We start from the raw sequence: 132,199 nt of genomic DNA, 5'->3' as shown, positions 1-132,199 counted from the left end.
CTTGGTCACTTGAACTCGATAGGACCAGCAAAATTTGTAGCACCATTCCTGCGGCACTTGATGTGGCCATTTCTGTAGCACTTATATTGTCATTTCTATAGCACTTGATATGGCCTTTTCTATAGCATCTTTCATGGCCATTTCTGTAGCACTTGATTCTGTAGCACCTGATAAGATCATTCCTGTAGCACTTGATGTGGCCATTTCTGTATCACCTGATATTGCCATTTCTGTGGCACTTGATTTGGCCATTTCTGTAGCATTTATATGGCCATTTCTGTAGCACCTTACATAGCCAATTCCATAGCACCTGACATGGCCATTTCCATAGCACCTGATTTGGCCATTTCTGTAGTACCTGATATAACCATTTCACTAGCACCTGATATGATCATTTCTTTAGCACCTGATACAACCATTTCTGTAGAATCTAATAAGAAAGTTTCTGTAACAAATTGTGATCATTCCTGTAGCACTTGATGTGGCCATTTCTGTATCACCTTATATTACCATTCCTATGGCACTTGACTTAGCCATTTCTGTTGCACTTATATGGCCATTTCTGTAGCACCTGACATAGCCATTTCAATAGCATCCAGTGGTTTTTTTACTTTTTTTGGCAACAGCCCATGCCTTTTCAATTGGGAATTTTTAGCGCGATAAACTTTAAAATTGGGAAAAATGAACAAACCTTAATAAAGAAATCATTTTGAAAAGTTTTATTTTAAGGTAAATTTATTTCATTCAAATATGCACTGAGGTTGAACGACAGACAGGTTATTTTCTGATGTCACAGGATCTGATAGCTCAGATAGCTTAGGGTCACCATGAGCTTCTGTTGATTTCTGAGGGTCATTTTGTGGGGACTCAGATTTCTTGGACAGATCACTTTGCTTTTCTGACGTTTGATTTGAATTTAATTTCTCTTTAACTTTACCAAAAGATGTTCGAATGACCGGAGTACCGATGACGTGTTTAAGTTTTATTTTCTTATTATAATATTTGGAATTATGCAACATTTTTCGACAATTTAGGTAAGTTTCAAACAATTTTTTTTTCTGACTCATTTTGACACATGAAAAAGCGTTTAGCGACCGTGATGAAAATCATACTAAATGCCGTACTATGCCGTGACCCGTTTTATGTAAACAATGCGTTTCGAGTTGGCAACAAAATTCTGCGAATAAACCATAATTAGAGTCGGAATTTTTATGATTATTTGCATCGTTTTAGTTCAACTTTCACAAGAAATCAATCTAATTGGGAAAAATCATCTTGTTTTTGGGAATTTTGAAGCATTTTTTGGGAATTTTGACCATTTTTAGCTCACCTGTCACAAAGTGACAAGGTGAGCTTTTGTGATCGCGCGGTGTCCGTCGTCCATCCGTGCGTGCGTGCGTGCGTACGTGCGTCAGTCCGTAAACTTTTGCTTGTGACCACTCTAGGGGTCACATTTTTCATGGGATCTTTATGAAAGTTGGTCAGAATGTTCACCTTGATGATATCTAGGTCAAGTTCGAAACTGGGTCACGTGCCGTCAAAAACTAGGTCAGTAGGTCTAAAAATAGAAAAGTGACCTCTCTAGAGGCCATATATTTCACAAGATCTTCATGAAAATTGGTCAGAACGTTCACCTTGATGATATCTAGGTCAAGTTCGAAACTGGGTCACGTGCCATAAAAAACTAGGTCAGTAGGTCAAATAATAGAAAAACCTTGTGACCTCTCTAAAGGCCATATTTTTCATGGGATCTGTATGAAAGTTGGTCTGAAAGTTCATCTTGATGATATCTAGGTCAAGTTCGAAACTGGGTCACGTGCGGTCAAAAGCTAGGTCAGTAGGTCTAAAAATAGAAAAACCTTGTGACCTCTCTAGAGGCCATATATTTCATGAGATCTTCATGAAAATTGGTCAGAATGTTCACCTTGATGATACTAGGTCAATTTCGAAGGGGGTCACGTGCCTCAAAAACTGGGTCATAGTCAAAAAATAGAAAAACCTTGTGACCCCCTTGGGGGCCCATATTTTTCAGGGGACTGCATGAAAGTTGGTCTGAAGTTCTTTTGATGTATCTGGTCAAGTTCGAAAGGGGTCACTCGTCAAAAAATAGTCAGTAGGTCAAATAATAGAAAAACCTTGTGACCCTCTAAAGGCCATATTTTTCATGGGATCTGTATAAATTTGGCTAAATTTTTCCCCTTGATGATACTGGGCAAGTTCGAACTGGTCCGTGCGGTCAAAAAAAGGTCAGTGGGTTAAAAATAAAAAAAACTTGTGACCTCTCGGGGCCCAAAAATTTTTCGAGACTTCATGAAAATTTGGCAAATGTTCACCTGTGAATCGGGGTGAAGTTTGAAAGGGTTCGTCCCACAAAAACTAGGTCAGAGGTCAAATAATAAAAACCTTGTGACCCTCTAAAGGCCATATTTTTCGGGGGACCCTGTATAAAAAGGGTCTGAATTTCATCTTGATAATCTATCAATTCGAAAGGGGGTCACGTCCCGGTCAAAAACAGGTCAGTGGTCCAATAATAGAAAAACCTTGTGACCTCTCTAAAGGCATTTTTTTCATGGTCTATATAAATTTGGTCTGAAGTTCATTTGATGAATCTGGGTCAAGTTCGAAACAGGTCATGGCGGAAAAAAACTAGTCAGAGGTCAAAAAAATAGAAAAACCTTGTGACCTCTCTAGAGGCCTACTTATGAATGGATCTCCAAAAAAGGGGTCAGTATTTTCTTTTTTGATGATTCTTAGTCTTTTCAAAAGGGGGTCACTGCCATCAAAAAGTGGTCGTGGGGGCAAATAATGAAAAAACGTTGTGACCTCTCTAGACCCATATTTTTCATGGGCTGTATGAAAGTTGGGTCTAATGTTTATTTTGATAAAAATTTGGTAATTTGAAATGGTAAACGCGATAAAAAAACTAGGTCTTGGGTCTTGAAATAAAAAACCTTGGACCCTCAAAGGGCCATACCTTGAATGGATCTTCAAAAAAAAATTTGGGTAAAATTTTCACCTTATGATATCAGGTAAAGTTTAAAACGGGGGTCACGTGCCAAAAAAAAAAAGGTCAGTGGGTAAAAATTAAAAAAAAACCCTTGTGACCCCCTAGGGGCCAACTTTTCATGGGTCTGTATAAAGTTGGCTGAATTTTATTTTGATGAAATCGGGGTCAGGTTTGAAAAGGGCCCAACTCGGAAAAAAAAACTAGGTCATGGGTCTAAAATTAAAAAAAACTTTTGACCTCCAAGGGCCTATTTTCAATGGATCTTCATGAAAATTGATCTAATGTTACTTGATGATATTAGGTCATTTTTTCCAAACGGGGTTCCGTACGGTCAAAAAAAGGCCAGTAGGTATAAAAATGAAAAATCTTGTACCTCTCTAGGCCAATTTTTCATGAGACCCTTTTCATAAAAATTAGTGAAATTTTTCACCTTGATATCGGGAAAAGCAAAAAACCAGGTCACGTCCTTTAAAACTAGGTCAAATAAAAAAAAAACCTTTGTGACCTCTCAGAGACCATTTTTTTCAATGGATTTTCATAAAAATTGGGTCAAATTTTTTATCTTGAAATATCAGGTCGGGTTCAAACTGGGTCAATGAGCTAAAAAACGGTCAATGTCAAATAAAAAAAAAACACGTCATATAAAAACGGGGTCATGTGGGAAGAGGTGAGCGTTAGACCCCTCAGGGTCCTCTTTTTTCATTTGGGGGAAAGCCAAATTTTCGGAGTCAAATTGGCAAAAAAAAAATACTGGCATCTATATCCCAAAATACGTAGCACCTGATGTGGCTTTCAGCTGATGTGAATTTCGTAGCCCATATCCTTTTCCCCATCCCTGTATTGGCCCTTTTGTTTACTTTGGGCCATTTCTGAGCACCTGATAGGGCCTGAGCACCAAATGTGAACATTTCTGTACCCCCTTATATGCCATTTTTGTAGCACATATGTGACCTTTTTATAGCTCAGGATATACCGTAGCATCTATAGGCCATTTCTTTAGCACCAATATGCCTTTTTCTTTGCCCTAGGGCTTTTTCTTTAGCAATGATATGGCCATTTCTTTAGAAACGATATGGCCATTTTTTAGCACCTGATATGGCATTTTCTTTAGCTTTTTTGTGTGAAATTTCAGGCTGACAAACCAACATCAGGGGTGAAGGGTGATTGATAATCCCAAAATATCCAGATAAATTTTTCTCAAAACTTGGGGCTCATGCAAGATGACAAAATTTTTTAATTTTCAACACAAACAAAGGGAAGCACTATATAAATTGGTTTCTATTTGTGGATCGGTGCGAATAAAAAAAAGTGGCATGTCAAAAAATAACTGCGCTGCAACAATATTGTTAGGCTTCTGCTAAAGTTGTTGAACAAATGAAAAAAAAAATCTCATTTAGAACGAAAGCAAAAAATTGATGAAAATTTCGAAAAAGCCACTTACGCAGATGGCGTTCAAATTTTTTTTTCATAACAACCGGGGTTTAGATCAAAATACTTAAATTAAGCAGTTGTGACTAGTACCCCATCACAAAAAAACCTTTTACCCTTACCTGCGGGGCGGCGATGATTCTCCCTTTGCGACCGTGAAACCAAATCACCCTGCACATCCCGGCAGTCTGATCATGGTCTACATGTTCGCTTTCATCTAAATTTTCAGTGAAAACCCTTTTGGTAAAAGTGGTACTGTCCAAATGAAAGAGGACCGTCCTTTAGAAAAATATCCCGGTTGGGGGTTTAAGAATAGAACAAATTGAGACATCATTGATGTAGGCTCCAGAAATAACCAGTAGCAATTTAAAACTTCCTTTTGTTCAGAGTGTGTGGGTGTTCTGAAATAGAGCTTTCTATTTTAAAATATACTGGAAGAAAAATTTTATTTTGAAATAAATTGATAGCAAATTTTACGTAAAAATTTTCCCTTTTTTATAGAAAAAGCATTCTTGAAACGTCTTCTTTTTTGTAGAACAAAAAAATCAGGATTGTGAATTTGCGGGAACATTTTTTCTTCCCAATGAAACTTTTTTTGTGATGAAAAAACAATGGAGATATTTAGCTCATCGAGCATGAATGTCATGGTACTTTTAGGTCATTGGAAAATTCGTTGTCTCTTTTTCCCTTTAAACCCCTTTTCCCCGCTAAATTTCTTTTTTTTTTTTACTTTAAATTTTGGACAGTCCTTAATTTTTAAAAGGGGTCTTACCAAAAGTCGGCTGAATGGCGAACGTGCAGTCTTGACGACTGCAGGGGTGGCGGCGATCAGGGTCTACATTGTCGAAAAGGGCAGACCATTTGTGTCCAGCATTTTTAAGTTTTAAAGACACATCTCCTACACATAAACCAATTTTAAACCCAACTTCGCAGGAATTTTCCTTGGGGGTTTTCCCTTAAAAATTCCCTAAAATTTAGATAATTTTTGTGTAGAATTTTGTTTGCCATTGCACCAAAGGAAAAATTTAAAAAATGTTTTTTGGGAAATGGGGTTACCAAATTTTGAAAAATTTTCACGACATGATCTTTGGGTGGCTTACCAAATACTTTCAAACTATTCCATTTTGTTAAAGAGAAAACCTGGCTTTTTATATGGTACATAAAACTTTGAAAACTTCTCTGAAATTTTTGGGCCCCAATTCACAGCAATGTTTCCTTGATGACCCTCTCCCAAAATTTCCTTCAAAATTCTTTTTTCAAAACCACCCCCTTGTTCACTGTGGGGAACTGTTTTCTTGCACGGTTTCAAATTTGCTTTTTTCTACACTTCTTTAGTACTTCTTCATATTTTTTAGCCGACTATTCAAAGAAAAGGGGAGCTACCCTTCTCCCCCCGGCGTCAGGGGGAGCGTGAGGACAAAAATTTAAATTTTTTGCGTACCACCCCAAATATTTTCAAAGCCCATTAGAATTGCTTTGATATTTGTATTTGTTTACCACATACCCCTCTGAAAAAAGGAGGAGGCAACTCTATCAAGTTTTTTGATGAATTAGGGGCCCCTTTTCAATTTAAAAAAAAAAAATTTTTAAAAATTTTGCGTACCACCCCAAATATTTTCAAAGTCCTTGAATTTTGCTTTGATTTTTGCATACTTGTTTACCATCATGACCCCACCCCTTAAAAAAGGGGGAGGCAACTCTATCAAGCTTTTTGACTAAATTATGGCCCCTTTTCGACTTAGAAAAAATGTTAAAGTTTGCTTTCCCCCCGAATTTTTTTTAACGTCCTTGGATTTTGCTTTGTTTTGCATACTTTTTTACCATCATGACCTATCTGTAAAAAGAAGGGGGCAACCTTCAGAAATTTTACTAAAATTTGGCCCCTTTTTGGACTTAGAATAAATTTAAAGTTTGCTACCCCCCCCAAATATTTTCAAAGTCCATTGAGATATTGCTTTGATATTTTGCATATTGTTTCCCATCATGCCCCCCAGTCGAAAAGGAGGGGGGCAACTCTTCAAGCATTTTGACGAAAAAAATGGCCCCTTTTTGATTTGGAAAAAATGTTAAATTTCGTACCCCCCCAATATTTTAAAAAGCCATTGGAAGTTTCATATTTTTCATACTTGTTTCCCATCATGCCCAGTCGTAAAAAGGGAGGGGGGAAAACCGTCAACTTTTTTGCAAAATTTGGCCCCTTTTTTTCGACTTAGAATATGCTTATTAAATGTTAAATTTTTAAATCGGGGGAATATTATATTTCAGCACTGAGATATTGATGCGCTGTCCACTGACGCTCTTGTTGTTACCTTACATAACTTAACGTTAACATCTTAAACTCGGTTTTTTAAAGCCTCTATATTCTAGTTCCAAAATTTTTAAAACAATCATTTTCCCAAAAATCTGAAAAAGAAACGGCATTTGTCACTTACTATAAAAAATTAAAAAAAAATAAAAAATCTGAAATTTTGTAATTTCTATGCTTTTTAGATACTAAAATCCTAAAAGGGATTTTTAAAACACAGTCAAATTTAAATTTTTTTTTCCTCCCGAGCAAAAATGCTCAGGTGAGTTTTTTGTGATCGCCCTGGCTGCTCGTAAACCCTCCGCCTAGTGAACAATTTGACTGTTAAACTCTGTAGAGGCACTTTTTTGGCCTAATCTTAATAAACTTATCGGAATTTATCTTAAAAAAAATCGGACGATTTTTGTTTTGGGGGTCTTTTCCCTGGGGTAAAAAAAAAACCAAAAGGGTTTTTCAACCCCCCAATCAAAAAAACTTTCAAATTTTATAAAAAAATTTTTGGGGCCCATTTGACTGGTAAAAAATGTCCCTAAAAATAAAGGAAAAGTTTAAATTTTAGGCCCAAAACTGTACCATAAATTAAAAAAAAGTTTCTGTGACCCTTTGTTTGAATCTTATGAGGTCAAAATGGTTACCGGTCGGTAAAAAAAAATCTGGGGCAGTTGGGGCAGAAAAATAGGGCACCCGGGTCATATCAAAGAAAAAACAGTTAACACTTTAGAGGGGCCCCTTATGACCAATCTTTAAGAAACGCCATAAGTTTTAAACTTGAGATCTTTAGGTCAATAGGCAGGTGGCGAACAGGGGCCCCATGGGCCCCCTTGAATTTTAAAATTTCCTTTTTTTTTTAAAAATTATACATTTTTTTTAGCCCTTGAAAAATGGGGCGTATTAGGAAAACCCCGGGGGGCGGGCGGGCAACTCCACGACTTTGTCCCGGGGATATCTTCTACATGCATGAAAAGGGTTTATGAAAATTTGGGACAGTTGTCCCACATGGAAAGGGGTGTCATGCGCCCAGGTCCTAGGGCAAGGGCAAGGTCACACTTAGAGGTCAAAGGGCAAATTCAAGAATGACTTTGTCCCCGGAGCATTTCTTTTTCATGCATAAAGGGTTTTTTTAAAAGTTTACCTAATTTTAATATAGAGACGGAGTGCATGTGCAAGAACCGGTCCCTAGCTCTAAGGTCAAGGCCACTTAAGGCAAAGGATACAAAAAGAAAACTTTGTCCGGAGCTTCTTCTTCATGCATGGAGGGGTTTTGAATAACTTGGACAAAGTTCATCACCCTGAGGGGGGAAGTTCAGCGCAGACCCGGGCCTAGGCAAAGGCAAAGGGCACACTTAGAGGTCAAAGGGAAAAAGAATGAAAAACCCTTTCCCGGGGCATTTCTTCTTCAGCATAGAGGGATTTTTATAAATTGGCACAAATTTCACCCCCCATGAGGCGGGGGTTTTTTCATGCCAAGAACCATTCCCCAGGGCAAAGGCAAGGCACACTTTAAAGGGCAAAGGGCAAAATACAAGAATGCTTTGTCCGAACATTTCTTTTTCATGAGGAGGGGTTTTTAGTAAATTGGCACAATTATACACCATCATGGATGAATTTTATGGGCAATTCCCTCTTAGAAATTTTTTTCCCTTTGTTGTTTTCATAAATAGCTTCTATTGAAAATTTTTCATTACTGTCGAGGGAAAAAACAACCACTTTTTGTGTACAACGCATGCTACATCCAAATTTTGAGGTTATTTTTATAATCTCTACCTGGGAAAAATTTTTTTGTGGGCTTACAAATTTTTTGGGGGATTTTTTTTTTTTTTTTTTTTTTTTAAGATTTTCTTCCCTAGTTGTTTCAAAAACTTAATTTTAAAAATTTTTTATACCCCTTTGAAAAACGGGAGTATTTTTGGGGAAACCCCCCGGCGGCGGAGGGGGGTTGGGGGGCGGGGCGGGGGGGCGGGCGCGTCCACAACCTTCCGGGGGATTCTTCTAAATGCATGGGGATTTTGATGAAATTGGCACGTTTTTTCACCACAGAGACGGAGTGTCATGCGCAAGAAAAAGGCCCTAGGTCTAAGGGCAAGTCACACTTAGAGGTCAAAAGGGCAAATTTCAAGAATGAAAATTTGTCCCGGGCATATTTCTTCATGATGGAGGGATTTTGATAAAATTGGGACAATTGTCATCATCATGAGACAGTGTCATGCGCAAAAACCGGTCCCTAGGCTAAGGGCAAGGTCCACTTTGAGGGCAAAGGGTTCAAGAAGAAAACTTTGTCCCGGGGCATACTTCTTCTGCATGAAAGGACTTTGATGTGCTTGGCAAAATTGTTTACCCTCATGAGACGGGAGTGTCAGCGCAAAAACCCCGGTCCCTAGGGGGAAGGTCAAAGGTCAACTTTGAGGTCAAAGGATACAAAAAAAAATTTGTCCGGACATTTTTCTTATGCATTGAGGATTTTGATACAACTTGGCACAAATTTACAGCAAACGGAGGTCATGCGCAAGAACCAGGGCCCTCGTCTAAGGAAGGCAATTAAAGGGCAAAGGGCGATACAAAATGCTTTTTGGAGCATTTCTTCTTTATGCATGTAGGGGTTTTTAGCAAATTGGCACAAATTTTCACCTTCAGAGAGATGTCCCCTGCACGGTCCCTTCTTAAAATTACTTCCCTTTTCTGTTTCTATAAATGTTTTATTTTAACTTTTTCATTACAAGGTTAGGGAAAAAAACGGCCACTTTTTTTTAGTAAAAACATCATGTTACATCCCATTCGAGGGGTTTTTTAGCTATCTTACTGGTAAGGGTTTTTGTGTGGACTTGTAATTTTTTTTTTTCGATTTTTTTTTTTTTTTTTTTTTTTTTTTCTCTTTAAAGATTAAATTCCCCTTTTTTGTTACTATAAATCTAGTTGTAACTTTTTTTTTAAAGACCTAGGAAAAACCAAGACCACTTTTCGTGGTCAACATTGATATAAAATTTTAAAATTTTTGGGGGATTTTAAGGGATCTCACCGGAAAAATTTTTTTTTTGGACTTTGAAAATAAAAGAATTACAATAACAAAAAAAAAAAAACATTTTAAACAACTAAAAAATTAAAATTCCTTTTTCAAAAAACGGTGCGTGAAACAAATTTGCTTTTTGAGGGCGTTATTGGACTTCTGCACCCTTTTTTAATTGACCTAGGGAAAAAACAACCACTTTTTTTGTGGTTTTAAAAATGGATGTTACTTTCAAATTTTTGGTGTATTTTTAAGGATCCTACCCGGAAGGATTTTTTTGTGGACTTTGAAAACAAAGATTACAAAGATTACTAAACAACCCCCAAAAATAAAATTCCATTTGCAAATAAGGTGCTAAGTAAAGAAATTTGCGGACGTTAAAAAACGGGACGAATTTTAGAACCCCCCGGCGGGGGATGGGGGGGCGGGGGGGCGCCACAGACCTTGTCCGGGGCATATCTTCTACATGCATGAGGGTTTGAAGAAATTGGGACAGTTTTTAACCATATGGAAAGGGTGTCATGCCAAGAAACCGGTCCCTATCTAAGGTCAAGGTCACACTTAGAGTCAAAGGTCAAATTCAAGAATGATTGTCCGGGCATATCTTTTTATGCATGGAGGGGTTTTGATGAAAGTTGGCACAATTGTTCATCATCATGAGAGGAGTGTCGCGCAAAAAAACCCGGGCCCTCGGGCAAGGCAAGGTCACCTTAGGGTCAAAGGCACAAAAAAAAAATTCAAGAATATTTGTCCGGAGCATATCTTCTTCAGCAGGAATGATTTTTATGTACTTTGGCACAGTTTTTTTTCACCAAAATGAAGGGTGTCATGCGCAAGAACCCGTCCCTGGGTCTAAGGTCAAAGGGCACATTAGGGTCAAAGGATACAATAATGAAAACTTTTCTGGGGCATATCTCTTCAGCATAATGGACTTTGATGAGCTGGCACAATTGTTCCCATCATGAGCGGAGTGTCATGCGCAAGAACCCGGTCCCTAGGGTAAAGGGCAAGGGCACACTAAGGTCAAAAATACAAGAATGAAAACTTTGTCCCGGGGCATTTTTTTTCAATTTCATTAGGGATTTTGATACAACTTGGCACAGTTTTTACCCAGGCGGAGTGTCACCAGGAACCAGGTCCCAAGTCTAAAGGGCAAAGGCCACTTCAGGCCAAAGGTCAGATACAAGAATGACTTGTCCAGTGCATTTTTATTTATCTTGAGGGGTTTTGATGAACTGGCCAATTTACACCATCTTTAAGGGGGTGCATGCACTGGTCCCTTTTTTTGAATTAAAAAAAAAAAACCCAAAAAAAAAAAAAAAAAATTCAAAAATTTTTCATTACAATGTAAAAAAATTTGAGAAACAACTTTTTTGTAGACAACATGCAGTTACATCCAATTCTAGGGGGGGTTTTTTTTAGCTATCTCTACCGGGGAGGATTTTTTTGGGACTTTGAATTTTTTTGGGGGGGGGGGGGGGATTTTTTTTTTTTTTTTTTTCTCTCTTTAAAGATTAACTTCCCTAGTTTTTTACTAAAATAACTTACTTGTAAATTTTTTATAATTTACCGTAGGGAAAAACCAAGCCCCACTTTTCTGTGGTACAAAAATTTTATTTCTTTCAAATTTTGGGTGTTTTTAAGGTATCTTTAAACCCGTAATATTTTTTTTTTTTTTTGGGCTTAGAAAAAAAAAAATTACAATAATTTTAAAAAAAAAAAACAACATTGTAAACAACTAGAAAATTAAAATTCCCTTTGCAAAACAGGTTAATTAAAGAAATTTTTTCTGTGACGGCTATATTGTGACTTTTTTGGGACTCTTTTTTATCTATTTAGCAAAACAAAAAAAAGTCAAATTTAAATTGCATAATCTAAACTTTCTTTAAAGTGAAATTTTATTTATAGATTGTGCATGTGATTTTTTATCTAAAACAAATCAATCTTTCCTTTTCTATCTTTATCTTTTTCTTACTTAGGTCCTTTTGTGTTTTTTCAAAATAGATTTAAGCAGGACCAAAAAAGAAAAAATGCATTACAAAGGGGTAGAAAAAAAATGTTTTATATCCTTTCCGCACCTTTAACGCAATAAAATATTAGGGCTGATGCCCTTTCACGTTTGCTTGGAACAAATTTTTTACACAAAATTATTTTGAAAAAAAATTTTGAAATGTCTAGGTCTGCAACTCCAAATACAGAAAATCTTACACCCAAGGGATTACTGACACTTTTAACAACATCAAAAAGGGCCTTTGAGCTTTTTGACGAAATTTCAAAAATCTCATATACTCTTGCTTTGTTGAAACCCCGGGGATTATGTTTTTTCCCAGTTCAAAAATGTTTTTTATAGATGAAAACTTACATGTCGTGCTAAAGCCCAGGGTTTTTAAATCTTTAGAAAATTGGGAAAAAAAGCGCGAGACTACTAAAAATGTCCGTTTCCTAAGGGAAAGCACATGAAATGTATATAATGATAGAGAGAGTTTTCTTCTCAAGTTGAATATTTCAGCCTAGAAAAAAATATCAGAAAAAAATTTTGTAAAAGATTTAAATACATTTTATGTAAATAACAAAAAAAGGCAGCCCGATTATCATAAGCCATTGTTATCCCTTTTTTCGATTTGTTGGAATAAAAGACACAAATTTTTAATCACGATTAAATAGTTTTAAAGTTCATAAAGCTTTTTGTTTTTTGTAAGAATAGATCCTTGAAATTTTAAAAATATTTTTATTTATGTACTTTCATATAACCAGGATAACTTCAGACATTCCCCATGAATCATAAATGTGTTTCGATTTTAGCTGACTTCACGTGATGTTTAACAACGTTGCGTCAGTTTCGGATTTGTATTTCAACTGTTGTTATCAGGGGTTTTTTTTATTCTATAGCAGAGGCCGAATATCGGCCTCGTCCCCCAGCCCGAGATTTCCCCCACAGCCAAGATTTCCCCTACCGCAGTCGAAATTCCCCTTCGTCCGAAATTCCCCCCCCCCCCCCCCCCCCCCCCCCCTCCAAAATCGTAAACAAAGCAATGAGATTACTCCCAGCGATTTTCCCGACCGAATATCGGACCCGTTCACAATTGCAGACGGTCTTTCAAAAATTTTCAATGGGTGTGAAAACCTTTAGAAATAGTAGAAAAATGTTACAAGAGCGTTCAGTGGACCCGAGGTTCCGGTTTTGACCAGCGAAAATCGATAAAAACTCTATCTGACTCGCACATAATATGCCGTGGGCGTCTGCTTGTCTCGCGGTAATACTCTTTGATGCGTAACGAGTTCGAAAGCTCTGCCCCTTGTCAATCAAAATCCCAGTGAACTTCATACTGTTTGTCGACACAGCGTAAGTAATGACAGTAAGGCGGAGCGTCGTATGTTAATTAGCTACTGACAGATGTCATTCACAGCCACGCGCCGAGTGACACGTGGTTATCATCAGTATGTAATATAGATGATTGATAAACAATGCGCGTCAGATTAGCGTGTTTGTACCTCTTGTTAATTAGTGGTAACAGCTTATGCTGTATTGTGTAATATGTGTTGTTAATTTAAAGTAATTATTTATTTGCTTGATTCGATTAAATAAGCCGGTCGGCCGTTTACGCAAATTATTATCTTTGCCGAGGTATTTTGCTAGACCAAAATAAAATATAAATGTTTTAAGTAATCAGATATTATAAGTATGGAATAGTTCTGAAAAAAGATGAAATTTTATCAGAATTTTTAATGTTTGCTTTCGTTTTTTTCATATTTGTCACACGTTTTCGCGATCGTGATTTTCGACTTTCTTATCCTTTCTTAAAAGATTTTCTAGTACAATTGAAATAAAAAGCCAACAAAAGTATGCATTTAATAATAATATGATGACTCTTCAAAAGCAACTCTTATTTTAAAGCATATTTTGTGAATAAAAAGCAGTGACCTTTAAATATTCAATGATTTGAGCATTTCAACTCTCCCCACCCACCTTGTTACAATGATAAGTGAACATTAGTGCAAGTCCATCTATTGCTAAGTGACAGTGTGTATAGTTGCTAAAAGTTGCAAGAATATGTAATAAAAACATAGTTTAAAGTGTTTATTATGCATAATTGTAAATTCCCCCCTGAGTGAAAAAATCCCCCAAAACTGCTCGTCGCGGGCTATTTTCTTCCCCCAATGACAGGCTGGGGCCTCTTCCCCCAGTCGTAAAAAAAACCCCTGGTTATACACCCGTTTGAAAAACGGGATGTATTATGGGAACGCCCCTGGCGGGAGGGTGGGCGGGCGGCGTCCACAACCTTTGTCCGGAGCATATCTTCTACATGCATGGAGGGATTTTGATGAAACTTGGCACAGTTGTTCACCATCATGAGACGGAGTGTCATGCGCAAGAACCAGGTCCCTAGGTCTAAGGTCAAGGTCACACTTAGAGGTCAAAGGTCAAATTCAAGAATGACTTTGTCCGGAGCATATCTTCTTCATGCATGGAGGGATTTTGATGAAAGTTGGAACAGTTGTTCATCATCATGAGACGGAGTGTCATGCGCAAGAACCAGGTCCCTAGGTCTAAGGTCAAGGTCACACTTAGAGGTCAAAGGACACAAGAAAGAAAACTTTGTCCGGAGCATATCTTCTTCATGCATAGAGGGATTTTGATATAACTTGGCACAAATGTTCACCACCACAAGGCGGAGTGTCATGCGCAAGAACCAGGTCCCTAGGTCTAAGGTCAAGGTCACACTTAGAGGTCAAAGGATACAAGAATGAAAACCTTGTCCGGAGCATTTCTTCTTCATGCATAGAGGGATTTTGATATAACTTGGCACAAATGTTCACCACCACCAGACGGAGTGTCATGCGCAAGAACAAGGTCCCTATGTCTAAGGTCAAGGTCACACTTAGAGGCCAAAAGTCAGATACAAGAATGACTTTGTCCGAAGCATTTCTTCTTCATGCATGGAGGGATTTTGATGTAACTTGGCACAATTATACACCATCATGAGACGAAGTGTCATGTGCAGTTCCCTTTTTAGAATTACTTCCCTTTGTTGTTACTATAAATAGCTTATATTGTAACTTTTTCATTACTAGTCGTAGGGAAAAGTCGAGACCACTTTTCTGTAGTACAACATGCATGCTACATCCAATTATGAGGTGTATTTTGACCAATCTCTACCTGGTAAAGATTTTTGTGTGGACTTACAATTTTTTTTTTGATTTTTTTTTTTTTTTTTTTAAGATTACCTTCCTTTAGTTGTTACTATAAATAACTTATATTGTAACTTTTTTATAATTGACCGTAGGGAAAAAACAAGACCACTTTTCTGTGGTACAACATAGATGTTACTTTCAAATTTTAGGTGTATTTTAAGGTATCTCTACCTGGTAAGGAGTTTTTTTGTGGACTTACAAAAACAAAAGACTTACAATGATTACTAAACAACCACAAAAATAAAATTCCATTTGCAAATACATGTGCTAGAGTAAAGAAATTTGCTGTGATGGGCGTATATTGTGACATTCTGGCACTCTTGTTGTATTGTGAGATGCCATGATGTAGAGAATTTCTATGGATTTGTCATTTTGATAAAGGCCTTAAGGCCGAAACGTTAATAAAACTGAGCGAAAACTATAGTCTTTGAACATTCGATACCCCTCATGGTAATAACTCTGTTAGAAATTTTGGTTAAAGTTTTGTAAAAGCAGGTTTCTCAGAAACTACTTGACCGAATGTTTTCAAAGTGCACACACATCTTTTGCATCATGAGATGACTTGACATGTTAGGTTTCTTCACTCCAGTTTACATTTTTGCAAAGTTATGCCCCTCTTTAACTTAAAAATTTGCGGAACAATTTACAGGAACTGTTATACTGAATGTTTTCAAAAGAACTAAGTAAATTTTGGTAAATCTTTTTATATATAAGATAGTAATATGTAGAAGTGTTTTAAATAGTTAAAATGCTGTCATAAGACAGATCTTGTTTTATAAGTTTAATTTTTTTTAGCTCAAATATTCAAAGAATATAGAGCTATTGCACTCACCTATTTCACGTGTTAAGTGCAAAAAGGTACCAAGTGCTGGTAATTAAAGAAGGTTTAATATGGTACCTTTTTGCATTAATTCCACTATTTGTAGGTGCTGACGTCACCATTTGGTTAAGTTTTTGTATGTAAGCTGGTATCTCAGTAACCACATGCAAAAAAGGTACCAAGTGCTGGTAATTAAAGAAGGTTTAAAGTGGAATTATACGCATTTTTCAAGTAAAAATACAGCACAAATAGATATGTGTGTAAAAAGGGTGGAGGAAATTATAGTGTTTAACCCAGTATACCAAACTCTTCCTGTTACCATTACGAAATAATAACTTTTTAAATATGACTTTTCTTATTTTGACTGGGGCAGTCTTTTTAAGAAAAGTCAAACTGCTTGCAGGAGTTGCTTCCCTTCAACCTCAGAAATCTCTACTTATAGGTAAGGGAGATCATTGCGTACAAGACTGAAGAAATGAACTATTTTTTATTAGTCCGATTTCTTCATTTCTAAAGCATCACTTTCAAATACTTATGCGGCATTATTGTTAATTAAACACATTTAAATGCACAGCAACCGAAAACTTGCTTTTATAAAACATTCACCAAAAACACACTACGTGCTATAAGATGCGCATAATGCCACTTTAATATGGTACTTTTTTGCATTAAATCCACTATTTGTAGATGCTGACGTCACCATTTGGTTAAGTTTTTGTATGTAAGCTGGTATCTCAGTAACCACATGTGGGAATAATAGAATGAAACATAACACACTTATTCACTGTGACGAACTGACTTACATTGCACAGGTTTCATAACTTTGCCTTTTTCTGCAAATTATGCCCCTTTTTATACGCCCGTTTGAAAAACGGGACGTATTATGGGAACGCCCCTGGCTGGTGGGCGGGCGGGCGTGCGGCGTCCACAGACTTTGTCCGGAGCATATCTTCTACATGCATGAAGGGATTTTGATGAAACTTGGCACAGTTGTTCACCATCATGAGACGGAGTGTCATGCGCAAGAACCAGGTCCCTAGGTCTAAGGTCAAGGTCACACTTAGAGGTCAAAGGTCAAATTCAATAATGTCTTTGTCCGGAGCATATCTTCTTCATGCATAGAGGGATTTTGATGAAAGTTGGCACAATTGTTCATCATCATGAGAAGGAGTGTCATGCGCAAGTAACCAGGTCCCTAGGTCTAAGGTCAAGGTCACACTCAGAGGTCAAAGGATACAAGAATGAAAACTTTGTCCGGAGCATATCTTCTTCATGCATAGAGGGATTTTGATATAACTTGGCACAAATGTTCACCACCATGAGGCGGAGTGTCATGCGCAAGAACCAGGTCTCTAGGTCTAAGGTCAAGGTCACACTTAGAGGTCAAAGAATACAAGAATGAAAACCTTGTCCGGAGCATTTCTTCTTCATGCATAGAGGGATTTTGATATAACTTGGCACAAATGTTCACCACCACGAGACGTAGTGTCATGCGCAAGAACCAGGTCCCTATGTCTAAGGTCAAGGTCACACTTAGAGGCCAAAGGTCAGATACAAGAATGACTTTGTCCGAAGCATTTCTTCATGCATGGAGGGATTTTGATGTAACTTGACACAATTATACACCATCATGAGACGAAGTGTCATGCGCAGTTCCCTTCTTTAGAATTACTTCCCTTTGTTGTTACTATAAATAGCTTATATTGTAACTTTTTCATTACTAGTCGTAGGGAAAAATCGAGACCACTTTTCTGTAGTACAACATGCGTGCTACATCCAATTTTGAGGTGTATTTTGACCAGTCTCCACCTGGTAAAGATTTTTATGAGGACTTACAATTTTTTTTTTTTTTTTTTTTTTTTAAGATTAACTTCCCTTAGTTGTTACTATAAATGACTTATATTGTAACTTTTTATAATTGACCGTAGGGAAAAACCAAGACCACTTTCTGTGTACAACATAGATTTACTTTCCAATTTTAGGTGTATTTTTAAGGTATCTCTACCTGGTAAGGAGTTTTTTTGTGGACTTACAAAAACAAAAACACTTACAGTTATTACTTTACAACCACAAAATTAAAATTCCATTTGCAAATACAGGTGCTAGAGTAAAGAAATTTGCTGTGACGGGCGTATATTGTGACATTCTTGCACTCTTGTTCGACTTATAAACTTTTGGTTAAGTTTTTACATGTAAGCTGGTATCCTTTTACCCGGAAATGGGAATGGATTGAAACTTCACACACTTGTCCTCTGTGATGAGCTGACATGCACTGTTCAGGTTACATAGCTTTGATTGCATTTCTACTGGTACAAAAAGTATGCACCGTTTTACTTTTATATTCATTCATTTTAATAGTTAAATCCAATTAACACATGAACAAGGCAGTTCTGGTGACAAGACTGTTGAATAGTCAAGCATTGCTGTCCTCTGACAACTCATGTTATGTTCATATAAATTTGATACTTGACACACGTTTTTCAGTAACATATCATTTCCCCAAGAGGATATTCACATTGTTATAAAATTGTGCTATGTAATAACAGTGTCTTATTTTCATTTTGAAGTCATCTAAAGGGCAAATAGCACACAGTTTTATCCTGTCTGATTCTTATGTTTCCATTATCTCTGGAAATTATTTTTCAATTTTATGTACATTTTAAAACATAATTATATCATTTGACCAGTGTGCCCAATCACATGATCGCGCTACGTCATTTTGAGCACGAAAGTGAAAGTGGAAAGGTAAACAAAAATTATAAATCAGGGCGTAAGTTTTTTATTCAGTATATTGTGTTAATATCATGCACATGATTTGAAAACACTACCCCCGGTGTTACGATTTCCTCACCAAAACCTTCTCAATTTAACGCTATTCCTGTTCAATTGACTTGCAGTGACAAGTCTTCAGAGTGCACATTGTCGAAGATGGTTGAACAGGAATAGCGTTTAAACGAGAAGGTTTTGGTGTGGAAATCGTAGTACCAGGGGTAGCACTTTCAGTTAGGTTTTGAATCATGTACATGATATTAACACAATATATTAAATAAAAAACTTACGCCCCGATTTATAATTTTTGTTTACCTTTCAACTTCCACTTTCAAGCTCAAAATAACGTAGCGTGATCACGTGATTGGGCACACTGTAACTGAAGGGTTCATGTAGATACTGTTTTTAGGCGAACAGTAGAAATTAATTATGATACTTCCACAGCCATGCCTTCCTTGTTTCCTTTACTGTATTTTAGAAAGGGTTCACTTTGTTACTTTGGTAGACATGGGGTCGCGAGTTCGATCCCTGGTTGGGGCGTATGTTCTCATTGACAATTTGATAAAAGACAGTGTGTCTGAAATCATTCGTCCTCCACCTCTGATAATTGATGTGGGGAAGTTGGCAGTTACTTGTGGAGAACAGGTGTGTACTGGTACAGAATCCAGGAACACTGGTTAGGTTAACTGCCCGCCGTTACATGACTGAAATACTGTTGAAAACGGCATTAAACCCAAAACAAAAACAAACAAACTTTGGTAGAAGTAATGTATGACAGTCAGAAAATCCTAATTTTAATTCCTAATGGAGGCTTACATGAACAAAACTGTTAAAAGAATGGTATCAAACAAATAGTAAAGGAGTGCAAAGCTTAAAGACCACAAGTTCAGGTCATGTTTGTATGTATGTGCATTCCCCGCAGGATATTTTTATGTTAGAACTCATAATATTTACAATGATATAGATGTTCAGCATATATGTTTACAACTAATGTTTTTAAAAGCAGCATGCTTAAAACAGTTGCAAACACAAACTGACAAAGTAAACAGGGATTACTTACCATTTGTATTCATTGGAATGACACCAACATAACTAGTACATTTTTTTTTTCAACTTGTCAGCTTTTCATTGTTGATAAGGACTTCAGGTGCCCCTCTGTGCATTATTTCATCCAACCGGAACCTAGATAGAACCACCAACCTCCTGTAAACCAGCTAGATGGCTTCCTCACATGAAGAATTGTATGCCTCCAGTGAGGCTTAAAATAGAACCCAAATTTGTAAGTGTCAAGTAATTTGAAGTGATCATTGACCATAACCGCTTGGCCATGGAGGCATGCACCTACTACAGTTTTAATCACTCTGTTTTAAAAGATAGATTACTAAGCATTATGAAGGCCATTCTTTGTAAACCTTTCTTTTTATACGCCCGTTTGAAAAACGGGACGTATTATGGGAACGCCCCTGGCGGGCGGGCGGGCGGCGTCCACAGACCTTGTCCGGAGCATATCTTCTACATGCATGAAGGGATTTTGATGAAACTTGGCACTGTTGTTCACCATCATGAGACGGAGTGTCATGCGCAAGAACCAGGTTCCTAGGTCTAAGGTCAAGGTCACACTTAGAGGTCAAAGGTCAAATTCAAGAATGACTTTGTCCGGAGCATATCTTCTTCATCCATAGAGGGATTTGATGAAAGTTGGCACAATTGTTCATCATCATGAGAAGGAGTGTCATGCGCAAGAACCAGGTCCCTAGGTCTAAGGTCAAGGTCAACACTTGGAGGTCAAAGGATACAAGAATGAAAACTTTGTCCGGAGCATTTCTTCTCATGCATAGAGGGATTTTGATATAACTTGGCACAAATGTTCACCACCATGAGGCGGAGTGTCATGCGCAAGAACCAGGTCTCTAGGTCTAAGGTCAAGGTCACACTTAGAGGTCAAAGGATACAAGAATGAAAACCTTGTCCGGAGCATTTCTTCTTCATGCTTAGAGGGATTTTGATATAACTTGGCACAAATGTATACCACCACGAGACGTAGTGTCATGCGCAAGAACCAGGTCCCTAGGTCTAAGGTCAAGGTCACACTTAGAGGCCAAAGGTCAGATACAAGAATGACTTTGTCCGAAGCATTTCTCTTCATGCATGGAGGGATTTTGATGTTACTTGACACAATTATACACCATCATGAGACGAAGTGTCATGCGCAGTTCCCTTCTTTAGAATTACTTCCCTTTGTTGTTACTATAAATAGCTTATATTGTAACTTTTTCATTACTAGTCGTAGGGAAAAATCGAGACCACTTTTCTGTAGTACAACATGCATGCTACATCCAATTTTGAGTGTATTTTGACCAGTCTCTACCTGGTAAAGATTTTGTGAGGACTTACAATTTTTTTTTTTTTTTTTTTTTTTTTTTTTTTTTTAAGATTACTTCCCTTAGTTTGTTACTATAAATAAATTATATTGTAACTTTTTTATAATTGAACTGTAGGGAAAAACCAAGACCACTTTTCTGTGGTACAACATAGATGTTACTTTCCAATTTTAGGTGTATTTTAAGGTATCTCTACCTGGTAAGGAGTTTTTTTGTGGACTTAGAAAACAAAACACTTAGTTATTACTAAACAACCACAAAATTAAAATTCCATTTGCAAATACAGGTGCTAGAGTAAAGAAATTTGCTGTGACGGGCGTATATTGTGACATTCTTGCACTCTTGTTCCTGCATTTATTTGATCACAGTCTGCTGTAAATTGATTTGTCAAGTATTCCTTTGATCGCATTTTTGCCTTAAATACTCAGTTTCAGTGTCTTCATATATTTACAGGCAAAATTGTTTCAAACTTTCACATGTAATGATGTCAGTATCAAAAGAACAGGCAATTGTTCTCAGAGAGATTTTGCTTTACTAACAGAAATGTTATTTGTGTAAATGCTGTAGTTCTCATAGTCAGAAAAAGTTTATACAAAAAGAAATTGAAGGGATATAATTTTAGAGTTACAGCCCTTTGTTATATTCCATTGTGTGGTAATGGTTCTTGATCAGACAAGATTAGTGTTTCTGGAAATGTCAAATCTCTTAATTAACTGTTAGAACAAAGCTTTGTATCAAGGTCATTACCATTGATTTGTCATAATAAAAATAATATTTAAATAAATCATACCTTTTAAGAAAAGACTGAAGTGTTAGAAGTTTTAGCCTTGCAAACATCATTGATTTCTTGAAGGTACTTTGTCAAGTTTATATGACAACAGAATGTCAGAGATTCTCAGTTGAATTGAACCTATGGCAACATAGAGAAATATATTGACTACAAATAATTTCAAGTTGCTTTTATTGATAAAAACTAAACAGAAAACAATATCATTAAGATGAAAGTATTAAATTTGTGATTATCTTGGTTAATTTCAATATTTTTACCATTTGTTAAGGCATCTTTGTAAATCTTTCTCACTCTTCCATCACGAAATAAGATCATCTACATACAATAAATAACTTTGCAAAATAAAAATGACCAACGGGTTTGCTTAGTGGGTGAAAAAAGATAATCAGAAACTTAACTTTTCATAAATGGAACGAATTCTATGAATCCAGATCTCATTGTGGAGTAACAGGAATGTTTGGGATAGATCGATAGAGATCAAACTGAATATCAGGTTCAGGAACTACTGTTTTTAACATAGGCGGACCGTTTAAACAATTGAATACTAAAAGCAAAAGAAAACTATATATCATTACTAAACGATAACGACAAAACTGTTCAAGATAGCATTCATTAGTTTCAGAGCGGTGGATACCTGACATTGTATTGATTCTAAATGATGCATGTGCTTGAACCCTATTTATAACTGCAACGTTTTGATTTAGATGTACATTTGTATGGATTCTTATATTTGGTAGGTGCAAAGCATTGTTACTTCTTTTTATTAATTATTATATAATTCTTACTTTTGTTTTTTCGCAATTTTTTAGCAAATGAATGTTTATATTAACACTAAACAGAAATTGAAAGTACCACATCAGCATACTATGTCTTATTACAATGATTTCAAAATATATATTACATATGTGACTGCTAAAATAAAGTATATATATATCGGGTTTAAAATAGGCAAAACTGTTGCTAAAGGTCTGAAGGACCTCGGCTGATTAGTTTTGACTTTTTTACCAGAAAGCCATTCAATAAGTGTTTGATTGGATGTCCTCAAAAGCATTGCTATAGTATCAAGTATTGCTATAGTTCTAAGCATCACTATGGTATCATGTATTTCTATAGTATCAAATATTGCTATAGTACAAAGCATTACTATAGTATCAAGTATTGCTGTAGTATCAAGTATTCCTCATCTTCACTCTCCGAATCGTTCAACAATGTGCATTCATTTTCACTTTGAACACTGTTTTCCGTCTGAAATCCACACTTCGCGAAACACTTAACAGTGGTGCTAATTTCACCTTCTTTCAATGCACGTGCAACCCAGTAAATTGCATCCAGCACACTTATCTCTTTGAACAGATCAAATCCACCTTTCCCTGCTTATGTTCCATTTGGCTGATCACGTACTGTAGTTGTTTCTTCCTGTACTTGAGTTTCATTGCCTCGATTATTCCTTGGTCCATTGGTTGGCAAAGAGATGTTGTGTTTGGAGGTAAGAACGTAACATTGACATTTTTTAGATTAACCTGAGGATGGGATGGTGCATTGTCCACCAAAAGAAGCACTTTCCTGCCTTTCATTTGTCATTCAAACCAGTGTAGCCATTCTTAAAAAATTCTCCAGTCATCCACGCTTCTTGTTAGTCTTGTACATTAATCTCGATAGAAAAGGCCGGTCTCATCCATATTAAATATGTTTTGTGTCTCATACCCTTCGCACAACGATGGCAACTTGTCTTTCCAGTCTTGCACAACAGTTATATCTACATCAACGCGCTCACCAGACATTGTCTTAAAACAATATTGTTCCGTTTAAGAAACTTTCCAGCCTTCCGGTGGATGCTTTAAAGTCATTTACACCTAACTCCTGCGCATATTTCATAGCTCTTTCTTTGAGAAGCGGACCTGACACATTAACTCTACGTCCAGTGGCATCATTAAACCATTTCAAACACAAGTCATTAATGTCCTCATAAGTAGTTGCCCGGCGCGGTAGTTTATACTCCATGTTAACATTATTCTCAAACTCGTCCATAATTTCGCGTTTCCGGTATTTGTGTCCTGCCAACACCAACTTGTTCTGCAATAGCCCTGCCACTTTTACCACTTTCACTTAAGTCTTATAACTTCCACGCGTTTATCTAACGTAAGAAAGTTCCGTTTCGACATTTTTTCTATAATAAAAAAAGTAAGCACTTAGTAACGTTCGATTGATCCTTTTAACGAATTCGAATGAGAGATATAAACATAATGAATAAATTTCATGAAATTGCCCATTTATTACAAGTACGTAACCGTAACCGTTCATTAAAAAGTGTGAAAAACTGCAGTTGTACCAAGAGCGGTTAATAATGTACAAACAACTCAATTATCAACCAAATTATCGATTGCAGAACGTGTTCAACAATCGATCAAAAACAATCAAAAACACCGATTGTTCTTTATGTTGTTAATAAAGGAGACAGTTGCCGATTTAGCACCTCTTTATCAAGACTTTGAAGTCTGACCGCTGATTAGGGAAAATTATGTGTGTGTGTTGAGGTTATTTAACGTCGCCACCGGTTAAGACCATATGGGCGACTGTTGCTACAATTATGCTCCTCCTCCTCTTCATACATCATCTTTACTTCACTCCCTTTAGTATACATCAATTATTTCATCGTAGTTATGTATCATCGTAGTTATATATCGTCTATTGTGTGTGTCGTCATGTTTCTGTGACATCTGTTATGTATGTATGTATCCTCTTAAGTGTTGTTGACATCGTTATTATTACATCATTTCTAACGGTCTGATCGCCTGTCCTTCATCCAGCCCCCCGCCACCGCGTTGTACGTCGCCTCCACCAGCTGTCTTGTCCGAAGTGCCGCATCCGGAAGCCTGGTTCCGATATCCCACCTTGTCGATGAACCAGCTGGAGTAAAACAATATAAACATCCCCAGAGATGGTAATCCGGCATCGAGTCGGGGGCTCCGAGCCGACATCAGCCTCGTCGATGATCCAGCTGAGGTATCGGGAAGGCGATCCCTCAGAGATGGTAATCCGGCATCGAGTTGGCCGGGATCAACCAGACCCGGCACCCCGGTTGTAGAAGAGAGGTCCAGCACGATGGCAAGCAGACTAGATGAAGCCCAGTCGATAAATGTTCCCTTTTTAAGGCCACACTCCTTGGTTTTAGTCATGTGACGCTAACTAGATCAAGCGTTGACCTAGTTAGGGCGCTGACCCAGTTAGCGCCATATGTGCCCTCTCCGCGACGTGCACGCACCAAGGAGATCGGAGAAGGGAAAATTATGAGCGGCCGGCGCATGAAAAAATGACCGTTGTTCAGAGTAATTAACCGTCAGTGGGATGGATTTTGACTGGCTGCTGACCGCGGTTGGCAGGTGGCCGCTATTTCCGGCCTTTTTATGACTATATTTCGACGGGGGAAAAACTGGTTGCCCGTTGTTGACAGGTGGCCGCTATTTACAGGTGCCCGTTAGCACAGGTTTGACTGTATTTATCAGTTTTGCTAGGTTTGCAAGTGTCATTAAATCAATTCCTCGAGAATTATATAGGTCTATATATTATATATATTTGATAAATTTCTAATTGATAGAATTTTAAAATGATCAAGAAACTTTTGTTTTTGTATATTTTTTGTGGTGCATTTGCGGAGATTATCGTATTGTACTTCAAATTATCAACAAACAGTGTTGAAAAATATATGATAGTTATAGTTATTTAAAGCAGGTATGATGCGTGGCCTTCAAATCTATTTATAAATAGTTATGTGCTGTTATTCCATGAATTCTATTTATAGCTGCAGAAATATTTTGAATATGTGACGTTGATCTTTTGTTTGGATTCTGTTGTAGGTACGTGCATATATTGTTGCTTAGAACTATTAAATACATTCTCATTCTTCATTTCTTACAATATTTTATCATATTATTAACTGAAGGTTTGTATAGATTAAACACATTTGTTTACAGTTAACAAAACTGAAAGTACTAACCTAGTGTCCTAGTTATTTTAAACATGAATATAAATTAGAGCTATCATGTTATTATATATGCGTGTTAAACTTGCAGATTATACTTATCGAAATAATGCCCTTTGTTTTTGCATGAGGAATATCGTATACATTTATATTGACATAAACACCATTAAAGTTAGACGCAAAATATTTTCTACGTATACACTATGTACGAACAAATATTAAACGTACAGGCTAACTATGACCAATTATAAAAGTTACTATAAAATAGTTACGCATATAAATGCGTGGTAACAAAAGGATTCCTGTGAAATTTTCAAATTAATTTTCAAGCAATATCTCTTAAAGAGTTTTATATGGAAATAAGTAATATCCTATATGATTTGATTTATTTGTGATAATATATCGTTATAACATGACAGTAACAGATATCACATACAACAAACAGTACGAATACGAATTGTTTACAAATTGTAACACACACACACGCACACACGATCGCACGCATATATGGAGAGAGAGAGAGAGAGAGAGAGAGACTTATGCGACAAACGACAACAATATACTGTAAATCCGGTATTATTCGCGTTGTTATAATTTTCGCTATATTTCGCGAATCGGGTGCATCGCGAAATCATGAATCCGCGTAAATATCCTCCCATAACATACAGACATATTCGAAAAAATGTCCAAAATACGGTCAAGTTCAGCAATCATAACTAGCCGCCTGTACATCGATGTTTATTGAATGAATTTCAATTCATTTCACATTTCAATGTATTTTGAATAATTCATGTAGAATATACTGCTAAAGGTTAGATTTACATGAAGCAGGCAGTTTTTAACGGATAGCATTTCCTTGTGTCAAACAAGCAGAGCGCGTGTTGCCCGAAGGGAAGATCCATATCATCACTTATCTTCTCAACAAACCTTACAAATTTTGTTTAGACAACAATAGGGATTAGCGGACAATTTATCACACCATTGTATTATATACTTGGCGTTAATTATTTATGTGTGAATAAAGTAACCGATTGCTGATACAAAATAACCGTTACGGACCATGTGTTTAACGAGTCTTTGACAGGCATAAATTCGGTACGGTACTGAAAAAAAAGGCATTAATATAATCACGACTTCCTGAATTAATTGAAATTTTGCTAATATAAGATAAGAACCTTCGCGAATTTAAATTCCTGGCCCTTCCATCGCGAATTCATAAAACCGCGAAATAATTCAGGGTGCCGGAATTCGCGAAATAAAGATCACGCTAATATAAAGTGATTTACAGTACCTACAAACGAGCGTTCATATTTCGCAACCAGTAAGATTAGTTTCGATGCTGCTTAATTTATATATTGTACTTTACATTCTTATTGATTCAACATTATCTCTGATATCATGTCTCACAAATCAACAGTGATATCTTAGTCTTTTTAACTGATTAGGAAAGGAAAATTTATACGAACTAGTCACCACCAAAATATACAAGACAAATTATGGCAAATGGCCCAGCCGTACAAACGAGCATGCATATTTCACAACAAGTCCACTAACCCAGACAAGATCAGTTTCAATGCTGCTTTATTTACACACCCGAATTTTAACTACACATTCGTGCTGATTCATCGTTTACATGTATACTTGAATCTTTGTTATCATGTCTCACAAATCAGCAGTGCCATTTTAGTTTTTTTTAACTGATTGGGACAAAAGAAGCTATATATTTTCTGTCTGAAGGTAGTATATACAGTGAATTTATAGAGATAGTGTGCATTAAGGGATATATTTAAAATCAGAACAGTTGACTTTCCCGTACGTGAGATCTGCGAGGATACATGTCTGCTGTATAAATTGTTATATGTAGAGAGAATTTATACTATTCAATCACCACCGCAATATACCAAACCAATTATGGCAAAGCATCTAGCAGTATAAATCAACAACAGATCCATTAACCCAAATAAGACTGGTTTCGATGCTGCTATTATACCCACCAGAATTGTACAACAAATTCGTATTGATTAAACATGTCCATATATGCTCAAATCTCTGCTTTCATGTCTCACAAATCAGCAGGAACATTTTACTGGAACCAGTAAAGCTATATATTTTCTGTCTGGACTCAAATACACTGAATTTATAGAGATAATGCGCACTGAGGGATATAATGAAATTCAGAAATACTTATATACACCCAACAAATTTCCTAATCGGTCAGTTTATATTGTATTAGTATTTTCTTAAAAATTCATGAATTCACACGAAATTTCACATACAGACATTTGAATAGGTACTGCAGCTAATTATTAATTTAATTTTGGATGACTCACTGCCATAGTAACCGCATAAGGCGTTTTGATCAATATTACATATTTTGAACGTGCAGGGCATGTGCACCAACATGCAAGTGTTCGTTTACACTTTTGGCATTACTGACGAAAGTGGGATCACCTTAAACCCGTGACAGTCTTAAATTCTGTGATGTCCGTGACAACATAAATCCGTGACATACACCTAATATCCGTGACATTTTGAATTTTCCGTGATGGGCTACTAAACCCCGTCACGCTACGATCGTATTCGGCAAACTACGGAAAGCTCCGTATAACAATTGACGGACAGGACTCGGTGATCTATGGAACGTTTCTTAGGTTTCCGATGATTGGTTTCTTTATATTTGGTTCAACATTGACCACAAAATCGTGATTGACATTTTTATTAATAATTATAACAATAACAAATCTTAATAAATACAATCATTTTCTTTTCGTGTATTTTCGTTTTTGCTCTTTGGGGTCTGTACATTTTTTGCAATAGTAGGGTACGTCATCTGCTGGTATGTCGTCTTTATGCAGTCCCTCGATTTAGGGTGGTTCCATATTTTGCATTTGTCACATACCACGTGCATACCATCTTCAGGCATTCTACACGAACAAAATACTTTTAAGTAAGCGGAGTATCTAACACCACTTGCGTGCTCAAGAGTCCTAGACCCGGCAGAAAATGGTGTTATTTTACCACTACTTTCCAAGCAATGAATTAAATGACCACGTAAATGTTCCACATTATATCTTTGAGTACATGGGTCTTTTCCGTTAGCTTCTGCAGTTGCATTTGCGATCGTATACAGACCGCAGTCGTTTCCGTTTTCCTGAAAAGCACAGTCCGTAAATTTCAACAACATTTTATCCGATATCTTTGGTGGGGTATCCTTCCTGAGTAAATTACATACCACTTGTTGAACTGGAAAACTTAGAGATGTGAAGCTGGAGTCATATATATGTGTAAATTGTCTCTTCAGCAGAATCATAGCTGCGTCTATAATATGATCATTAAGCCACTCGGTTGGCGAATAAAGAATATTTTTTTCTTCGTCCTTAAGTTTCTAACCATTCAGGCCCACTGACAGACGTGTTTGACCCAACCGGCTGTCCAGGTTCTGTGTCTTCTATAATGATAGAAATATGTGGTGTGTCTATCACGGGTGGCGTGTACATGACAATATCAGTCACGGGTTTTTCATATGTTCAAGTCATACCAGAAAAAACTCATATGGTTAAATTGATAAAGGAGCAACGCAATCGAGCTGTGGCGATGTCGCTGGCTGGGGCACATAAATTTACGACACGTGGGTAATTTCTTTCTGCAATTTCAAAAGAATTTTGATATGATATAATTTCTTTGTAGCTATTACTTTGATGGTTATTTCAATTTTAAGCTTATTTCCGTGTACAAGAGCCTTCAGTCGGTGGCTATCTACCAATTGAGCTCTCTCTGCGAAATTTAACCCAAGTACAATTCATTGAAGTGACAGATTTTTAATTTATTTGTAAAATTCCGAGCTCTGGTGCGTTGCTCTTGTGTCAATTTCACCATGGTATGTATTTTTAGCAGGACATTCGTCAGTAATGCCAAAAGTGTTCACGTGAATATTAGTGCACATGCCCTACAGGTGAAAAATATGCTATATTGGTCAAAACTCCTAACGCGGTTACGTTGGCCGTAAGTCGGGCACTAAATCAATAATTAGCTGCAGTACCTATTCAAATGTCGGGATGTAAAATTTCTTGTAAATACATGCATTATTAACAAAATAGTAATACAGTATAAACTGACTGATTAGGAATTTTGTTGAGTGCACTGTGTCAGTCAAGACAGATAAATATATTGCTGCTATTCTTTGAAAACCTTATATGTCACGACCTGTATGAAAATGTTTATGCATGCATTTCAACAGCATTACCTTCTTTAAAATATTCGCGACAACACTACCATTTTGTAATGAGATAACTCAGAATTGTATATATATTTGATCAGTTTTTATTTCAAATTCACCCGAGAAGAATTTCAGTGAATTCCAGACTAACTTAAATGTTAGTTACGTCAGAGGTATTCCTAAAAATGCAAACTTAGATAATATATAAATGCAGCATTGTTGTTTTTAGTTGTTATTTACAAATTTTGAAATGTACTAGCTGTGAATACTTTTATAAGAATAAGTCAGTGTTCTAAACCACTAAAATTCTTAACGGTGATTTTAATGAAATAGAATAAGCGGAAAACCACACATCGCCTAACGCGACATAAAAGAAAATGTTGCAGGCTCGGTTTGATTGAGCCTGTTCATTGAGATTGACGATATTGGAAATGCAAGCTATTAAACATCTACGCCCTCTAGTAGAATTCAACATTTATACATGTTATAAGTGCCAGAATACAATTTAGAGACACCCGCAGATGTATTCCTATGGCGATGCACATGGAACCTTCGTGCATTCCATGAAAAGCGGGATATGGTCTCCAGTAAAAATTGAAGAATGTAAAAATCAGACACATTGCTTTTCCCTAAAAGTATATCAGTGATAAAATTCTATGCACATTTTTACTATAACATTCTTCCTGCATTTTTATCAACTAACTTTTATTTTATTTTCACTCACTTTATCATTTTTCAGTTCTATCCCAAACTCGGTGAAAATGAACATGTTGAAAAATTTCATCCAGACTGTGGGCGAGTAGCTTTAATGTCAGACAATAAAACACGCATTTTAAATACAAATGCATTATTTGATATCCACGAAATGCGTTAAACCTCTGGAGAGATGTATATTAAAACATAATTCATCGGATGATGTTTTATACACATTTGTACACAATAAATGCAGTGATGCACTGTTATTATGCTGGGATATTAATCGCATTAAACTGCTCTTAGGGGAAGTGTAAGTTACTTTATAATTAAATTCTTTTGTGTTTGAATGATCATAGATGTTTGTGTATAAAGAAATTTGACAAAAGTACATTTTATACGTAACAAGCGCATGTTAATATGAATACAGGTACACGGGGCTTGTATATGTCATAACGCTGTCATAAAGATTTCTGAAAAAGTGACATTAACATTAATTCAACTTAAAACATATTATTTTTATGCTCTTCAGTGTTTTAAGCCCTGGGTTGTAATGGCCGTTTCAATTTTTAATCTGTTTAGGTGGCAGGGGAGCGGTTTCGTAGTTTGGCCCCGGTCGATTTTCTGTATAAACAGGACAGGGTAGATATAAAGGCATATCTATCTTACTGGTTATTTATCATTATTAATTCTTTAATATATCTGGGGAATGAGGAACGGTTAATGATTCTACACGGTGGGTGTTTTAAAATTCCTAGCTCCGTACTTCCGGTTGAGGCTAAAACATAAACATCAGAACAAAAAGTCGACCAGACGCTCGGCTGTTATCCATCCACTTTTTTTCAAGTGAAAATTAGGGAAATAAAGTGGTGGTTGGGAGACACATTCCACACCACCTGGGTATGCATCTATGTTCGCACTATACATATATGCTACGAAATTGGATTTAAAAATACAAAATGGATGAATGGCAGAGTTCAAAGTGAGGCCCGGTTAGGCTAATTTTGGTCTATAAATTTTGGGTGATTTGGCCAATTTTCACTACATCTGGCATGGAAAGCGACAGGTGCATAGGACCGGAGGGTCGTCTTTATGTAGTCTATAGTGTCTGCAATAGTCCGTAGTAGTTTCAGAGAAAAATAAGCAAAAACGAGATTTCTATGGATATTTCAACACTGGTACCCACACGTCAATGTGGAATTCGCAAATCTGTACTCCCCTGCCACCTTAATTGTATATACAGCTTCATATGTTTTGACTATTGATTTATGTGTGTATTGTGTTACTGTTACTACACCTCCGTCTGTAATATTGCGTTTGTTACTACCACCTTGATATTGATTCTGTTACAGATTGATTATTATTAAACGCAAATCGTTAGTTATACTTATTTTTAGCCCACCATCTGATGATGGTGGGCTATTCAAATCACTCTGCGTACGTGGTCCGTCGTCCTTCCGCCCATCCTTCCGTCCGTCCGTTAACAATTTCTCGTTATCGCATCTCCTCAGAAAGTACTGGGGGGATTTTGACCAAACTTTGTCAGAATGTTGTATTGGTACCCTAGTTGTGTCCCCCTGAAAGCCAGACTGGTTCAACAATTTTTGGGTGAGTTATGGCCCTTTGCTTATTTCTATAATTTACATAGATTTATATAAGGAAAAACTTCTTGTCCAAAAACCACAGAGTCTAGGGCTTTGATATTTGGTATGTAGCATCATCAAGTGGTCCTCTACAAAGTTGATTCAAATTATTTCTCTGGGGTCAAATATGGCCCCGCCCTGGGTGTCACATGGTTTATATAGGCTTATATAGGCAAAAACTTTGAAAAACCTCTTGTCCAAAACCACAGGGCCTAGGGCTTTGATATTTTGTATGTGACATCATCTAGTGGTCTTCTACTAAGATTGTTCAAATTATTCCCCTAGAGTCAAATATGGCCCCGCCCTGGGGGTCACATGGTTTACATAGACTTATATAGGGAAAAACTTTGAAAATCTTCTTGTCAAAACCACAAAGCCTAGGGCTTTTATATTTGTAATGTAGCATCATCTAGTGGTTCTCTACCAAGTTTGTTCAAATTATCCCTCTAGGGTCAAGTATGGCACCGCCCCAGGGGACACATGGTTCATTGGTTCATATAGACTTATGTAGGGAACAACTTTTGAAATCTTCTTGTCCATAACCTTTAACATTCAAATTTGGACCACATATATAGTTTTGAGTGGCAAGATGAAGCTTGACATGAGTTGACCTTGATTTTGACCTAGTGACCTATTTCACATTTCTGTGGCTACAGCCTTCAAATTTGAACCACATGCATAGTTTCGTGCACCGAAAATTTTTTGACCTTGACATTGACCTAGTGACCTACTTCACATTTTTGAAGGTACAGGCTTCAAATTTGGACCACATGCATAGTTTTGTGTCCGAAATGAAATTTGACCTTGATTTTGACCTAGTGACCTACTTTCACATTTCTCTAGCTACAGCCTTCAAATTTGGACCACATGCATATTTTATTGCCCCGGCATCTACTGATGCGGGAGGCATATAGTGATTGTCCTGTCCGTTCGTCTGTCCGTCCGTCCGTACGAGGTTAACCAAATGGGACCGTTTCGTCTAGCATCAATACCCCTAACTAGAATGACTTGATACTAATGCAGATGTAACCTGTGACCATTCCTCATCTTCAGACATCACCTGACCTCATTTTGACCTTGACCTTGAACTTGACCTCGTTTTGGACTTAGGTTGCTTTGTATCGACAAGGATGCCACCGGGGGCATCAAGCGTTTATTGAAAGCAGCTCTTTGTTGTGTTCTGAATTGAAATTTGACATTGATTTTTACCTAGTACCTACTTTCACATTTCTCAAGCTACAGCCTCCAAATTTGAAGCACTTGCATAGTTTTGTATACCGAAATGAACTTTGACCTTGAAATTGATCTAGTTATTATTATTATTATTATTATACCAGATTTATATCTAGTGACCTACTTTCACATTTCTCAAGCTACAGCTTTCAAATTTGGACCACATGCATAGACCAAATGGACAGTGTTGTGTACCGAAATGAAATTTGACCTTGATTTTGACCTTGAGCTAGTCTTGAAATTTGGAACATTCAAAAATGGCTCAATGGTGGGGGCCAAGATCACTCTATGATCTCTTGTTTATTTTTGTGAGAGACTCGGTCTAAGATACGTGTAGCTCTTGTCGTGTTTGAGGTGCTCAGAGCTTTAAATGATGTCTTTTGCATGCGTTGACCTTAAGTGAAAATTCTAAATAATTTTGACAATATGTAGTTCAAATGAAAATGAATTATCAAAATTGCTCTTTATTCCTGTTTTAGATATCATCATTATAGTCATCAGAAGTGGACAGAAAATGCTCAATCAATACTTCCTTCCGCATGAAAGCGACATTTATCAGCAATGACTTAACCAGATAGCTTGTGATAATATTAATTCATAAAACAAACATGGGGAATTGTGCAGCTATTTCTGAATCTATAGAATGGAAATTTGTTGGAAGGGATAAAGATCTGACAAACATGAAGGAACTTCTATCCAAGAAAAAATCAGTTCTTGTTTTTGGAATGAAGAAAATTGGAAAGTCACGATTTATTGAAGAATTGTACAGACAGCTGTGCGGAAGTGAGATTTATAAATGTGTGATCAAGGATTTTGAATCTGACGACATAGAATCAGGTCATACGATATATAATTGGTTTATCGAATTCTTGACATCCATAGATGCGCATGAAGAAACAAAACGTTTCGTAAACCAATATCCATCAAAAACAATCGCATGCAATTCATGTGAAAAGTGCCAACTACCTGACAGAGACAAGTGTTCAAAACGGAACGATCTGGTAGAGAAAGCTATCAATTCCTTAATAGATACCTTAGGCAAATGTAAAAGTGAATATGTGCTTTTCTTAGATAATATCGACAAGATTATGGAAAGCCCATTAAAAGACAATTTTCTACATTTTCATCGTCAATCACTAAGATGCCCTAAATTGAGGACAGTCCTTGCATCAGCCAACAAACCGAAACAAACGACAAAAGGTTATGGATCTATTGAACTGAAACCGTTAGAAAAAGAAGCAATTCTGAAAATACTCTTCGAAACAACTGAACAAAGGGACAACGATTCAGACGACGAGGAACAGTGTAGCAAAACTGTGACATATTCAGCAGAATCCACGGTATTCAAGGAAGAAAACGAACCGTATATTGAAGCTATTGTGGGTTTATGTGAAGGGCTTCCCTTGGCGGCTATTATGTCAGGTAAGTTTTAATATTTTTCCCGAAAGTTTTGTATCTTATAAATGGTATTTTATAAGTACTATATAAGTTTAACATCATTAAAATTTGTTTGTTTTTTCTGAAAAGACATAAATAAAACAAAATTTTAGCAATTCGTACCAAAGGCATTTTGTATTACAAATGCATTTAATAATATACATTTGTAATACAAAGGCCTTTGGTACAAACGGCAAGCTGTGGGTTTTTTATGCGCCCGTTTCACCGTTATGGTAGGCGGAAACAATGGTGTCCGCTCAACAACTAATTTATATCAGAACTAAACTAAATTTATACTAAGTGTGTGTCTCTATAAAATCTAGACCAAGTTTTATAACCAGCCAGTTCGGGCCACTATCGGCAGAGTTATAGTCTTTGAATTAATGGAAATTGCCGAAATTGACAGTGTCCGCTTGATAACTAAGAATATTTTTTATACGAACCATACTTATACAGAATATATATAACTTTAAAATCAAGGCAAAGTTTCATAATCAGGCAATTCGGACCAGTATCGACAGATTTATGGTCCTTCAATTGGTCAAAGTTGTAAAGTTGAAAGAGTCTGCTCTCTAACCTGAGTTGTCACTAAACTTGGTCTCAGTCGTAATAGGTACAATATGTCTGCAAGATTCAATAACCAACTGAATACTCCCAGTCATTCTTGGGGAATGGCTCATGAATTACTAAAATTTAAGAAAATTGACAGTGTTCAAGTAATTATTTAAGCACTTCTTATCCAGTGGTTGACAACCTTAGTCAGAATGTCGGGTAATGGCATAATATCTTGGCTAAGTCTGATGACCAGCAAGGTAGTCTTAGTCGCTGTGGGGTTATGGCCCTTGAATAAGTCGAAATTCAGAAAATTGACGACTAATCTGCTCAATGAGTAGGGTATTTCAAAAGTCGAAAAAAATTGCGGTAAAGGGCGTAACTTCTGACAGTTTGGTACTTTTTTATTAAATGTTTTCATACTTAAAAAGTTATTCTCTTGAGGTTATGTGAGAAAATTTGGCTTATTTGTATTATGAATAGATAATTGAACGGAAATTATAAAGAAGATCCTAACGAAATATTGAATAATAAGAAATAATAGAAGACTCGGTATGTTTGAGTCTGTCCACGAGAGGTAATGTGTAATACACTTCAAGCGGAACTTGTGTTATATACAGACTGAAATGTCTTTCATGATCCCAAACCCAGTTTTCAACATAAATGTATAGCAGTCATGTAAACATGAGTTTACACCAGTGATTATGGAATTGTTCTCTGTTTTACTTAATAAAAATGATATTAGTTGGAGTAAATTGTTTCATGTTATCTTTGGAAAAAAGATTTTCCTTTAAATTCCAATGTGCGTCCATGCCTGTGTTGGTACTATTACGTTTTCCTGATTGTTGTTGGTTCAGAACACCCATAAATTTACATCGATTTCTTCCATGTAAGGTTTACATTCAGCTTGCTTGAGGAAGACTCTCGAAGTTTGTTTGCCATACCTGAAAAAGTACCTGAACAGTCTACCTCTACTAGTAAAAGAGCTGTAAATTCACCTAATGGCATGTATTATTTCGGTGATCGAACGTTTGTTAAGACGCCATTTTCAGTGCTTCCAAATAATGAAATCGTACTTTTTATGAAGTTAAACCCTTTGTAATTTAATTTAATAAAACAAGCTTACGAGTACACTAAATCATTTTCCAAATTTCAGGTATGTTGTTGACCGAGGATGATTGCTTACTGACACCTGCGAACCTTGTAGAAATTCTAATTTGCATGCGACTAACGAGTCTCAGCCCAGACAACTGTCCGCCAGATGATCGCTTGGGTAAGCATTTACAGAAATGAATGATCAATAATGTTTCCACCTATTAATTTAGTGCTAGTAAGGAATTTTTAAAAACGAAATACGTTTATAACAAACATATAATTCGAAGTTCCAATGTTTAATCCTGTTTTATAACGTACTGTGTCATACTTCCTTCCACTATCAAATGAGGGAAAGACGATATATGACCTGTAAATGCGTCGGTATTAAGCCCTTACGTTCAGGATCTAACACTTGCGTTAACTTAAAGATTATTTTTCCGCACAGAAATCTACAAAAATCCAATGGAAGAGGTAAAGGGGGTTGCAACATTTTTCAACTGCCTGAATGAAAATATGACTGGCACCGAGTTTAGTATTGACAAAGCAGTAACCGTTGCAACTGATGCATCAGGGAATATCGGTAAGTTAAGTATTTGAGAATATTGTAGACAGGTTGTCATAAATATACAATAAATGTGTATTTAAAGTTTTAAACCCAAATGAACATTTCTTTTCCTTCATTATTTATTTTACACAAGAATCTTATTCAAAATATAGACCTCCAGGTAAGATAATCAAATAGTGCAGTGAATCGGTTAGGATGTACTTACGTGAAATTGAATAAACGCAATTTATGCTGAAAGAAAAGTTTCAAAACATGTGAAATATTTGATGCGAAGGATATCTATTGATTTGTTAATGTAATATATCATTGTATTTCTTAACATGGAATATTGTATACTTAATTCATTTAACTCATGTGATATAAGAAAAATCTTTAAAATCTTCTTGTCTAAAACGTCAATGCCTAAAGCTTAAATATTAGGAAATTATCATTGTTCAAATCATTCCACTATGGTCAGCACTTGCACAGCCCTGGGATTCACTTGTTTGCAGCCACCAACTCCAACGCAGACTCTGACGAAAGGATGAGAAAATAGTTCATCTAAGTTGAAAACTTTTTACATTTAATTTTTACACACAAAGTTATATTTGACAGTCCTGGTCAAAATTATGGGTTGTCGTTGAATAAAGTAACAAATAAACACCCGTGGTAACAATAGCCGCGTCGATTTATATTCCTACAATTTCAGAAACAGAAGCTATGGTGAAACACAATATTTTGAAGAAAGCTTTGGATAGGTCTATCCTGTCTATAAAATCAATGTCAGGGGAGCAGCAGCTGAACTGGCATGGTATATTCCGGGAATGTCAGGCAGCACTAAAAGCTATAGACAGTATACCTTCTGGTAGGTAAAAACGCAGTATATATCACGCAATGATTTTTTTTGAACATTTAATTGATTTAATTAAATTAAATTTAAGTAAAAACAAATGCTAAAAGTTTGATGTAGTTCACAGAAATCATGAAATAGTTTTGACACACTGATGGACTGTAAGTTATGCTAAAATGGTTCAACATATACAGTATCATCATAGTTAAGAAAATGTCAAACACTTCTGTCTGAACGGGTTTAGTTGTGATTTGTATAGAACCACGAATATTGGAAGTGTAAACAGACCTTTTCCGCATGTACACAGACCTTATGTACACCGCCGTATGAATACATGCATTACCACTACCGTCCATGAATAGGCTCAATCAGACTGAGCCTGCAACTTTTGTCATTTATGTCTTGTTGGGCGACCTGTTGTTTTCACTACTTAAAAAGTCACTTTCTCTAGTAAGAAGATACCAAACTGAAATTAGACATCATTTTAGATTGGACAGCCTTCGGAATTGAACGGATGTAGAATCTCTTAATTTGAAGTCTTCGGGGTTCTGAAACTAATAAAAGTTTAAAAATGTGCATAATCCAACCAATCGAAAGAGATTTCAGCTTCCTGTTTCCTATTTCTAGGATTATTTTGGTCAAAGTTTTATAATGCGACACAAATAACATAACTATGCTTTTATTCATTAACAGGCAATGACACTGCCTCTGTGAAAGACATGGTTTTGAAATTCATGAAAGAAAACGTTGTTAAAGCTGGACTAGAGTTTGGTGAGGAAATACTGAGCAAACCAAAATCTCTAGAGCTTGCCATCAGAAGTCTCTCTTGCAAGGAGAAATCTCCACCACCAAGTAATCATACTTTTATATTTTGAGAGTATAAAAAAGGGAAAGCGATGTGAGACTGAAAAAAGAAAAACAGTAGAAAGTATTGAGCAGATATAATATTCATATTGGTTGTAAAGACCAAGATGTTAACATGTTAGTTATTGATCAGGTTTTATTTAACAGATATATCGCGGTTGAGAGGTACTTTTATCTCTCTACGTATATATTGCTTCTTTATGCAGTTTAGCATATGTTTATATGTTTAATTTTGTTTGTGTATTTGTTGGGTCTAACGTCACACTGACTATTAGGTCAAATGGCGACCTTCCAGCTGTTGACCAGGTGTCCGTCCTAACAATTATTATTTCATCACATTCGAAATTGAACAAGACTTTCCGTTAAGCCCCAGTCACAATGTCAGATAATAAGGGTTGGACATACAGCTACGTTTTTTGGTCACCAGAGCACAAAGTGCTCAAGGTGAGCTATTGTGACCGGTCATTGTCCGGCGTCCGTCGGCGTCCGTCGGCGTCCGTCGTCCATCGTCCGTCAACATTTGCCTTGTGAACACTCTAGAGGCCACATTTGTGACCCAATCTTTATGAAATTTGGTCAGAATGTTAGTCTTGATAAGCTCTAGTTCAAGTTCGAAACTGGGTCATGTGGGGTCAAAAACTAGGTCAGTTGGTCAGATCAAAGGAAAAGCTTGTGAACACTCTAGAGACACATTTGTGACCCAATCTTTATGACACGTGGTCAGTAAATCAGATCAAAGGAATAGAATGTGAACACTCTAGAGACCACATTTGTGCCCCAATCTTTATGACACTTGATCAGAATATTAGTCTTGATAATCTGTACATCAAGTTTGAATCTGGGTCATGTTGGGTCAGAAACTAGGTCAGTAGGTCAGATCATTGGAAAAGCTTGTGAACACTCTAGAGACCACATTTGTGACCCAACCTTTTTGAAACTTGGTCAGATGTTAGTCTTGATGATCTCTAGGTCAAGTTCGAAACTGGGTCATGTGGAGTCAAACACTAGGTCAGTAGGTCAGATCAAAGGAAAAGCTTATGAACACTCTAGAGACCACATTTGTGACCCAATCTTTATGAAACTTGGTCAGAATATTAGTCGTGATGATCTCTAGGTCAAGTTTGAAACTGGGTCATGTGGAGTCAAAAACTAGGTCAGTAGGTCAGTTCAAAGGAAAAGCTTGTGAACACTCTAGAGACCACATTCTTAGCCAAATCTTTTTGAAACTTGGTCAGAATGTAAGTCTTGATGATCGCTAGGTCAAATTCGAAACTGGATCATATGGGATCAAAAACTAGGTCAGTAAATCAGATCAAAGGAATAGCTTGTGAACACTCAAGAGACCATATTTGTGCCCCAATCTTTATAAAACTTGATCAGAATATTAGTCTTGATGATCTCTAGGTCAAGTTTGAATCTGGGTTACGTTGGGTCAAAAACTAGGTCAGTAGGTCAGATCATTGGAAAAGCTTGTGAACACTCTAGAGACCACATTTGTGACCCAATCTTTATAAAACTTGATCAGAATATTAGTCTTGATGATCTCTAGGTCAAGTTTGAAACTGGGTCATGTTGGATTAAAAACTAGGTCACCTGGTCAAATCAAAGGAAAAGCTTGTCAACACTCTAGAGGCCACAGTTGTGACTCAATATTTATGAAACTTTGTCAGAAAATTTGACTTGATGATTTCTAGGTCAAGTTTGAATCTGGGTCATATGGGGTCAAAAACTAGGTCGGCTGGTCAAATCAAAGGAAAAGCCTGTGAACACTTTAGAGGCAACATTTGTGACTCAATCTTTATGAAACTGGGTCAGAATGTTTTTCATTTCGAGGTCAAGTTTGAATCTGGGTCATGTGGGGTTAAAAACTAGGTCACTAGGCCAGATCAAAGGAAAATCTTTTCAACACACTAGAGACCATAATTTAAGTTTGAAACTCATGAGAATTAGTCAGAATGTTTGTTTTGATAATCTATAGGTCAAGTTCGAATCTGGGTCGTGATGTGGTGTCAAAAACTAGGTCACCCGGTCAAGTCAAAGGAAAAGCTTGTGAACACTCTAGAGGCCACAGTTGTAACCAAATCTTTATGAAATTTAGTCAGAATGTTTGTCTTGATGATATTTAGGTCAAGTTCAACTCTTGGTTATGTGGGGTCAAAACCTAGGTCAGTAGGCCAGATCAACTCTGGTGAGCGATATATAGGGTTATCATGACCCTCTTGTTAAAACGTAGAAAGACTATTATCTAGACTTTAATACGTCATTACTATCTACATCACTCAAGGACTACAATGGAAATAAGAGATGATTTCTATCACATTTTTAGCTCACCTGAGCAATGCTCAGTTGAGTTATTGTGGTCGCTCAATGTCCGTCGTCCGTCGTCTGTCAACATTAAGCTTGTTTATGCGATAGAGGCTGTATTTTACATTGATCTTCAACAAATTTTGTCAGAATGATTGCCTTGATAACATCTATGCCAAGTTCGAATATGGATTATCTGGGATCAGAAAGTAGGTTACTAGTCAAATCCAAAAAAAGCCTTGTGTATGCGATTGAAGCTGTAGTTTTCAATTGATCTTCATGAATTTTAGTCAGAATGATTGCTTGATGAAATCTGGTCAGATTCGAATATGGCTCATCTGGATTGAAAAACTAGGTCACTAGGTAAAATCAAAGAAAAACCTTGTATATGCAATAGGGACTGCATTTTACACCGTACCTTTATGAAATTTGGTCAGAATGATTGCCTTGATTAAAACTAGTTAAGATAGAATATAGGTCATCTGAGATTAAAAACTTGGTCTCTAGATCAAATCAAAGAAAAACCTTTAGTACGCACTAGGGGCTACATTTTACACTGGATATTCATAAAATGTGATCAGAATGATTGCCTTGATGAAATTTAGATCAAGTTCGAATATGGTCAAAAACCAGATCACTAGGACAAATCAAAGAAAAACATGCATATGCGATATTATGCTGTATTTTTCAATTGAGGTTCATGAAATTTGGTCAGAATAATTGCCTTGATTAAATCTAGGTCAAGTTCGAATATAGGTCATCATGGATCAAAAAATAGGTCACTAGGTCAAATCAAAGAATAATCTTGTGTAAGCAACAGCGACTGCATTTGACACCCGATCTTCATGTTTGATCAGAATATTTGTCTGGATGCAATCTAGGTCATGTTTGAATATGGGTCACTTAGGGTCAGTAACTAAGTCACGTGGTCAAAGCAGAGCAAAACCTTTTGTACGCAATAGGGGCTGGATTTTACACTAGATATACATACAATTTAGTCAGAATGGCTGCCTTGATTAAATCTAGGTCAAGTTTGAATATTGGTAATCTGTGGTCAAAAACTAGGTGGCAAGGTCGAATCAAAGAAAAAAAATTGTGTATGCAACAGTGACTGTGTTTAACAATGGATCTTCATGATATTTGATCACAATGTTTGTCTTGATGACTTCTAGGTCAGGTTTGAACCTGGGTCATGCTGGGTCAAAAACTAGGTCATCCAGTCAAATAAAATGTTTGATAACATTTTAAAGGCCATGTTTATGGCCATATCATCATGAAATTTGGTCAAAATGTTTGTATCGATGTTTAAAGTCTTTTTTAATTTCGAATGTGGGTAACATGGTGCCAAAAACAAGGCCACTAGGTCAAATCAAAGGAAAAGCTTGTATACTATCCAGAGGTCACGTTTTTGCTCAATTCTACCTGAAACTTTGTCAGAATGTGTGTTTATGGAATCTTGGACAAGTACGAGGTCACTAGGTCAAATTAAAGAAATACTTGTTTATCTTCGAGATTTTTGGCCAAATCTTAATAAAAATTGGTTAGAATATTCATTTCAATAAAATCACGAGGTCAAACATGTTTACACTGTTATGTTGTGTTTCTCAGGTGAGCGACCTAGGACCATCGTGTCTCTCTTGTTGTGTAATCCTTTGTGTTATAATGTATATGACATGGCTTTTGTTTAAACAATATTTTATTCATATATATACATTTACAACATGAAACGCTACATGATTAGAGTATGAAGGATTTAGTAGAAAGCCAAGCTTGTTTGAAACTCTTGTTTATTGTTATCTGTATGTTGTTACTATTACTAGGTCTTAGTTCACGTGTTATTTAGATTTGGTAGGTATGGCTTGGTGTAACTGAATATTAGTACGTTTTACTTCGTTTTTTTTACTTTACACGGTAACCCCTAGTTAAAACGTATTGAATCGTAGAATAACGTAGCGAATCCTGTCAGACATGCTCAAACGTAAATATTTTTAGTCAAAGCGTAGTACTGAGCCGCAACGGCAACGGCATTGCGTAAGGATGGGAAACGTTGCAATACATAACCCGCAATACATGCCAGTGTGACTAAGGGGTTTAGACAGCTGTGTGACATCCTCGTGTAATAATTCTTAACCCTCAAGCGAGGTTTTGAACCCACGGCTTTGGGGGGGAAACATATCTTTAAAGCTTTACTATAGTAAAAAAAAGCGGGGGAGGGAGCCATCTGCTCGCGTAATGGTGGTTTTGAACACTAATTTTTCACTTGGCACGGCCACAGAGGTCTGAATTAAAGCTGGTGTATGGTATAAACAATAGGAGAGGAGGTTGTATTTGGTGAAGTGAAACTCAAATTTAATATGAGTAGTATTTCAATGTCAAAGCAATGAGATTTTGATGTGATTTTACAGTAAGCAACTGTGATAAGAGAAATCCGTCCGTCTTAGAAGATACATGATCCCTACTCTTCTCTTTATTTCATATCAGTTTTACTGTTTTAAATTAGGTAATGGTTTGTTCTCTGAAGTGGGTCTAGCTATATTTGGTAGCTCTTTAAGAATGCCAGTTTTACATAAAATATATAGGGAATAATACTATTTAGGAGTGTGTCACCTTAAATGATACTTAACGGTGTTGGAAAATACCAGAAAGCCTGTTAAAATTGCCATAAAAATATAACGACATGGCGTATGTAAGGAAGGACAGCCGAATGTTTTGATCTTTAAAATGTTCCCTCTTTCCTCTTTGAATTCAATGCAATTCACATGTAATTTGGAATATAATCAATGTTTAATGGAACATCGAAGGAAAAGCATAAGAACTGTTTATACTCTGTCATAGTTTTCAAAGAAGTTATAATTGTTAGTTTTCATAAATGATTTAACTGCTATTTTCAGTACAAGTGGAAGACGATGAGAAGATAAAAATGTCTATACTTAAGGAACATCATTTGGCTAGCCAGGTACATATATTAAATAGCTCAGCACATTTTAATACTATGCATTGTCTGGTATATTTTAAGGATAACATTTGTCTGACACGGTCATTTGCCGTGTTACAATTTAATTGCCCGAAGTATGTTAAAAATATAACTTTTTCAACGATAATTCTTTTGTAGTTTTGCGATGTTCAATTTATTAATTTCTACAATAAATGTGTTTACTATATCAGAGGCTACATGTAATAATATGTGATATTAAATGGTTTTCTGTAAGTGTATACTTAAACTCTACATTTCAGGGCCGTTTGTTTTAAATATCGGTAGAAAAAGCAATATATACACTTTGTATTTAAACGGTCTTTTTTTTTCAAGAAAAACAAAAGATACAATGAAGTCCCTCTACCTAGAATATCCGTACCAGATTTTTTAAATAGTATTTTGTCTTTTCTTTTAGCCAGTTTGAACTCTCTTCCTCAAAACTATTGAAGTACTTAGAGCTTTTCACAAAATTGCCCATAACGTGAAAGTATGTTATGCTATAATATCTATGATTGGAAGTGTAATGGAGATTTTTGTACGTATTAATAAGATTCAAATAGTGCTTTTTTGTAACAGAAGTAGATGATTAATTTATTTTTAACTTTTAACAGAAGGTTGGCACAAGTGAGTTTGAGACAGAACAGCTATCACTTATGAAGGAGCATAAAAGGGTAGAACATCACAAATCTGTGGAAAACAGTCCGCCTAACGACTCCCGAAAAAACAAGAAACTGGCCACTCGGTACTCAGTTTCTGAGGGTAGTGATAGCAGTGATTCCGATAGTGTGAATTTACAATTCACAAATATTGACCTTAGACAAACAGAGGGTTCGATGATGAATGATGTTAACGGGATTACAAACGGGCTGCACTCCAGAAGTCCACCTCCATACACAAGTCAACCAGGACCCTTGGAGACAACAGCACCCTGTCATAACCAGAATGGTGGAAACGGAAATCAATTTCGACCTATTAACACTCAGTTTGCAGTGAACTCTGTAGGAGAGCCTCCGCCTGGATACGCTTTAACTGACCCAATCCGTTCTGTTCAAGGTTTTGCCCCAGAAACGAGACGACAACACGCTGATAACGATTTGCCACACATGCACTCTGATTCAGTTAACATGTATGACATTCGATCGCGTTCCTTGCCATCAGTCAACAGCCCATCGTATAATTTCCAAGTCAAACAACAAAATACTCGAGAAAACTCTTATCAGGTGAGCTATAATGACAATCCAAATTTACATCGAGCAGTATCAGATCCAACTTTTAATCGTCCCGTGAACAATGCAGCTAGGCAGCTAGTGGATTCTCCGAGGAGAGAAGTGGACACATCAGTAAGCGACTCTTTGACAGGTCCGCCAGCAATGAATTACATTCCACCGAATATTCAGGTCCGTAAAATGGTTCACAGTCATCAGGCGGATGGGCATCATGCCACTCAACATCGGCGTGTACACCCAAACACAGATATGAGTAGGCAAGCTTCAGGTCTCCGGATAGCTGAACAGAAGGTGCCCATTACAGACACGCATGTGGACCATACATCCGTCCAATCAGCTTTTTCTTCACAAGGACCAGCAGACATTTCATATAAGCAGTCGCTCAATGACGATCTCCATGTCGATCAGGAAAATTTCAACCAGGTCTCGCATATTACATCATTTCAATCCAACGGTTCATATAACCAAGTTACACATTTTGGAGAGTCGTCACAATGGCAGGTGCAATCATTTGGAAATAAGTTATCAGTAACCAGCATCAAAAATGAAACAAAGAGACGATCTCCAACGGCCATAGTCAGTCCTATGCCTAAGCGCCGATCTCCGCCTAATGTCAACAAACCGTTACAGAACGAACCAGGGATCCCAACTGTGACGCCGTCTGAATGATCTAATAAGGTTTAGACAAAATATTAAAGGAAGACACAATAGATAGAAAAATAGTTTGAAAGAAAATAGATACAATCGTGCTGTGTCTAACATAGAAAGGACGATGTGAGTGGTTAACACTATGTAACTGAAAACGTCTCAAGGTAAACAAAATGTATTCCAGCAAGATACTGAAAGATGTTTAAATGTGCAAAAAATAGTAAACGTCGAACTCTAGTCAGTAGATGGAGGAGTACATTCTCATAACAATATCGATGCACTTTGAAATAGATGTGCATGTATATTTGTATAAAATATGGCAGCTACTGTTAAATTAGAATTTACTCACTGCCGTAATATTATTATGTATATATTATTGTCGCTAAATGTATAGTTTTAGAAATGCAGTAAAATCTTGTATTAATTAATTGTAACACGGCGAAGAGGTTATACGTCTCGCATAGTTATCTTGCGATGCTGTCGTCACGGTGATTTATTGTGTGGAATATGCATAGCTGATTCAGAGTGTTTAAGTTAATAAAACCACGTTTCTGTCATGTTGTGTTTTAATTTGGATACGTCAGTGGATCAAATACGGTCTTGCTAGGTTGAGATGACGTCGCCGTTGTCATGTTTTATTTTATATAACGTTAGAATTCATGACAATTTAGGAATCGTGAGTCTTCCATGATAACTTGCCATAACTAACTTGTGAAAAACTTTACCACCATAATATTTGCAGTCAGGGTTTGCATTGCTACATATACAGTTTTCTTAATTTGTTTTATTTACTCATTCGTGGTTTACCTCAAAACGAATCTCATCTGTAAATAGTATTTAAATCTATATGCAAATCTTGCTTAAATTTCACACACTGATTTTTAACGTTTTCAAACTAGATATTATTAGTATGAATGCGTCTCATTGTTACATTTTTCCGAAGTCTTGAATAACTTTTGCAGTTGATTATCAGAAATTACAGGAAATCTTGCAGATCAGGCATTTATTCAATTTTAGAATATCAAGTAGATATTGCCAAGATTTATGCCATTTTTGTATGTACCATAAAAAGGCACTTATTTGTACATAACTGTGTCATTGTAAATATATTTCTGTTCCAATATTTTTAACATTATGTTAATGGTTACAATTAAAATTCTATAGGTGATGTGATGTTATGCTAATGAACATGTCAACTAAGTAGGAATACAATATACAGCCATAAACATACATGACAAGGATCCAGTAGGAATTTCTAAGCCACTAGTTCATTGAAATATAACGATAATATTTGTCCCTGTGAGAAACATCAGCACTACATCATTGTCATTAACCAGAGAAAAATAAACTGTCTAGGAATTCTGAATTATGCATTTAATTTACATGTCTCAAAAATATGTTTGTAATTGTAATTGAAGTAACTTTCATAGAACTAGCTAAAAACGTCATGATGTTTCACGTGAAGTTGTACGTCAAGTAAAAGTTGTCCACACCATTGAAAGACATGCTTCTTTTGTTTGTTTTACGTCCTAAAACTAACATCAAATTATATACTTCAGCTACGGATACCCGAGACCCTAATATTATACATGGTGTCCATTCGCAGATTTTCTTCATACGTTGAGCTTACGTTTATTATACAGCATAGTGTACGTGTATCTTAATGCCATGGTAATAAACTGGTCACATGGGTTGATAAGATAAAAAGAAATCGTTAAGTTATATATATATTTATATATGTTTATATATGAAAGTGTAACTTTTCAATTGTGTTTTTTGTTATTATAATTCTTAAATAGATACATCTTGCCGAATAGTTCGTGTAGAACATTATCTCTTTTCATACCATGAATTATTATAACAATGTTTACTTGCATTCTCATGACACAAATAACTGCGATTGCAAAGGTAACCGTTTTTTTTTTTACATTTCTTTCTTGCCATTTTTTAAAATCCGGTTTGAAAATATTTATTATGTATTTTAGTGTTCCTGTTGTACTGTAGAAACACTTTACAACTTTGAGTTTTGTTCTTATGGCATTTTATAAAATCTGACAGTTTATAAATATTTCGTAGAAAGGTGCTTTTACTTAAATTACTTGTATTACAGCTAATTAATTTACTTCAGTTACTTTAGTTGAGTTAGTAATTACTTTTGCTTTAATTATAAAATTTCTGTATTATAAAATAAACTTGGTTGTACATTTTCCAAAGTATTTTATTGTTTTTAATGTAATCAGATGAGTTTGTAGAATTGATTAATTGGCATAAAGTGTATCATTATTAGTAATGCGATATTATGTATGATACATAGCAGTGTTTTTTAGGAATAATATGATGAATGGTTCGATTTATCATTTTATGAGAAAGAAATACAAGAAAAGCTGGCAATCTGTATCCTAGTTACAGTGAAATCCTAAGGAATTCATATTACAGATAGAGAATATAAACATGCCTTTTTGCACAATTGTTTGTTTTGAAGGCAAACTATTTTTGGATAGGTTTTGAATCTTTCTTGAAAAGTAAAAATTAACTTTGTTACAGTTTGTGACTTAAAATATATATAAATTGTTTTGTCGACATTATACAGTACCGTATTCAAAGAGGAAAATGCTCTAAACTATATCCGATACAAGCATGTTTTTGCAAGTTATCAATATATCTTTGGATTTATAAGCATTAAATGTGTGTATATTTGTGCTGATGAGTTCAAAACAATATGTTTAGGGTTGTATTGTTTTTTTTTTGACAAGGCATACAACACAAATCTATACAACGCATTTTTTTCAACGATTGAAGTCGTAGTCTTAGCAACTTTTAAAGCAGATTTGCCTGTTTGAAAATTCTTCCATCGTATTAAAAGCATAACTGTGTAACTTCATGATATTTTTGAAAAGTGGTGCCATATGTGTATATATTCTTTTTTTCCTTAATATATGTAAAGAAGTAGATATGCTTTAGATGTTTATTGCTATGGTGCACATTGTGTAGGTAAACATTGTTTTACCAGTTGTTAAGCAATTGAGTAGGAGTTAGATGTACGAGGAGGTCATATTTCCGAATTATGAAATGTAGAATTCGGAAAGTGTTTTCTTCCTCGCTTGGTGCTCAGCATTAAGAGGGTAGTTCTAGGACTGATCAGCCCGGTGTCAGTGGTGCCAATGTGACTGGGTGGGGTATCATGTCCCGTATCTGTGGCTTCATATTCCAGTGAGGCAGCACTCTTCAAATTTGTTGAAAAAGACGCTTAGCCCGAACACGCACACACTTATGCACTGGGAGAAGGGAGACAGAGAGAATTTTATAGCTGCCAAAAAATATTTGTTGAAGGTAGACAAAGACATATACTCGACATACAAATTGTAATCACTTTTGGATAAAAGGGTTATATGAAGCAACGATTTGTGTTGTTAATAGATCTCAATCATAAGTACAAGTTTCGACATATACTTAGTTGAAATGTATTTTTTTGTGTATTTTGGACCAGAACAAGACATTTCAAACAGGAGGGCAAAATGACAGTATTTATTTTTTTTATACAAAACTCTTGCTATTTGACACGTGCGTCTGTCAGTCCGTCCGTCCGTCATATTTAGTGTCCGGAGTATAGCTTTAAAACCATTCAATATACCGACTTCAACCTTTACATATAGGTAGGTGGTGATTAGACGATGCGAAGAATAACCCAGGTCGGTAGGTCAGAGGTCAAAATCACAAAGTGAGCTGAAAGGTGAAATCTGACGTCAGATTTGAGTCCAGACAATTATATTTCAAAAGCACTCAACCCTCAACCCCAACAATTACCACATTACCTCCATCCCCACAACATGCTCACATACAACAAATTTACTACATTGTGCTGAATGATCAAATAAGCTGTAAGCTGGCATGGATATATAGCTATATCCCAACTTTGTGGAGCGCCTGTTATAGGTTGTGTAATTATCTCTTATAAAAAAGTTTTCTGAAGGAGTCAACATACAACTGTTTCTGCATAAACATTGTTGACGTTATACGTTGCACCTGATGCAGTATGAGAAAGGTGTAGTGAAACTTTTCGATCTGTATATGTCAAGCAAGCAAACAAAAAAAACGAAATAAATGATGTGTTTGATTTAACTGTCGAATATTGTGAAGGAAATAATTACATTGATGAGAGGAGGAAATTGTATTATATACAGGATGAAAATTGTTTCATTTCGTCTAGAGAGCAACCATAGCCTAAAATATATACTCTTTTGTCGATATACGATATGTTGACTCCTTCAAAACAGTGGAAATTATTTCATGTAAAATATGACGTGGATTCAATATTGTATTAGTTCTTTTTACATGTATAACATATGTTTAAGCAACTTGTATATAGATATGAAATATTGACATATGCTTGTGTATATATAGTGGGGAGATAATTAATATTTTTTTTATTTCATAAAGTAACATGTGTTCACTTATTATATTGCTAAAGGTTTATTATATGGTTCAGCATGAAGAGTTCCTTTTTGTCTAAACACGTGACAGACGTCTAAAGTCAGTTATGTCAGTATTCAGGTCTTTAATTTAAAACCACATTTTGCCAGTTTGAAATGGTGCAGTATATTTGTTATAACGTTTAGTATGTGCATATTTTCATGATGTATGGTCCAGGTATTGACGGCATTTTACATACTTTACTATCATTTCCTTTGTCAGTCATTTCGTAGCTATTACCAAAGTCAGTGCAGCATTACCTTTAGTTTGATAGAATACTTGATGATGTCCATGTTTTAATTTCAAAACAGAGTAGACTGTGGATATACATTGTTTCTACGCAAATGGTACACTCTAAATAGGCATTTATGCTTCTAGAAATCATCTAGGGATATGGATAACATTCGACTTCTTTTGTATTATGCTGCACTCAGTGTTTCAGACCTTTTCATCATTTTACACAAGAAAAATGCAATATTTTACAATAGTTCATTTCGTTTTTTTTAAAAGATCTCAATCTGTGTGTATTTCGTAAATTATGAAAGATCTCAATTCAACTGAAACGTCTAGACATATTTATGGTAAAAGTTGCATCAAATTGTTTAGTTGCAGGGTACTGTTTATACATTTGTTTTGAGGATTACAAAACTAGCTATATACATATAATAATTTACTCGGACAAAATAGTTCCTTTATAGCTTCTTCTATTATACCAATATAAAAGTTTTTAAACAAGTAATCAAGTCAAAGAATGAATTGGACATTCATTGTATGTCCCCTTCTTGTTCGAACTAGAGACTTGCATCTTATCGGTCAGTCTACCACATTCTTGTTCGGTCAATAACCCGCAATGTTGCAAGTTTCAGATTCCAAGGTTAAAGGTCAAAGACATTTTCATCTCTGGCCTTTTCTTTTTATGCATGTATTGATATTGAGATAATTGTGTATATAAAGTCGAGTGTTACATGCAAGATCCAGACAATTAGCTAAAAGGTTATTTACCACGAGAACATCTCATATCCATGAATATATATTCTCACACAGTAACCCATAACAATATAATAATATATTTGTATTGTTTGTATTGTTTGGCAAATGTTTCTTGGTTGTATTCTTTTCTATTTTGATTACATTGTATCATTATGTAAAAAGAAAATTAAGGTCGGTCATTCCATTTGTTGTACATATGTTGTAGTGTGAATAAATGCGGAATATTTCATTTATTTTGTTGTTGTTCGTTTTGCCGCACATACTCGCAGTTATGGTCATGTAGCATCTTCCAGCTTAAATGTCTCTGCCACGGTTAATCATTCCTTTCAAACCAACTGAATGTCATCCTCACATGAACGTTTGCTGTACACATAATATGTAGCTGGACCTAAGTTATGTGAAACTATATTATCAATTATTTTGCGACCATGTAACCCGACTTTACATGGACTTTCACCCAAAGGTTTTGGAAAAATGATCTTTTACTTTACAACATTTATGTTAACGCGAAATAAACATTTTTGAATGCATAAGAGGTATTGAGTTTTCCATTTTTGTCTATTTTCACTACTTAAGTCGTAGTATGATGTAGAATATTCTATCAGCAATCAAAACACGAATTTGAATGTGTAATTCTAAAATGTACGTGCTTTCTGATAGTCCTCAACGGTTGTTTTAGAAAGTTAACTGAAAAGCAAATAGAAGATATTTTTGTTGCCTCAAGTATTAACGCTTCCAGTTTTTGCCAGGCATATTTTTAGCATGTAAACACCTTCTACAATAAACGTATGTTTTGAAACGTACCTCACGTCTTCTTTTTTTTCATTTACCCAGTCAAACATCCTTTATAATTAAACAGTCAAATAAGGCATTACAATCGAATGTATTCAGGAATTAGTGTTTCTCCGTAATATTTCTATTTGTCTCATTTTTATTTTGTGCTTTTTCCCTCTCCACATGATGTCAACGTTGTTCATCTTGTTACTTTTTTCCAGTTCCTAAGCTTCCCAAGTCCCCTCAGTCTCGTGTGTCGCCCGTTGTTACATGCATTGCCCTTTGGCCGTTCTCTTTCCGAAGGCTCATGGTGAGCTATTAGGATTGATGGATGTCCGTCGTCCGTCTGTTCACATTTAGTTTGTTCACACTCTAGCATTCGCAATTTTGAAGCGATGTTAATCAAACTTGGTCACAATTTGTTTGATCACAAGACCTCGCATATGGGATTGATTTTTTACTATGTCCAGAGGTATATGCCCTTGATTGACAAAATATGCTGTATTTCACTTTGTTTACACTCTAGCACCTTCATTAAAATTTTCTTCACCAATCCTAAACATATTCATACAAAATGTGTCTTACTTCAAGATCTTAAATTAGTTAGATTATTAGCGAAATCGGGCTTGCAGGACAAGAGTTATGTGCCCTTGATTGACAAAATTTGCTATATTTCACATTGTTTACACTCTAGCATATTCATTTCTTCACTAATCCTAATAATATTTACATAAAATGTGTATGACCTCAAGATCTTGGATGAGTTTGATTATGTGCAAAACTGAGCAGTTAGGACAAGAGTTATGTGCCCTTGATTTTACAAAAAATGCTATATTTTACGTTGTTTACACTCTAGCGCCTTCATTTCTTCACTAATCTAAAACGTATTTATGCAGTATGCGTATTGCCATAAGATCTTGTATGAGTTAAATTTTAATCAAAATCAGACAAGTAGTACTAGAGTTATGGGCCCTTGATTTTGCAAAAATGCCTATATTTTACATTGTTTCCACTTTAACACCTTCATTCTTTCAGCAATCCAAATCATATTTATAAAGACTGTGTGTGAGCATAAGATCTCAGATGAGCTCGATTATGAATGAAATCTGACTTTTAGGACTAGAATTACTCGCCCTTGAGGGATAATATTTACACAGAATGTGCATGATTAAAATATCTTGGATGAGTTCCAAGAGCTACATCACTTTATTAGGATCAGAGTTATGTGTCCTTGATTTACCAAAATAGCTATATTTCATTCATTACATTGTTTTGCATTTTAGTTCACCTGAGCACTGAGCTCAAGGTGAGTTATTTTGACCGCATCCGTCATGGGTCGTCAGTCGTCCATCGTCCATCAACATTTGCCTTGTGAACACTATAGAGGCCGCAGTTATGACCCAATCTGTATGAAACTTTATAACTTTGTCAGAATATTTGTCTTGATGATTTGTAATGTGGGGTCAAAAACTAGGTCAGTAGGTTAGATCAAAGGAAAATCTTGTTTACACTCTAGAGTCCACAGTTTATGTTTGAAACTCATGAGAATTAGTCAGAATGTTTCATTACCTCTAATGAACAGACTCAATCAAACCGAGTCTGCTATTATTCTTCTTGGTTGTATTCTTTGCTTCCAATGGATCTTTTTACAGATTTTATTAACTATCACAACAGCAATCTTTAAGTGCCGTGTGGCGGCTGTAAAATGTCTCCCCATACTTGGATTCAGTGTTGTTATATTTTCTGGTCCTTTGGGATCATGGAGTCCATTCAACATATGTGTAATAGAGTTCCGCTTAAGCCGGTGCTAGGGGGCGTGAGAGGTGTTGTACATTTCATTACCCCTCATGAACAGACTCAATCAAACCGAGTCTGCTATTATTCTTCTTGGTTGTATTCTTTGCTTCCAAGGGATCTCTTTTACAGATTTTATTGATGACCTCTAGTCAGGTTTAAATCCGGGTTATGTAGGGTGAAAAACTAGGTCACCCGTTCGGATCAAAGGAAAAACTTGTGAACATTCTAGAGGCCACACTTGTGACTCAATCTTTATGAAGCTTAAATAGAATGTTTGTCTTGATGATTTCTAGGTTAATTTTGAAACTGGGTTATATAGGGTGAAAAACTAGGTCATCCGGTCAAATCAAAGGAAAAGCTTGATAACACGCTAGAGGCAATATTTAAGAACTTATCTTCATGAAACTTTCAGAATGTTTATCTTCATGATCGTTTGGCCGACTTCGAATCCGGGTTATGTGGAATCAAAAACTAGGTCAGTAGGTTAAATCAAAGGAAAATATTGTTAACACTCTAGAGACCACAATTTAATTTTGAAACTCATGAGAATTGGTCAGTATATTTGTTTAGATGACCTCTAGGTAAAATTAGGTTATGGGTTATTTGGGGTCAAAAACTAGGCCATCCAGTCAAATCAAAGAAAAACTGTGTGTGTGCAATTGGGGCTGCATGTTTGACTGGATACACGTGTAATTTGATCAGAATGATTTTCATGATGAAATCTAGGTCAAATTTGAATCTGAGTTATCTGGAGTAAATAACTAGGCCGCCTGATCAAATAAAATCCTTGTGTATGCAATAGGGGCTGCATTTTTCATTTGATGTGCATGAAACTTGGTCAGAATGTTTGTCTCCATTAAATCTCGGATAAGATTTTATCAAAAACTAGTTCACCAGGTCAAATAAAAGAAAAAGCTTGTTTACACTCTAGGGGATACATGTTTTATTCTGTCTTCATAAAACTTGGTCAAAATGATTGTTATCATGAAGTCATGGATGATTTCGAATCTGGGTCAAGTGGGGTCAACAACTTGGCCACGATGTCAGGAAAAGCTTGTTTACATTCTAGAGGCCACTTTTTTGCTCAAATCTTCCCGACCGAAACTTTGTCATAATGTTTGTCTCCATGAAATCTTAGACGAGTTTTAATCTTGGTCATGTAGGATCAAAAACTAAGTCACTAGGTCAAATAAAAGAAACTGTTTGTTTACACTCAAGATGCCATATTTTTGGTCCAATTATAATGAAAAATGGTTAGAATATTTGTCTCTTTGAAATCAGTAGGTCAAACATGTTTACACTGTTACTCAGGTGACCGACTTAGAGCCATTTTGTTCGTTATAATTATCTGTCTGTTACCTAACAGGTGAACGATCTAGCTTCATACAGATCGGCTATTAGGCTATTTCATTTGAGATTACAGCGGCTCTCAAAATCGTTTAAATTTATTATGCGTCCAATTCACTTCTTCATTTACACGATTTATTGTTTGTTTTTGCGATAGTACATTAAATATGTACCAACATTTAATATATTAATATACAACTTTTACTTTTCGTTTATAGTTGTACTACTTACATGTCAGAGTTACCATCTTTGGTTTTACTATACGCCAGTTTTTCCCGAAAATAAAATACACCATTCAAGCTACATTCCTAGCGAAATTATAACGGTGATTGCATATTCTTAGGATGGCCAGCACATTTTATACAATCTCGCCAGGATATGTATGCTTTTGACAGAACCAAAATGACGTCAGATGACCTTCAGCTTTTCCCAGAAGTAAAGAAAATGAAAGTATACAGGCTTGAGAACGAAAGTCACATTTACATTGGTCGATAGCCCGGGTTCATGCGCAGGGTCACACCATCTAAATGTATGCGCGTGGACTTATTGTTTGTTTGTTGTTTTGATTTTTTGCTATGAGGAGTCGGTTTTCAGCAGTTTTTTTAATGATTTGAAAACATCTGAGCTTTCACACTACATGTCAGCTTTTTATCTATAAAAATATATATGGACTTGGAATAAACACAAATCCCACAGCGGTCTGTAACGGAGCAATGTTATATGGAGATTTTTGGAACTTCGTCAAATCGTTCAAAAGGTTCTTTTTGATGTTGTCTAAAAGTGTCAGTATATGCCTCGGATGTCAGATATTTCCTTACTTTTGAGCTGCAGACGTTTCAGAAATGAATTTCGTGTAATAAATGAATGTTGATTCTACGGAAACCTGAAAGGACCATCGGACGTTAATTACGCATTTATCGTTCACTCCGGTAGAAACTTGGAATAGATTTAACATTTGCATTGAACACGCGGCAGAATTATGCCATAAAATAATGACAGTGGGTGAAATATTTTTAGATCTTAATAATTATCTACAAAACGAAATTGCTGAGTAGAATAAATAAATGCTTAAATCGATTTACCTTGCTTTTTTGAGCCGGACGGGTTGGCAGTTACCAATTTACGGCCATGGCTATGAGAGACTTATACTCATGGAACTGTCCTGGACTGTTCCGTTCGTTAAACGCCAAATCAAAGATGGTCCCGTCTACCTGTTCCTACGCCCAATTCAACGAGGCTTTTCACTTTAAAATGTCCATTTGCACTCGTACGCAGTGTCACATTAAACATAGCGTATCTTGGCCCTGTAACGATTTCTGAATAAAAGAGATTGGTGTACTTTACAGGCACTTATATTCAATTGTATTTTTTTTTTAGATATTTATAAATAATATAATTTTAAAAAGTAAAAAATTCACCGTGACAAGATGTTTAGACACGGGAGCTGAATACTTATAGGTTAACTAAACAATTCGTAAACTGACCTAAATATATCAAAAACGGTTTAAATATCGGGTTACAAAACAATATTATTTTATGCCGGAACCATCTGGCCATTTAATGTTCCTTATTTGGCTAATCAAAATGGTTTCGACACATTGTATTGGGACTGTGTTTGTTTAGATAAGATACATGTACAACACTCTGCCAGCTAATACTCACTTATTACATATATTTAGTTATCAGACAATTCATCCATACTGATAAAGATGATATATATAGAACCACATATTATGCCCGTGTTTGCGAAAACTGATAAGCTTATCTTATCTATGAACTAAGCAAAACTTCCCTGTTACAAAATAGCCATTTGAAAGGTTCTTGATTTTTGCGTGTTATTAAGAAAAAAAAAAGAAAAAAAAAAGACAGGCTACACATTTAGAATGGGCGCGGAAGTAAGCAAATATTCGGATGGCAGTTTGGACCTGGCCTTTGTCGGGAGAGAAAACGACATGAAAATGGTCAGAGAATTATTACAGAAATATAAAACGATCGGGATATACGGGATGCACGAAATTGGAAAGTCAAGGTTTCTCGTCGAATTGTTTCGAAATATGAATAAAAGTGGAGCTATTTGTCTAATGAAAGATTTTGAACTGGATGATATCACGTCGTCGTACGTACATTACAAATGGTTTCATGATCTGTTTAGCTATACCGACTTGCAGACGAAATGGACAGATTTCAAAATTAAATTCCCTGGAGAAAACATTGTGTGTGATATATGTAAACGTTGTGGTAATAAATTGTCTTGTGAATCAAAGAAAAGCTGTTTAGAACAGGCTGCAAATGCAGCTATTGAAAGTGTTAAATCTTGCAAGAAGCAAATAATGATCTTCTTGGATAATGTTGATAAAATCATTGATTCAGACTTAAAGGACTGCCTTTTACATTTTATTCATGAACTGAACGAAAAGTGCCCAAAGATTAAACTTGTATTTTGTTCAAACAATGAAGTAAAATGTTTACATAAATCATATGGAAGATTAGTTCTCGGTGCTCTTGCTGAACGTTCTATTCTCAAGTTAATTTACCTGACAACTGAATGTCCAGATGATGTATCAACCAGCGAGTATGACGATAATGTATCAAATGATAAGAATGCTCAGAACAACGAAACTGCAGAGAACTTGTTTAAACAAGAAAACCAATATTTTACTCCAGAAAACAAAGTGTACATGGACAAAATTGCAACTTTATGTGAAGGTCATCCTTTAGCTGCAATTATATCCGGTATGTCAAAATATCTGTATTATATCTAGCGATCACGCATCTTTTAGTAAACTGCATTCTTTCTACAAATTCATATGTGAAAATATTTCATTTTTCTTAATTATTCATCATTGCATTATTGCTGTCTTATTTATTTTAAACAGATCAATGAAAGAGGTATTAAGATTTAGGTGAACAAATGTTATTGTTGAACTAATGTGTATCATAGATCAGATATATTTCTCTAGGTTCGCTGCTTACGGAGGATGAAGGGATTTTAACTCCGGAAGAATTAATGGAGATTCTCACAGAGGCACGGTTGGAAGTTCTAGGTCAAGACCATTGTCCACCAGATCACAGATTAGGTATGAAACATTGAAATAACATTTACTGCTTTTGAAAGGGAATAAGCAAAGAATAACTATGTTTGCAACTTTATAATTAAAGTGTTTGATATAGATATTTAGCTGATAATCATATGAATAAAATTTTCAGGTATAAAAAAGTATTTTCCTTGCAAAGAAAGTCAAAGGAATGACTAAATTGAAGCAGTTAATGATACGTTTCAAAATATAATGCCAGCTGTTTGATGTAATATACAAATTTAAATTTCCTATGAAAGCGTGATACATTTCAGATGCTTGTGAAACACCACTGCAAAAAGTAAAGTCTGTTTACCGTGTAATATTCAATGAAAAACGAATTGCATCAGAAGGTAATAGCGGAAATCTATCTTATACTAGTAATTTAGACAAAAAGTCCATCAACAAATGAAGTGTTGATGCACACAGGCTTAGGCCCGTATTCATTGTTTAAAGTACGAAATTGAAATTCCATGACCTGACATGAACAGAATGACGTCAGAATGTATATTTTTAGTTTGCTTGCAGCTTCAGACAGCACAGCAAATTAAAATTAGTATAAATTTGTCATGAGCAGAGATATTGCAAATTAAAGATTTGCTGTTTTGATATTACAGTCTAACCTGTCTTAAGCAGCCAGCCAGGGGAAGCAGACAATTTGGCCGCTGAAGCCATGTGACCGCTGATCGGAGGTGCAGCCAGTATATGTATTTTTCAGACTTCCGACCAGTTTAGCCTTTAGGCCCATTTCTTTTTCAGTTTTTATTATTTTACCAAGATACCTTGACGTGCATTTGCCTTCGTAATACGTATTGTCTTCTAAGCAATCTAAAAATCCAGTGTGATTTTTTTAACAACAAAAATTGTTACAGACAATTTTCCAACTTCAAAACAAGTTTGTTTACAATTGTCGCCATTTTGGTAAGGGAAGATACTCTCCGCGCTTACTGTCTACGCTAAAATCTAATATCGCCGTTATGTTCCGTAAAAGATCGAGTGGTTTATATTTCTTTCAAACACAATAATTTTCGTATAAAATTAATAGTCTTTCGATGAGAGAAATATAAAGAATCACAAATATTATGCTTCTAATTAGATATCGAGTATTATCTTTAACCGAGATCAAACTGTGAACAATAAAATTGACACGAGGTGACACGCTAATTGCCGATAATTACTGGCCATTTGATCGGAACAAAAAGGGGATCACACTATATCATTTGATTAATACGGTCACAATATGATCAGTGAATGTCAGTATGCATTGAACATTTTCATTGTTTTATAATATGACAAAACTAAGAGCTTTAAATTCTATCAAGTAACAAATTACAATTGTTTTATTACATTGTAGGCATTCTTGGCGATTCGAGTGCACTTTGATATTGTGGTGAGAAGGTAAAAGGTAAATACACCTGTTCACTGTGGATAACTGTGATGTAATAATTGACAAGCTCTACTACATGGAATAATGTTTTGCCGAACGGAATGTCTATAAATCCTATATCACTTCACGGTAGTGCTTATTCTGCCGTCGCCCAAGTTCAGGCCGTAATCGATAATTGGCTTAAACTGAATAAAAAGGAACAATTTCATATATTCTATCTGTTACTGACGTATTGATTGGAAGTTCACACAAAGTATATAACTTTTAACTTTTAATGCGTTGTTTTTGTAAGCAATTTACTGTTAAAACGTTTTACATTTATCAGCCACAGAAAAATAACCCAAATATATATTGCTTCAACAAGTCATGCCCAGTATGAAGTAAATTTTAACCCTAATTTAGTATGCGTTTTGAGTTGTTATTCATTAAACTATATATATAGCTAACACAAATATTTAATAAAACAATTATTGTAGTATTGAGACTCATAAACACAAATATACTTCAACACAGACAAAGACAGATCAGTAGGTAGAGCGCTAAATTTCCATTCTAGCAATCGGAAGTTTGATTCCCGGCATAGGCGAATGTTAACCTTGAGTTGACAGACTTTAATGTGTTAATGGGGAGTGGGTGTTGGTCGTGTGTAAAACGAGCTGTCATCATCGGATACATCAGACTATGTCTTTGATGCTGCACCAAAATTGCTACGACAAATGCATACAGGTACACACTTGTTTCCAGTTTCAACATTTATCCGTTTGACACAATTCTTCAAATTCCTGTGTTTTGTGAAAACGTTTTTGCAATAACAACAAGCGTAAGTCATTTTTCTTGATAATTCAGGTTTATATTTTTCACCTAAGAGTACCAAAACACTAAATGACACAGGACAGCTTACATTACAATTATTATATGATTAAATGTTGACAATTTACACGTGAGTAGCGTTTGTGTACATTAAAACAGAAGCAAATATTAATTGAATACTACCTTAGGAGGAAGGGTAGATATCTGAAACACTAATCAGTTACTTGGACCTTTAAAGGACAAAACACGTATTTACATACTACTGCTAATATAATACTACTGTAAATATGAATAAACTAAATAATTTTTCGCATATGCCACCGTCCCACCGCTGAAAAAAAACATGATAATCATAGATCCTTCTGCATCATATAATATCTGTTTACACTTGACTTTAAAATTCAGCTACACAATATCCATATTTCCTTCTGAACATTATATGCATGTCAATATATAGGTAACTTCCATTGAAAACACTCCACAGTCTAGTATTTTCATACAATTTTCATACATTCTTTTATGCGTTGCTTGTTGTCGGCATGGTGTACGCTGTGAATTTTCGTTTCTCGTAGGAGGCTATTGTTTTAATCAACACTACAATTTCCACAGAAGGGCTAAACCTTATTTTCCCCATTTTCTTACAAATGGAGCGAGCTGTTGTTGTTTTTTTCAAACATGTTTTTGCGGGAAAAACTCTCTCTCTCTTTTAATACAATCGAGAACCGTTTTGTTGCTTCCATCAGTAACTCGCACGAATAGTCACTTGTTTGATTTTCACCAAAATATCTATACAAAGTTCAATTAGCACATGTGTATGTACTATAGTTAGTTTTGCGTACATGGTTGTGTCTAAATGGCTTGGAAGTTGACAATTTGTCTGTTAGATTTTCATTTTAAGGAGGAACCTAACCTTGCCCGTGCCACTAAACACCGCGCATATAAATATGGGCCTGGGTATCTACAGAGTGTTTCATGGAAGGCCCTTGATGTGGCTAAAGGTGGTCGATGTCATGGATTGGTAGTGAAACTGTTTGAATATCAAATGTTCTCGTGCGTTTAAGCAATGTTAGATCCGTTTTTTTTCTAACCAATATATAAACTATATAAACATATGTTGACTTTAAAAATAGTCATACTGAAATGGACCCACTACAATATTTATAATATTGGCTTGCCTGTCTCCTTTGCAAAGTTTTGATCTGCTCATGTAATGTAAATATTGCCTAGAAGGGTATCTACAGTCATTATCCACCATTAAAACCTGATAATTCGCTACATTACCTGCACTGTGTCGGTGTGACTTAATCCCAAACAAAACACAAGCGGAGAAGTTGTCTGTTATTTCGAGAGAAAACATGCGAACACTGGGTACGCAATCTGGGTAAGTAATCTGGTTAGGTAAACTGACCATCGTTACATTAGTGAACATTCAGAGTGATGTAAAGTGCGGTAGCTATCCAGCTGCCTTGTGGACGGACGGTCGATGGTTTTACTTATGTGTCGTCTACACATAGATCGATAGGCGCTCTGTTGAAAGATGTGTTTCAATGATTTAAGGCACTGAATGAATTCTTTCATTAGCTATTCCTCTCGTATTCTTGAATGCCTGTTTTAATATTAAGGCAAATGAAGTGCTTGGGTGTTATCGCGAGATTTGAATTGATGTCATTTCCAACATAGACTAGGGGTCTTAAATTGACCACAGTTTCAGTTTCTTTTATTACTGTGTTTGTATGGTCTTTACTCAGTAACCTTCTTCCGGTCACTCTACTGCGGGATTTCTTTACAATACTCATTAAGCGTTCGTAAAACCAACTCATCTAAGGAGCACGTTCGACGATACATATCCATTTCCTAGACTAGTAGAAGTTTTGAATTTTCTCACACTTTTCAGTATTTCTCCAGACTAATTTAATTGCTTTTTGGCTAATATGAAGTGCTTTCCATTGTCAAAAGCTTAATCATTAGGTGTTTCTTTGCTTGAAATGAATCTTCTCAGACAATTTAGAGAGACAGCGGTTGTCATGCTAGGTACTACTAGTAGTAGGTGTAAGGCTCGGATAACCAAGCACTTAAATAAGCTAATTCATACCTTATCTGTTTCCTTTTGCCCCTTACATATAATTGACCAAGATTTCAGAGCGTGCGAAAGGAGGCGGTTCTGTTACTCGTGTTTGTGAAAATGGTGTCATTAATGGCATGGACCTTCAGTCTTACGACATGTCAAGCTCTGATTTAATATTTTTCTAACCGTTGATCTACCGTAAGTCATCGAATACTTAAGGCCTATCAAACACCTCTATGCAGCAATCATTTATACTCCCTATTCAATGATCAAATGAATAACTTTACTATTTCCTGGTAGTAATATGGGACATCTGGCCACCTCAGATAAGTATATGTGTTCTAAACGGCCTATGTAACGTAAAACTCCTTCTTTATCTGTGTATAGTCCAAGCTGTGAGGGTAATTTCTGCCTTCTGTTTGCTGCAATAGTGTTGAAGATGTCTTCATACTAAGTATTTCTTTGCACATGTGTAACTCAAATATTTTAGTTTCGTGAAACTCCTTTTAAGTGGTACAAAATGAATTGACCTTTTTGCCTTTCAGTTTTCAATAAATCTTAGGGTAAGTACTAGTACTTTAAGGAGTTTTCTCGCAGACAAAAATCGTTCAAAGTCAATTTCAAGAGACGAACTGAACGGATATACAATTTAATTTACCTGGCCAACTTTCGTCGAAAAAAAATTGTTTGTTTGTTTATTTTTTTTCTCACCTGTCTCCGTTTCAGTCTTTTGACTTGATTTCATATTAAACTTTTTGTTTGCTGCATTAGTACTTTCTTCTATGGGCTGATCATAACGCGCATTCGTCAAACATTCAGGCCAGTGCCACCACAGGTATTCACTAGACAACCTTCCGGTATCTCAGGATCACATCCTTTCCCTAGCAATGTTTATCACAATGTTTGCAGTAAGGATCATGCCTCATCCGTACTTCAGCTGTAGACCAGCATTATCGAAATTAGTTTTCAGCAATTTACTCTTTTCACTTTCATAGGTTACAGGTCTTCTTTCCTGTTCGTTTTTCTTCTCAAGAGGAAGATATTACGCTAATTGTGCTGTGATAAATGTACTTTGAGACCCTGAATCAAGTAAGATACACACCCTTTTTGTCTATAGTTATTTGATAGATGTTTAGCTTTGGACCATGCTGTTTGCATCAAAACAATTTCGCAAAATAATAAAAGAGCATTTCCTCTAATTTTGGTGTTGGCATAGCTTCGTCTGAAACTTTCCCAGACATCAACTCTCTTCTGTTCAGCACTTATTCTGAAGCGCAACCAGTCAGAGAAGTCGAGAAAATCCAATATCTTATAAGGTTTAATGGAACAACTGACCAGCCGGACAGTATGGAAAATAATAACAAAGGCGATAATCCTACTTATCTTTCAAGTACACCTGAGGAAATGCTCTTTTGCCTAAAATAACGGAAGAAAACTTTGGACGTGTTCAGGAAAATTTCATATTAAAGCAAAATTTGAAACATGATGCAAAAATCACTTTGAAAGACATCAGCTATGCAAAAGACAAGGTAAATGCCTGTATTAAATTTAGGGAGTACATTTGACGGAGACTTCAAATTACCCAGACTGGACCAACTGGTCAGACTAACATGGCAGTAGTTCCATTTGTGAAACAGTGCTTATGCTTTCGTTGATTTTATTTGATAAAATTTGTTGTTACTGGCAATGTTCTTGATGGCAATAATGTTCACGATGCATTGTAATGAGACCTATAAAACTTATGATGATCAATTAAAGTGTACCTAGTACCATGATTTTCACTAAAATGATCATGATAATAATTAGGACGGAGAGAGAGAGAGAGACAGAGAGAGAGAGAGAGAGAGAGAGAGAGAGAGATGCCCGGTACCTTGTAATTCTTAAAGTTATCATCAATTTTGATTACAGTAGACTTATGTTAACTGGGTCTCATTTTGAAACAACATAGATACGTTTACGAATAAGTTTGTTTACAAATTAAATATCTCATATAAAGCAAAATGATTAGTGTTAAAAATAGAACACTCTGAGAATACCGAACAAGCCGGAGCTTTTTACCGGTTTTTACAGATGTGCGATCGGTATTGTCAAAGTTTTGATTAAACATTATCAGTAAAGCTGTTGGTAAAAATGCAGTTAAGAGACATAAATAACACCATTTTTTAAAGATTCTTTATGTCGAAATCTTTTATTATCAAAAATATATGTGCCCGCATTATTTGATAAGTAACAATATTCAAAATTTATCAATGAAAAAAATCAAGATTATGTTAATGTTAAATATTATAAAAAAATAAAAGATGGAAAAACTCTCTGCTATTCTTTTTTTTAAAAAAACAACAACTTTATATACATTTTTAATTACACGTACTATTTTGATTTATTTAGAATAATCTGGCAACAAATAGAAGCAAGCTCTGTCAAACCCTATATATGTCCCGTCGGATATAGCTGGGAGCTGTATTCGGAGCACGTTTTCGAATATAATTCCTGTCGTATATAGCTCCCTTGCTAAAATTGGAACTGCATATGGAACACCTGGAGCTCTGTTCTGTTTATAGTTTCCCGGTATCATTTTGCAACATAAACCACGTAGTTGCCCATTTATTTAAGATGCCGACATTAATTTCTATAAAGTGATTTAAATATGTGAAGTTGGCTCTAAGATTGGCTATCGGCATTCAAACCTATAGTGTGAATCAAAGGCCTGAAGGGCCTGAGTCGGCTAATGTTTGATGTACTGACAGTATAGTCTACCAGTTTCAGTTTGTTTTTAGTTTTTTTCTTAAAATTTCATAACACAGCTCGATATTTACCCAAAATATTATATCCGGATACGATTACACTTTTCTCCAGTTTCAACAATATATTTTACAAATTGTGATGATACGAAGACATTTAGCAGCAATTGGCAGTAGCTGACATTTAAATCTTTTCATAAAAAAGTTGTTTCGTTTCGTGAAAGCAGCCAAACATAGACGATCTACTTTCGATTTCAAAAACTACAAGAAAATACAATTTAATGTTTCGCCGATTTGTTTATTTCTCGAAAAATAAGAATTAAAATCATTTTAATATCAGTAGTAACTAAACAAACCAGTAAGAGCTTCTTCTTCCGATAATTTATCCGTTTACTGACTGCAAAATTCAACCCACGCAAAGTTTATAGAAATCATACGATGCGTGTTTACGTTCAATGTGGGAGACTTAAGGCTGATCGGCTATGTTACCTAACGCATCCAGACGATTCAGATTTTGTTTTTAAAAAAGCATTGTGTGCGTTTCTATAATTTTATATACGTTTTTATACGCTTAGAAATTATTAGACATGCGTATTTGCATTATTTCTATACGTAATTTACGCTAATACGCATCTTATCTGGAGCCCTATGGAACTATTTTTTGTCTTTCGCTGGATGTTACCCAAGCTTTGTAAGCCTGCGCAATTCTTAAAATGCACATTTATGCTTAATGAGTTACATTCGAGTATTGCACAATTACAAGTCATAAATATGACAGATTACATCGTATATTGGTCATAGCAAAGGGAATTGACACAACTTAACTTCATTCATGCAGTGAACTATTTGAAGTTTGAGAAATCTAATGGAACTACATCCCTTCACGTGTTATTCGGTCCATTTAGAGAATCGCTGAACAGCAAGGACTCGTCAAAAGGCTTTCAGCCTTTAGCCGACTCAAAAACGAATGCCGAGATGCAATAACACGCTCGGCCATCGTCATTCGAAATATATTTAACAAAACAAAAAGAAAAAAAAACTGTAATGCCTAACTCGGCAATCGACATTTTATCTTTCGTAGTAATAAATGAATGCCGAGTTATAATGCAGAGCTCGGCTACACGCATTTGAATGTCTAACCTGGGGGTCATGCTCATTTTGTCTCGACATTGTCTGTAAGACATATTTTTCACATTTATGGAGAATGACAATTATGACAATTTAAGTTATCAGTTAAATATCGCGACATCGTAAATGCAGTATCGCGTGCTCTTTCAAAGAAAGTTACCTTCAAATACACAGTCTGGTTGTTTCTGTTGAGGCTTCCATACATGTATAAACAAATCAACATTGAATTATTTATAATCTGCAAAATGACGTGCTTCCCAAAATGTACCGATTTCAGATTTATTAAGAGAAAATAAGAAAACGTTATCTAAACAAACAAATAAACGCACATGCACTTACGCATATTCATGCACACAATGATACTTCATGAAAATAAACTGAAAGCAGAAAAAAAAACGATATGAATGCCGAAAATCCCAGTGGGGAACCGTCAATGTCTCGAGCTCCAATGACAATATAACGTGAAATGTTATTGGAAAAATCCCTTTTTCCGCGTAAGCAGAGCGCTGTTTGGACGTGTTGTGAGCGTTACCAGATCGATCCCTTTTAAAGTCACGTTTTCCGGCTTAAGTCAGGGCACTTGTCACAACATTTTGATATATTAAGGACTTACTTCCACAGAAACTTTATTTCAGTTGAACTTATAATTGTCATTGTTACCTAAAAGACACTTATCTACTAACATGCGCTGTCTACAAGTATGGGGTTTTAAAGCATTAACACATTCCACAGAAATTTAATTTACGTAAAGCCACCATGCATCAGGTTGTATGGCTTTTTTCATAAATCTAACTATACTATAAATATATTGTTATTATATCAATGTTTTACTCCTTCGCCATTTCTTTTATTGATGCACAACTACACTAATATATATATATATATACACACCTGAAACTGAACCTATTGTGAAACATGAAGTCAGCTTAAACCGCCATGTGTTCTATAAAGTGACCACTGTAGACAGGTGGCCACTATATCCAGGGTTTTGATGTAGGACATTATGCAAACCTAATTATAGTGCTTATATTTTGTTTATAATAATATACAAATACGTATAAACGCTTTGTTCAAAACTTGATACGCTGATGGGGGAATTTTCTCTATCCAAATAGATGATACTTTATCTTCTCATAAATGTGTCATGAATGATGATAATAATTTTCAGTGTCGGCTTTTACATCCGTTTATAACACCTGTCATATTATATATGCTTTGAAAATGTTTTACAATGGTTTAATCTACAAACATTTTTGGTGCAGATGATACGTGCAATTGACCTACTAAATAGTACCAACGCATTAAATTTATTTTTAAACTAAACGTCACTATACAGAAAAAGAAATGTTTAAAGGAACACTTCATAGAAGAAAGTAGCCTTCCGTTGTATATGATACAAGCATTTGCTAGAAATATATTGAAGAACTTTGTTTCGTTGAAATGTATAAATATGGAATAGAATGGAAACGGAAATACTGTGTTATTTATAGAGAAGCGAAAGTAGGAATACAAGCTTCAGGTAAACATTCAAAGTAACTTTATTTAATATATACCTATACACATTCTGTAAAACCACAATTAAATATGAACAGGCAGAAAAAATAATCGTATTGTACCTTTTAAATTCCGTATTGTACCTTCCGTATTGTTGCATAATATGCATGACCTTACACAGTTCTATACATAGCGCACAGAAAAACTTCACTTACTTCCATTTTAATATTGATAAACATTTAAGATTTCTTTCAATAATAAAACAACAAACAAAAAGGTAGAGATATATTTTAAAAAAGTCATTATAACAGTAGCTAGGTCAGGAAGTTTGTAATTTTGCAAGGTCGGATCACACTCGGCGGCGGTTGTGCGCCTCGTGAGAATCTACTCGAGCCGAATACAGCATCCCAGATCGAGCTACTGTTATAATAACCCTATTATGTAAGTGCATCTAAACTAAACTATTAGCAAGTGTATCGGGTTTTTAGAAGAGGGGGAGGATTCTGTGATAAGCAGTTTTTAAATTCGACCAGGACTTAACTGTTTTGATATCTGTCTTCTGGCCTGTTTCGTCGTGCCCTTAAGGGTGTTTCTCTTGATGTTCTATCTTCTACAAAGGCACTGAGTACATGCGTTTTGGTTTCTAAGGTTTGATACATGTATATAAGTTTACAAGAGCATTTTTGTGTTTTACATACCATGCATTCTGTTGCCGTTACATGTGTTAGGGATTCAAATTTAGTTTAAACATATTTTATTGCCAATATATACATATATAAACAGATAACTACGTCAATTGTACATATAATAGGCAAAAGGGTCGACCCACAAGTTCTCGCAACATTAGTTACGGGTCTTCCCTAATGCAAATATTTACATATTTAATTTACAACAATGACAACTAATCAGGTACATGTGTGGTAAATAATAAATTTACAATATAATAGCTACAAAAAAATGGAAAAAAAAAGAGTTGAAATAAGTATAAGGTACAAGTACATGTGTACTTATAAAAGCAATCACATTTGTGACCAGTGGCAATGTATAGATAGATGTAAGAGTAAAAATGATGCAATTAATTTGCATTAACATGTACTACATTAGTGAAAAAAAACTTTAAAAAGGAGAAACGAGTACATGTGACTTATATAGAGAAACATATTTGTGACTAGTCAGTGTACAAAAAGATGTAAGAGTACAAAAAAAGAAGAAGAGGCAATTCAATTGCATTAACATGTACTACATTTGGGGAAAAAGAACATAAAAAAGAAACAACTGGGGTCTTGTCAATAATAAACTTATATAATTATATATGAATAAATTGAATAATATTGCCTGCTAAATATGGTGAGTCTCAAAAGAGTTTGGTTGATTTTATGTAATGTTGGACTGAGTAGAATATTTTGCAGTTGTCTTCATATGATAATTCGGAATTACCAACTAAAAGAAGTTGGGTATTTAAAGGATGAAATTGCCTTAGATCGTGGAAAAGTTTAATCCTTTGATTTGTATATTTCGTACAAGTGAAAAGAAAATGTTTAACGTCTTCAATATCTTCTCCACATGAACAGATTGAGTCCTGAGACAGATGGTTGCAAAATAAATGAAAATTCAAATTACTGCACGCGTTTCTAAGCCTTGCATGAATTATAGAAAATTTTCTTTCTCCTACAAGATACCATTTTGGAGTTTCTGTAGTTGGAAAAACGGTATTTTTTAACAATCTTTTAAAACTTGATAAGGTGTTTGTGGCTCTTATTTCAGGACTCAAATTGTTCCAAATATCAATAGCAGAAGGCACAAAGGAATTAGAAAATATTCGAGTTCTTCGACTGAGGATTATACAATTTTCAGCGTTTCTTAAGTTGTCATGTGTAGAATTGTTGACAATGTTTGGAAAAATATTATTCAAATACTCGGGCGCATCACCGTTGCGAATTCTAAATGTTATTAAAAGTTTTTGATATAATCGTCTGTCAGATAGTGAGAGCCAGTTAATTTCCTGATTTAAATTTTGAATTGAGACAGACCGGGTAAGTCCAGTTACAATACGGGCTGCTTCATGTTGAATTTTTTCTAGTGTTTCTTTTCCGTACTGAGTACAGCCGTCCCACACTACAGAAGCATATTATAAAACAGGTCTTAAGAAAGAAATATATATTTGATAAAGAGTCTGTCTATTAAGAGTATACTTTAATTTTTTCATCATACCTAACAATTTTGAAGCTGATGTAGTTATTTGGTCAATGTGGTCATGCCATTTTCCATTTGAACTTAGTGTAAAACCTAAGTGTTTATGTCGTTCAACAAATCTAACAGGTACGTTATCACATGTCAAAAATTGTTTGTTGATATTTTGTTGTAAAGTAAAAAACATTGCTTCTGTTTTATTCGGATTAAGATCTACAAGCCATTTTTTAGACCATGCATTTATCATGGCAAGATCATGGTTAACAATTCCTTCAAGATCAGTCAAAGAAGATGTAGTACATGCTAAAGAAGTGTCATCCGCAAAAAGACGTGCAATACATAACAAATTCCCAATGATGTCATTAACATATACTAGAAAGAAAAGAGGCCCAAGGACTGAGCCTTGGCGCACCCCGGCATTGACGCTGAGAGGTTCAGATAAAGAAGAGCCAACAAAAACTTTCTGGTTTCTGTTTTCAAGATAACTCTTGGTCCATTTTAACAAATTTCCTTTGATACCATTTAGTTGTAGTTTATAAAGGAGACCTTCGTGCCAAACTCTATCAAAGGCCTTAGAGATGTCACAAAATACAATACAAGTATAAGTTTTGCCAACTAGAGATTGAACAATTTGATGGTACATATCTAATAATTGATAAACCGCAAAATGTCCTTTCAAAAAGCCGGATTGTTTAGAGTCAATAAGTTGATTAGCTACCAAATGGTTATACATGTGTTTGTGTAGAATTCTTTCCATAACTTTTCCTAGACAACTTAAAAGTGAAATAGGACGATAATTAGAAGTCAATTTATTATCTCCTTTCTTAAAAAGTGGCATTACAATTGCTGATTTCCAAATTTCAGGAAAAACACATTCTGACAAAGACCTATTATATAATGTACAAAGAGGTTTGGAAATTGTTTTGCAAATATTTTTCAATACTTTATGACTTATTAGGTCTTCACCGACCGCTTTATTAATATCTAAGATTTTAATTATGTCCTGAATTTCTGATTCTTGTATTTCTATAGTAGATAAACTAGCATCTGTATAGTCGGGCATATGCGATGGCACTTCATCAACGTCATCAAGGTGTGATATTGATGCAAAGTATTCATTTAGACAATTAGCTTTTTTCAGAGTCAGAGAAGTGGTACGTTTCTGTGTCGTCAGAATTACAAGTTTTCAAAGGGGGGATAACTTCTGAAAAATTTTTAGTTTTAAGAAAACTACGCAGAAGCTTCCAATATTGTTTTTGATTGTTTGTATTCAAATCGACAAGGCTGTCCTCCAAATTAACATAAAATTTTTCTCTGGCATGTTTTTTTTTAAATTGTTTACTTTGTTTCTTAATTTTTTATAAGTATTCCAATGGTTTGTATTATGAGTAGAAATTGCAATGGATTTTTGTCTATCACGTTTGCGAGAATACAGTCTTATGGTTGAATAATAACATGGTTTATCATATGGTCTGATAGTGACTTCTTTATATGGTATACACTTTTTCATATAATCTAATAGTTTTTCAGTAAATAAAACTGCACCATCATTAACGTTAATAGAGTTAAGAAACGACCAATCAGCATTTGCAATGTAGTTATTTAGGGACTGAAAGTCGGCTCTATTGTATAACCATACTTTCCTTTTATTGAACATTTGACAAGAAAACGGGGCTTTGAAAAATGCACAAGTCTCTTTATGATCACTGATATTGTCAGGAACTGTAAAAACGTCACTGTGTAGACACGATAAATCATCAGAAACTAGAATTGGATCTATAAGTGTAGATGAGGTCGCCGTGACCCGTGTCGGATTTGTGACTACATTATCTAGATTATATAAAAGCATGATCTGTTTTAAGTGACAATTATTTTTAAACTGATCTTCATTTATATCTTCAACGACAATTAAGTTTTCATTCATATCTAAAGCATTGTCTAGCATTACCGCTAAATCGTTCCAAAATGCTACAGGCTTATTTGGCGGTCGGTAAACGCAGCACAGTAAAAAGACATAATACCTAATTTAACTTCTAACCAAATAGCATCTATTGAAGGATTTTCAAATTCTAGTTTTCGGCAAGATACTATTTTTTCAGAAACGTATATCAAAATTCCACTTGAGTGTGCGGTAGAATCTCGACGATACAAACAGTTGTTATAACCTTGAATAAACAATTTTTCATTTTCAACAATGTCAGTAAGATGTGTCTATGTCGAAATCAAGGAGGTTATCTTGTATAAATTCAATTTTATTTCTTAAAGATCTTATATTTAAGTGAAGAATAGATATACTGGGATTTTTGTTTTCATTATTTTGAGGGCCTGGATTTTGTTCAACATCTCCAGACATTAGTACTAGAGTAAATAACATAAATGCAAATTCTATGTTTAGAAAACAATATGTTAAAATGTGACATAATTTCTTAAGCGAAGTAATGCAAGATGTAAAGAAAATAATGAGCAAAAAGAGTGCATGTACATTTTTTCTTTCTTGAAAAGCTTTTGAACTTTACCGTAAAATAACCCTATGGCCGCTCTATAGAGGTTTAAATCATTACCCATTGGGTAAGATGTACAGCTGATCACTTGAGATATGCGACCAAAGATAAAGGGTAACAGTACAAGCAGACATAATAGTATTCACCGTAGACAAGACAATTGTATAAGCTGGACAAAAACAAAAATATAAACAAGCAGGAAAACAGAAAACAAAAATAACTAATACTAGAAACAAAAGCGTAAAAAACATATTCTAGTGAAGAGGAATGGTTGAGTAAAAGCTTGAAGAACTTCTACTAGTGTAACTGGTTTGAAAATTGATCAAAAGTTATATTTTGACTTTGATTTACATAACGTGTTAATATCAACTATTTAAAGAAAGTCACGGAGATATAACAGCCTGTTACGATAAATATGGTCTACCTACGCGTAATTGCTAAACGGCTGTTTTCATGGGGGCAGTTTTAGAGGGTGATGTTTGTCAGAACAGATTATTTTTCTTATATACAACATAACATGTCAATATTTTTCTATTTTTGATAAGAAGACATGTTATACTAAATGCCCATATATGGTTTTCATATCATTGAAATGCTGTAAAGTGCTGAAAATGAAGTCTGAATGTTTTGTTATTAATATGAAATAAATAAGGGATTGAATTGGTAGAATGTAACCATAAGCATAGGAATATCTGAAAAGCTGAACAGGAGTTTCCGTAAGAAAATAACTTTGGAATAAAAAAATGAAAGGAAAACTGCTTGTTTATACAGATTTTAATCATGCTATGAATCATTTTCATACAATGCTATGATAATGACTTCAAGAGCATTTTTCTAATGTAACACCTAAATAATCAGTGAACCATACAAACACATTCAATAAACAAATAAGTCTATATTGCTAAAAGTATAACAACAAAGAAGATTTGAATAAATGAGTTTTAAAAGAATGTTTTTCATCGACGCGGGCTTATAAATGAATATGAAATGATCTATTCGAAAACAAGGTGAAAACTAGGAAACAATTTAGTCATTCTTTATGGTAGATATATTAACTCTTCTAACTCAGTTTTCATTTAATGTTGATATGCTTTTGAAGAAAAAAATATTGCGATGTTTATGTATGGAACGCCGCAACTGTCTGATGTTAGGACATGTCATGTTATCATATCAGGTTGTCAAAAAATGTCTTATTATGTTAAAAATCTATGATACTATAAAACCATATTCGATAGATCGCTCGGTACTTTGACATGATAACATATCTTTTACATAATAACGTGCTATGTAGACAAGATCACATGTTACTTCAACAAGATAACATGGCATTTAACATAACTGTTTTGACAAGCTAACGCAACACTTTGACATGATAACATGCTAAAATAACATCATAAGACATTATCTGCACATGTTAACATTGCATTTTGACATGATAACATAGCTTTATAACATGATAGTACGCTCGTTAGAAAAAAATATGTACTTTAACAAGATAACATGGATTACGCTCTGTGGACACGATATTTTAATAAGATGACATAGCTTTTTAACATAATAACACACTTAGCAGACAAGATCATACTATAACATGATAATGTGGCTAGTTAACCCTTTACTCCATAGATACTCCTTTTAACGCATCTATCCATTACTCCATAGATACTCCTTTTAACGCATCTATGCATTACTCCATAGATACTCCTTTTATCGCATTCTACTACACTGATAGTTTAAATGCAAAATACCAATAAAATATATTGGCAATGAAGCCCACAAAAGCATATTTGTAAAGTTTAAATTGTTAATAAAAGATCAGTTTCAGAAAAACTTGTGGTTATAATTGTAATTTATTGATAATTATCACTTTTAATTCAGGTGGCATTTTCTGAAAATCACACTGACTTTATATATATCAGGACAGCTATTGATGGATGGAAAAGTACATAGGTGACCCAAAAACAAGTTATTATTTGCATTCTATCATTCAACTATGGCAAATTATGTAAAAGTGAGACATAAGATTGGTGTAATAAAAGGTGTGGTTACCATGACAACCATTAAAATCCATAGATCACTTGTCAACTTAATGGAATTTATGCTAATTGACCTGGACCCCTTGGAAGTGTGTTTATTGTGCACAGCTGTCAAAACAAGGCAATTAGGGTGTTGTTTGCATCATTATTTATGATGTGGATCAATAAATTTTATAGAAAGTGTCTTTGATCACTGCTTCTTATCAAAACATTATGTAATTAATTAATTTTATGATCTATGAAGTTCTGTAAGTTTGGTAGGGGTGTAGATTTTAAGGATTAATTAAATGGGTTTGCTTATTTTGAAAATCACTTTTAAATATGGACCTTTCTAGTCTTTCATTTACCTTCAATTAATAAAATTGTGCATTTGTAACAGTAAAAATATTTCTTTTCTGTTGTATCAGTGCATAAAACAGCTAAATTATAATAATATTCTAAGGTCTTAGGTTCATAGCTTTCTATTGTGAAAAATATTTATCACAAAATTATGAAAAATATACCATCAGAAAGGAAATTTAATTCTAAAACTAAATTATGTTGGACACTAAATGGTTTAAACAAGTATTCATAGACTAATTTTGATCTGAGTAACACAGGTATAAATTTTGCATTTTTCTCCAATAACCGGTATGGAGATAGTGTACAGATAATGCTACTGAGTGTATTGGGTATCAATAATCAATACTATTGTATCTGTATGGAGTAAAGGGTTAACATAATAGGACACTAAATGGACAAGTTGACATCACACTTAGACATGATAACATAGTTTTGTAACATAGTAAGACGCTGTTTCGAAAAGTTATCACCACACTCAGACAAAATAACATAACTTTTTTCATAATAAGGCACTATTTTGACTTGTTAACATCATGCTTTGACATGAATGAAATGTTCCCACATAAGAAAGATGCGGCGTTCCCTATTTACTCATGTACTGAAAAGTGCAATTTGCCGAAAAAGCTGCCTCGGTATGAATCAGTGTACTTGTTTAAGCGCAGGGTATACACCATTGACTATGAATGATGCGAGATCTTTAAATCTACTTACAATAATCACCTGTTTATAGTTTTGTTGACTTGGATTATGATATTTTTGGTAAGTGCAAATATTTTTAACTTTTATTAAATATTTTTTCCTTTGCTCCTTATTATGAAATGGTTGTTTCTATAAATATAGCCATTTGTTTACAACAGTTACTACATTAACATTGTGTCCTAGTAATTAACATGAACATTTTTATGTGATCACATTATACTGAAATATAATATATAAAAAAGAGTAAGTGGAAACTCCATAGGTTGCTCATATCGTGTTAATAACAGGCGGATAATCGAAATATTGGCCTTGTTTCTTGTTGAAGGAAGTCATTTCAAAATAGATTTGAGTGCAACATATCTATTCGGATAAACACATAACATTACTGCATAATTTGCATACCCCATTCACAAAAAATCGAAAACGATTTACAGCTGAGATAGGAAGTTTAAAGGCAAGAGTTATTTTATTCTTGTAATAATTATATGACTGAACATTTTGCAGAAATGAAAACTCAAAAGAGGAAGTTGCTGTATACTTAAAATAGTTCAAGGTCATATCTGCAAATCTGTAGTGGCTCGATCTCGGATTTAATCATGCAAATTTATATAAATTGCAAAAATGACTGGAGATGTTTTAACAAAATATCAAAAGGGGAAAACCACAGGTCGCCCAGCATAACATAAACCTTTTTCTTTTAGTTTCAATTCTGTAGTGGCTCGATCTCGGATTTAGTCATGCAAATATATAAATTACCAAAAGTGAAAAACCATAGGTCGCCCAACATAAATGGAAATATTGCAGGCTTGATTCGATTGAGCCTGTTCATGGAATAATTTATTTATTCTTCGTCTCATGTGTCTGTTGCGTCAATACAAAACAATTTGCCATTTTTAGCTCACCTGAGCCAAAGGCTCAAGGTGAGCTTTTGTGACCACTCGATGTCCGTCGTCCGTCATGTATCAACATTTATTAAAAGATCTTCTTCAAATCCACTAGGCAAATTTACATCAAAATACAAGAAGGATCCGTGGATGGCCCCCTTTCAAAATTGTTAAAAGAATTTAAAATCCATGCAGAACTCTGGTTGCCATGGCAACCGAAAGGAAAGACTTTAAAATCCTTCTCTTACAAAACTGCAAGGCGTAGAACATTGAAATTTAGTAAGTCACATCATCAAATGGCCTTCTATGAAACCAAAATTATGATCCTGCGGCGAAAAGGACATTTTGGACATTCACAGTAAAAGCTGTGTGAGTATTAAACAGATTTGTATTTGTTTGAAAGTGTTTGCGATAAAAGAATTGTTTCCATGTTGATGTGCGTGAAATTAGCCAGAGCAGCCAGAGTAGCCAGAGTAGCCAGAGTTCAGCCAGAGTAGCCAGAGTTCAGCCAGAGTTCAGCCAGAGTAGCCAGAGTTCAGCCAGAGAAGTCATAACTCTGGTTACTCTGACTGACCAGAGTAGCCAGAGTTCAGCCAGAGTTCAGCCAGAGAAGTCATAACTCCGGTTACTCTGGCTGGCCAGAGTAGCCAGAGTTCAGCCAGAGAAGTCATAGCTCTGGTTACTCTGGCTGGCCAGAGTAGACAGAGTTCAGCCAGAGTAGCCAGAATTCTGGTTACTCTGGCTGACCAGAGTAGCCAGAGTTCAGCAAGAGTAGTCAGAACTCTGGTTAGTTACTCTGGCTGGCCAGAGTAGCCAGAGTTCAGCAAGAGTAGCCAGAGTTTATCCAGTATCCAGAACTCTAGCTACTCTGGCCGGCCAGAGTAGCCAGAATTCAACCAGGGTAGGCAGAGTTTCTAGATTTTTAACATTTTCTGGCTAGTCTGGTCAGCCAAAGTAGCCACAGTAGCCAATCTGACTAAAGTACTTGATCTTCTAAACGAAGATCTGAGAACGACCCATTCACATTCGTCTTCTGTATATTCTGGATTTCCATTATTGCTATTTTTATGTTATCCAATCAGACGACGTGTTCGATTGTCGAAGGATAAGAAAAATATGCGGTTATTCCAGGACTCGAACCCGGGACCCCTCGCTTACAAAGCAAGTGGCCTACCGACTGAGCTAACCGGCTACCTGGTACATTACGACATAAGAATTGTAAATATCAAAAGTCAATGCTACATGTAGATTTGCAAGATGTTGTAAAGTAGGCTCTGATTGGCTAGCGAAAGAGCCGTCAGAACGAGGCAATGAATAGGTCGTTTTCAGATCCTATGCGTAGCGTAATAGGATATGTACTTTAGTCAGATTGCCACAGTAGCCCGCGTCACCAGGATATCATTTGCTCTGGTTATTCTGGCTGTTTCTAACAGAGTAGCCAGAGTTCAGCCAGAGTAGCTAGAATTTCTAGGATTTTAACATGTTCTGGCTACTCTGGTCAGCCAGGGTAGCAAGAGTAGCCAGAGTAACCAGGTACCATGTTCGCAAAATATTTTCAGTCTTAGCTAAGTTTAATTATGAAACTTAATATGTCATTTCTATCTTCATAGCATATTTATTTTCAGGTACATGTGTTTTTTACTTTCAATTTGGTGCCATTATTTTACAACAGAAAGAATATGAGACAATACACTGGGGATAAAATATGCCATGAATAAAATCCAGAATGGGTCAATTCAAAACAAAAGACCACGACAGCAAGGTCGCACTGTACTAAATCACAATCCAGTGTGGTTAGTACTGAAGATCCAGGATGGATCGGTGTCGCTTCGTCGTATCTACTCTTCGTGGGAGGCAGGCTACTTTGTAAAATTACAACTTATATAAAAAGAAAACATACCTAAGCATTATTTACAATGTATATAAACAAACAGCCTTTGCATATACCCGTTTATTTTATTTATTTATTTATTTATATATTTTTTAAGTGTTATTTTCTTATTCGTGTTACTCTTAACTTTGTTCGAAAATCATGCCGTCTTACTGTTTCTTTGTTGTTGGTGTTATTTTATTTGATATTTTAGGCTTGTTTTAAAGATTTTCAATCTACCAGAAATATATAGACCTGATCGCTTTAATCTTTCAGCCTTCATATACCACACACACAACACGCAACAGGTCTAACTTTTTATTTACATTATAATTATATACAACAGTTAGTGCAACTTTATCATGTATAATATGATTTTTATGAAAAAGGGTCATACATTTTAAAAATGGCTCTAATTTACATGTTTGTCTGTATTTTCTCTGGCTGTTCTGGCCAGCCAGAGTAGCCAGAACCCACGCGCATTTCAGTTATTCCTGTCACTCTGGCCAGCCAGAGTAGCCAGTCTAGGTAAAAATTATGAAACAGGCTGACCTGGTCAGCCACAGTAACCAGAGTTCTGATTACTCTGGCTACTCTGGCAACAGGTTTTACTGTATTTTCTTTGGCTATTTCTGATTGGCAGGGTAGCTAGTACCAATGGCCATCTCGGAAATTCTGGCTGTTCTGGCTAGCCAGAGTAGCCAGAGCAAATGAAATCAAGGTCACTCTGACTACTCTGGCTGACCAGAGTAGCTAGAACATATTAAAATCCTAGAACGTCTGACTACTCTGGCAACTGTCTGAAAAATAAGACAGTTTTTAGAAATCCGTTTTATGAATCACTTGATACATATAAAACATTAAAAAATCAAACCTGAGAGAACCAAAAGGGTCATTTTGCAATAGGTATTACAGTATTTTCTCTGGCTAACCGGGCTAGCCTGGGTAGCTTGAACCAATGAACATCTCGGAAATTCTGGCTGTTCTGGCTAGCCAAAGAAGCCAGAGCAACTGACATCCAGGTTTCTGGCTATTCTGGCTGAACTCTGGCTACTCTGGCTAAACTCTGGCTGAACTCTGGCCAGTCATAGTGACCAGAATTCTGGATACTCTAGCTACTCTGGCTACTCTAAATAGCACTTGAAAATAGTTATTAACTTGAAATTCAGTTTTAAACATGCTATTTAGATAGAAATGACATATGAGTCGCGCCATGAGAAAACCAACATAGTGGGTTTGAGACCAGAATGGATCCAGACCAGACTGCGTGTCAGAATCCATGCTGTTCGCTAACAGATTCTCCAAGTCCAATAGGCTTTAAAAGCGAACAACATGGATTCTGACCAGACTGCGCAGATGCGCAGCCTTGTTCTGGATCCATGCTGGTCGCAAAGCCACTATGTTTGTTTTCTCATGGCACGGCTATTATTGAATTTCATAATCAAATTCAGCTAAGACTGAAAAACTTTTGTGAACATGGGACCTGGTTACTTTGGCTACTCTGGCTGACCAGAGTTGCAAAAACATGTTAAAATCCTCCAAACACTGGGTACTCTGGCCAACCAAAGTAACCAGAGCAAATGAAATCCTGATGACTCGGGCTACTCCGGATACTCTGGCTGACCAGAGTAGTAAGAACATGTTAAAATCCTAGAAACTCTTGCTACTATGGCTGAACTTTGGCTGAACTCTGGCTACTCTGGTTGAACTGTGGCTACTCTGGCCAGCCAGCCAGAGTAACAAGAGTTCTGTCTTATCTGGCTACTCTAAATAGCCACTTGAAAATATTAATTAACTTGAAATTCAGTTTAAGCATGCTATTTAGATAGAAATAACATATTAAGTTTCATAATCAAATTCAGCTACACAATGTAAGACGGAAAATATTTTGTGAACTAGCTTACTCTGGCTACTCTTACAATCCTAGAAACTCTAGCTACTCTGGCCAGTCACACTAACCAAAGCAAATAAGATCCAGGCGACTCGGGTTATTCTGGATACTATGGCTGACCAGAGTAGCCAGAACATTTTAACATCCTAGAAACTCTGGCTTTTCTTGCTGAACTCTGGCTACTCTGGCTGAACTCTGGCTACTCTGGCCAGCCAGAGTAACCAGAGTTATGACTTCTCTGGCTGAACTCTGGCTACTCTGGCCAGCCAGAGTAACCAGAGTTATGACTTCTTTGGCTACTCTGGCTAAACTCTGGCTGAACTCTGGCTACTCTGGCTAAATTCTGGCTGAACTCTGGCTGAACTCTGGCTACTCTGGCTAATTTCACGCACATTCCATGTTGATATGTGGTAGCTGGACAGCGGAATCTATGCAATATAGCTAGATGACAATCTCGATATTTGTATTGCAAAATGACTACGAAATTAATAAATGATAATTTATAAGATAAGTCTATATCTCAGATATTCATTACTTTTTATCAGGGGATGAAGTAACACATATACATATTTAATAAATCTATGGACAGAGATATCAGTTGTCACACAAACCAATAAACATGACACGTACTATAGTTACAACGAGCATAACATGCAAACACCATAACATTAAACATGCAAAAAGCATGCATAACATGAAACATCTAGGGTATTGTTACACATTAATGACTTAATTTCTATCTCAAGTTTAAAAAATAAAGATGTTTTTCTTTCGAAAGCTGTAAGGAATATGCCTTTCCTTCCTGTCACACGAAAGATTAATTTTAATTGCCAACTTTTGTTTTGTAACAATAATGGTGTAAGTGCTATATTAAAAAGAGAATATAAAATGGATTTGTGACAACTAAATACGGTACGTTTTGTAGCCTAGTGGATAGTGTGTCGGACCTCTATTCTTATTATGTTTGCTTGGTGTAGGTTCGAACCCTTCTTTTTAAAATGATTTTTGGTTGCGGGTTTATCCCGCTACCAAAGTTAAAGTGTATTTCTGACAATCATAGCATCTTTATTATATTTCGAATCACATCCAAAGGATATTCATGTGCTAAAAACATAGTCCCATTCATGAACAGTGCGGATGAATTATCAATGAACAAGGAGTTCTTATTCAACATGTATCTACTCACACTGACCATTTAGATTATATCAGCTCTGTCAGTTATAAGGTATTCCAGCCCATAGTTACATCACAAGCTGGGTCAGGCAGAGTACATCTTAGATATGAGGCACATTAAATTTGTATTTGTTTCTCATTCATGTATATTGATAGACTGGCATTCAAACAGGAAATAAAACTACGAAAAACCCACAACCATCAGACATTTCAAGGCTTTGCTTACTTATTCTTTTTTGCAGGTCTTTTTAATATCGTCTTTTGCAATTATTTTTTCTTTCATTCTTTTTTATGCCCACGAAGGGAGGCATATTAGTTTTCAACTGTCCGTCCGTTAGTTCGTTCGTTCGTCACAACGTTAACTTTTGCATGAAGGCACTTTACTCGCAAACCTCTGCACCCAGGACCTTCAAACTGCACATGCTGATAGTAATTATTGAGTACACATCCCTTACTGACTTTGGGGTCACCAGGTCAAAGGTCAAGGTCACAGGAGCCAATGTTAACTTTTTGCATGAAGGCACTTTACTCGCGAACCACTGCACCAAGGACCCCTACTGACTTTGGGGGTCACCAGGTCAAAGATCAAGGTCACCAGGTCAAAGGTCTAGACGCTGTGGGAGCATTTGTCACCATTAGTGACAGCTCTTGTTTATTTATGTGTTTATTTAATTTATATAATTGTAATAACGTCTATTCTAATATGAGATCCTCTGAAAAATATCAATAAGTACTCAGTATAAAAGCAATAGAAAATCATGATAATAAAATAAAAAAAGTAGCTCGTCCTGTATTCGAACCAGCACCGTATGTTTAGAAATCATACATGTTAAAACAAAACATCGCTTTTGCGATATAAGACATTTGTCATAAAATGAGTCCACCTGATTCTCTATTTCATTGTTACTGGTTCATCTGGTATTAGTAAATAAAGGCCACAGTTATCGCGTTTTGTCAATAGACATTGTTATTTGCCTTATTTATTTCCTATGGTAGTCGGTACTTGTCTTTCATTCAAACCGAAATTCCGGATACTGCTGTGTAAAGGTAATCTATGTTTATTTTTAAACCTTTTCATTATGTTACGTTTACTGGTACATTATATAAGTAAGTTATATATAAACCATTTCTGTATAGGTATATGTTAGGCGGTCAGTCACACTTTTGCAACATTTTTATGACATTTTTCAGTGTTCATATTTATTAAAAGAACAAAACGATCCAGTACAAAGAGTCAGATCCGTAGTAGAAATGTATATTTTATTACTATTAATAAATTTGTAATAACCTCCCTTTAATATAAGAGTATTTAAAAAGTTGTCTGTGTCTTTTAATTTCAATATAATTTCTAGTTTTATATTTGCATTTGATAAATGTTTGAATATTTCAACTACCTGAAGCAAAAGTCAAGTTTAAAAACAGCGTGAAACTTTAGAGTTCATGTGTTTTCAATCTATCTTGTTTGCGCAATCGAGAAAGACAAAGGAAGGTTATAATTATTTTAACTAACTTTGGCAAAATATATACTCATCTACTCATATATAATAGTGCTTATATTCATATAATTGTTTAAGCAAAATATGTTTATTCAATTTTTTTAGCTTATGGTAAAGCAATTCTATCTTAGTTCGGCAACCAGAAAATCAGATTTTAAAGAAACATCCAGTAAAAATCTGACATCTATTAAAACCTCGGTGAATGCAAAAGAATTGTGTAATAGCTGGGCAGATTACTGAAACAATACTGCATTTGGTGATGCAAACATGAAACTTAGCATGAGTACTCGTCTGAGTCTACTTTTTTCAAAAAGCCATTTAGCCACTTAAAAATTCAAAATGGCGGCCATTTGTCAAGATGACCGCCACAGGAAGTTGATTTTTGACTTGAACAGACCTATCCCAAGTTTGTTCGAGTTTTTGATCAATTTTTAAGGAAAATATATCTCTTAAGATGTTTCCAATGTGCAAAACATATTTTTGATACACAAAAAAACTAGTATCAAAATCCAATATTGCGTCCTTTTTCAAGATGGCCGCCGTTTCATGTAGAAAGTACTAATTTTCCATTAAAACTGATGTTCATAGTTAAATTAATTTTAATGTTATAGACAAATACCATATTTAGAGTGTTGAAGACAGTTTTTGTCTCGCCTGCGACTTTAGAAACTGACAGTGGACTTAGGCATAGCTTTTCCGGCGGCGGCTCTGATGACGACGGTGGCGTCAACTAAGTTTTCATGTTAAATCTTTTTCTCGGAAACTACTAAGAGAATTGGGTTGAAACTAGTCACACACATGCCTTTGTTGTCATTAGGTGCAATATCAAGCCAAGTTCCATAACTCTAACATACATTTTAACAAAATTATCCTCCTTTTATAACTTTGAAATTTTAACATTAAGTTTTCGTCTTAAGTCTTTTTCACAGAAACTGCTAAGTTTATTGGCATGAAACTTCACACATTCCTCCATGGTCATAAGGCACTGTACCAGGACAAGTGCCATAACTCTGACATGAATTTTAACAAAATTATCCCCATTTTTGAATTAGAAACTTCAACGTTAAGTTTTCATGTCTCTACATGGAATATTTCCAATTATGTTCGTCACTGCTCGATAGGAACTTGTGGTCAAACTTTATATAACTTGGACATTTTTAAAAATAAAGTGTATGTAGCAATTCATGTAGACACATCAATTTTGATAAACAAAAGACCTGCTTTGTGTCATAGGTAAAACAATGCAGATCTACTGTACTTCTTTCCCTACGGAAGGCATGTCTCAATACTTTATGTTTTGCCCAATTAGTTGTCCCATTTGCAGCTGCATAGAGCTGTACACGGGAGTCCAAAACGTTAACATTACACCTTTCACAACATTCTGCTTTTACATGCACATTTAGTTAGTTCTTTACAGCTATCTGCAACTGGTGGAAGCGTTGTCCAGTATTTCTGCCAAAGGTCACCTTGTTTCTACCATCCCCCTTCAGTAGGACTTTTGAGTTCCATTTGACGTTACAGTGCATGTCCCCATATGCAGCCAGCTTTGTATGCAACACGCTTTTTGTGTTCGGTAAGGGGTGTTTGATTCGGGGGAATAGCACCATATGACCTCTGTTTGCAGGCACACATGTCCACTCTGATGCCATAAATATCTCCTATAGATTGACCTATCATATATAAAGATTACAAACTTTTCAAGAACCCTCTTGTCCTCATTAGATATTACTGGCCGATAGACAGTTAGTTTCTTAAAGACATCTGTCACTTTCGAACAAACGTTCCAAGTTTTCCAAACAGCCTTTTTACCCTTTTCCTGGAAACCTGGCACTACATCACAACCATAAACGGATAGAAGAAGGCAATACCTTTTGCTTTCTCATGGCCAATTGAGTGAATGACATCATGTATTCCCTGTCCGAAGGCTACCAACAGCTGTTCTTTCAGCTAAGAAAATACATGAATAGCGGTGACAACAATATCTGTGTCTGTAGCTTAAATAACAAGCTGTTTATGACCTTCCACAACAGCATGTCTTGCATGCATGAACATCCGTGTATCGGCTTCAGAAATCTAGATGCATCTTTATTTCAAACTCGATAATCCGTATTGTCATCTTATATTGAGAATATTCATTTTTGATGATGTTTTTTCTCTCTAATTGATGACCTGTGCGCATCAATTAATGAGGAAGTTAAAACGGATAGGTATAAATAATTGAAAAGGACACGTTATCTAATAAAATAGTACATAGCCCAGCATTGAACCTGAAAGTCCTGCCTCGTACGTTTGTTATGTGAGTTACATACTTGTTATCAATATTGGACCCTCGTATAGTTCGAGTCACATAGTTGGACAACGGACCTAGTAGCATTCATCTGAGGGATCAGTTTTCTTTTGCTTGATGATCTATTGACAACGGATTTACAACCTTTTCGCATTCATTAACTTTGCTGGGAATATCGTAGTCTGTGCAAATGTCATTTATGTAAGGTATCTTTAATGTTTTTATATACATTTTGTATTTTGTAGTATTATTGTTGCGATAATCGCATTGTTGTGAGTCTTGCAAACGAACACTGTCAAAAATACCTAATGTGTAAATTTAGTAAGAATACAGTAAGACGGGTAAAAGCAAAATGTTTAAAATTGTTTATATAATATTGACACGGCCTGGAAGTCTATTTATAACTACGTACTGTTTTCCCTGAATTCTATTTTAACCTGTAGAATTGTTGACGATAATCTTTTGTTTGGATTCTGTTATTTGGTATGTGCATATTGTTGTTGCTCTATTTAGATAAATTCTCATTCTTCCTTTCTTACATTATTTTACTCTTATTAACTTACAGTTTTTAAAGAAAGAATCGTCCTAAACCTAATGTCCTAGTTTTTAACATGATCATGTTTACAAAATATAAATTGGGCTATTATGCTATTATATATATGATTTAGTCTTCTCTTAAACGTTCTGTCTGGTTTCAGACGCAAGTTCTCTGTTGAGACTTGTCTAATACATCTAACTGACTATATTCGGTTTCAGATGGACAAAGGCAACCTTGTTTGTATGGGTCTTTTTGACTTAGAGTAGGCATTTTACACTGTGGACCATGCAGTCCTTTTTTTTTTTATAAAACTCGAAGCACTTGATCTTACAGAGTCCGCCGTCAGATGGTTTTCCTCTTACCTGTCTGACAGACAACAGTTAGTTGATGTTTCGGGAACATTATCTTCCCAAGCCAGTATTACATGTGGTGTTCCTCAAGGCTGTATTTTAGGGCCCCTTCTTTTTCTTATTTATATAAATGATATGCCAGCTGTGTTTAGAATAAGTTGCTTTTGTATGCAGATGATTCTGCAATCTTAGTCTCAGGAAAACTTACCAGTGAAATTGAGGCTAATCTTAGTGCAGAATTGGAATCTGTAAGTGAGTGGCTCATCTGCAATAAATTATCATTACATTTGGGTAAAACAGAATCCAGGGCACATATAGGTAAGGAGCAGCTTTCTAGCTTGAATTGGTTACCTGTGGTCAGTAGAGTTGACTTTTTAGTATTTAAAGGACCACAATGGAAATAAGAGATTTTTGCCATCCTTTGTATATAATGTAGTTGAAATGGATCATTATCACATGTTTGTTTCTGTTTTCATGGATAATGTATTGTGATGCCATATTTTACACATTTTATGCAGATCTACCTACCTACCTACCTACCTACCTATCTGCCGGTTTTGGAGAATTTGGCAGAAAAAACTTATCAAAGTGGTAGAAATCTATGTACTCGATATAAACATTTAATGACTTTGTGCGTACCTACCTACCTACCTACCCTACCCTACCCTACCCTACCTACCTATCTGCCGGTTTTGGAGAATTTGGCAGAAAAAACTTATCAAAGTGGTAGAAACCTATGTACTCGATATAAACATTTAATGACTTTGTGCGTAACTTGGTTCCTTCTGAAAAATGAAGTGCAATCTATCTATCTATCTATCTATCTATCTATCTATCCATCCATCCACAAATCACCCATCCATCCATCCATCCACCTATCTATCTATCTATCTATCTATCTATCTGCCAGTTTTGGAGAATTTGGCAGAAAAACCTTATCAAAGTGGTAGAAACCTATGTACTCGATATAAACATTTAATGACTCTGTGCGTTACTTGGTTCCTCCTAAAAGATGAAGTGCACTGTGAAACTGTATGAGAGTTGATCAGAGTGACTTCAAACGATAAACAGAAAGTCTATAGTTTGGTTTATAAATCTACTTATAAGATATTACCTCAGTTTCATAGGCAGTATAGTACTTTGATCTTTATGATGAAACAATCCGCTGATATTGTGTTCTACTTTCCATTAAACAAATTCAGGGTTAAATTGACATGCGGAGTGAAATATACAATTGTATAACACACTTAGATGTACGACACACATTTAGTGGCAGACAATACAACATCCATTTTAAATGCTATATAATCACGAATGACTTTAACCCTCCAAAGACATGTACTGAACGTGACTACATGAGTTAAAATGGAAAAGCAATTAAACCGCTTGATGGAGTTTCCGATTTCATAACACTTGGTCGATATTTGTGCAAATGGTTCTGTGTGACTATCTCTTCCTTACAAGGTCCTATCTATCAAATTTCTTGATAATGCTTTATAACCTTGTAATATCTGTTTGGTCTCCGTGGCATATTAAATGATAAATGATGCGGAGTTTGATCTATTTGCCCCTCATCACTTTTGGATTAAAACATTGCATGGGATACGCAATTCTTTCATACGAGAAAGTCATTCAGCTGTTGACTTATAGGGTAGGTATAAGAGGTAAAGTTTAAAGCCTTACTTCCCTTTGCCAAGAGTATTGATCATTCTATGTTAGTTGTATTAATCTGCTTACTGAATATACTATTTCGACTTTGTTATAAGTATTCAATTATTTGTCCCTGGTGTTACTACCCTCCTACTCTTATAATGTTTTGTTATTGCCACCTTTGTATTGATTCTGTTATAAAATTATATCAGGTTAATTGGTACTGAACAAAAGCCGTCGATTATACATATCTTTCCATTGCAGAGTCAATCTGTGGATGTCTCGGTCTACACTGTGTGTCGCTCTTGATATGATTTAGGTACGCAATGCTTCCGTGGACTCTGTCTCAACATTATTTTGGGATCCAGTAGCTTAATCACTGAACATATTGTTTCTGCTACTAATAGTCTAATCATTATGATCACAATCGATAATCTAGCTGATGTTAAAGGCATATCTATCAGAATTTTATTTTGAGTACATTGTCGACAGTCTTATGTTATGTAAATATACTCACAAAATATTATCCATTATATCACCAAATCACAGAAAGAAAGAGTTGTGTTTTGAATGAAAATTGAACATTAAATAAAACATGTTTTTTGTGCACTAAAGAATTGCTACTGTATTAACATATGCATTAGAACCCTGGAAATACTCCTGGAGGGGGTCACACATCCGGGGTATATAACTCTTAGCACAGTTTATTTTATATTTGCAATAATGTCCGAGCCTAGAATTTAAAAACATGTAAGTTTTTTCTATTGATTTTCTCATAATTTTTCTTTGAGCTCATAATATGCAAATATGACAAATTTCTCGAAGCGAAATAACTGAAAAGGAATACACAAAATGACTTTGATGAAATAGACATGATTCATAAACGAAAAAGTATAATAGATCGTTAACTGACCCTCTCACAATTGGTTTAAACGAACGACATCTTAAGCAACAATCTTCGTGTCCACTACATGTTTTACCGTTCTATTCCATACAAGTGAAGACTGAAAAATAGTCTCAAAAGGTTGTCCGATTTAAAAAGAAATACATTTATTGAGGGAAAAAATAACAATTTTCAAAATTGTTGTTAAAACGATATGAAACCTAATTATTTGAAACTGCATCAAAACGAAGATATGTACATTATTGTAACAGGTTGGACTACGCAGAATATTTGTATTTACATTGTTTTGTAGAATAATATTCAATTTTCATATAAACAACTCTTTCTTTCTGTGATTTGGTGATGTTCAAATTTCAAAATTTCAAATATTCAGATACAAAAAATAACACCAATTCCGCTGATTAGCCATGTTCAAATAACGCCGAACGTGTGGTTTGAGGTGTAGACCTCAAATGCAAACTTGAATATATTTTTATTATACATGTGCTTTTTTCAGTTGTAGATTCATATTCGTTTAAGGTCTCATCACAAGGCATCATAGGTAGAAACGAAAATATGTAATCGATGCTTCCTGTACATGAAAGCGACACTTACCTTGCTTTACCTGCAATGGCTTGCTCACAACGGAGCTCAATTTAACTTTTGATAAAATTCTTTCGTGCGTTTGCATGGCACAATCATGGGAAATTGTCAGTCTCTTCAAGTCAATATAGCCACAAACTGCAAATTTGTTGGACGAGATAAAGACCTGGAATCATGTATGGACTTGCTTTCCACGAATAAATCAGTTCTTGTTTTTGGAATGAAGAAAATTGGAAAGTCGAGATTTATTGAAGAACTATATAAACGGTTATTTAAACAGTGTAAAAGTAAAAAATACGTGTGGAAGGATTTTGAATTAGACAATATAGACTCAGATCATACGCTATATTCTTGGTTTATTGAATTTCTGACTTGCATAAATGCGCGTAAAGAAAAAGAGCGTTTTGAAAACACGTATCCATCAGAAACAATCGCATGTAACTCTTGCAAGAATTGCAAACAATCTGATAGAGACAAATGTATAGTCCGGAATTATCTAATAAACAAGGCTACCGATGACTTAATAGATGCCCTGGGGAAATATGAAAGTGAAATTGTACTTTTCCTAGATAATATCGACAAGATTATGGACTGTCCAGAATTGAGAGATTGTTTTCTACATTTTTACTATAAATCAGTAAAACTCGCTATGTTGCAAACAGTTCTCACGTCAGCAAACAAACTAAAACTAAAAACAAAATGTTATGCATTTCTTGAACTCAAACCATTAGATAATAGAGCAATTCTGGAATTGCTCTTTAAAATGACTGAAGAAAGAGAAAACAATTCAGAGGAGGAAAAAGAACGTGATGGAACTGTGAAATTCTCGCCAGAATTTCAGGTATTCACACAAGAGAACGGACCGTATATTAAGGCAATTGTTAGTTTATGTGACGGCCTCCCTTTAGCTGCAGCAATGGCAGGTAACATAGAAATTATTTGTTTAATTTTACCTTGTTAATTTAAAGTGTAAAACAGTATTTCAATCTATAAGGTTTTTAATGTTTAATATCGATTTAGTTTTATATGTTAAATATATAGTCATGTTAAATTAATTAAGAAAGCATATCATTCTATTTTTATGCTTCATATAGGGGGGAGCAAATAGTCGTCGCTTCATCCGTCCGCCCCGCATTTTATGACGTACCATTTGTGTAAAAAGTCTTAAATCGCTCGAGCGATATGCACGCTGAGCGTGTAAATTTACACTTACCGGGTATCTCGGTCGGTAGATGTATAAAACTGCACGTAACTAATGGTCATTTTCTAACTGCAGACGTACAAATGATGACATCTCTAATGACAGTATACGGGAATTAAAATGAGCTTTCTTAAATATCAAATAAACGTGAAGATTTTTTTAACCGTCGATAACAATAATGAATAATACTGCAAAACGACCGATTTTGAAAATATTTTTACTTTAAGTATACAGTTTAATAACAGAACACAGTAGAATACCAGTGGAATTTATTTAATCTTCAAAAAGAGATGCACATAGTTATTATCTCTGTGTTCCAGTAGGATGATTTTTTATCGAGATATTGCCCTATGATTATTCAACAATATTATACTATAGTATAATTCTTATCCGGAGTATGTCTGGTCACACTACACTATATATTATTCCTTATATATTCTATATAAAACTAACATTTTTAAAGAGCTACTAAACATAGGTAGACCCATTTCAGAGAACACATCCTTACCTAATTTTAAAGAGTTATGATAAAACTGATATAAAAGTAGGGGTGATGTATCTTCTAATAGAGATTTCTCTTGTCACATTTGCTGACTGTAAAGTCACATCAAAATCACACTGCTGCGACCTGGAAGTACTACAGATACTAAAATTGAGTTTCACTTCACCAGATACAACCTCGTGTTCCATTTTTTCTACCAAATTGTCAAAATATACATCCAAAATAATATTTAAAAAAAGAACAAAAAAAAAAAAAAAAAAAAAAAAAGAAAAAAAAGAAAAAAAGAAAAAGAAATAATAATAATAATAATAATAAAAAATAATTTAGACCTCTGTGGCCAAGTGAAAAATTAATGTTTGAAAACGTGTCCGCCATTACTCAACTAGAACAGACGGCTCCCACGCTGGTTCTTTCACTATAGTTAAGCCTATAAGAAAAACTGGTTTTCTGTTACAGTCTCAATTACATATGTATAGTGACAGTAACAAATCTGCATTAAAAACACCAAGTTTTAGCTTGCTTAAATCAGTTTTCATGATTTTATGGCATTTTCAGTAACGCGTGTCTCTGCGACAATTTTCCAAAAAAATTGCCGTCGCGACATAATTTTTAACCAGTTCTTCTAGACTAAGCGTGGGCTTATTTTCCCCTATTTCATATATTTTTACTATAATTTGCACGTAAATTACACACTAACACTGTGAAATATACCAAATGTCCCCTCTGAAAGCTATAAATGGGCGAAAATTCAGTGAGCAAATATGCAAAAGTTACACACAAAGGAAAAAGCAGTGAAAATGTGATTTCTTTTTTTTATCAATTTTTGTAGCAACATTTCAATGAAACGCTCATTTTGTTACCAAAATCTGACCAAACTAGCCCATTTTTATTAATATCTGGACAAATCTCAATTTTTGCCCACTACACTAAATAGTATTCCTTATATATTCTATATAAAACTGACATTTTTTAAAAAGCTACCAAACATAGCTAGACCCATTTCAGGGAAAAAATCCTTACCTTATTTTAAAGAGTTATGATAAAACTGATATAAAATGAAAAGATAAGTAGGGGTCTTGTATCTTCGTATGGAGATTTCTGTACAATTATGTCAAAATCACACTGCTGTGACCTGGAAGAACTATTCATACTAAAATTGAGTTTCACTTCACTAAATACAACCTCTTCCCACTTTTTTCTACCAAAATGTCAAAAATACATTCAAAATGAAATTTAAACAGAAATCAGCTTTAAATTATATCTCTGTGGCCATGCCAAGTGAAAAATTAGTGTTCAAAAACATGCCCGCCATTACGCGACTAGACCAGATGTATCCCACGCTGGTTCCTTTACTACAGTTAGGCGTTCTCAGCAACCACTTGTTGACATTTAACCATACTTCTTCATCAAAAGAAGTGCATGTAATCTTCGTGTTATGGTCGTAGGATTTTACACTGAGTTATTGTCCTTGATTGTTAAACAGTAGTATATTTAAGAAATAGATTATAGCAAAAGAGTGTTTTAACACTACTTATGTACGGTGGGCGGTTATACGTTGGACGTAATTATTTCACGAGGGCGCGGCCCGAGTGAAATTATTTGTACGAAGCATTACCGCCCAAATGTGTAAATAGTGTTTAAACACGGCTTTCTATAAATTATTTCGATTCTAATATGCCCTTAATCTAAACTAGTAGATAAAATATACTGGCGCTCTTTTTTGGTCGCAACCAATACATTGTGGTCACCGCACGTTAACGTGACGCCATTCTAGCGTGAGCGTGTTTTAACAGAGAAAAGCATGTTAGAATAGAGTACAATGCTTGTTTAAAGTATTTCTCAGCAACCACTGGTTGGAATTTAGCCATATTTCACAGGAAGCTTTTCTATTTAGAGGAAATGTGCATATTACTTTCGTGTTTCCCTTAGATGATTTTTCAATGATTTGCCCTTTGATTATTCAACAATAGTATGTTACAATACAATTCTTGTCCGTAGTATTTCTCAGCAACCACTGCCAGGAATTTAGCAATAATTCATAGCACATTCACTCAGCTGATTGATTTAATGAAGTTGATCTTATTGGATGATGCATGAGTTATGAAACATATTTTATTATTCTTGTATAATAATACCCCGTGCTACAAAAACAATGCAAATATATTATACAGAGAATAACAAGGGAAAAACAAAATTTCAGGGTTGCTGTTGACCGAAGACGATGGCTTACTGACACCTGCAGACCTTGTTGAATTTCTCATACATATAAGACAACAGGCTCTTAGTTCAGACAGCTGCCAGCCAGATGAACGATTAGGTCAGTATATACTAGTACATATGATTTAGAAAATAGCTAAAATGTGTGCCATAAGTCATCACCATAATAATTACTTAAGGAGTCAAACGACATGTTTCAAATACCAAGTCTCAAATAGTCATGAGAATTAAATGAATATCAGCTTCAAATTGACCTTTCATTCACTACAGATATCTATACAGAAGAAATGAAAAAGGTAGTGGAGGATGTTGCATTGTTTTTCCATTGTTTAAATGAAAAGACGACCGGTAGCTATTTCAGTATTGACGAGGCTGTGGAAGCTTCAGGTGCTGCTGGAGATAATGCTGGTAGGTTGAATATAGAGCTGTGTGAAAATTTCACTATATTCATAATCATATAACAGACAGCAGTGTCCAAGAGGGCCGTAACAATTCTAAACATATTTCGCTCCAATATTCCATCGCACATCTCTCTCTCTCTCTCTCTCTCTCTCTCTCTGATGTATAGTCATCATACATTCAACTAACTTGGAATTTTGAAACAATGTTACTTACTCATTTGGAATTGTACAGCCAAGTTTTGTGACGTTACTGTTATTCGCTCTTTCTCTTTATGGATGACATATAGAGCATCTATTTCCGAAATACTAACATGACAAAATCCTGTTTCTTTTCGAGAACGAAATAGGATATCTAGTTAAGAAACATGAACCATGTAAAATAAAGGATATTATGTATGATATTGTATTGCGTAAATTGGCCTCATCATGACAATGTGGCTAAAATACAAAAAAAAAATGTACTTCCATATTGCAGCAACAGGGTCTGTGGTAAAACACAAGATACTGAAGACCGGTTTGGATAGATCTATCCTATCCATGCAAAACCTGCGAGGGAAGCAAAAGTTGAAATGGCACGGAATATTACGAGAGTGTCATGCTGCATTAAAAGCCACTTATGGTAGGCATTTAACTCAGTACATATAGTGTAAAAACACGTATTGAATGTCTTGCTGGTCAATAATTAAAAGTACCTTCATAAGTTATTTCTTTTAGGTGATAAAAGCAATTCTTAATAATTATCATAATCTTTTCAGTGCGCTTTATTGTTAACGTTATAAACAAGAATAAATTGAATATGCAAACTCGATTTTATGTCCATAAATATCAGTTACACCGTTCTCATCGTTGAAATACTCAGGCCGTCATATTCACTTTACATTTTAAAATAGAAAGATGTGGAAAGCAACATGTCGCTCTACTCGACAGAAATGAAAGTTTGATTGAGTCTGTTAATGGACGGTAGTGGCAATGAAAGCTACCATCCAAGCCGTCTAATATTTTACTGAGTAGAACTATTTAACACTTTATGTCAATCAATGACTGATTTTAAAGATACCACTTTCTTAAGCTAGACCTTGGGTGTATTTTTTTTCTCGAAACAGAGTTACCTATCAAGTTATATCTTAAGTTAAAACCTAGCTTTGTCGTATTCAGACTTCGTGAAATAGGACCCTGATACCAACACAAGCTAATAGCCATAGAACGAATATAATAAGCCCCTGATTCCCATTTCATTTTTCTACGATGGTTTCAGTTTACTTCACGTTTGTATTGAACAGGTGTTGACTCTGCAAAAGATATGATTTTGAAGTTCATGAAGGAGAATGCTAAGAACGCAGGTCTAGATTTAGATGAAGAAACACTCTGCGACCCAACATGTCTTGCGTTGGCCATCAGACGTCTCACTAACCAGATGGAACCCTCATCACCAGGTATATTAGTTGTTATACTTCAAAAAAAAGCAACAGAAGATATTCGATAGTGAACGCAGGCGGCAACATCTGAATTATTAATCAAGTCTTATATAAGAAATATATCCAGATTTTAATTTGGATATGGAATTCATTGTTTAGTTTTCTGTCTCGTATATATTTCAAAATAACATACTGTTAATAATAAATCATGAAGCGCTCGCATTTCATTTGCTACGTAGGATTATAGCAGCTATATCCTATGATCACCCAACATAAGTACACAAGCATAGGAAATTGGACTACCTCGTGTGATGACTCGACATTAATAACCAAGCGGTATACACTCGAATGTTCCGTCCATTAGATAAATATATCCTTAGGACAGCCAGTACATGTTTATGCAATCTCGCCAGGCATACATATGTTTATGACAACACAGAAAGTGACGTCACTCGACCTTCAGCTATTTCCGGAAGTAAAGAAAATGAAAGTAGAAATGCTAAACTTGAAAACGAAAGCCGTATTTTGATTCGTAGCTAGTCAGTGGTCACGCGCAGAGGTCATCCCGTCTAATTGTATACGCGTGAACTTCTTTTTTTTTTGCTATTGTGGAGTCAATTTTCAGCATTTAGTAACGAATTGAAATTACCTAGACATGTCAACTTTTCATCCATGAAAAGATATTTGAGCTCCGGATAAACACAAATCCAACAGGGGTCGCAACGGACCAATGGTACATTGATAATTTTGGAACTTCATCAAATCGCTGAAAAGGTCGTTTTTGATGTTGTCTGAAAGTGTCAGTATATGCCTCGGATGTAAGATAAAACCGTATTTGAGAGCTACAGACCTAAACATTTCAGAAATATTTTCAAAATAAATTTCGTATAATAAATGTTGATTCTGCGGAAGCGTGAAAGGGCCATCAAGGATATAGGAATAAGACAACAGTAACGTAAGAGCTGTAAATATATGTTCTTTGGAATCTGAATCTGAAAAATTCTACCAAACAGTATGATTAAAATTAACACATAATTGTTATATTTAGTGCAAGCCACAGAGGACGATGAGAAGGAAAGAATGTCTCTACTGAAAGAATATGAAGTGGCTAGCAAGGTATATACAAAATATTTGTGGCTTAGCACAATTTTGAAAGGAAACATCTTCAACGATCTTTTATTGTCGTTTTGTTATGTGCAATCTGTTTAGCGCAGTTTACATGTAGTGTTTAACGGGAAGTAATAATGAGACAATAGTTCAAAGTGTATGGAGAGATATCCTACTCATTTATGCGTCGGCGACGGCGTCCCCGTCCAAATTTGTTTCTAATTTTTCGTTTCACTTAATTTCTGCATTTACTCTATCGTTTCGCTTCAAAAAATCACATCATGACACAAGAGACTTAATATTGCCAGGAATTTTTGTGCCCCCACCCATGAGTGGTGGGGGCATATAGATTTGATCTTGTCCGTGCGTCCGTCCGTCCGTGCGTGCGTGCGTCCGTCCGAAGTTCGTGACGCGCCTAGCTCAATAAGTATTTGATATAAATTGACGAAATCTTGCATGAGTCTTTATCGTGACATGAACTTGCGCACCTCCTATTTTTCGTCTGACTCCGTCCCCTATTTTCAGAGTTATGGCCCCTGAAATAGTCACAAATGCACATTTTCACCTTGTGACACGCCTAGCTCAAAAAGTATTTGATAAAGATTCATGAAACCTTGCATGAGTCTTAATCATGATGTGAACTTGCGCACCTCCTATTTTTCATCTGGGTCCGCCCACTATTATGACCTCTGAAATAGTCAAAAATGCACATTTTCCCCTTGTGACGCGCCTAGCTCAAAAAGTATTTCATATAAATTGATAAAACCTTGCACGAGTCTTTATCATGACACGAACTTTCGCACCTACAATTTCTATCTGGCTCCGCCCCGTTTTTTCAGAGTTATGGCCCCTGAAATAGTCAAAATTGCACATTTTCACCTTGTGACACGCCTAACTAAAAAGTACTGCATATTAATTGATTAAACTTTGCATGATTCTTTATTATGATATGAACTTACGCACCTCCTATTTTTTATCTGCATCCGCCCCTTATTTTTAGAGCATGCACAAAACTTTGAGCGATCCGTAGCCATTTGAGCGTGACTTTAGTCAAACTTGGTTGAAACTTATTCATGCGTAGTAAATCGTACTAAACGTAGTTATCCGTACTGAAGCGTACCGTGCCGTAGTTTGACATGATGTCAAAGAAAGTAGTAATGAAAACGCCAGCTACACGTGGCCTATATATATTAAACTTACCAACCCGTTATACCCCAGTCACACATACGGCACGGATAGCTACGTACCTCAAAGTAGTAATCCGTATCAATCCGTACCAATCCGTACGGCTGTGGCACGGATCGATACGGATTACTACGTTTCTATCCGTGGCTAGACGTAGCTATCCGCGCCGTATGTGTGACATAGGTATACCTAAATCTTAATGCGAACGTAGTCCTGCGTATTGATCCGTAGCTGAAAGTAGTTGTCAGAGGCTGTCCGTACCTAAGCGTAGTTCCACGTAGTTCACCGCAGATCCGTCCACGCGCTGGGCAAGTTGCCAGGTGCAGTAAAACGTAGTTCAATTTAGTACGCCGTACCTATCCGTACTTATTCGCGCCCTGTATCTTTTTGTTCCCCGTTTCTCATCATTTTTTCCTGTACTGATTAAGACGTACTGCTCCGTACTTATCCGTGTCCGCACCCCCACAGACCAATCCCATCCACACCGTACCTCAACGCACGGACGTATCCGTATGTGTGACTTTAGCTAAACTAAAAAATAAATACAGGACGCAGATAAGTACTACGTTGAACTACGTTTTATGGCGCCTGGCAGCTTGCCCAGCGCGTGGACGGGTCTGCGGTAAACTACGTTGAACTACGCTTAACTGCATTCAGCTACGGATCAATACGGCAAGGTACGTTTCAGTACGGATAACTACGTTTTAGTACGTTTAAGTTTCAACCAAGTTGGACTAAAGTCACACTCAAATGGCTATGGACCGCTCAAACTTTTGTGCATTTCCAAAAGTTGGAGAAACTTGTAAATTTTGGATAATTCTTGAATACGTTTTGACCATATGTTGGTATGGATTGATACGGATTACTACTTTGAAGTAATACCACAGTAACACATATGGCGCGGATAGCTACGTTTAGCTACGGATAGAAACGTAGTAATTCGTACCGATCCGTACCTGAGCCGTAAGGATTGGAACGAATTGATACGGGTTACTACTTTAAGGTACGGTTCAGGTAAGGATCGATACGGATCGATACGGATTACTACGTTTCTATCCGTGGCTAGACGTAGCTATCCGCACCGTATGTGTGACTGGGGTATAAGGCTCAGGTACGAATCGATACGGATTACTACGTTTCTATCCGTGGCTAGACGTAGCTATCCGCGCCATATGTGTGACTGGGGTATAAAAATATGATTCCAACTTAAAATAGTTGTCCGACATCATCATCCTCTTCATACGACTAAAGCACCAATATTTCATGAATTATGCATCTCTTATTTTTAGAATATCAGGTCAATGTTTTTGATATACTTTTACTCTATCCCTGTTTTAATATTTTGTATTAAAACTAAAAACATTTTTCTCGTCATATGACAGAAGGGTCGTAAATATTTCAGGAATTATGCCACAGTGGACGTATTTAAACAACAGTGACCATTGTTAAGCATAGTTGTGCATATTGTCCGAATTCTCCGGTTCGATGATTTCCAATAGAGTTATGATCCATTATTCCTGAATTTAATGATGTTTTAGCTGGTAAAAACATAAATTTTCTGTTCGCAAAAATGTGATTTTCTCATAGACACCCATTATGAAAAACCAGGGTTGTAACAAATTCTACATTGTAGAAAATAAATGATCTAAACTTGCAGAACTACTTTAATCAAGCACTGAAATACCTCTTACGCTACTTTCCCTGCAATGACAACCTCTTGCAAAACAAAAATGACCGCGGAAATAAAGGCCGGAGTAAGGACTTCGATGTAACTGATCTAACCCTTTTTAGTGATAGAGCCTGGAAAACGTTACACTTATTTCAACGATAGATGCTGCCGCCACAAGGGTCCGGGGTCGAATCTCAGCAAATACACAGCTATATTTCTCTAGTTTCGGTCGGTTTATAAGCGTATGGTCGGTGCTAATTTGTGAGATAAAGGAGAGAACATGACATTGACTTGAGCTAAAGGTAGACCAGATCAAATTTAGAATACAATATTTAGGACATAAATTGAAAAATATTATATATTTAATTCAATCTTGGTAGGTATACTGAATTCAATACACATGTACTAAATGTATATACTAATGACCTTGTTTCATTTCTAAGAAAATTAATTTGTTTGGGTTAAGTTCCTTTTTAAAAATATCATTTCAGAAAATAAATAAATTATACAAGTTTCAAGCTGTATAGTATTATTATGTTTTATTTTCTTAATTTGATATACAAATAATGGAATATTTAAAAGTTTGTCTGTTTAGTTTTATCAATACATTTAGCATTTCATTGTTTTATTCTTGTTTTATTCTGTTTTTCTAGACGAATGTTTAAATATGATATTTATTCTCATTTTTCGGATGGAAATATTTAATTTCTTTTAAAAGCTTTATCGGGTTCCGCAATTAATAAAAAGGATTAAAAATCTTGTCGTAAAAGCTTGGATGTGCATATGCTTTTTATCTCATTTCTACTTTAAGACAATATGGTCGTTTTTTTTCTCATTAAATATTTATGTAGCATGAAGTTATTGCTTTGAAATGTTTGAAAATGTATATGTTCAATTCCGTCTGTGAAAGCAGTTGAGAGAGGGCATACAATGTAATAGAATTGTCACACTAAGAGATACAAGTAGCATTCAAACATAATTTTATAAACCTTTTAATTTGGAAAAAAGAAACGATTACAAACTGGTTTTCCAATTCTATATTAAATGCCAGTTTCACTATATCTTATATTCTCTATTGCTCGTTATCTTACCTTGACACTTTGTACATGTATGTGTAACGTTTACATCCTGATACAAAAAAATATTTGTTACAGTCAAAACCGTACTTTGAAAGAAACATTGATAATATTATGTTTAACCTTAATAGAAACAAAAAGAATATTTATATTTCATTCAAAATGTCTAACAATGCTTTAATCATCACAACGATGTTATGTTGACGTCACATCAACGTGATATTTAGCGCCATGTACGCATCAAGAAATAGCGCTTTCAAATTTCATGAAATATTTTACTTAATAACATGTTTTAAACGAAATGTCATATTGCACAAATGTTTTGATTAATTTATACACATACTGAATTAGTTATTCGCTTTGCTGAATAATTCGCAATAATTTTCGCTCGAAATGAATTCTCCCGCAACACGTATTACCGTTTCCGGTCCTGGCGTGTTTTAACAAATACCTACTATTGGCGCCATGCTTGGGCGAAGAAACAGTTCCATCATATTTGATATACATTTTACAATAAAGAACATATAAGAATCGAAATAATTTATAGCAAAACAGTGCTTTATCACTATTTATACACTCGGGCGGTTATACGTCGTCCGAAATAATTTCACCCGGGCTGCGCCCTCGTGAACTTATTACGCCCGACGTATAACCGCCCATTGTGTATAAATAGTGATAAAGCACTGTTTTTGCTATAAATTATTTCTTAAATGATATCATTTTAAAACGTCAGGAATGGCGTCACCATCTTGATAAAAATATCTCTGGAACAATTTTGGTTAATATGGTTTTCAATGTAATTAATCTAACAAAGATCAGGTCTCTTCTATTGCAGCAATGAATATTCGGCATGAATGTGTTTGTTTATTTATTTCGGTGGCCATATTAAAACAGACATTTATATTAGATTGATCAGAATAATCCAACTTCTTCATTCCTTTGAAATGTAACCCATTAATTTTTAATAAAAAGAATCATTTGAATCTGTTTTGAATATGTGAACATTTGACGGTCATCAATACCATTTTAGGTAAATGAACTATAAAACCCTCTGTAAACTATTTCAATCAATATAAGGAGAGATCTGTTATAGCTATGATTAACTGAAAAATAATAATACCTCTTCTACATGTTCATAAGGAGGGGCTCATCTTAATTTGGATACTCTCTGTAACAAAATAACGTATTTGGCAGACTTATATTAGGATGCATGTATGTTTTATTTGATGGAGTAAATGATCACTTTATATTGTTTTCTTAATCACAAACATGAAATACATGATTACTAGTAGTTCGTAGGACTTTTTTAAATATGACGGAAGGAGTGCACCAACCCCGACGTATTACATTTATTTTGTATTGAAGAAATAAAATCACAGTTTGCTGCCTCTAAAAGAGAAGGAGAAGATTTGGATAAAAATGTCACATGAATTCCTTTTTTTAGCTTCAAATTCAACGGTATGGCGTATGAGGCTAAATTGCATTTATAAGACACCAACGTCATCAACGTCGTCATTAAATTTACTGACATCATGCTCAGACCGGTGTCTGCATTTTAAAGTTGCCTGAAGAATAATATAACATCATGTTATAACTCAACCTATGCATAATTTTTGGGTTACGAGTTTCAAGTAGTCCGGCCTTGGCCAAATGGGCACTTTGTATTCAAACATTAAGCAGTTGTTCCACAACATCAACCATATCATATATAACTAGGCTTTTTTTTCACTCAGAAGCATTGAAATAGTCTAATGCGCTGTAATCCTGACAGCTCTCATTTGAATTTTCAATAAATAGGACGATAAGTGGTATTTATCTTCCCCTGATATCAGTATCATTCAGATTTATAACAAAAAACAATAACCCCGTCATTGTCAGGTGATTCTTTTAAACTGTATTAACCAATGATAACTGTTTAATATATAAAACTAATTCGTTTAAAAACTTTCATGTATGGAAATGCCAGAGTTATTCAACCTATGATTTATTTGGCGGAAGTAGATAATTAATTTGTCTTATACAATTTACAGATGGTTGCCACGACAAAGTTTAACACGGAACAATCATCTGTTTTGAAAGTCACCAGCACAGCACCCTATCATAACCAGAATGCTGGAAATCTATTTGAAGAGCCTCCACCTAGCTACACTTCAACTGACCAAATTAATCATTTGCCCAACCTCGCTATTGAAACTAGTAAACATTTCGTAAATAGCACATTACCACTTGATAGTTATGCTTCATTTGTAATGTCAAACCTTCGATCAGTCAGCAATCCATCGTTTAGTTCACAAAGTATACAACAAAATAGAGGAGCGGATACTCAGTTGATGTGTAGTCGACAGGCGAATTATGACAATAAATGTTTACGTAGAGCTAGATCAGATCCAACTTGTTATTATTCCGAGAACAATGTATCTAGGCAGCCAGTGGCTAAACCGAGGAGAGAAATAGACACATCAGTGGGTGACTCTTTGACAGGCCAACCGGCAATGAATTATATTCCACCAAGCCCGGGAATTGTAATGCAAGAGTTGAATAAGGTAGATGCCATTCGTAGTCCTCATGAACATGCACATAGAGACAGGAGAATGCAAGGACAATCATTTAGAAGTAGGTTATCAATTAACCTAAGTGTACATAAATCAAACGCAAAAAGATCACCTACGGCTATAATCAGTCCTATGCGCCGATCTCCACCTAATGTCAAGGAGAAAAACTCATCACCAGGTAACATAGACTTTTTATATGTCTGTTTTACTAATGTTAGGCTTAAAATGAGAAGAATAGAAAGTATTGAGCAGAAATACCCATAATGGTTGCGAATCAGGTGATTACAATCTGATTATTCAATAATTTCACTTTACAGTTTGACATCAAAAGTTTAGTACACAAGGTTGCTTTAAAGAATATTTAAAATAAGGGAACGATTACAAATTCAAGGGAAGATCTGCTATATAAATTAACTAAACATAAATTTTCAGATACAGATATAAAACCACTGGTACCAGACCAGAAAGAAAATGCCACTGTACAACTGTACAACTGTACATATTATTCACTACCCCTAGGTATACTATAAGAACCATGATCATGAACGGGAAAATGTACTAACCCATTTCAATCGCGCATTTCTCACTTTAAACGCGTAGTTCGGTAAATGGGTACTTTGCATATTGAACAAGTCCGTCGTGTACAAGTCACATTGTCTCATTTATGCTTTTGTCAGCTTTACAGAAAAAACATGGATGATCTTCCCCAGTGAACTTGACACGGCCGTGTGCAAGTGTCAGGTGAAATGCAAACAAACATAAACAGAATGTGAAATATTCAGTTATGCGATAAAATGAAACAGCTTTCGAATACGGAAATTTCTTAATCCGAGGCATGTACTGACACTTTCAGACAACATTCAACAGAACCTTTTGAGCGATTTGACGAAGTTCCATAAATCTCTATATACCCTTGCTCCGTTACGGACCCCTGTGGGATTTGTGTTTATTCCGAATTCAAATATATTTTCGTCGATATAAGGCTGACATGTCGTGCTAAAGGCCAGGTATTTTCAAATCGTTAGAAAATGTTGAAAATTGACTCCCCACTGGGGAAAAAAAGACATTTTGACGGGGTGAACCTGCATGTGACCCCTGACAATCGACCAATGTAAAGGCGACTTTCATTTTCAAGTTAAGTATGTCTACTTTCATTTTCTTTACTTCCGGAAATAGCTGAAGGTCAAGTGACGTCATTTTCTGTGTTGTCAAAAACATACATATGCGTGGCGAGATTCCATGAAAATGTGTCCGGTGTCCTAAGGATATAGTAGAAGTTAACTTGTAATATAATTTTACAGACGGTTGAAGCGACTCAATATAACATGGAACTTTTTGCAGTGATGAAAGTCCATAAAGAAGTAGAAATTCAAAAAGATATGGAAACAGTCCATATACTGACGCAGGAAAAGCCAACAAACTAGTCACTCAGTACTCCGTTTCTGAGGACAGTGATAGCAGTGATTCCGAGTGAGTCTACAATTCAAAAATATTGAGCTCAGACAAACAGAAGGCAGTCCACCCCCAGATACAAGTCATTCAGGATGCTCAGAAGCGGAACCAGTACTCTATTATATTCAGAATAGTGGAGAAAGGAATGTTTCCGACCAAATAACATACAGTCTACACTGAACTCTGCTCCACCAAGCTACACTTCATTGGATCCGATTGATCACTTTCCAAACAATGTTACTGAACCCAATAGACAATACATTGATAAAACCTCGCCACACGTTCAGTCAACAGCTTATTGTATGATTTCCAAACTCTACAAGAAAGTACATCAGTAGATAATCTGATGATATACAGTCGACAGAGGACGTATGATGATCAAAGTTTACGAAGAGCTAAATCAGATCCAAACTCTAATTTCGAGAACAATACATCAGTACATGGACAGAAAGTAATAGATAAACCGAGGAGAGAAATAGACACATCAGTTGGTACCTCCCTTTTTACAGGCCCGACAGCAATCATTGATATTCCACCAATCACAGAAATCGTAATGCGACATTTAATTAAGCCCGATTTCATATATAGTCCAATGAACATCCAAATACAGATACGAGAATGCATGATCCAATCCAGCGGATAGCTGAACTTAAGGAGCCAATTCCTGACATATCTGTAGAATCTGCATTTGTCCGATTAGGTTTTTCTACGGATGGGCCGGCGCACATGTCTTATAAAAAGTCGTTTAATAAAGATCTCCAGGCCGATCAGGAAACTTTCAACCAGATTTCACATATTACATCGGCTCAGTCTGATGGTCAGTATCACCAAATCGCACAAAAGTGGGCTTCGCCACCATTTCAAGGACAATCATATGGAAATAGGTTATTAGTTAACCAAAGAAAGCATGAAGCAAATGCAAAAAGACGATATCCTACGGCTGTAGTCAGGCCGATGCAGCTACGCCAATCTTCTCCTGTTTCAGAACGCACAAAGTATTATTTAGTATTGTTATATTTTATGGTCCTTTGGGATCATTGAGTCCATTCAACATATGTGTAATGGCGTTTCGCTTGGGCCGGTGCTGGTGGTCGTGGGGGTATTGCACATTTCATTGCCTCTCATGAACAGATTCAATCAAACCGATTCTGCTATTATTCTTCTGGGTTGCATTCTTTGCTTCCAAATGATCCTTTTACAGATTTATTACAAGCACGACGCCGTCTGAATGTATTTATATAACTATTTCATGAATATGTAATTTAAAGACGATATTTATTCCTTATTTATGTCTGCATTCTTTGTAAAACTAGAAAAGGTGTCCTACCTTTAGGGGCGCTCGTGATACGAGTGGCCCAATCAGCGAGATCCTGTTTAAGTGGCTTCACATTATGCTCTAATCCAAATTATCTGTGATAAATTCTAAGTTTATATCTATTGAAGTACAATCTGTAAAATAAAATGACAGCTTTCATATAAAGTTAACTGAGCTAAAGTCAGTTGCGCTGAATGAAATACTCAAAGGTAAAAATAAAATAAATGACGAAAATGTCACGATTCTACTTTAAAACTGAAACTTTAAATTACAGTCAAGCCGGGTTTGTTGGACCACTCGTGTTCCTCTGACTTTGAATTAGAAAATGCAGCTCTAGATGATGACTTACTACAGGTATTACTGGATGACGAACCATGTCTAGAAAACGGAAGATTTAAAGATTACAACCCAGGTTTACGTTTACCTTTAGCCTATTATTTATGAAATTATGTAATCGAATCTAAACTATACATAGAAGGTTTCCCATAGTTTACTTTAACTAAGAACGAAGGATGCTCATGTAGTAGACAATCTTGTCAATTTCGGTGATGAAAGCATCCAAGCCGTACACAGTGTTCATGCTTAATACACGTTACGTTTCTACTATCAGAAATCCATCAATAAAATAAAATTAATCTATCATATATTAGTAATTTTTTAAGGTGGTTTCCAAAACGTAGCCGTATACAAGAGTAGCAAATAGATATTGTTTGCCAATCAGTTTCAGATTAGACTTAGATATGTAGGAAACTGTTTTTCTTGGAGTCTACTGCTTCACAACTGAACAAAGTGAAGAATCAATCATTATTTTAAAGTGTAACTAGATTAAATATTTTTAATAATTTGAAATAATTTATTCCAGCAAGCTTAATATATCATTACATTTCATAATTAAATATATTTTAGGTGTTGCACATACGACAAGTAGTACATCGACAAGGTGTTCAGATGAAACATATATGCGACTAGTAATGTCTAGTGAAAATATTGTCCAGGTGTTTGCTGCTGTAACCAATTGCCATGAAAAAATTCCCATATTAGTTTGCCTGACAAAGACAAAATGTACAGAAGTTCCAGAAGAGTTCGAGGGATTTCGCGTGTTGCAGAAACCTTTCTATCCATCATCGCAAGAATCACTCAAAGCGGAAAACTCTGTTGATATTAGTTTTAGAGGAAGGAAGTACAACAGATTTTTAAAAAAGATGAAAAACATTAACGAAACAATAGCCTTTCATGCAGATAAACTATTTCAGAATCATTCAAACTTAGAAGCTATAAGATTGAGTTTAGTTCGCGCCACCCGACTTGGTTTTCGAAAGAGACCATGTATCGTACTAGTTTGTCGCTGTAAGTCTTATATTCCATTTGGTGAGTATGCATTTCCAACAGAATTGCGACATCCAAAGCAAAACTTTACTTTTAAAACAGATGTTAGAGAAGGATATTTCATTTTGTGTGTTAATGGCCACGTCATAACAAGATACGCAAATGAATGGAATAAGGAACTTGCAATGGGTTGCAGCATAGGGCCAGAAAAAGACAAGTATAGTGCTTCTATCGGGCCGTTTGTTAACATTAAAGAGACGAACGAAACATGTTTACTTACAGTTAGACATTTATTTCAGCCACTTGATAAACCTAGCGACCAAATAGTTGGAACAAACGTTGTTCAGCCAGCAGACGGTGACCTGTCGAGACAAGTACAAATGCCGAATCGGCGGTGCGGTACAGTTAAGGCGGCAGAAATGAATGAGAAAATTGACGCAGCTTTGGTTACGATATGCCCCGAGCGTATTCCAAGTCGAGGAAACTTTGTTGATGTGAGAAGGGACGATCTCGATTTTGCAGGTAAGAATCTTAGGTTTGCTCAGATACTGCATTATTTTTGTAGATGTGTACGCCGGGGTGGGTAGGGGGAGGGGGGGGGGGGGGTTGGGGCGTATGCACAGAAATGATATTTTGCATATTAGGAATGACATATCAAATATCTACCAAAATCCAATGATACAAACCTATTTTTGGGGTAAAATGTTGAAAAATGTATCAAATGTGCGAATTTTTAGAATTCCCTCATAACTTCATATATACTTATCTGAACATGTCAAAATATTAAAGAATAAGAGCAGAGTCTGTTACAAGTCACTGAAAATTTTATTTGAAATAATATGTATCCAAAATGGCTGCCAAATCCAATATGGCCGCCAAAATTTATGGACATTTCTGGCGTTGATTCATAGTATGTTTTATACTGCATCTGAGTGTGTCAAACATTCATATGATAACAGAAAAGTATAACAACGTTCACTAGACATAATCACTAAAGCAATTAATTCAATATTACATCATAAATCCAATATGAGTGCCTTATTTCCAATATGGCCGCCTAAAAACAACATGATAACCCACAATTTTAGCATTATCTTTACGAAATGGTTATCGCATCCCCCTTTTTGGCAAAGCTTGCATTTTTCATTACATCAAAATACCCTTGAATGTCCACTATTTTTTCGGCTCGCTACGCTCGCCAACTTGCATATATCTGTACACAACCTTTGTATAAAGTCTGTTGTTGACCGTCTATATCTCAAAAGATCAGTGAATTGAGCCGTGGCAGCTTTTTACAAAATTTACCTAACATTTTATAGTTGAATCTGGCGATTTTACAGACGGAAGTATCTATCAATACAGAGGACTTTATTTACTGAAAGTACGTAAAGATTAGTGAATATGGATTAGGTGCTGATATGATAAATGCGTGCGTTTGTTAGCTCTATCGAAGAATAAGTAGAATTGTCCTACTCACCTTGGCGTCGGCGTCGGCGTCGGCGTCACACTTTGGTTAATTTTTTCGTACCAGTCCAGATTTTGACAAAAGTCTTTTTGGGATAAAGCTTTGAAACTTTCAGCACACTTGTGTACCATCACAATGTCCAGTTTTTGGAAAGAGGACATAACTCCATCAATGATTTTGGCTGAATTATGGCTCCTTTTAGCTTAGAAATCTTGGTTAAGTTCTTCGTACCAATTCACATTTTGTGTAAAGTGTTTGACATATGGCTTTGATTTCATACAAGTCAATGTTTTTGTCGTCATAATTCCCATCTGTAGGTAAGAGTAACTCTGTCAACTATTTTGACTGAATTATGGCTCTTTTTGCATTTGAAAATCATTTAAGTTTTTCATACCAATCCATATTTTGCCTAGCCTGTTTGTCCTATGGCTTTGAAATTTGACCACTTGTTTGCCATCATAGTCTACATATGTAAGCAATACTACATAACTAGGACAAAGAAATTAGTAAAGTTTCACATACCGTTCCATATTTTGTCTGAACTGTTCTATATATGGCTTTGAAACTTGGAACACTTGCTTATCATCAGGTCACACATTACCATATAGTGCAAGACTTATCCGAATCCACAAATGCAGGTACATTGTTTGTCTTATCTATTTGTTTCTTTTGTATGAAAACATCTGGTTATATTTTAATTCTATCCTTATATCAATGCTTCGAATAGTCGAGCAACAGACAGCTTTTGTTTTTATTATGGACTTTGTACGAGTATTAGATCTAGCCTTATGAGGAATAAAACTAACATAAGTAACTTTGTATTTTTACATGTAACTGCATATGAAATCAAATTTTACAGCTGTTCCTTTCCCTTTCAGTATATTTTTCAATTACAGATATCTTGTGAGAAAAATTCAGAGTCACGCTACAGCTGCTAAAACAGAAAATTTATTTTGTCGTGCTTTTTTTAAACGCCATGACGCCATTTCCGTTCATAGATGCAATTTTCCTGCACTTTCCTGAATTTAGATTATATTTAAAGTGACCGAAAAGCGTATTTTAACCCCAATTTCTAATCTTTTCTATAGCTGATGCCTTATTCACATTTGACCTGGGCACTGGCTATATGTTAGTGTACGATTTTCCGTGCGTTTTGGGCATCTTAGGTGGCTACGGGCTACGGCGTATGTGTTCACATTTTATACGAGCATCGTGCCATTTTGTACAGGCTCTCAGGGAAGGTCGGTAGAAATCCGTTGGGACGCTGTGCGGAGATAATATTGAAATCGTGCAATTTCAGTGCAGCTGCCATGCAGTCTCCGCAGGCTTCCCACGGAAATTGTACGACGCCCGTACTGCTTCCGTGCATGCAGAGCTGCGCGGAGAAGATAGCTTAGAAAGTCTCGGGGTCAGTCCGTCCACCATCTCCCGAAACAGGTGTGGCTTGACCTTGAAGTAACCTTTGAAGTTTCCATGCGATTTCCGCATCAGCTGGAGATGGCCAATAAATATAACCATCTGAAAAATGTTTTGTCCATATCAATGCCACCGCACGGCAATGGAGCGGCCGCTGTAGGTTTACCACGCGATGATTGCTTAATATCCGTGTGATTTCACAGGTACTGCACGGGTAGCAAGCGGCAACCTTGCATCAACTGTGCGAAGGTCCCGTGAGTCTACAATATCCGTACGATTTCTTTTGGGCACAAAGTCCACGTAAAATCGTGCGTTGGTTACACGATCACCGCACAGCCTTTTAAATATGCTCGTGCGGGGATTGTACAATGCCATCTGCGACATGTCTACGGGCTAAGATGTTACTTTTCACTAAACAAAATCGTAGAGGCTGCGGAGCCCGTGAATCCGTACGAAAATCGCACTGCCGCCTCCTGCACGGAAAGGAGGATACGAGCAGTCTACGGGCTCCGCAGTCACATCGCAGGTCAAATATGAACTAGTCATTACTTGCCAAATATTCTCAACTGTGTACATGTACATGTAATTATTCTTTGTATCATAGAATATGATTTTTAGTAAGATCAGAACATTACTTTTATGCGAAAATAATTATGTATAGCTATATACCTTTTCACAATAGTGGAATGAAATGTATAAAAATGACAGTTTAAGTTTACATTAATTTTCTAATAAATGGTACAATGTAAACTTTGTTTCATAAACAACAATGAACTTTTTTCTATGCACATCGAATCTGTCAAATATTTTTTTAATGTTGTATCTTTCTTAATCTTACTGATTACAAATAAATTAACTGAACTTACAAAGACGGTATATTCTACTAACTGTTCACAGAAAAAAGCGATAAAATGAGTCGCATATCTACGCATCAGTAAGCTTTCAAATACACGCCAAATCGCACGAAATGACTTCTTGATTTAATTTTTTTTCTTGGGGAAGCCCCCATACCCCCTCCTGCGGGAGGGAAAACCCTTTCGGACGGCCGAACAGGCGGAACTACATTCCAAACCTACTTTTCTGCAACTGCATGCTAATGTTTTAAAACCTGATTGGCAAGTACAGCAAACAACAACTTCCATGAGAATTGTTCCGCATGTCCGACGTGCAGAGAACTTAATTGTGATAACTCGTTTGTACCGGATTTTAGTGCTGACTAAATTTTTAACAAAGTTCACTACATCTACGAAAATAATAGGTCAGAAATCAGGAATTGTTTGATTATTTGTGAAGAAATAAAGGGTAACATAGCAGAATATCTCCTGGTCGGTAGACTAATTCAGAAATATCAGTTTTGCTGAGAAACAGTTAAATTTGAATGTTAAATTTTTAGTAAACAACCTGATTACAGATGGCAAATTCAAATCTAAGGAAAGTAACTATGTAAGTTAGACATGGAAATCCAGTAAAAGAATGCATTCTTACGCGCATGCTTACTAGCCTAAGAGTGTATTTTGACATTGAAAGAGAGTTCATATAGAGTTATCCTTTAAATAGCAATTTTATATATATAGGTTCAGTTCCAACCCTTTTCTCCCAAATCTAATTTACAGATTTAAAACGAAAATATTTGCAGTACAGTTAGAGTACTTTAAAATGCACTATAAAATGGTATCAATGGTATTTCTGTATATCTTTTTATACAAGCAATGTTGACAAGTCATTGAAAACAATGTACAAGATAAGTTTAAACATTTTCAAGCTTCAGAATTCCAATTTACTCATAGTTATAGGCGTATTACCAATATTCCAGAATATCGCTGTTTTATATATAGTTTCCAACTTTTTAGCCCCGAAAATCATACTTTACGTACTTAGAGTTTGGTAGATTTTTCACTGTTGTCTCAGCACATTTCGTAGAATATGAAAACACAAAAACCATTTCTGTGCAAATTTTTCCTTTATTTGCATTTTTGACACTAGTTTTACTGGACTATTAAACCATGCTAACAGTATGAACTTGACAGTAAGAACATGAATTAGAACATGCAATTGGTTATATCAGTAGTAGCTATCCAACTGGTTTACAATGTATTTATAGGTTTTACGGAGCACCAATATCCAGTATATGACGATGGAAGCACACAAAACGCAACCGAGTTTACTGCCAACGACTTTTTATTTGACAGAATTATAAAATTTGGCAAAGAATCTGGTTTACGCAAAGGTACTCTTCGAATTTCAAATATGGCGATAAAAGTTGTAACTGAAATCGGAAGTATACAGCATGGCGGTCGGTCACAAAGCCGAAAATTATCAGGCCAGCTTCAGGTTGATTCGTACGCAAGAAAAACTTTTTGCCAAGAAGGAGACTCCGGGTCGGCCGTTTTTCATGTTGATCGGGAAAATAAACTACACTGCATTGGTATAGTAACTGGGATAATGTCAGACTTAACCTGTGTGGTTACCCCAATTCAACCAATACTGGAGGGCCTCGGAACAAAAATCAATAAAACATTGGAGTTGAAAAGCTTCGTTCATGAAGACATGGAGGTTTGAGGAAATGTAGGTAGTTCTTCATGTTCTAAAAATCGGAAGTAATGACACAACGTTATATTCCGGATAACATGGAATAAAGCGTGGAAACTAAATTTATTTTATGAATTAAAGGCATAATGTGATTAGATTTATTAAAACTGAAACGAAACTATCCTTCTTAAGATAGATATGTTATCTTAAAGTTTGACAAATTAAGGTGATTCGTGGGTTTCCTACGAAAATTTTGAAGTATGAGATATAAGACTGATATTAGATTTCCCTTGAAAAATACATATGCCGCCAGGTGGCGCTCCTCAAAGGAAATTTGGACTCGAAACGATTTTCTCCAAATGTAAGACAGGAGATTGTAGTACACACAGACCTAATATCAGTCTTATATCTCATACTTCGAAACTTTCGTAGGAATCCCGCGAACCACCTTAAATAGTTCCAAATGATATCCTAAAATTAGCTGGAAATCTATACATTTTATTTCACTATATTTAAGACGAGATGTTTATTGACGAGTGTGAGGAGTTTAATTTAGGTCTACATTATAGAAAAAATCCCTTCAAGAAATTTCCACAGATTCAGATAATGAAAACCTGTGTAAGGTCGACCTTCAATCAGGGCTGTTATATTTCGATCTTCTCAGATCGTTCAGCACGACTTTTATGTCGTGTTACTGGTACTGTTTAAGTTCTCAGCATGAACATTTCGGCCTGGGTGGTTCCAATACTCCCGCTTTCATAGCTTTGGGTATTGTTTAATCACCCCTTGGATATGGTGCCTGCATTTTTAATTTTGTCTTTTGGCAGTTCCTGTGATATGCAGACTCCATAACCTCAGATCCCCTTTCTAAATTCCAGTTTGTTTAGTTCTGCTCATTGTTTTCTCGTTTAGGGCAAACCCATTATTTTAACTGGGGACCATACGCCGCTTTTCGTGGAATTACACGCTAGTGTATCATTGAAGGTTCCATGTGCGACGCCGTATGAACACATCTGCGGATGTCTCTAAATTGTTTTTTGTACTTTTAGCATGTGTAAATGTTGAGTTCTGCTCAACCCGTGGCTAGAGGGCGTGGAAGGTAGCATGCGTTTTAACTACCATCCATGAACAGGCTCAATCAAGCCGAGCTTGCAACATTTTCGTTTTTGTTGTGTTGAGCGACCTGTGGAGTTTCCACTTTTTCTATTTTATTTTCACAGCAGCGTTGTTTGTGCCGTGTGGCGGCCGTAAAAAGTCTCCCCGTACATTCAGTCAGGGCTGTTATATTTCGATCTTTTCAGATCGTTCAGCACGACTTTTATGTCGTGTTACTGGTACTGTTTAGTTTCTCAGCATGAACATTTCGGCCTGGGTGGTTCCAATACTCCCGCTTTCATAGCTTTGGGTATTGTTCTGCTCAACCCGGGGCTAGAGGGCGTGGACGGTAGCATGCATTTTAACTACCGTCCATGAACAGGCTCAATCAAACCGAGCCTGCAACATTTTCGTTTTTGTTGTGTTGAGCGACCTGTAGAGTTTCCACTTTTTCTATTTTATTAAATCAGTCTTGCAAAAAGTCACGTACATCTTTTTGCCTTTGTCGAATTATCAGGATTTCATCAAATTTTATACTGCAGAATAAATTTTGATCCAAAGGTGCAGAGCTACTTTAAAGCTACATGCAAGGTTGCAAATCATTTAACAGTTCAGTAAAGGTTAAAGTTAATATATGGGAGGTTATGTTTTTGAATGATAAAATGAAGAAAAAACTTACTTTGACTTAGAATGTGTTTGCGAACATGACTAATGACATGGTAATATCGGCTAACACTTTTTTTGTAACTTATCAAAGAGTTATATATAAATATATTAAGCAACGATTTTTGTTGTTATTATTTATTATTATTATTATTATTATACCTGATTTATTTAGCGCCCTTTTCATAATAAACACGTTCAAAGGCGCTTTACATATAGCAAACGCAGCCATACAGGGCGGGAAATTCATCCTCTACTAGTACAATTTGTTGTTATGTTATACATAGGTTGAGACATATTGATTGTTTATTACATAATTTGATTAGTTAATCCGTAATGTTTAGTGTGTTGTCGGACCGAGACAAGTTAGATTTTGTATTAATTATTTCATTTTCGATTCTACTGTTATATCTGACTTTTGTGATTCATCTTGAAATAACATTACATATCGTTATTGTGTATTATTACTCATAGATTACTCATAGAACATAGTGATGCTTTTATAAGCATGTGCTGCTTTGAATGGGCACATTCATACGAGGGTCCTGTTCTGTCACTAATGGGATTCCGTAGTTCTATCCCAGGTATTTTTTAAAACTCTTCATTTCACGTGAATGGTGTGTCCGATAGCTAACGATATCCGTTTATTTTGTGCAAATTGCTTTTCAAATGACCGAGTTGTTTCAAATTGAAATACATGCAGTCATACACACTGACCAATTTACTTGTCAAATTGTAAAATTAACGAAAAGACTGAAATTCGTGGCTATATTAAATGCCAAATTAGGCTTGGTATAGATTCAAAGCAAATATTTGATAAACTGTGTGGTATATATTGACCCCAGGCCATTTCAATGCGCACAGGTTTTAGGTGGGTTAAAGCTTTGAAAGCTGGGAAGTTATCTATCGAAGATGATATCCGTTCTGGTAGGCCTAGAACCTCTGTTACCAAGGCCAACATCGCTGCTGTAAAAACTGTGGTCGAACAGGATGCGCGATTGTCGTTGAAAGATATAGCTAGTTGTACTGGAATATTAGAAGGCAGTGTGAAAACTACTCTGAAAAAGCGTTTGGACCTAAGAAAGGTTTGCGCTAGGTGGGTATCCCATTTGCTTACTGAGGAGTAAAAGAAACAACACCTTAAATGTGCCCGGGAACTTTTGAAAACATATAATGGCTGTGATAGTCGGGTTATTTCTAACTTGCTAACAGGCGACGAAATATGGATGCACACGTCTGAGCCATAGAGAAGGGCTGATAACAAGCAATGGAAGCGAAAAGATCAAAAACACTCCTGTTTTGCCAAGAGAACCGTAAGTTTGAAAAAGATGTTGTACGCAATTTTATTCAATTCTAGTGGGCCAGTCGTTTGAGTGCCTTGTCCAACTGGTCATACAGTCAATGGACGATTATACAAGAACTCTGTACTGAAGAAAGTGAAAAAGTTTTACAATAAGAAACGTCCAAGCAAAGGATGGTCATCTTATATATGACAACGCCTCCTCTCACAAGTTCGAGGTTGTTAAGTCTTTTTTTGGCTTCTGAAAAGGTGGAAGTTGTAAACCATCCGCCTTCTTCACCTGACAGGAGTCCCTGTGACTTTTTTTTTATTTCCAAGGCTTAAGAAAATGCTTTTTGGAAAGAAATGTAAGTCTTGAAATTCTGTCGGCAGCGCCATTTATCAGTGTCTCAAACAGATACCAAAAGAAGACTATTTATCTGTTTTTCGCGAGTGGGCAAAAAGGTAACAAAATGTGTTTCGGTGAACACTTTGTAATAAAAAGAATTTTGATAAAACGTAGCACTTAAGAAATCCGAACCCAAAAGACAGAACTTTTTGCAGGACCCTCGTAATCCACCCGAGTAAGCCTAAAATGATCAATATTAAATAAATATTTCAAATGTATAAAACCCTTTCTCAGAATAAATCAACAAGTACATTAATAAAAACTATTTTAATACAGAAAACATTGTTGCGTTTTATGTTGCACATGATGTTGTGCAGCTTGAGTTTGATACTTCATGGTATGATGCGGTACGGGAGGAGTGTACTAAATTATGTAAACGTGCATGTTCTTTATATAGCTAAAGTGAGTGTTGGTCGTCAATGAAACAAGAAAACAAAAGTGATTTTGTTGTAAACAATAAATGTGACCGTGGATCTTCAATAGAACAATCAAACAAAAGAGATTGTGCTGTGTACAGTTATACGGACTGTTGAATCTAAAAGAAGAACATTTGGAAGCGTAGAATGCAACCAGATAAATGGGAATGTTCTGTACCTGGCTAAAGTGATTGTTGAGCCTTAATAAAACAAGCAATCATACATGTATGTTACTTATATAGTTCAGTCAAACAAACGTGAATGTGCTGCATAAAGTTAGACAATAAACTATGTTAATTGTTTTGCTTTACTATGAGATCACCTTTAGCGAAGGGCTGTTATTTATCAGCAATACTAGAACAGAAACGATGACAAATATGACATGTTCGTTGCATTCTATGATTCTAACGGATCTGCTGAGAGATCTTGCTTGAACGCTGTACACATACATATATACTTATGATATGCGAGCGATGCGGCAGCCATTTTGTTTAAATAAAAATTCATATCTGAAATGTACTTGCAGGATATGGAATACATCCTGTCTCCACGTGACGTCTGTTGATAAATAGAAATGCAAGAATTTTGTAGGAGGCGAGATAATTGATTATTGAAATAAATGTAGCTCTTCATACACTATTCATATGTATAGTAAAATTATTTATATTTGATTAGGATCTTCTACATTTCAAGTAAATATCTAAATATAAAATATTATCGTGAAAGCTAGCAACTGGATATTTTTAACTAAATCGACGAAAACATACTTCAATTCTAGGGCTTGGACAGTATCACAAAGACATAAAAACGTATTACAGTTTTAGACCTGTATTATCGTATTTGAAACGTTGAACTATCCGGAGAGGTGATTCCTTTTTTGGCAAAGATTACTAAGTTTGTAATAAGTATGGTGCTAGGAGCAGTGCATGTTTGTTGTGGTATTTAAGAAGACTTGGGAGACGTACATAGATTATAGTGTTTGAACTGTCCATCAGTCCGTCACATTTTCTACTAATTTACTAATTTCCTCCTTTAGTTTCCATTCAATTAAAAAAGGACGGGAAATTCATCATAAACATAGAGCAGATATTGTCGGTACAATATTTTTATTTTTACCCAAGCCTTGAAAACACGGTCATTGGTCTGAAACAATATGTCATAAAGTGACTGCATACTAGCATAACCGGCACATCGTCCATATTTAAGATCCTATTAATTGAAAATCGGTATTCTCACAACTTCACAAGAACATGATTGTGTACTCAACTCCTCCTTCGTTTCCATCTAACTGAAATAAAATTTTATATACCCTGAAATGGGCGGCTTCAATGTTCGATTATTTTTATTAAGTTGTGACCCCGGTAATGGACTTTGAAACATTACAAGCACTGCAAAACCTTGTAAATACTCGGTTTCTGTCCCATTCAGTTCAAATGTAAATATTTGGTAAATATCATCAACATCAAGTAGATATGCGTATTTGGTCTCGAGTTTGCAGAATGAGATTTAAATGTTAATTGCATAGAATTTATGAAACGGTTGTATTCTGCTGTTTGATATACAACATCTTTTTGAAGTTTAGAGTCGAGTTCTATGAAGCTTCATCCGTTACTTTATGCGAAAAATCCGATAGACCGTCATGATTCTCCCCGCCTAGGAGAAGGAAAGTGCCAGGCAAGAGATGCTCGCAAAACATTGATAGTGGGTGCCCAAGATATGCTTGATCGTCCAATTCCAACCCCTTTGATGCAAGTTATGTTTGCATTCGGATTCTTCAAAATCAGCAATATAATACTCGTCACTAAATACAGATTGTCTTCCAGTTCATTGCATGGTAATCAGATTCATTTTCAATTTCAGGTATCTGAAGAGGGTGAATTAATCTGTTGCGCAATATACGTCAATGAGTTGACGTTGAGTGAAATAATGAGCGTAAACAAACCTGCGCTTTTAAAATGCCTAGATAATGTACAAAAGGCAGCGTAATATATGTTGTATATAACCAATACAAGAAGGTCGTTGTATCATAAATTACAAGATATTGTAATCAATTCATTCCCCTTCAATGTTTACTAACAATATGGTCAAATAAATAATGAAATATCAAGGTCGATAAGTAGTTCGATAAAATATTCTACCCGGGCTCATCAACATTGTCATCAACACGACCACCTCTATAGCCTAGTGGCAGAGCGTCCGCTTCGAGTGCGGGAGGTCGTGGTTTGATTCCCGGCTGTGAAAACTGACGTGAAAAATGGTACCAGTAGCTCCCTTACTTTACGCTCAGCATAAAAAGGGAAATTGGCCTCTTCTTTCATTCCCTCGTGGCGATGGATTCCATCAGGAATGAGGTGTCGAGAATGATTAATGTAAGTTGAAGAACTTCCTTCAAAATCGACCTAAAATAAATTAGTGTTCTGACCACAACCTAATACGACTTATACGAACAAATCAGCTTGATGATCAGGGTCTCATTGTAAATCTAACGTTACGACCTTGACACCAGTGTTAATATTTTCCATTTATGTTGAGATAAGCGACAGTGAAACACCAACAACCTATCATGAAATATATCTTTTAGACTGATGCACATGAGCCTTTTGTAAAGCCTAAATATCAGATCAGAAGTTTTGGTGCGTATTTTAATTGAATATCTAAGCTAGTAACTTACAAAATACATGTGTAATCTGTACACTGTGACTGAGCATATGCTCGACTATGTCAATGTCGCACGGTCAAGTATACACTGCCCGCAGTTTATGTTTTCTGTATGTTTATGATATGTATGTCCCGTATTGTCCTCCGTAGTCATACTATTGTAATTAGTCCGTAATCGTCTTCCGCAGTATAGTTGTCGTATTAAGGCATGTTTAGGCATTATTCTTCATCCAATACACCTCATATAAACCTTATCCAATAGTCCAGTCTTTACCCATAATCACTTATTAATAATTCACTAACTATAATAACTTACCACATGGATGGCCCCTCTTCTAATTTTAGATTATCCGGCTAATTTGCACAACGCATGCACACTTGAAATGAATATTTGATGGCGAAGGCTACAAATATTGTCGCTGACAAATAAAATACTATATTAGCGCATATTTGTGTGTTTCCAGGTAAATTAGAAGATTGGTTTTAATGATTAATCAATTATCAACATTTTTTTCCATTCATCGGTATTGCTATTTCTATGTATTTGCACTTTGAATAAAAAATTGATGGCGAAGGCCACAGATTTTGTCGCTGACAAATATACGAAAAGTGTAACACTCTAGACACACCATCGAAGCATATATGAGCTCGTCTATATATATAACATGTGTCGCATTCTAATTTATTTGCGTTCTATTTCATCTTGAGGTCAGAAATCGACTTTCAGGGGGCAGGACGTAAATAGTGTTTTTCGGTGGTTTAAGTGAAAAAATGTGTCTATCGGGTAAATATTGCAGACTTAGTTGACAAATCATCACCACAGGGCGGATATTTTACCAAGTAAGTGAGTTTCTCTTTTACCTAGGAAGCATTAAATGTGTGCATTCTGTGACCACGCTATTTTTTTTCTCCTATAGACAATTACACTTGTCTGTACCTGGCGCCGTAAGAGTTATTGAACGCTTTATAGGGAGATAAATAGTTCAAGTCCTTCACTTTTCCAATGGTTTTCGTAAAAAAAGTACAAGTTCGGCCAAATTTACGATAGCCAAGGCTTTAGAATTATCGGTTTTTACTTACGACTGCATAGGACAAGACCCAGAACCTTTTATTGCCGAATTTTTCTTGTTTTAGCTGATTACGGGGAACTTTAAAACAATTTGCGTTAGAGTTAAAAGTATCGTACCATTCCAGTGTACAAGGGAACTTCGATAACCGAACCGTTTTAATTGTGACGTTATATATTTGCAAGCTAGCAGTTCATAAGACAATTTAACACGGATTACTTATTTTATTGTGTTATATTAAATTACATATATGAGTAAATTTAAGTACATGCTACATGCAATCAGTAATTGTGAATAGAGGTCCAATGTTATAAGCACTTAACTCGCAGAACATCACGGTACGTGGTAATTACAATTTAATATTCTAACGTGTAAATGCCATAATCTATTCACAAGTACAGATTGCATTTATCCTGTACTTATTTTTACGCATCCTACATGTAATTCAGTACAACAAGGTAAACTAAATTATCCTTTGTTAACTTGTTTTAAGAACAGCTAGCTTGCAAATACAAAACGGCTCAACTGAAAACGGTTGTTATGAGGTGACTTTCCTAGTACATTGGAAGTTCACTGTAAGTTACTGAAATCGGCTTAAACAAGAAAATATCGGCAACAATAGGTGCTTGCACTTGTGTTGTGCAGTCATAAGTAAGAATTAATAAATTTAAAGCATTGGCTTTAAAATCGTTTTATTTACGTATAAAGCGTTCAATAACACTTTTCGGCGCCAGGTACAGACTCAGTGTAAATTGTCGGGAGGAGATAAATAGCGTGGTCACAGAATGCAGGCATGCAATATTTCCAAAGTAAAAGAAAAACTCACTTACTTGGCAAAATATCCGGCTTAGGGTGATGATTTGTCAACAAAATCCGCCATATTTACCCGATAGACACAATTTCTCACTTAAACCATCGAAAGACACCATTTACGTCATACTCCTTGCCTTTGCAGATGTACTTTTTGCACATTTTTGATTACGAATGTATTACTTTTTACTGTTTACTGTTACTACTGTTTACTCAGCTGCTAGAACCAGGCCTTTAGGTAAATGATTTAGCCACGACCATCTCCGTGCATACAGTAAATATACATCACCATTTCAATGCTCCAAAATAAAATGAGCTCATTCTAAGCAATATTTACAAATATTGCAATCATAAGTAAGAAATAAGGTGTATGTGTCTTTGGAATAAATCTAGGATAAGTCGGATTGACCAAAACTATGAAAACTTGCGCTTGTAAGCATTTTTAGCTGGAGTTTGATTCATCAAAATCAGCAATACAATATACGACACTTTATACATATTGTCTTGCATTTCATTGCATGGTAAACTGATTCGTTTTCATTTTTGGATATCTGAAGTGATTAAATCCATCTGTTGCGCAATATACGTCAATAAATGAGTGAAGTTCTGGAAAGAAAACAAACCGATGGTTCTAAAATCCCTAGAAACTGCACAAAAAGCAGCATGTAATAGTGGCATATTACCCATATAAGAAATGCGTTGTATCATAAATAACAATAAGTTCATTACCCTTCAATGTTTACTAGCAATATGATCAAAAAGAGAATCAAATATAAATGTAGGTAGGATTACTCGATAAAATCTGCTACTTGGGCTCACCAACAGTTTTATGACCACAAGCCACTACGACTTATACAAACAAATTAGCTTTATGATCAGGGTGTCATTGTAAAGCTAACGTAACGACCTTGATACCAGTATTAGTATTTTCGAATTTATTTAATATAAGCGACACTGATACACCAAAAAACTACAAAGAAATCCGTTAGACGGATGTACATGAGTCTTTTCTAAAGCTCAAATATAAAATCAGAAATGTTGCTGCGTATTCACTTGAATATCTAAGCAAGGAACTTGCAAAATACATGTGTAAGCTGTACACTGTGACTGAACATATGCTCCACAATGTCAATATACGAAATGTGTAACATTCTAGACACATTATCGTAGCATATATGAGCTTGTCTATAAACAACATGTGTAACATTTTAATTTCTTTGTGTTCTATTTTCCTTCTTTCTTGAGATCACAAATCGACTTTGCAGCTTTATTTTATGCAAGTTTTAGCTGTGCCTACAGTAAATATATTTCAGCATTTCAATACATCAAAATTAAATACGCTTATCCAAACGAATTCTGACAAATATTACAATTATAAATAACCAGAAAGATGTATGTGTTTTTTGCAATACATCTCAGATAAATCGGATTGACAAAAATTACTAAAACAAGCGCTTTCCTGTATTGGGGATTGATTCTTCAAAACATAATAAGCGTCACTAAATGCAGATTGTATTACATTTCTGTCAGGTATTGATGATCGGCACGAGGCGTTACCAACTCGTAAGGGGCTGGGATGTAGTTTGCGCCGGCTGACTAAGGCTAATCTTTACCTTTGAAAGATATTATTATTGATTTGTTACTTTTTTTGTGTATTTGTTTGTTGTTTTATGTATATTTTCCACTGTATATACATTATGTATTTAAGCATGGTGACGTACTATTTACACCTAGATCAAACACATACCACAATCATTCATTCCACAAACACGCAACGCTTTTCGGTAAGCTTTATAAAGGTATCATTTCAAATCTCATGCTCGGCCAGCACAAGCTTTAACTAAGAACCATTCAAAACCAAACCATTAGGCTTCAAAACTCAGATCATAATATATATTCGAAAAACTACACATCCAAACTGCAGAAAATTAATTTATACACCTCTTAAACTCAAAAGAACCCATCAGCACACTAATTCAATCAAGTAAATTAAAAACATCAAATTCCAAGAAGAGCCAACAATTCCAACCGCCAACATACAAAGTATCAATTTGAAAACAAAACAACAATTAAACAACCAAACAACCAAAATATTCGCCGAACAAATAAACAATTAAGTACATTGAAATGTACACCACCAATCTCCAAGAAACAAATCAAGAAACAAATCTTTACTTAAATTATCGATCCACCAATTGACTCTAACTACATGTAACTTTTAAACCGCGTGTATAACATGCGAATTTCTCTCACTAGAACTCTTAAATTATATAAATTCCCGCGTATCTTCAATCAACTCCGGTTTATGACCATGTTTCTACGCTATTTTATCTTGGAGGTTGAACACGCCATACAACATAGCGACATGTAAATATGGATAAACATTTTCCTGCTGCCGTTTCAGCTAATCTGCAGTATCTATTTACAAGACATGGTTTAGCGACGTTTTGCAACAAACAACAAAGGATTATTCTGACAATTTCATTGCATGGTAAACTGATTCATTTTCATTTTCAGGTATCTGAAGCAGGTGAGTTTATCTGTTCCGCAATAAACGTCAATAAAAGAGTAAAAGTTTACAAATCGGTGGTTCTAAAATGTCAGGATGATACACAAAAAGCAGCATATCATAAGTGATATTTTACCCATACAAGAAAGTCATGGTATCATAAATTGCAAGTGTAAGATATTGTAATTAGTTCTCTACCCTTCAACGTTTACTAACAATATGGTCAAACAGAGAATCGAATATTAATGTTTTTAGCATAATTCGATAATATCTGCTACCTGGGCTCATCAACAATGTCATGACCACAGACCACTAAGACTTATACAAACAAATCAGCTTAATAATCAGCGTTTCATTGTAAAACTTACGTTACAGCTTTGACATCAGTATTAATATTTTCCATTTAATTAATAAAGCGAAAGTGAATCACCAACAAACTATGATATAAAAATCCGTAAGACAGACGTACATAAAATCAGAAGTTTTCCCGGTAAACTGATTCATATCTAATGCTGATAAATTCATCTGTGGCGCAAAATACGAGATATTGTCATTAGTTAATTACCCTTTGATGTTAACTCCCGATATGGTCAAATAAAGAAGCGAATATCAGTGCAGGTAGGATAACTCGATAAAATCTGCTACATGGGCTCATCAATAGTCTCATGACCACACGACACTGCGACTTATACAAACAAATCAGCAATACGACATTGACAGCAGTATTGATATTTTCCATTGAGAATCAAATGTCAATGTAGGTTGGATAACCGGATAAAATCAGCTACCTGGGCTCATCAACAGTGTCATGACCACAACCTATTACGATTTATACAAACCAAACAAACCAACTTTATGATCAGTGTGTCATTGTAAATCGACTGTTACGACCCTAACATCAGTATTAATATTTTCAATCTATTTTAAGATAAGTGATAGTGAAATACCAACAACCTATGAGAAAATATTTCCATTAGACTGATGCAGAGACCAAATATAAGATCAGAAGTTTTGGTGCGTTTAACTTGAATATCTAAGCAAGAAACTTGCAAAATACATGTGTAAGATGTACACTGTGACTGAGCAAATGCTCTACAATGTCAATATACGAAAGGTGTAACATTCTAGACACATCATCGAAGCTATGTTATGAGTTCATCTATATACAACATGTGTAGCATTCTATTTTAATCGTCTATTTCATTATGTTTTGAGATCACTAATCGACTTTTCAGTTGTATTTTTGCATATTTTAGCTGACGAATGTATAACTATTTACATCGGCTGCTAGTAGGCCTTTAGATAAATGTTTTAGCGACGACCATCTCTGTGCGTACAGTATATTTATATATATATACATCTTGGACTTAAGTCGGATTGACCAAAACTATGAAAACTTGCGTTTGCAATTTTAGATGGGGATTGATTTAGTAAAATCAGCAACATAATATGGGTCATTTTATACAAATTGTCTTGCATTTTAATGCTAGGTAAACTGATTCGTTTTCATTTTTGGGTATCTGACGTGGTTGAATTCATTTGTTGCGCAATATACGTCAATAAATGAGTGAAATTCTGGAAAGAAAACAAACCGGTGGTTCTAAAACCCCTAGATACTACACAGAAAGCAGCAAATAATAGTGGCATATTATCCATATAAGAATGCGTTGTATCATAAATTGCAAGATATTGTAATAAGTTCATTACCCTTCAATGTTTACTAGCAATATAAAACAAAGAATCAAATAACAATATAGGTAGGATAACTCGATAAAATATGCTACTTGGGCTCACCAACAGTTTCATGACCACAAGCCTCTATGACTTATACAAACAAATTAGCTTTATTGTAAAGCTAACGTTACGACCTTGATACCAGTATTAGTATCTTCCATTTAATTTTTATATAAATGCAAGTGAAACACCAACAAACTATGAAAACATCCGTTAGACTGATGGACATAAACCTTTTGTAAAGCTCAAATATATAATCAGAAGTGTTTCTTCGTATTTACTTGAATATCTAAGCAAGGAACATACAGAATATATGTGTAAGCTGTACACTGTGTCTGAACATATGCTGCACAAAGCCAATATACGAAATGTGTAATATTCTAGACACATTATCGTAGCATATATGAGCTTGTCTATAAACAACATCGGTAACTTTATAATTTGTTTGTGTTCTGTTTCATTGCGTCTTGATATCACAAATCGTCTTTGCGGCTTTATTTCTTACCAGCTTTAGCTGACGAATGTATTCTATCCACATTGACTGCTTGTACCAGACCTTAACCACGTCCATCTCTATGCAAACAGTAAATATATTTCAGCATTTTAATACATCAAAATTAATTAAGCTTATCTAAACGAATACTTACAAATATACAATTATAAATAACTAAAATGATGTATGTGTTTTTGAAATACATTTCGAATAAATCTGGTTGATCAAAATTACTAAAACTGACGCTTTCCAATTTTAGTTGTGGATTGATTTTTTAAAACATAATAAGCTTCACTTAATGCAGATTGTTTTGCATTTCTGTCAGGTATTGGTGGTCGGTGCGAGGCGTTACCAACTGTACGGAGGTAGTTTGCGGCGCCTGACTATGGCTAATGTTTAACTTGGAAGCACTTTATTATTGTTTTGTTATTTATTTTTGTTTGTATATATTTTTCACTGTATATACATTATGTACTTAAGCATGTTGACGTACTATTTACACCTAAATCAAACACACACCACAAACATTTTTTTCAAGAAACAAAAATAAATTTGCACCGCTTTTCCGCAAGCTTTATCAAATATACGCAGGTATAACATGATGAACAAAAGTACCACAAGTGTTTCAAAACTCATGCTCGGACAGCGTAGGCTTTAACCATGAGCGATCAAAAACCAAACAATTATTCTACAAAACTCAGAATATAATATATATTTTAAACAATTCACATCCAATCTGCAGAACATTGATTTATATATCCCTTAAACTCCAAAGAACCTATCAACAAGCAAGCAAATTATAAACATGAAATTCAAAGAAGAATCAACAATTCAAACCGCCAACAAACAAAGTATCAATTTGAAAAAAAAAACGACAATTAAACAACCGAACAGCCAAGATATTGGCCGAAGAAATAAACAATTAAGTACAAGAAAATGAACGCCTCCAATCTCCAAACAAATCAAGAAACAAATTTTTACTTTCATAATCGATCTGCCTATTGACTAACTAACTTTGAAACCTGTGACTTTCTCTCGCTAGAACTGCTAACTCAAAATTATATAAAAATGCAGGGTATCTTTAATCCCCAAGTTTCCACCCTTTTTTATCTGGAAGGTTTAGAAGCCGTAGAATATAGCGACATGTAAATATAGATAAACTTTTTTCTGCTGCCGTTTCAGCTTATCTGCAGTATATATCTACAAGACATGGATTAACGACTTTTTGCAACAAGCAACAAAGAATTATTCTGACAATTTCATTGCATGGTTAACTGAATCATCTTCATTTTCAGTATCTTAAGCGGGTGAATTGATCTGTTCTGATCTGCACACTGTAAATATATATCACCATATTTTCACCAATATAAAATGTGCTCATCGAAATCGCTTGCCAATTTTAGTTGGGATTTGAGTCTTCAAAATCAGCAATATAATATGGGTCACTAATTTATACAGATTGTCTTGCGTTTCATTGCTTAGTAAACTGATTCGTTTTCATTTTCAGGTATCTAAAGCGGGTAAATTGATCTGTTGCGCAATATACTAAAAGTATCATGGAAGGAAACATGAATCTTTACTAAGTTCATTTCAATTGCAGATGTAAATGGGCATAAATTTTTGTTTTCAAAACGGTCGTATATTTCAAGTAGTCAGTAATATACACTAGTACGTGGCGGTTTCAGAAGGTCCAATATGTTTTCCATAAATGTACATTTAAACCATATAGACATCTATATAGGTATTTGTCGAATCATTTCTTGAACATAAAGGATTCTTGCCTACCTAGCGGGGAAAGTATACATTTATCCGAGCACGCGCCGGGGATAGATATTCCTGTCTTTCCCTAGGGAAAACCTTGTCTAAAATAGCGTGCACTAAGGTGACGTCACACAGTACTGGTACCATTGTGACGTCATAAACTTTATAAATAATGTCAGGAAATACCCAAACCTATTTGTCTCCACGATCTATTTTGAACATGATAGGCAAGAAAAATGATCTAACATGTCTGCCTGTGTAAGACAGCTGTTTTCCCTACACTCTGGACAGCATGGATAAAAAACCTCGCTAACGCTCGGTTTTCCATTCCACACTGTCCCTCGGGTAGGAAAAACCCCGTCTTACACAGGCAGGCATGTAAGATCCTTATATGTGGTATATGAAACTACGATATAACGATAAGTAAGTAAGTAAGTAAGTAAGTAAGTAAGTTTTATTTAGCACAAGTCTACATGACATGGCAATATAGCGATAAAACAAATGACAAATCAATGCATAATAAATATTACATAGTGACAACCCAACAAATCTTTAGACAGTTATATGAGCCGCGCCATGAGAAAATCAACATAGTGGCTTTGCGACCAGCATGGATCCAGACCAGCCTGCGCGTCCGCGCAGTCTGGTCAGGATCCATGCTGTTTGCTAACGGTTTCTCTAATTGCAATAGGATTTAAAACGAACAGCATGGATCTTGACCAGACTGCGCGGATGCGCAGGCTGGTCTGGATCCATGCTGGTCGCAAAGCCATTATGTTGGTTTTCTCATGACGCGGCTGATATCATATTACTCAGCAAAGCCATGTAATGCTCACCAATACCAGGGATAACACAAAAAAGATGAAATGATTCTTTTTATTTGCATTGTGGTCCCTGTGATTGGCGGCATGACACAGAAAGTCATGTTTAACTATTATGTTTTGAGTAATAAAGCAAGATGATAATCTTAAATTCTAAATAATTTATGTCTTTTGTAAGTTAATTGAGATCACATATATGTATCACAGTAAAAGATTTATCACATAATATTTCATGAGGATTGATCAGTGAATGATAAAATGATAACAAAGTTGTCAGCCAAAATAGAAGACTCACTTCTTCTGACGAAAATAAAAATATTTATACTTTAAAAATGTAAGTATAGCTACACTTAAAGGAAATCAGTACAGCAGAAAAAATAAAAAATATAAATGACTGAGATAAGAATTATTTTTCTAAGACATGTCTGTTTAAATCAATGAAAAGATTTTAATATACTACAACTGAAAGACTATTAAAATCAATTAGGCATTAAATAGGATTTGATGGCATGCTTAAATGAAAGGGAAGATTCAATATCCCTAAGATGTTGAGGGAGACCATTCCACAAAACAATCCCATTGTAAGCAAAAGAATTTTTACCAAAGCTACCCATCCTCTCTGGCAAAGAAAACCGACCAGTATCAACAAAGGAATATTTAGAATCAAAATAATTTGATGATGGAAGTGCAGACACTCTAGATCTGGTAAAATGGTCATGGGCTGGAAAATGAGATGTAAAATGCTCCTTAAGATATTCCGGTGCAGTGCCTGACTTTATTCTATGGACATGACAGAGAGTTATCTGATCTACTCTCTTTGAGACAGGTAACCAATTTAGAGATTTGAATTGCTCTGACCGAACATGAGACCTACTATCCATGTTCAAAACAAATCTGATCATTTTGTTTTGAGTAGTTTGAAGCCTATTTTTCCAATACTTGGTCAAACTTGGATACCAGCTAGAGCATACATAATCTAAATGACACTGTATTAGAAACATTACTAAAAGCTTCTTAGTATGAAGATCCAAGAACTGATTCTTTCTTTGAAGGAATTTTAACCGAGCATTAGACTTTGTGACCACTGAACGTGCAATTTCATCACCGGAAAGATTTTGGTCTAATGTAGCTCCCAGATAATCTACTGAACTGGACTGGTTGCTTGAATGTTTGTACCATTACAAGACGCATTTAAAGCAGTTTGTGTCTTTAACCTAGGCTTTAACCCTTTACTTTATCTGGGGACTAAACGCCGCTCTTCATGAAATTACACGCCTCAACACGTGTATCATTGAAGGTTCCATGTTCACCGCCGTTTGAATTGCTTTTGTACTTTTAGCATGTGTAAATGTTGAGTTCTGCTCAACGCGCGGCTAGAGGGCGTGGACGATAGCATGCATTTCCACTACCGTCCATGAACAGGCTCAATCAAACCGAGCCTGCAACATTTTCGTTTTTGTCGTGTTGAGCGACCTGTGAAGTTTCCACTTTTCTCTACTTTAGACCCAAAGAGAATAGACTCTGTTTTACCAAGATGGAGTGAAAGATTGTTGTCAATAAGCCATTCACTTAAATTTTCCATTTCCATAGATAAAATAGACTCAATATCAGCTATACTTTTACCATATACAAGAATTCCAGAGTCATCAGCATACAGTAATAATTTATTTTTGACCACAGCTGATATATCATTGACATAGATTAAAAATAAAAGGGGACCAAGGATTGAACCTTGGGGAACCCCGCAGGTTACAGGGGCACGATTGGAATGGACACCTGAAACAACAACTAACTGGTGTCTGTCAGAAAGATATGATTGGAACCAGAGAACAGCATCTGAACACAGGGCAATTGCATTCAGTTTCATTAACAAAATACTATGATTAACTGTATCGATGATACAGTTTCAAACGTCTTTTATTGAAATGTGCATAAGTTCTTACTCATACTGTATAATGATCACTCAAAGTAAGCAAATAAAGATTTTTCTCTATTGTTCAATTTTAGTTTTTATAAAATCTGAAAAAAGATCCTTTGGAAGCGAAGAATGCAACCAAGAAGAATAATAGCAGACTCGGTTTGATCGAGTGTGTTCATGAGAGGTAATGAAATGTGCAACACCTCTTACGCCCCTTAGCATCGGCTTAAGCGGAACTCTATTACACATAATATCTATGTATGTTGAATGGACTCCATGATCCCAAAGGACAAGAAAATGTAACAACACTGAATCCAAGTACGGGGAGACTTTTTACAGCCGCCACACATCACTTAAAGATTGCTGTTGTGATAGTTAATAAAATCTGAAAAAAGGATCTTTTGGAAGCGAAGAATGCAACCAAGAAGAATAATAGCAGACTCGGTTTGATCGAGTGTGTTCATGAGAGGTAATGAAATGTGCAACACCTCTCACGCCCCCTAGCATCGGCTTAAGCGGAACTCTATTACACATATGTTGAATGGACTCCATAATCCCAAAGGACCAGAAAATATAACAATACTGAATCCAAGTACGGGGAGACTTACAGCCGCCACACAACACTTAAAGATTGCTGTTGTGATAGTTGATAAAATCTGAAAAAAAGGTCCTTTAAGTTTTAATGAATAATGTTAGAAAGCAATATTTTAAAAAAACCATGAATTTAGTTGGGGCCTCTGTGGCCGAGTGGTTATGGTCGCTGACTTCAAATCACTTACCCCTCACTGATTTGGGTTCGAGCCTCACTCGGGGAATCAAATTCTTCATGTGAAGAAGTAATAGAGCTGGCTTATTGAATGTCAGTAGTTCGTTGGTGATGATGCAAGGAGAGACATCTAGGGCCTTCTCCCACCATCAAAGCTGGAAAATCGCCATATGACCTGTAGCTGCGTCGGTGCGAGAAACAACATAAACAAAATGATATGTTTTATACAGCCATGTTAATTTCAAAAACTGAGCTGAGAATTATTTTATAAATCTACACCCACGCCAAACGTTAATGTTACAATCGCTGTTGCTAGAAATGATATAAATTTTAAAAGTAAAAATATCATCATGACAAGAGGTTTAGACGCAAGAGCTGAATACTTATGGGTTAACTAAATAATTCGTAAACTGATAAATATATATCATAAACGGTTTAAATGGTGTGCTAACAAAAATGTTATTAATTTATGCCGGGACCAAATGGATATTTAATGTCCCTTATTTAGCTAAAAAAAAGGCTTCGACACACTGTTTTGGGACTGTGTTTGTTTAGATAAGATAAAAGGTATATCAAACTGCCAGCTCACTTATTACATATTTGTAGGGTAATATATAAGATATCAGAAAAATGACAACTCATCCAAACTGATAAAGATGATATATATAGAATCACATATTATGCCTGTGTTTACGAAAACTGATAAGCTTATCTTATCCATGAATTTAATAAAACTTCCCTGTTAAAAAATTGTTATTTGAAAATAATTGATTACTGCATGTTTTGGTAACTAAAAGAGGCTACTTACATAGAATGGGCGCAGACGCTAGTAAATATTCGGATGGCAGTTTGGACTGTGCCTTTGTAGGGAGCGAAAACGACATGAAAATGGTCAGAGAATTATTACTGAAATATAAAACGATCAGGAAATACGGGATGCAGAAAATAGGAAAGTCAGTGCTTATTCTGTCGTCGCCCAAGTTCAGGCCGTAATAGATAATTGGCTTAAAACTGAAAAAAAGAAACAATTTCATATATTCTATCTGTAACTGACGTATTGATTGGAAGTTTAGTACACACAAAGTATATATCTTTTAACTTTTAGTGCGTTTTTAGTGCGTAAGCAATTTACTGTTAAAACGTTTTACATTTTTCTGCCACAGAAAAATAACCCAAATATATATTGCTTAAACAAGTCATGCCAAGTATGAAGTAAATTTTAACCCTGTTTTAGTACGCGTTTTGAGTTGTTATTTATTAAACTATATATATTACTAGCACAAATATTTAATAAAACATTAATCGTAGTATAGAGACTCATAAACATAAATATACTTCAACACAGACAAAGACAGATCAGTAGGTAGAGCGCTAAATTTCCAATCTAGCAATCGGAAGTTTGATTCCCGGCAGAGGCGAATGTTCTCTTTGAGTTGACAGACTATAATGTGTTGAGGAGGAGGGAGTGTTGGTCGTGTATAAACGAGCTATCATCATCGGATACGTAAGAGTATGTCTGTGATGCTGCACCAAATTGCTACGAAGAATGC

At 35.5% G+C, this 132,199-nt stretch overlaps 3 protein-coding genes across 3 annotated transcripts; all 3 read left to right on the top strand.

Annotated features, from left to right (window-relative positions):
- Positions 1-30,317: 30,317 nt before the first annotated feature.
- Positions 30,318-51,641, top strand: LOC128546032 (uncharacterized). Its single transcript, XM_053541166.1, has 8 exons — positions 30,318-30,895; positions 33,938-34,880; positions 36,604-36,720; positions 36,988-37,122; positions 37,796-37,951; positions 38,630-38,788; positions 43,996-44,060; positions 44,690-51,641. Exons 2-8 carry the CDS (start codon positions 34,067-34,069, stop codon positions 45,971-45,973), a joined length of 2,730 nt encoding a protein of 909 aa, XP_053397141.1. The 5' UTR covers positions 30,318-30,895; positions 33,938-34,066; the 3' UTR covers positions 45,974-51,641.
- A 5,323-nt stretch (positions 51,642-56,964) lies between these two features.
- Positions 56,965-60,180, top strand: LOC123553386 (uncharacterized). Its single transcript, XM_045343114.2, has 4 exons — positions 56,965-58,063; positions 58,291-58,407; positions 58,680-58,757; positions 59,759-60,180. The coding sequence occupies exons 1-4, from the start codon at positions 57,214-57,216 to the stop codon at positions 59,785-59,787; spliced, it is 1,074 nt and encodes a 357-aa protein (XP_045199049.2). The 5' UTR covers positions 56,965-57,213; the 3' UTR covers positions 59,788-60,180.
- Positions 60,181-75,717: 15,537 nt separating this feature from the next.
- LOC123551685 (uncharacterized) lies at positions 75,718-115,976 on the top strand. The gene is made up of 12 exons (XM_053541165.1): positions 75,718-75,857; positions 88,201-88,255; positions 89,337-90,345; positions 93,326-93,442; positions 93,613-93,750; positions 94,219-94,362; positions 95,024-95,176; positions 96,207-96,274; positions 102,226-102,925; positions 105,789-105,926; positions 106,421-107,362; positions 111,823-115,976. Exons 3-12 carry the CDS (start codon positions 89,520-89,522, stop codon positions 112,278-112,280), a joined length of 3,684 nt encoding a protein of 1,227 aa, XP_053397140.1. The 5' UTR covers positions 75,718-75,857; positions 88,201-88,255; positions 89,337-89,519; the 3' UTR covers positions 112,281-115,976.
- Positions 115,977-132,199: the final 16,223 nt, after the last annotated feature.

Source organism: Mercenaria mercenaria, chromosome 4 (genome assembly GCF_021730395.1).
Source record: "Mercenaria mercenaria strain notata chromosome 4, MADL_Memer_1, whole genome shotgun sequence".
Taxonomy (NCBI): Eukaryota; Metazoa; Mollusca; class Bivalvia; order Venerida; family Veneridae; genus Mercenaria; species Mercenaria mercenaria.
The sequence above is the reverse complement of the archived record's forward strand: the minus strand, read 5'-3'. Positions and strand labels throughout refer to the sequence as shown.

Coding starts and splice junctions, on each gene's coding strand:
- LOC128546032 (XM_053541166.1), top strand. CDS start 34,067: ATGGGGAATTGTGCAGCTATTTCTGAATCTATAGAATGGAAATTTGTT. Junction 36,721..36,987: donor TCCGCCAGATGATCGCTTGG/GTAAGCATTTAC, acceptor TTTTCCGCACAG/AAATCTACAAAAATCCAATG. Junction 37,123..37,795: donor TGATGCATCAGGGAATATCG/GTAAGTTAAGTA, acceptor CTACAATTTCAG/AAACAGAAGCTATGGTGAAA.
- LOC123553386 (XM_045343114.2), top strand. CDS start 57,214: ATGGGCGCGGAAGTAAGCAAATATTCGGATGGCAGTTTGGACCTGGCC. Junction 58,064..58,290: donor TTTAGCTGCAATTATATCCG/GTATGTCAAAAT, acceptor ATATTTCTCTAG/GTTCGCTGCTTACGGAGGAT. Junction 58,408..58,679: donor TCCACCAGATCACAGATTAG/GTATGAAACATT, acceptor GATACATTTCAG/ATGCTTGTGAAACACCACTG.
- LOC123551685 (XM_053541165.1), top strand. CDS start 89,520: ATGGGAAATTGTCAGTCTCTTCAAGTCAATATAGCCACAAACTGCAAA. Junction 96,275..102,225: donor AATATGAAGTGGCTAGCAAG/GTATATACAAAA, acceptor TACAATTTACAG/ATGGTTGCCACGACAAAGTT. Junction 107,363..111,822: donor GGACGATCTCGATTTTGCAG/GTAAGAATCTTA, acceptor ATGTATTTATAG/GTTTTACGGAGCACCAATAT.